This window comes from Trichoderma reesei, assembly GCF_000167675.1.
Source record: "Trichoderma reesei QM6a unplaced genomic scaffold TRIREscaffold_2, whole genome shotgun sequence".
Classification (NCBI taxonomy): domain Eukaryota; kingdom Fungi; phylum Ascomycota; class Sordariomycetes; order Hypocreales; family Hypocreaceae; genus Trichoderma; species Trichoderma reesei.
The window spans coordinates 1,169,787-1,283,907 of record NW_006711149.1 but is presented as its reverse complement, the minus strand read 5'-3'; the positions used below and the strand labels follow the sequence as shown (position 1 = coordinate 1,283,907).

Here is a 114,121-nt window from a genome sequence, read left to right as displayed (position 1 = left end):
CGGATTCCTCACATACTGTAGCAACCCATTTATCGTTGCTACAGCAGAACCTTTGCCCTCAGAAGCTCACGACCCGGACTTTTACGCTGTCGTTCACGTTGCCAATAGTCTCTCGCTGGTCATCTGTCGATAGAGGCAGACCAAGCGCCCAGGTCAATTGCGGACTTCAGATGCTCGCAATTCATGCGACATGCTTGCCTCCAAACGATTCTGCCGATGAGAGAGACGTGTTCTACACCAACTATTCGTGGCTCAATAAGGGACTTGTCTCCCCCATTGGTCACCTTTTATGTGGTGGATGCATAACTTCCTTTACTTACGATTTCCAAACGTCCGAACGACCTGCGGCTATCTGTGGGAGCTCGGGCAAATCATGTTCAATCACCTTTGAGCTGCTTGGCTTCCACGACATTGGACGTCGTGGGACCAAAGACACAACTTGCCTTACACGATATAGTTACACCACGAGGCTCACTTTCAGTCATGACTGTACACTACAACCCTGCCTCAAATGGATCGGAGTGCCATACAATCACTTCATCAAACCATCAAGGAGCCATCTACGGCTTTCGATGGCACAGGACTGATAGGATCCCAAAGAACTGAAGATGTAACGATCAGGTATTCACCGGCGTTACGAAAACACTACAAACCCACGCGATCATGGCTGTTCTCAGACATAGAGAAACACATGGACATCCATATATACGAGAACTCTAAATTTGCTGGCCTGCGTTCGGGCGCTCTCGTTATCCGACCTCGGCTCGAGAGGCCTCGCCTCGTCGACTCTCCAAGACTATTGCGCCTACAAGGAGAAGTTCCAGTCTGGGATCATGCTTGATGAAGCTCGGCACCCGCGCACTACTTACTCACCACAAGGTACGCTTAACAAAGTATCAGAAACAATCACTGACTGGAGAATCGCGCTGGACTCAGATGATGAGCTTTTCGCAGCAACAGTATGGCAGACGATACCTGTTGATGATCTTTTCAACGCGACGTCTTCTCCTATCCACAGATATGCTACCTGGCGATGATTGTTTGACTCGTGCAAGAGAAAGAAGACACCACAAGTCGAAGGAGAAATTCGCCAGCCCTTTATCTTCTCACCATCAGTCGAAGCGACTTCTCCAACTTCCCACTTACACACCCCGACCATGGTGTTTCTGCCAGCTTGATCGGTGACCATCTCAGACTTGGACCAGAGTGTGGCTACTGCTCCAACCAGATTAGGCGATATGACACAGTGGTAACGTCGCCATCTGGTCGTCGTAGCCCTTGTCTTTGAGTCGATATCTACCGCGTCATCAACTGGTTACAAAACATTATCGTGGTCATCAAAGAGTTTAGATCATGTGCTATACAGAGACTACAATCACGAGAGTGAGGCAACTTTCCGAAGTACTCCTAGTACATCGCTCTCTTTCCGCTTACGACGGTCTATCACAACAGAATAATAATATTCATGCTCGCTGCACAACAGGGCCGCTGAAGACGGGAAACAATACCCATCTCAACTGGAAACATCGACTTTGGAGGCTTTCGTGAGCCCCATCATTACGATCGGCTGGCCTGTTGAGAGACAGCTCCTTCTCAAGGGCCGGTTATATGCCATGGATTTGCTCGAATCACACATAATTAATGACAGCGGGTTGCAGCTCTCGTTCATGCCGGATGGCCTTGATGAGAAGCCGCTCTATCAAGCGGATTACATCGACGAAAAACGCAAGATTCCACGACGCTGGGTGGAAGGGGCCGGGACTGGAACTACCCCAGTACCAAGGTAGTACAGATGGAACATCATGACGAGCATGAGGTAGAGGTACGGAATCTTGGAGGTGAATTGATGGCGCCCTCGGGGGGGAGTTCCGGGGCACGGGAGAACCAGATTGACTTTGCCATTGCAAAGACGTTACCGGGCGCTGCTTTCAATTCCCACAGACACGGAGGATGGGCTACCGGTACAAGATCACGGCATCAGCTAGGAAAAGAGCGACTTGGAAATGGACTGACAAGTGTCAGGTATGCTGAGCACAAACGTCCTCTTCTGTCAGTCCATCAGCGCATTTCAAGCACAGTAACATGAACCAGGAGGCTTTACTGTATTATCTTCTTCCAAGAGCAATATTCTGGTGGTTCTAGACAGCCACGAGGATACCACCCACTATAGGCTCCGAGCCTATCTCAGCAAATACAATACATCTACTAGTTGCGATCAAGGATGACGGTTGGGTGCCATTGATGCAGACTATTGGTCTTGGGAATCTACCAAAGACGTACAATAGAGGAGACGCGCCAAATGCAAATGACGGAACAGATCACTGTATTATCGGGGCGTCAGAAGACGTGGGACTTATCGACAATATATCACGGCTGTGCCCATGACTGCATTCGATTTTACGCATCCACGGCCAGCAGAACCCTATCGGGGTTGCTCTCCACAGATCATGAATAGATCAACACGCGTCGACGATATCTAGCAAGTCTCAGCCAAAGAATCAGACCTCCAGTCATACAGACTATGAACCACATACCAGAGAGTGTGTGGTGTGTGTGTCTGTTCCACAGGGCGCTCTGGCCAAGCGGACGTCGAGAACCCTGAGCTGCTCCCACCACTGGCTTTACATCACACGACCATTACCAGACAATCCTTTCAACAAACAACTGATTGAAGCAGAAGAGGATGCGAAATGTCGCCACAGAGCATTCAAATTCTCAGGCGCCTCCTTTGTCTGAACCCGATGGCGCGTTGTGGATATGCGATGCACCGGCGGAGCGTCAGGCATAACAGGCCGCACTTTCAGCTGTCCTTCTTCACTATCGACTGGCACATTCTTCTTTGAGGACGTGCAACGATGGCAAACCATACAGAAAATTGACGCCATCTTGACAAGCAACGCCGCTTTGTAAGTCAGCAGAGGCATCTGTTGTGCTTTGATGGAGACCCAGTGCGCTCCGGTAAAGAGGCCAATGATACGGAGTCTTCGTAAAGATTCTCGAGGAAGTGGTTTTTGGGGGGGTTGCATGGGTTGAGAACAGTATGAGGAGGAATCGAGGTGCATGAGGACGACTGTCAGAGCAGGAGTCTCAAACATTGAGAGAGGGCCAATTCAAAGCCGCGATTTCTTCAACTCATGATAGAGTACATACATGTATCTCTTACCAGAACAATCTAACGACAAGTAGCATTCTTCATATATAAGTTCAACGGACTGTACCAGCATCTACTTCTTCACACAGCAACTCCCATCCTTGACAACCTCATCCGCCAAACCCCTCATCTCACAGCTCGACGTTTCCGGCTCCGGTTCCAGTTCACCAAAGTCCCTGGCTAAGGAATCGCAGATGGAAGCTAGGTTGATGTCTTTTTCTGACAGGCCCTTGGGGACGTGTGTTGTCCAGCGAATGAATGTCGTGTTGTAGACCTGATGTACATGAGCTCAATATATCAGCATTTGGTGCTTTTGAAAGCTTTTGGCCAGTAGTTGTGTGGCTTTTTCCAAAGAGAAAAGGGAGTACGTACGTTGGACCATTCCGGGTGGTGGTTATGGATTTTGCACTGCAGCGAAACGGCCGTCATAAAGTCCTATTCCCAGAACCAAATCAGCCAACAACTCTTCTCTCAAATATTCTCAACTTGCAGCCTAGTGAGTGAGTAATTAGAAAAGTACTAGAAAAGCATACCCAAGTCTTGGTAAAAGTCTTAAACTTGAAACTCCGTTCCAGCGCCTCTCCATCAGCCGTCAGCGTCCACCTCCCGCCATTGGACACGAGGAGGCTGTCCGGCTTGGGTGCTGCTTGCGAGGAAGACATGAATCTCGTTTGTCTGACGGCGGAATTTGCAAATGGTGTGGCTTTGGAGATGAAGAGAGACGGGACTGTTAAGCGTGGCATTTCTTCCTTGTGGGGTTTGAAAAGTGGTGGTGGACGAGGGCTGGTGTGATTGTTTTGTAATGCAAGATGCAGGTTTGATGATGCGTTAAAATGGGTTGCCAACGGTTTGGCTTCTTTTTAGTGTGTGGTTATCTAGCACCCCCATTTGGCTATCCAGCATCCCAGGTTTATACATGTCAACACGCTGGTATAGAGCTCTTCAGCTGCCCTATCTATATAACGTCTATAGATGCTTACAATCACGTAGTCTCAAGTGGCAGAGAGTAGAATTCAGGTATTATCTATCTATATAAGCAGCAACAGCAGCAGCAGTCATCAAGATTTGAATCTGCCGGGATGCTGGATAGCCAACCTGAAGTTGCTGTGGTGCTGGATAGGGATTTGGTTCTTCTCTTTTACCGACCGGACTCCAGGGTAATATGTAATCTTTTCTGCAAGCATTTCCATCTCACAAGACGTCATTTACCAAGAAATAAGAGCAAACAATTGACACTGGACTCTCATTGATCTCATTCCTCCATACTCCATTCATCAACCCATTGCCGAAAACATAGACATGAACGGAGCATGAATAAGACTTCACACGTCATCCTCCACGCGGCACTCGCCAACCCCAACTTAACCACTCCGCACGTCAAAACTCCCCAGTCAATCATCCCGCTTCCCCAAAAAGTCCTTTTGTTAGGATCAGATAATGATATTTAGCCAAGATCCTCTTTCGGACAAGTCGCTCGCATCCGTTGGAGGCTTGGCTCCGGGATGTTGATAGATCAAATACAGGCAACAGCTATAAAAAGGACCAATATTCCGGTATGGTCACTGCTCAGTGTTATCCTTCTCGCTCCCATCTTCTTGGGCAACGTCTCCTGCCTTATCTCACCTCAGATACTCACATTCATATCGCTTGTGATTGATCTCTATCCGTCGTCATGCGTGTCCCTCTCCAGCCCCCTCAACCCCCAACACACATCGCCTCAGAGCCCCCAATCGAAGACGCCAAAACCATCTCCCTCATCTCCGCAACACTCCTGATCCCCGGCCGCGGAGAGCCCATTCACAATGGCGTCCTCGCCATCAAAGGCAGCAAAATCGACTGGATCGGACGCCACGACGACGTGCCCCCCAAATACCACAACATCCCCCCCAGGCATGTCCCCGTCCTGATGCCCGGCCTCTGGGACGTCCACGTCCACTTCGTCGGACTCGACGTCCTCGGCACCTGGGCCGCGCCCAGCGCGTACCTCCCCGGGTTCAATGCCCTGGGCGGCGCCGTCACGGTGGACGATCTCAAGACGACGCTCATGGCGGGCTACACCTCGGTGCGCGAGCTGGGCGGCTATGGCGGCGACGTGTGGCCTGCTGTGCACAACGGCCCGCTCATCGGTCCCAACATCTATTCGTCCATTGCTGCGCTGTCCATCACCGGAGGCCACGGCGACGACCATTCATCGCCCCTCGACACCGTCACGGCGGCCATGAACTGCGGTGGGAGCCCCATTGGCATCTGCGATGGCGTTGACGACTGCATCAAGACGGTTCGCAAGATGGTGCGCCGAGGCGCTCGCTGCATCAAAGTGTGCTCCAGCGGCGGTGTAGGCAGCTTGAACGACGACCCGGAGGATCGCCAGTTCTCAGACGAAGAGCTCAAGGCCATGGTGGACGAAGCAGCGAGGAGCCGACGAGCCGTGGCAGCGCACGCAATCGGCAAGGCGGGCATCATGTCTGCGCTTCGAGCGGGCGTCAAGTCCATCGAGCACGGCATGTACCTCGACGAGGAGGCGGCCGACCTGATGCTGGACAAGGACGCCATCTACGTCCCTACGCAGCACATTGTCCGCATCCTAGCTCGTGACTATGGCGACCAGCTCCCTCCGCCAGTCAAACGCAAGCTGCTTGGCATCATCGACAAGTCCAAGGACGCATATAAGCTAGCCATCAAGAAGCGAGTCAAGATTGCCCTTGGCACAGACATGACGAGCAGCGCCAGGACGTCTGCCCTCTCACACGGCAACAATGCCCACGAGCTCACGTACGCGGTTGAGATGGGCATGACGCCGCTCCAGGCAATCGAGTGCGCAACGGCCAATGGGCCGGAGACGCTGGGAGGAATGGCGCCCTTGAGCGGGCAACTCAGGGTGGGATATGATGCCGACATCATCGCCGTTGCCGAGAACCCGCTGAATGATGTCGGCGTCCTGACGGACCCCAACAACATAACACACGTCTGGAAGGGCGGGAAGCTGTTCAAGAGCCGGCCAAGAATACCGCCCAGCCCTTCTAAAAGCAGCAGGCCGGATGAGCTGACCCACGTCCATGTTTGTATGTAAACCGACGTTGTCCATTGGATACTATATGTATGAACCCCTTGCTGCTGTTGAAGGCCGGCATAATCACCCAATGCCTCATGACTGAATGGTCAGTCTCTCCTCAGCAAGTGTTGGACACGGTAGACAATGAAAACTTCCACCATGTCGCGTGTCACAGTTGAACTCCGCCCTTGATAGACGGGGAGGCTATTCTATATCGAGATTTGGAAGCTTCAGCAGTATTAGGTAAAACGGGACTTGCCGAGGCACAAGACTGGAAATGGCAATCGGCATTCAAGTTGCTAGTGAAGTAAGCTGAGCTGGTCGTCCGTCGTCTGAGCTTGGCCGTAGGTCGTGGCTAGCACAGCAATGAAAGACGGGGTAATATCATGACACGAGCAATAGCGCTGGCACTCGTAGGTACAACTGTGTGTAGGTGGCCCAAAGCCCGGCTGACGCCTGAAAGTGCATTCTTGGAGCTTCTCGCTTCGTTCTCCGCAGGCTGTGTTTTCAAGACCTCGTTGGGACGGCGAATAGTCTGAGAGCTGCTTTTGAACGGTGCCATGCAGGTCCATGTGAAGATAACCCGAAAGCCCCTGCTCCTCAGTCGAGGGCGGACACAGCTCTCTTGCTGCCCGCTCACGCCATTGCTCCCGTCTGTATGTACAGTATGGATGTCTGGGCGAGCATCCGTAATCGCAGCAGTGTATGAGGTTAGCCGCCTCGGGACAAATACATACGAGTATGGAGACGTGCCGTGAGACCATGAGCGTCACCCGCGTATTAGTGATCCATCGAGGTGCTTGGGGTTGACTACGTGGTTGTCAGTTGGCAGCATCACCGAGGAGCCTATGTATGCAATCCGAGAAAGCAAGGCAAGCACATAGGTAAGCCGTAAGCCATCGACTTGCGCCTGTGACACGGCCCGCCCAGAAGCTTGTCTCGTCTCGCCCTGTCCTGCGCCTGTCATCGAGAGAGGGAAGAAAGGCGACGTCCCGGGAGAACATCCGTGCTAGGCTCGGAAATAAGCTCCTCATTCCAGCTTGTGTTGCCCATGCCAGTCGCGGGCCATGTCATCACGTAAAAAGCGGCAGACAGAAAAGACAAAAAAAAAGGAACAAGGGGTCGAATGGGCGAATCAGTGCCACCAGCCGGACACCCTCCCGAGGCGGAATCGCGGCGTCATTGGAGACAGCTACTAGCAGAGAGAAACATGGGAGAAGAAGAAGAGGAAGAGAGGTTGGCTGACTGTGCAAGGAGGGACAACCGATGCACTGTGCTGCGGCATCGTGTGACACACTGGATTGACACTGTAAGCGTTCCTTCCTCGGGTCAGTGGGAGAGCCAGTGCTCGTACCCGCGGGTATCTCATCATTGGAAGTCGGCGCTGGTTTGTCTTCTTGGTACAAGGAGCGGAAGCAAACAGCGTTTACCGCTTCCGGAGGAGAGAAAACGACGGACCTGCCCAGAGCCTGAGGCAGCACACGGAGGAGGCTCCACTTCTTATCAAACATGACATAATCCGGCCATGCCTGAAGCGGTTAAAACTCAGCAATGCTGACAAACTCGGGATTTGACGTGATGCAACTCTGCGGCCCTATTTTTCTGTGCTGTGCTGGACCGGCGTTGAGTCTGTGTCCGAGGCGCCCGCAGGCGTTGACAAAACATATGGGAAGAAGAAAAGAGGAGGAGGAGACGTGCCTTTTGCGACGTGGCTGAATTTGGGATGATTGTGTCCACTATCACCTAGGTTTGTCGTGTTGTTGTTGGTGGTGGTAGCTGGCGATGTTGGAGATGCGTGTGAGTGATACTGTGCATCTGGTGAACGAAGTGGAGGGGCTCTATACGGTTTGCTCTTTTTGCATACGTAGGTAAGTAGCCAGCACAAGTGGTGTCTGGATGATCAAATAGAAAAGGCAAGACAACATGCATATGGAAATAATACCTACTCCATGGCTTAGGTGTGCAGAGTTGCTCGATTCCTCGATGGAGTAGTAATACCTTATTGCACATTGACACGGAGATTCGGTAAGTTGAACCATCACCCCAGCTGCTAAGACAACACGGCCCAAAAACAGCAATACATGCCGGCGACTTGGCGGCACGCGGAGCCGCAACGGCAGGACCAGATGCGGTACGTGGCACGACTCGGCAAGCCTGCAGTATTCGGATGTACCGGCCGGTGCTGGCGCGTGCGAGGCTCCAGGTATCCGCAGGTACCGCGCCGTCACGTCCATGTATTCCAACGCAAAAAAGCCGAAGCTTCACCCACACGCACAGGCAGCAACAACATCTGGCACCTCGGGAGCTGTGCACAGTATCACAGTACTAGGTAGGTATTGCAGCTGGATGTCTGGTCGAGGGTCCGGACAACTTGATGCAGTCATTTACTGTGCTCGAGGGAAATGCAACTTGAACAACAGAACATGATACCTTAGTACTTGACATTCGGCAGCCCTTGTCGTCGTCCCGCTATTTTCATGCTGGGTGTCATTGGAAAAGTCCGTCTGTGATTACCCAACCTTTCCGCGTCCGGGCATCCGATCAGTCATCATCCAGCCCCAGCCATGCGCACTGCATGGCAACGCAGTAATAGTATCCGTACTAATAGCACAGCTACATAAGCAGAGACGGATCCATCGTAGTACCTACGCAGCTAAGGTACGGTAAAAAGGCAAAAAGAAGAAGGAAAAGACACGACATCGAAGAAGAAGGAGAAGGAGAACAGAGGAAAAAGGTCAAGACGGACAGAAAGTACCTAGGTAGTAGTAGTAGTAGTAAGGGAATACGACGCCCAGGCTCGCACTGTACGGAGCGCAGAGTACCTGCACAAGCCCGCCAGCCACGCCATTTTCGCACGAGATCCCGCCACGCCGCCGCGTTACATAATCCCGTCGCATCCACGCTTCCAAACTCGACCAAGCTGTGATTTTCTTCCCATGTTTCACGTCAGCAATCCTCTGCGCCCCCCTCTAGGAACCGGAACTGCGCTGGCTGCTCTGTGTGTAGTCATCAAAAAAAAAAGCACCCGCGACAGCTCATCATCATCTGCCTTAATAACCAACTTTTTTTTATTATTATTACCTACTATTATTCCCTCTTCGCGCCCCAAAAGCTGCGTTCGCTCGTGTTCCCGGATGCTGAGTCAGAGTCCTCGAGCAATGCAGAGCTCTCCTGCCAACACTGGCGCAAACACGCAAGGTTCGTACCTCTTCTGCTTCTGCTTCTGCTTCTGCTGTTCTTCCTTTTTTCGTTTCTGCTTTTGCTTCTGTTTCTGCTTCTGCTGCTCTTCCTGCATCTGCCCTCGTCTTGACCCTCTCCGGCTTTGCCTCTGGCCCTCTCGTCACTCAGCTCGTCTTTTCCCCTGCTCGGCTCGGCGCTGCTTTGAAATCCGATTCCTTTGCCCGTGTCTGTTGCTTGTGCCTCTGCGGCGTTGCTCCCGCTAGCATCGGCATCAGCACCAGCACCAGCACCAGCACCAGCACCAGCTTCGATCGACATCGCCAGCTGCTGCACCCTTTTCCCACTGTCTCTTCTGCTGCTGGAGGTACTTTCTGTCTCGACTTGCTCTCCTCACCACCGCCTGCACAATCAGACCCCCTGTTATCTTCCGACTTGGCTGCTGCTGCACCCACCAGCCCAGCGTCTCCGCCTACACGTCCAGCTACAGCTGATCTATAATCACCTTTGGCGCAACCCTTTGGCCCCGACGGTCCGTACACCTCCTCAGCAAGCAATTGCTCCAAGGTCAGCGGCTCTGGGAACAGCAGCAGCAGCACGGCAACGCGAGTTGCTTCGCCGCGGCACGGCATGCCTTAGTCGGGCATTGCCTTGTGGTCGCTGGCTCGATTGACGCCTCCATTGGACCAGACCAAACCTCAGCCCTCTTGCCTCGCTTCCTCCCCCATGTCCTAAACCATCACTCTTCCTCCCCTGGACGGCGACAATGGACGCTGAGCTAACAGGCGCGGCCGCCACAGAACAGCACTTGCGCGCACAGCTCGAGCTCCTCCAGAACCACGATTCCGCTGCCTCGTCAGCCTCGCCCACCTCGAGCGCGCGCGATCCCCGAGGCCCTCCGTCGCGGCCCCCGAATGGATACGACGCCCTGCCGCCTCAAGACGTCGCCCGCCCCCTCGCCAAGCTAGACGCTGAAGCGCACATCCACCCCGACCTCCGCGCCTCCGTCGGCCACGCGCCCGCCGCCAACATGATGCCCATGGTCCCTCCCGCCGGCCACAGCCCCGGTCCCGCCGTTCCGGGGCCCTCAGCCGTGCCGCTGGCCCCCGCGCCGCCGCAGCAGATGCCCGTAGACGACTCCAACCCAGCCGACGGTCGCAAGGCGAAGCGCGAGCTGTCGCAGTCCAAGCGCGCCGCCCAGAACCGAGCTGCTCAGGTGAGTTTTGCGCCATCTGTCGTCTTGGCTCTCTTCCCTTGTCGCGACGATGTTTGTTGGTCAATGTCGCCATGTCTTGTTTGAGCAGTCCCTCGCCGGGTTCCTCCGGATTCGCTCGCAGGTCTCGCGACAAGCCATTGCGCATCGCCATCGCGCCCCCGTGTCGATACGCTGGGCGACAAATACCCGTGTTGAGCCCAAGAGTGGCCTCATTCAATGTCAATGGCGGTGCAATTGCTGACGGCTCTTGTTTTTTATTTCTGCCATAGCGAGCTTTCCGCCAGCGCAAGGAGGGCTACATCAAGAAGCTCGAGCAGCAGGTTAGAGACCTGGCCGATTTGGAGCTCTCGTACAAGTCGATGCAATCCGAAAACTACGCGCTTCGGGAATACGTGATCCACCTCCAATCTCGACTGCTCGATACGCAGGGCGAATTCCCGCCGCCTCCCCCCAACGTGAACCTCTCGCAGCCGTCGACTGCCGCGCCGCCTCCACCGACCGCTCCCGAGCAGCACCACCAGCAGCACCCTCACCAGCACCAGCAACCTCCGCCGCCGCAGCCGACCAACAGCAGCAACTCGGGTGTCGGCACGCCTCTTGAGGCCGTTGCGCAGGCCGTTGCCGGTCTGGCCGCCCAGGAACAGATGGTTGAGCGCGCGCAGACGTACCCCAGCCCGCCCTTCAAGGCGGAACAGCCAGGCGAACAGGATGCCAACTCCCGCGCCGCGACAGAAGACTTGGAAAGGCCAATCAACTCTGAAGCACGGCCTGGTCAATCCTAGGTGCCGCCACCGGGTCTCACGCTTGATTTCACGCTTTGATTTTGGGGGTTCAGACTAAGCCCCCCCCCCTCTTCACTGTCTTCTCTGATTCCTACCTATCCTTTTTTTTTCCCCGGTCATTTGTTGTTTTTTGGAGGCGTTGCGGGGCTGTCATTGCGTTGTGTGTGTTGCAGATATAATCCCAGACGCAGCTTTCGTGTTTTCTATTTTCTTTGTCTGTCTTTTTTTACTTTTTCTTCAGTAAGGAAAGGAGGAGGGGTTAAATTGACGGGATGGCGTTCCGGGAGACCTCTTGTGTGTCTAATCTGAATCTTAACCTTTCATGTGTTTTCCTTTGTGTGTGTGAGTGCTTGACGTGTTGTGGAGCTTAGAGGGTATTGTGTGTAGTAGCTGGGTGTGAATTGGGTGTTGTTCCAGGATGCCCCCTTGCACTCCCCTTTGATGGGAATGTAGTAGCCGCAATCGAACAACGGAAAACCTTCAAGATATTGAAACGAAATACCGGAGAGAGCGCTTTTAGAAGAATAAAGAAAGGCTCGTTCATGCAGATTACTTGATGTGCATGCTCTGTGCCGAAATCGCAATATCTTGAAAGATTTGGCATCTGGCGTCTGAATTCGATAGATGACCCGGGCACTGAACATTAGGAGACCAAAGGTACATGTAGTGTCACACTATGAGAGATAAGAAAGCCTAGCAGCAGTGAAAAGTAGGTATAGAGATAACTTTCCCCCCAAAAGTCGAAACAGCCCTACGCGTATGAATTGCCCATGTCATGTTCCTGCAGATGGATCAACAGCAGTTAGCACATACACACACACACACACTCTCTCTCTCACTCACTCAAAGGCAAAGTAAGAAAAACGGCGACGGGGCATCGTCAAGCAGAAGAGACTCACCTTGATATACTCCGGCCCCTTCTCCAGATACTCGTCCCTCGAAATCGCCGCCGCCCTCCACGCCGGCGTGCCAACCCACCCAGCAGCCCCCTTCCAGGCATCCAGCAGCGCGTCCTCGGCCCTGCGCACCCGCAGCGGCGCCTCCGCGGGCAGCAGCGCCCTCAGGCCATCCCTCACGCGCTCGTCAAAGTTGCGGAACAGGGTGTTGCCGCCCGTGAGGAAGATGTCCCTGAGGAAGTCGTCCCGGTTGGGCAGGCCGCCCAGGCGCTGCGTCAGCACGTCGCCCGCAATCTCAATGATGCCCGCCTGGTCGACGCCGGCAATGGACGGCCGGAAGACCACCTCGGGCACGCGGATGCGCTCGACGTTGAGGTGGATCTGGTGCAGCTCCGCCTGCGACGACGGGTCAAACGGCCGCGGGCCGCGCGCAAAGGCGTGCAGCAGCGACTTGGACCATACCGTCTGCGCCTCCTGCGTGTTGTCGTAGGTGAAGTTGGGGTCGTACTTGAGCAGGTCCTGCTCCAGCGACTTGAGCGTCGACGCCAGGTCCTCTTCCTCTTGCTCCTCGTCGCTGTTGTCGCCGACGGCAATCTGCCGGTACACGCCCCAGTCGTCGTCGTTGGCGCCAAAGTTGTCGTCGTCGCCGCCGCGCCGCCGCTTCTTGGTCGGGTTGTCCGACGCCAGGTTGGCGATGCTCTTCATGCGGATCTGGGACGCCAGGGACTTGCGGTTGCCCAGGTCCTGCTTCAGCCTGTCGCGCTCCTTGATCTTCTGCAGCGTCTCTTGCAGCGCTTGGTGCTTCTCCTCCAGCCAGCCCTCGAGGTCATTTTCGCGACGCTCCTGGTCAAGGCGCTCGGCCTCGGCAATGCGAGCCTTCTCGGCCTCCTTCTCGGCCTTTGCGCGAGCTCGGGCCTCGTGGTTGGACTTGAGAAGACGCTGTTGCCGCTTCTGCTTCAGCTGGGCCTCGTCAAGCTCCTCGTCCGGAACGTCCAACAGGCTAAAGTCTGGCTGCTCTTGCTCTTCTTCAGGATCGCCGCCGAGATCCTTTGTGCGGGCCTTTCTGATGGACTTTTCGAGCTCCTTGATGATTTTCTCGAGCTGTGCCTCATCCTTGATATCGTGGCTGTCGAGAAGGCGGCGCGTCTCCTTTTTCGTCTCGTCGGTCAAGCGGGCTTGTAGATTCTTGTAGTACTCGAGATCCTGCTCCTTCTTCATGAGCTTCTCCAGCCTCATCTTGGCCGCCTGCTCTTGTAACCTCCTCCCGCTCTCCTTCTTTCGCTCTGCGATGCGGTCCAGCTCCTCCTGGCTCTTCTGGACGACCACTTCTTCTGTGTACGGATACTGGATCACAATGTCTCGATCTTCCAACCCTTCCCAGTTGAGGTAATTGCGGATCTCGTTGTCGTAGTCCGTTGAGACGTAGCAATGGTCTTGCACCATGTGCTCTGCTTGTGACTGATTGAGTTTACCAGTAAAGGCAGGGTACTTTAACCGAATCAGCTTCAGCAGGTATTCAGCATTGTGATAGCCGCCCCAGTTCAGTCTCGTGGCCTGGGAGAGAAGCGCCTTGGAGTTGTAGACGGGAATGACGTGGGTAGAGGTGTGGGAGGAGGAAATGACCAGGCCCGTCTTTCCCTTGTTGTGCCTGTATGAGAAGAGCGAGTCGATGCCGTACGCGAGCGACGGTGCGCCGTAGCATTCGAAGATGATTTCGGTCATGGCTACACGGGTGAATGTCAGCTTTCCGCTACCTCTGAGTCGTCCAGCCGTGAATTGAACATGCATTTTCTTGAATATGGCAGGTTCGCGACCGCTTCTGTCATGACAATGGGCACATCGATGGCGCCGTCGGCCTCGTTCATGCCCAGCTTCAAGAACACGTAGTCCAGGACGTGCTCCGCCACGTCCCAGTTGCTTATGATGCCGGTGCCCGCCTCGAATGCGTTTCGAATATGCCCGCGGGCCGTCGTATCAGCGTAGCAATCCGAGCCGGCGAATGAGAACGTCTTTCCGAGCTTTCGATCGCGGTACTTGGCCATAATCGGCGGGATGTTGAGACGGGGTGCGGACTCAAAGGACCATCCTGCTCGAACGGCGGAGGAGCCTATAGAACTGTCAGCCAGATTGCCTCCCTCCCGGTTGCTCGAGGCTGCGATGGCGGACCATTGTCTATCACGATGGCAGCATTGCCGGGCTGCTCGAGCGCCTTCTTCCGGCCGTCGGTCTGGGGCTCGATGAACTTTTCAAACTTGGTCTCCTTGACGGGGAAAATCTTGGCAGGCGGATACGTCTTTTCTTGGGGCGCCTGGGGCACTCGGTCATCGATCGCGGAGGGCGCCATGATTTCGTTTCGTCTCGAAGGGAGTCGTCGCACGAAAGGTGTATGATGGAAGTCGTACTGGGCCTCAACACATAGAGACCATGTTGGTGGAAGAGGAGATGATTCGGGTGGGCGCTGGCGCGAGTTCTGATGGATGGCGGGAATCGAGGGATGACCAATTGATGGGCTGCAACAAAAGTTGGCGAGCTTGAAAAGGTTCAATGGACAATCGCGAGGCTGCGAGGCTGATGACGGCAAATGCTGGGCGTGGGTCCACCGCTAAAACAAGCGCGTCGACGTTCTTTTTGGGGAGCTTCACGGGTTTGGAGGCAGGGAGCACAAGTAGCAGTACATGGGATGGCACCGTGTCACCGATGGCTTCAGATGGCTTCAGATGGCACAGGATTCCACCAGACGCCATACGACCCCATGATGTTCGAATTAATTGATTTTTAGATTTTCAAGTTTTGTTCTTGCCCACTGTTTCCTGAATCCATATGCGCCATCCCTTGGGGTATTATCAATACAGTCATAGTCTCATCTCCTTGCAGCTCGGCCAAGCAATATCATGCTCCGGTAGGTACATATCACCTTATGAAGGAGGCTTGAGGTTGTCCGTCGCTTCGAAACACAGTCAATATCAGAATCAAGCCCATACTCGTGGCGTTTTCCAGACTAGGCGTAGAAGACTGACCTTCTAGATGAAAGAGGACGTTGGATTGATAGTTCTTGAACATCTGGGCGACGAGCTCGACATTCATGTTCTGGACGTTGATCTCCTGCGCGGTGTGAGTGATTACGGCAATCAACATGGGCTCTTGTCTTTCCTGACCTGAAGGCTCTTGTTCATGACAACGATTGCTTCGTTTAGTTTTTCCTGGATTCGTCAGCCACGGCCTGTCTCGGTGTTGTTGGTGGAGTGGCCATACGACGTTTGTGATGATGCGCGATAGCAGCAAGCTCTGCTGATGCTCGTGGGGGCTCTCCTGCACTTGCATTAGCAAGTTGTCATGTGTATGTCTATAAAAAATGAGAATGAGATACCATTGTCTTTCGTTCAGATGCCTTTACAGACTTGGTGATGGGTGATTGTTGATGAGACGGAACTACCTACAGAGGGGCGTTAGAGTCTAGCACCTTGCTTCAGCGACTGCGGGTTTCGGTGAAGTCAGCGAGAGCATCACACCTGACTAAGCGTGGCTCGACTTCCAGGAACGCCTCAACTCTCAACTTTTAACATTAAACCATCATCAATTGCTTCATCACCATACCTCACCAACAGGTCTAGACGATTCAAACGCGCTCCTCCCCCATCATATACCCTACCAATACAACCTCTGTCAGAGCCCCAGCCTTCCCGCCATGGCAGCCCCAACAGAAGCGCAGATCGCGCACACGCAGCTCCTCGAACAGCTCGACATCCACTCCATCCACAAGAACTTCCGCAACCCCAACTGGAAGCCCAACCAGCGCCGCAACAAGAACCTCAAGGCCATCGTCGGCGACGCCTCCAAGCGCGAGGCCTCGGCCCTCGCGACCCCCCAGGACGTCAGCGGCGATGCCACCCCGTCCGCCGCCGACGACGGCCTCTCCACGAGCGGCACCTCCACGCCCGCGACCGGCAGCAACAGCGGGAACCCGCCGCAGCAGCCGCCGAACCTCGCCCAGGCCTCGCGGAGCCTGTCCAAGCTCGTGCTCGAGAAGACGCTGAGGCCGCCGGGGGGCGCTGCTGGAGCCGGAGGCGTGTCTGCTGCGCCGAGCGCGACGTATACGAACATTGAGTCGGCGCCTTCATTGGCGCATGCCAAGCATTACTGCGACATCACGGGTCTTCCTGCGCCGTATCTGGATCCCAAGACGCGGCTGCGGTATCATAACAAGGAGGTGTTTGGGTTGATCAGGACGCTGCCCCAGAGCTCTGCGGAGCAGTTTCTAGCTGCTCGAGGCGCGCACACGGTTCTGAAGTGAGCGGTTGGACGAGCTACGAGATGGGATTTGGGAATATCAAACTACGTTATGAAATCATTACTAGAGGAAAGAAAGGACACAAGGAAGAGCATCTTGGGAGACATCACAATGGCGCAAATGGGGGGTTTCACGTTCTACGGCGTTTTATCACAAGGGAAATAAAGACATGTATGATCCACAAAGTCAAGCCTCAACTATGCACCTCCCGCCTTTCGGCAAGAGGATGGCAGATGACGCTCCGGCTTAATCGGAATCGCGAAAGAAGTTTTGCTCTCTGCCCTGACGGAGTACCGAAAAAACGCACGGAAGAAAAAAGCCGTCTCAGTTGCCAGAGCTCGTAAGGCTGCGTGGCTGTCAGGGCAGTATGAAAGGCAGTAGGGAGGGGACGAATAAATGGACACTGTGGATGAGTTTTTTCAGATGCTTCCTGGCTTTGGAATCAATCACCGGTTGCGAGAGAGAGAGAGAAGGGGTCGTTTGGCGGGTTGATATCCTTCGAAGCAGGTTCTGCGTAGCGACGTTCTTCTTGATGCGACGGCTGGAGCCTTGAGTCAAAGGCCGATGGTCGAGCCAAGAGAAGTCTCGATAGCAGGTAGGTAGCTTCACGGTTGCCATTGTGTGGTATTTCGTGGCAGCAGGAGAAAGGAATATCGTGGTGCTGTTGGAAGCAAAAGAAAGAGGGTGGATTTGAGGCGCGAAATTTATGGCACGAAAATACCCAGAGCGCTGTGCTGCTTACATAATAGAGTGGATCAACTCACAATTTCGTCAGTATTGCAGTTCTCAGATTCTTTGATGCAGTGAATTCATTGACATCTAGGGCGTCACTTGAAGGGGCATGGAATGATTCCTGACCATGGGCCTGACGTTGAGCTGTATTAGGTATATGTCTAAGGGTTCGCAAAGTACGTGTATAAGGATATATACAAAACATTAATCAAGGTTGATGCTCAAGCCACTCCCTCCCAACGCCGTGTGATGATGCCATTGCCATCTCGGAGGCTGCCGCAGCTAGGCCTTAGCTGACCATTAATCTAATCCTTCTTTTCTTTTTCTTCATAAAAGTGGTTTTGTGTGTCTCCATTCGTGCATCATCTTTATTTTTTTTGTCATTCGGTTTCAAAGATGGTGTCTTCTCCCAGCACCTAGGTGCAGGGTCACTCAGAGGGGACGGCGCAGAGTCGTTTACTGAGCCTTCTTGGCCTTGATCTGAGCCAGCTTCTTCTCGCGGCGCCTCTTGTGGGCCTCGGCACCGGCCTCGGTGTCGAGCATGTAGTCCCACCAGCGGAAGCTGGAAGCGTAGTTGCCAATGAACTTCTCGTGGTGCATGTCGTGGTGGTCGGCGCCGGCCCAGACGGGCAGGAAGTGGCGCAAGCTCCAGGGGAAGTCGTAGCCGCTGTGGGCGTCGATGGCCTGCAGGAGACGGAGGGTGATCCAGGCGTACATAGTGAGCAGGTGGAGCTCGCCGGTTATGGCCAGGAGAAGGATGGGAGAGCCAACGACGCCAATGCCAAGGAGAGCGGTCTCGATGGGCGAGGCATACTCAGCGGCCAGACCAAAGGGAGCGGAGTACAGGTGGTGCATCTTGTGGATGCTCCTGTAGAGAGGGCCGTAATGAAGCGCGCGGTGGAACCAGTAGTGCCAGGTATCCTCCATGACGAAGAGGATGGCAATCTGCCAGGCCATGGTGAAGAGCGAGGGGAACGGAACGCTGTAGTCCATGCCGAAGTAGGTGGCGATGGGGTGGAAGAACCAGATCTGAGGCAGTTCGGCGGTGAAGTGGCTGATGAGGACGATGGAGGCGCAGTCCCACTGCTCCTTGAGGGTCGGCATCTTCTGGCTCTGAATCTTGTACTTGTGGAAGTAGGGGATCTTGTCCATGATGATGAAGGGGATGCAGCGGCCAAAGTAGATGACCTCGTGCATGACGAAGCTCATGATGCCGGTCGCCAGAGTGTCGTTTTGCATGTATAGGTACCAAGCCTGGAAGATGCAATGTCAGTTATTCGTTCGGATTTCGCGTTGATATAACGGAGGGAAAAAAGGGTGAAGACGTACGGCCCAGAGGCGCTCAAAGTAGTTGAGGTGGACATTGTATTTGCCCACCTCCTCGAGGACGGTGAGGTAGCCCTGCGTCTGGTTCAACGCGCCGAATGTCGCGTTCCTGTACAAATTGGCGGTTAGCAAAATTGCCAGGCCAGCAGTGATGCACAGGCAATTGACTTACGCCACGTCCATGATGAAGAGCCAATTGCTGAGATGCTCGTGGAAATCTGCCCTCCAGAGGTGCGGTGCTTGAGAGAAAGTAGAAGGAAGGGAAACCTGTCGAGATCGAGGCGAGGACGACAGGTGAAGTAGATAAGGAGAGGAGCCTGTGAAAGGACAAGTCGGGATTAGGAGAGCCGTTTGTGGGGGGGCGCAAAGGGAGATTTTTATCGGTGGTTTCGCAGATGCTGGGAGGCGTTCATTGGCCGCTTTTTTTTCTTTCGCAGACGGCGGGCTACTACTAGTCAGGAGATGGCAAATGAATGAAAACTGGAGTCGCAGCTGCAATGAGCCCACCTGGAACAAGAGTTTCCGGCTCTCTGGGGATGGCCGGTGGTTTGATCCAGGCATGCCAAATCGGGGGGCGACGGACGGGCCGCGCAGCCTCGCAGAGGGACTGGAGCGTCAAAGAGGCGAAGAGATGGGCGAGCGAGGCGCTGTGATTGGGCGCGTTCCTGCATGCCCGCATTCGTATTCGCATTGCGGCAGATGCTAATAAGCACTTTCTTGACGAGCTGTGGCTTGCTTTGATCACACACACACACTCTTTCTCGCTCTCTCTCGCTCATGCAACGAGAAATGTCTTAACAATGATCCAATTGCAGTCTAGCCGTTATTGCGATCTGATCTGCTGTTTCTGCTGATTCGCCATTTGACACTGCCCTGACCGCTTCCACATACTTGTAGTACTACATAGTAACAATATTGCGGCATCTTTGGGCTGACCTGCGGCATCCTGAGATGCTGCTGCTCGTGCATGAAAGATGATGGGTACTTTTACCATGTATCTTTTCCCTACAGCCAGGGGCTTCCCAAGCACCACTTTGGGCTGCTTTTCACCCAGACCCATGTAACGATTGGCGGATCGGCCTTGTTGCAAAGGGTCCTCCTGCACAACAGCCTGATGCTGGATACTATTACTACCATCAAAGCCCAGTAGTATTGCTTGTAGATAGTAGGTAAGTATGTATTCCTCTACACTGCAGTTGTCTGTGTGGCGAGCTGTCTGTCAACCCGACAAGTTTACAAAATGGCCGATATGCCCAATCCAATGACTTATAGCGGTTCAACAGCTGAAGCAGCCCTACAAGTGCTGTAACGTCGTCCATCAGCCTCTACTAGCACCGCAAATCAGTGACATCACAGCAGCCAATTGTAGCTGTTCTCCCGTCGAAACACAGCAAGATACAATTGAAGCTACATCATCGTGCTCAGCCTATTCCTCTCTTCTTGCCTCCCATCATCTCGACCTCGCCATCAGCGTCAAGGTCCCCTTCTCCCCTATCCCGCTGCATGACGTGAGCTGTTCGTTGTCGCTCCGAGTACGAGCCCATCCAACGATCTTCTCGCCGTTGTTCCATATTCTGGAGCTCTCAGGAAAAATCGGGCACAAACCGCCCCACGCAGACAAGTCGCCTCCTCTTCTCCTCATCCTCCTCCGGCAACCGTCGAATGGATCGATAATCCCGCTTGCTCTCGGCCAGCTACACTCCCGAACGCTGCTTGTGGTGTGATGGTCTGAGTCTCGTCCGAGCACCTCCGGATTCGACTCCACCCGCCACCTGGTCCAGCTCCCGCCCAGATCGATGCAGATTCAACAAGGTCAAGGATAACCTACCTAGCCCTGGTCGAGCCAGCCGGACCGTTCGCCTGTCTGATTGTTTCATCGGCTCATACAATCCTGAACCATGTCGCTGGTCGCCGAGTGAGTTTGAGGCCCCCCCCCCCCCCCCCCCCCCCTCCCCCTCCCCATAGCTTCCAGAAGGGCAGCATGCCTGCCTGTCCTCTGGGTGTGCGTCTGGCTGTGTGCTGACCTGCTGCTGCGCTCTGCAATAGCCAAGTGCGGCGACTGGATGCCTACCTCGACCGGCTCCCAGTCCTGTCCGAAGAGGGCTCGGAAGATGGCGCTTCAGAAGCTGGACACGCCTTTGCCGCCGCCGAGGCGTTTGATGTCCCGCGCCTAGACCATCTGATGAGCATCATTCGCTCGCTGAGCACCACCTCGTCCTCGCAACCCCTCCTCTCGATCGAGCGTGTCAAGCTTCTCCTCGACGAATCAGGCATTCCTGCGATAGCGGACCGGGTCGATGGCGCATCCAGCGGTGCCTATGCGCAGCCCAAGACGCCGTACGAGAACGAAATCGAGTGGCTCTTGGTCTCTAAAGCGACGGTCCAAGTCTATGGAGCCATCCTCAACACGCTGGTCGACAGCATCATTCCCCTGAGCGATGACATGTGGTACTGGGACGGAGTCTTGAGCTCTTACACATACAGCAGCATATACGCGGTGCAGACATCCCCCCTGCGGTTGTGGGCGTGGTCGTACGACATATACCAAGCCAGCCGGTCACGACTACGCCTCATGTCCGCGGCAGATGCTTCCGCCCAGCTTGTCGAGTCCACACGATCCACCATATCGCAGCCATGGAGCAGGTTCTATGGCGTTGTCCGCGAGAGCATCCGAGAGCACTCGTTTGCCAACTTGCAGCGAAAGGTGCTCTCGCCTGTTGCTCTGTGCCGAGCTGAGGCCAGGCATAAACAGGCACAGCTACGAAAGCTGAGAGAAATGACGGCCAGCGGCCTCGGAGTGCTGATGGACGAAGGCCTCCAGCTGGGGCATGATGACGAGCGTGCTGGAGCACAGGATCACGAAGACCTCAAAGGTGTTGTCGAGCGTAGCGTAGCTTTGATGGACATGGTTCTGAAGGAGGCATGCAGCTTGGAAGCCAACATTCACGACTTTGAGGAAAAGGTGTTTGCGGGCGTCGAAGAAGACGCCGAGCTGTCTGTGCACGTCGAGGGGGACATGACCTCGTATCGCCCAAGCACGCTGGCTCGCCGCCTGATTCAAATCATTGACAAGACGCTTCCTCAGCATGTCAACGCTATGCAGTCTCTTGCGAGCCACAACGGCCGGCCGCCGGTTCTGCTTCGATACTGGCTGCCGGCTCTCATCGGCATCACCTCCTCGACCACCATCCTCAAGATCTTGGTCAACCGCAAGGCAGACATTATTGAATGGATCACGGACTTTGGGAGCACGCTGCGAGACTTTTGGCTGAACTGGGTTGTTGAGCCCACGACAAAGGTCATCAAGACGATACGCCACGACGAGTCGAGCGAAATCGCCATCATGAGCAGGGACAGTCTCAAGGCCGACCGGGAGAGCTTGGAACGAATGGTTGTGGACTTTGCCTCGGACAAGCCCCATTTCGCCGTTGGCAATTCATCCATCACCGATGCCCAACTCGCCGAGATCCGCTCCAAGGTGGCTGAAGGCGATGTGACGCCTGTGCTGCGAGCGTATGAACAAGAGCTCAGGAGTCCCTTTGTCGGTGCGATCCGCGGCGATCTTGTCCGGTCTCTGCTGATCCAGGTTCAGAAGACAAAGGTCGACCTCGAGGTGGCCATGACGGGCATTGACTCGCTCCTCAAGAGCCAAGAGCTTGTGTTTGGCTTTGTCGGCCTGACTCCTGGCATCTTTGTGTCGGTCGGCGTGTTCCAGTACCTTCGTAGCATCTTTGGCGGCCGATCTGGACGGCGCCATAGCAAAGTTTCTGGCAAGGCCATCCGCATCCTGCGCAACATTGACCGCATCCTGTCTGAGGCGAGGCCGACAGAGAATAACGTCCTGTCGTACAAGGACCACGGCCTTTTGCTGTGCGAAGTCCACGTGCTTCGTAACCTGGCCAGCAAGCTGATGCCGGACAACATTCAAAAGGAGTTTTTGGAGGACCTGGAGGACCTGGCGAATGTCAAGGGGGTGCATATCCAAGCAAAGGCCTTGGAGAGGATCCGATGGGCGTACGCTAGATGGCTTAGGTAGAGGGTGGATGTTTCTCGCGAAGCCTTGTTTGAGTATGACGGCAACATAGACAGCCAAGCGAGCCTTGTACGATGTTGAGAGCATTTGTGTCTTGAGATACTTGATCACCAACGAAGTCTTGACTTTACGAGTATTTGTCTAGGGTATTGTGAATCTAAAATCTATACAGCTCCTGGCAGTGGTTCATAGCCGAACGATGCGCTGTCGTATGTGTTGAATGCTTATAGAATATGATGACGATGATTGAACAGATGACGATGATGAATTATCGTAGAAAGAAAACGCTTTGTTGAAAACACTCCATGTGAACTCCGATGATGCTTTTGTTCCGCCATTGACTCCTAGGCCCCCTATTTACTGCATTATGTAGTCGGAACAGCGCGATACATGCAGACTCTGCTCAGACTGCCCCGTCTTCGCTGCCGGATGCTTCCTCTTTCTCGCGAAGATCCTTGAGGCACGGGGCGAAGAACATTTCGCCCGTAATGATGAGCTGAACTGTCCTCAGGCTGACGAGGATCCAGAGAAGGACGACCGAGAGACTGATGATCTTTGAGGTGGGGGAAAAGGGGTTAGAAACGTAGCTCTTCCGAAAAAGTTCAGGCAAATCATGGTAAAAAGGCTCACCGTTGTCACATATTTGAAAAACTCGCTGCTCAGATTCTGCCACAGCGCATTCGAACACGTCGCCCACACGCCCAGCGGGAACGTGAACCCCCACCAGCCCATGTTGAAGGGGAACGAGCGCGTGGTTCTCAAGCTGATGAGCGCGAAGCAGACCCAGGCCAGCGCGAACCCCCACATGACGATGCCGAAGAAGACGCCGAGGAAGTAGAGGAACTCTGCTCCACGGGCGGCATCGACGCCGGAGACGCGAAACATGGCCGTCTGGGGCACGACCTTGAGGGCGACCTTGCCGAGCTGCTGGATGCCGAAGCCGCCCTGGCCGAGGGGACCGATGGGGAGGAAGACGGAGACGATGACGTCGCGCGGGGGCAGGGAGTGGATGGTGAGGCGGTGGAAGTAGAGGGCGAGGACGCAGCCGGAGAGGGCCTGGCCGATGCCCCAGAGGGCGTAGGAGACGACGAGGGTGGCGTAGGCGTGGCCGGGCGAGGGCAGGGCGTCGGCGACGATGCCGCCTGTTGCGGCGGCGACGACGGCCGGGACGATGGGGAGGAGGAGGGTGGCGGTGGTCTTGTCGAGGCCTGGGCGGTGGCGGTGCATGACGATGAAGGGCATGGAGATGCAGGTCGCCATGGAGATGATTGCGTCGAGCCACCAGAATGCCCAGGCGAGGTAGATGAGGCCGGGGCCCCAGTGGGAGCAGGCGAAGATCATCATGTTGATGATTGCTGGGGGGGAACGAATTAGCTGTTTGTTGTGATGATGGAGATGGAGGGGAGATGATGTATAAGATGATGTATGATGCGATATAGTAGGGAGGAGAAAAGAGAGGAGATATATCTGGGAGATGATGGGGAAGAGGAATAAGGGGGGAGAAGTGAGGGAGAGATGTAGCTTACTTGCAAAGCCCATGGGGAAGCAACCCAGGAACAGGGATTGGGCCGGATGCGAAATCATGGCGGGCCAGATCTCAGGGTACAGCGTGTATCTCAAGAAGGAGATGATGCAGAAGATGACGAAGAGGAGGACGTTGAGGGCGAAGAAGATGTACGAGATGACGTGCAGCCAGTAGCCGTTCCAGGGGAGGTTGAAGAGCAGGATGGAGACGATGCCCGTGCCCATGTTTATGGCGAACCATCTATATAAGACCGTCAGTACATAGGTACACATATAAGATGGAATGGTATTAGGTAGAAAAAAAAAAAGAGGATGATGAGAGAGGAAGAGGAGTGTGTAGATGAAGAAAGGGAAGAAGGGTGTGTGTATGGGACGGCATACGATGGTGTAAAGTTGCGGACGATTTTCCGCCAGCCGCGATTGTTTTTGCAGGGCTTTCTTGACGGACAAGAATTCGGAGCATTGTTGCTGCTATTGTTGTTGTTGTTGTTGTCGTTGCTGTTTTGTATGGGATCCTGAGCATCCGGATCGCTGCTGCTGCCGTCGTCGTCATCGGAAGGGTTTGGCGGCTTCTCGGTTGACATCTGGCTGTCTGGAGGCAGGGCTGTTGTTGATGCCATGATGCTTCAACAAGTGATACAAGTCCCTATTCCCGTATGTAGGGCTGTATATATATATATATGAAGACTTCTTATTGGCGATGAAATGGAAACAATTGTCGACGATAATGCAAAACCAGTGCTATGATTGTCCGAATTGACTACTTGGTCAGAGTCTGGAGGTTGTCCCTGTATATCGTGAAAAGACTGTGACTAGATCTCTCTCTCTCTCGATTTATATAGACAAGAAGTGGCTTTCTCGGGATTCGGGCACTATGACGTTGATCCCATGTCCGTCCACACCGGCAGGGCAAAATAAATCGTTGGCGTAGTGTCGCTCGGAAAGGCTGAGCCGAAAGGGGGTGAGCAAGCCTGCAAGTTCTTTTCTCCAGCTTACAAGGAGGAAAGGCCTAGAACTATATGCGACGGAACGTACGCCGATTGCCGGTATAATAAGAGAGAGAAAAAGCTGGTGTTAGAAAAGCACCCTTGAGTCATTGCGCCTCGTATCAAGGCCAAACATTAGTATTTTTTTTCTCGTCTCTTTTTTTTTTTTTTTTTTGCAGCCGTTGGCATTCCAGTTCCGCTTCTCGGGTGATGCACTGGCTGCAGGCCGATCTAAGCCTGCTACTACTAGTAGTTCTGCTAGACCAACGGCTTCCTTTCAGCTCTCATGTGGCTTTCGATTTCTGTCCCCAGTTGTTGTTCGGTAGGTAATATGTAGAATGTTCGAAGCTGAAAATGATTGGCTGTCTGTCCTGCACATCTTGATACCTATGTGTATGTATGCAGCAAAACTGCCTCGTCCATTGGCAACTCCCCAACTTTCCTGGCGATAGATTACATGCAGCTTGCTGTCTTCTTTGATGTGATTCATTCCCCCCCCTAATCTGCCTTGCATCAATTCACATGCCTTGTTACGGCCGTCGTACGTACATACATCCTAGCCTTCCAAAGTAAATCTGGGGAAAGCTCGGCATCGGCCGTTTGACAGGAGCGGCTGTCGGGGAACATCTTCTCTAGCAAGTAGCTGACAACTGGAAGAAAAAAGCTGCCTTGTTTCCGTGATGAGCGACGGGCCGAGATGTGGGCTTTTTGCATATCCCTAGCATCGATCCATTCACCGGGTTTTCCTTTAAGATCGGGGCATTACTAGTAGTACTACCTCTGTTTGCAGTGCTGCTCTTGCTGTGATGAGGACGCGGATGCTGCGGGAGGGCGACTGGAGGGGGATCTGGGGGGTGCCGTCTGTTCCAGGTGACTTTAGCTGCGCCTGCAAGAGTGTAAAGTAGAGGGCGACCGTAAAGGAGATCAATTGACGAGATGCCATGTTGCCACTGGCTGAAGATATTGAGGCTGTATCTTGACAACATGAAGTCTGGTCGTGGTGGTTTGCAATTGGTGAGAGACACAACATGACCCTCTCCTGCAATGACTTAACCCCAAATGATATTGTTCTAAAGTAACACAGCTTACATACTTGGTCTGCTCTCGAATCTCTTGGTTTACCTGATGACACTACATTTTCTTGACCACCTGTGTGTCATTTGATCCAGGTTGCACCTCGTACTACGTCCGGCAGTTACACGTCGCCACTTACACAGAATTCTCACCGTTCCCTTATATCGCTGCATCCAAACACCCGGTTGCTTGGATCACCTCTAAATGACCACCACTCTTATGGAATCTGATCTATCAGCTTCTGACTCCAGATACAAGCAGAGCACGCCAGGCAATTCTGTATCTCTTTAGCACATTTTGTCTCTAGAATTACTGACATAGGTTGGTAAGTAGGTAGGTATGTGACTTCAGTCAAAGCCGGCAGGCAGACAAAGACAAGCGCCTGTGCGCAAAATGGTAATAGCCCATTGATGAGTACGGACGGCTTCCTGCAAAACGCTGGAGTAGAAGCAGGATTTTCTGCTCAATAAAGCATCTGTGCCTACGCACTAAAAGCAACGCAATGTCCACCATACAATCTGAATAAAAGAACCTGATGAGAAGAGATTGTCTGCTCAACGGCTGAACAAGCCAGTCGGTGACCAAGGCGGATGTCGGTGACGGATGTCGGAGAAGCCCGGCGAACGTTCCCCAGCCGTGGACCCTGTAATATGTACATCCTCTGTACCTCGCAGATCTTACTCATGCTCATAACCCTTGACCCAGAAGTACCTCAAATAAGCCTGGACGGCCATTTACTTTTGAGCTGATTTTCATACAGTTCAACTCATGTATTTCGATATCCCATCATCATCAACCGCTCAGGGGCAGGTCCAGCGATAACGCGTAATACACAAGGAGAAGCCCGCAGTTCTGGATCTGCCCCAGCCCCTTTCCACCCGCATAACCGCAATGAGCACCTGAAAATCATCCATGGCTCCCTTGAAGCTTTTCCCTCTTAGCACGACGCTACCGCCTGGTACATACAACCAGGTTTCACAAAGCCCCACGCTTGGCGGTAACTTTGTGGCTCTTATCAGCAGAAGCTGTCCATTGCCGTCTGTCTGGTCGTTTGATGGCCCAAATATCCTGTCGCAGACCTTGAGAAATAAGACCAGCGACATTCCAAGTGGCGCAAATCATATTGACACAGTGACAAGGTCGATAACCCGGCAGTCTCTGCTCTTCTTATCCTCCCGTTTTCCCCTTGCGCTGCAATCGAGCAGTTCCGGCGTAGTCAATCCATTTCAAGCCCTCCTTATCGGGGCTGCGCGTCAGCAGACGGTTCGCCGGCCGTATCCCTTCCAACTCTGCTGGCCGTTGTGCGCTCCTAGCGCCTTGTCGTCCAACCAGGTGTTGCGAAACTTGCGCGACGTAAACGTAATCCACCCGATAGTTGCCAGATGTACCCGTTTGCCCCCGTCGCTCATGCAGGCCGATCTTCGCCGTTCCCTTTTTCCGTGGCTTGACGTGACGAGGGTTTTTGCAGGCCGGCACCGGGTTGCACTATCCGTCCAAGCCATCCGTCGGGGGTGTCGCTCAGCTGACCAGACACGAGAGACACCGGCCATCCCCGCTCCAGTCGGTGTGTCGTTCTTTGCTGCTTCGTTGCGTATCTTTGAGGTTCTGATAAATGCAGCCGTTGCATCGTACTGTAAAGCTCCTTGATTAGGTCTCTCACAACACACCATCCATATACTCCCCCATCCTCATAGCAATCAACATCATCATCAACCATCATGGCCGTCAACGTTGCGTCAAGTGGTAGTGCCCTCAACAACATCGGCAACGTAGCGCACGCGCAGGATCGATTCGAAGAGCTCGTACTGGCGCTCAAGGACGTCCTTGGCCCGTCGTCTGGCTTGACGTCCGAGGATGTCGATGTGCGAACCCTAATGGAATTGATGCAAGCCTATGACGCCAGGGACATGCACTGGTCCAGGTATGCATTCGGCGACGCCAGCAGAGGATACACTCGTAACCTCGTCGACGAGGGCAATGGCAAGAGCAACTTGGTAGGTCATGTCCATGCAGCCTCATGCCAGAGGCCAATCAATGCCCAGTGACAGCCGGCACTGACAATTGAGACCAGCTCGTACTCGTCTGGTCCCCAGGAAAGGGCAGCCCCATCCACGACCACGGAAATGCGCACTGCATCATGAAGATCCTGCGCGGAGAGCTCACGGAGACGCGCTACGTCTTTCCAGAGAGGGACGAGCCCGAGGGACCCATGACCGTCCTCGCCGAGAAGAAATACCAAGAGAACCAAGTCACGTACATGTCTGACGAGCTTGGTCTCCATCGAGTGTCCAACCGCGGCAGCGACTTCGCTGTCTCGCTGCACTGTAAGTCTGCAACCGGCCCCGAGACACTTGTGCTGGAGCTGACCAAAGACCCTCTCCAGTGTACACTCCTCCCAACGTCGCAAAGGAGGGCTGCCACATCTTTGACGAGAGGACTGGCAGGAGAAGTCATGTGCCCGGCTGCTCGTACTTCTCGGCGTACGGCCGCCTGTTGAAGGAGTAGGGAGCCTTCACGGTGGCGTATGCACTGGCAGCGGCGATATGGCGTTTGATCGGACGGCTTTTCTCAAGGGTCTTGGGTTCCTAGATTGACTGTTTGTGCTTTAGTTGATTGTTCTGGGAATTCGTTGGGTAGCATTTGTGGTGTTCATCAACACCGGATGAAGACACCGTCGTGAGAGACGGGTTCTGTGACGGAAACGCAGCATTTTCGGTACCGAACGAAGCGCCTCGTCCCGCAGAAGCTCGTCTGCCTCTGCAGAGCAGAAAGACGAGTGAGGTTGGAGAGGAGAGAAAGACGGTCGCATGTCGTTGATATTGCTGCTCTTGTTCTGGAGAGCCATCGATGGCGTGATTTCAGCTAGACCTAATCGGGGACAGTCGATTGCTCTGTGAGCGGCGGATATCGGTGATGGATTATGGGGGGGCTCGAGGTGCTTAGTCATGCTTTCATTGATTTCGTTTGATAATACCTTATTTACAGGGAGAGAGTGCACAATGAGTTGTGATCTGTGTCGATGCCATATGAAGCGCAGAATGAACCTCAAGACTGGATGTATAATATTGATCTATATAACGTAGTACCTAAGTACTACCATAATTTTCATCTACGATAGATATCGTTGGACCGCATTACAACTAGTACTCAACTCTCAGGTTATCTGCTGTTGCTGAGCTCTCGTCAAGTCACATGACCGCGCGTTTAGCTCTCGTACTCGTACTGGCTCTTGCCAAATCGGACGCGAGGTCAACTGGCGGTGCCTGCCAAAGTCGTGGATTCAGCAGTTAGTTGTTGAGAGCCGCAAATCGATAGAGAATGAAAACTCAATCCCTTTCAGCAGCACAAATCGTCAACAGAGATCTTTTTCCACTCAATTTCTCAGCATAGTCTTGAGCATAGTTTCACTCTGTTCACCCCCTTTTCTTTTTCGCCTATCCCCTCTTCTGCAAGTCAAACATCAACTATCCGTCATGCCTCGCGGCAAGCGCGCCGTCGACTTCATCGACCTAACGGGCGCATCTCCTGAGCCCGTTCGGAAACGCCCTGCTCTATCTTCACAAGCTCCCTTGTCCCGACCATCTTTCAGTGCCCCCAGCTCCTCACAGAGGAGTCAGACCTCTTCTTATCCTACTTCTACGCAGGAATCAGACTACCTAGACTTGACCCAAGACGATGACGCCTTGGATAAGGAGCTCTATGGCACCTTTGGTTCGTATAAAACCACCAAATCAACTGTCTCTTTTGGCACTAACTTTGACCGTCATAAGATGCCAAAATTGTGGGCGTTAGATATTACAACGGATATGCTTCGCCTGGCGAGGTCGTCTTGTGCCATAGAGAACCCAGCAACCAGGTACCTATGCATCGGCACTCACCACCACTACCACCAGCAGATGGACTAACACAGAAATAGTATGACAGCAACGCAATCCGAATAGACAATGTGCTTCACCAGCAAATAGGCCATCTGCCTCGCACAGTCGTTTCCAAGCTCGCTCGCCATATCGTGAGTTTGTGCCCCATGACTTCCCTCCACTTGGCGTCATGACTGACTCTTAACAAGGATTCTGGGGACATTACGGTTGAAGGCCAAATTATAGGAGAGAAAGGCGTCTATGACTGTCCCATCAGACTGTCCTTTTACGGGCCAAGCGACCCTGCACAGCGCACCAGAATTGAGAATGCTCTCAAGGCAGACAAGTTTGTCAAGGCCACCCAGCTCAAGCAGACCAGAAAGGACGCCGAAGCACGTAGGGTGGCTCTCGGACTGACCCAAAGGGTCTCTACCGCCGGTGGCTTGGCCTCAAGCCAGGTGCCTCCCGTTCCCGAGATATCTCTCGAAGAAATTCTCGAATCCAGCGATGCAGTCGAGTTCCGCAATGGCGGCGATGCTATCAAGACGCTCGCTTTGAGCGAAGACGACCTGGCTAAGATGCCACAGGCTGCCCAACCCAGCCAGCTCAAGTCTACGCTTCTGCCATATCAGCTACAGGTATGCTTGTGCACATTCTCCTCATCTAGACTCTGTTCTTTGGTGATTTGGGCTCATCATCTGTGCAAAAGGGCCTCGCCTGGATGCAATCCAAGGAGAACCCCCAGCTTCCGCCCGTCGGGTCGGATACGGTAACCCAGCTCTGGAGACGTGACAAGAAGGGTCGATACTGGAATCTCGCCTCGGATTTCATCACTGCCAAAGCGCCATCGCTGTTCTCAGGCGGCATTCTTGCCGACGACATGGGCCTGGGAAAGACGCTCCAAATCATTAGCTTGATCCTTACCGGTGGCCCTGGGTCAACTCTAATCATTGCTCCCGTCAGTGTGATGAGCAATTGGGAGCAGCAGATTCGCAGGCACGTCAAAGAGGAGCATCAGCCAAGCATCCTTGTCTACCATGGCGCCAAGCGGGGGTCATATCACAACCTCTTGGAATACAATGTTGTCATCACCAGCTATGGCACACTCGCCAAAGAGCTAGTCGATGGCAACAAGACTCTCTTGGGTCAAAAGAAACCTTGGCGGCGGGTTGTGCTTGACGAAGGTCACACGATCAGGAACGTCAAAACCAAGGCCGCTCTGGCAGCCTGCGAGCTCGCAGCTGAATCCCGTTGGGTCCTGACCGGAACACCCATGTAAGTCAATCAATTACAGTCATTCACAGTCATAACAGTGCCGGATTCGTTGCCTAACCGCCAACAGCATCAACTCCGTCAAGGACCTGCAGTCTTTGGTCAGATTCCTTCACATCACCGGAGGCATCGAACAACCCGAAATTTTCAGCAATGCAATCTCACGCAAACTCATGTCGGGTGATCGTAGTGCGGAAGCTCTTTTGCAATCTTTGATGCAAGACATCTGTCTACGACGCAAGAAAGATATGAAATTCGTGGACCTTCGGCTTCCCAAGAAGACGGAGTACCTGCACCGGATCACATTTCATCCTGAAGAAAAGACCAAATACGATGCCCTACTGTATGTCCGCCGCGCTATATCTGGCTCGCATGGATTCTCTTTGGACCTCACTGCTAACCTCGCTTGTAGATCCGAGGCCAGAGGCGTGCTGGAGGATTACCAAGCAAAGTCGAAGACCGGACAGAAAGGTCGCTTCCAAAATGTCTTGGAGCGCCTCCTTCGACTCAGGCAATCGTGAGTCTGTCCAATGTACGGTAATGCCTTGGCCGCCACTGACGTGTTATAGGTGTAATCACTGGACATTGTGCAGAGAGCGGATTAACGATCTTATGCAGATGCTCAAAGAATACGACGTCGTCCCCCTGACGGAAAAGAATCGCGCGCTGCTGCAGGAAGCCCTTAGGCTGTTCATCGACAGTCAAGACGACTGCGCCATTTGCTACGACACGCCGACAAACCCAGTGATTACAAACTGTCAGCATGTGTTCTGCCGCCACTGCATCACCAGGGCAATTCAACTGCAGGCCAAATGTCCCATGTGTCGCAACCCGTTGAAGGAGGACGACCTACTTGAGCCAGCTCCCGAGGGTACCTTTGACAAGCACTTTGATACGGAGCAACAAAGCTCCAAGACGGAAGCAATGTTGCAAATCATTCGAGCCACGCTTAAGAATCAGGGCTCAAAGATTGTCATCTTCTCGCAGTGGACGTCGTTTCTCGACATTGTCCAGAAGCAACTCCAGGGCGCAGGACTAAACTACTGCAGAATCGACGGAAGCATGAACGCGGAGAAGCGAGATAAAGCCATTGACGCGCTGGACAACGACTCTGAGACGCGCATCATGCTGGCCAGCCTGGCAGTGTGCAGCGTGGGGCTCAACCTTGTGTCTGCGGATACAGTGATTTTGTCCGACAGCTGTAAGTTTTTCTTTTTTGAGCATGTGTAGAGATATAGGCCTTGTGATGCCGTACTGACATTCTACTTTTGCAGGGTGGGCACCAGCGATTGAAGACCAAGCTGTCGATCGAGTGCACCGTCTTGGCCAAACACGCGAGACCAAGATCTGGCGCCTCATAATGGAGGGGACTATCGAGGAGCGCGTGCTGGATGTTCAGCAGGAGAAGCGGGACCTGGTGACCAAGGCGTTTCAAGAAAAGGGCAAGGCCAAGAAGTCTAAAGATACGCGGATGGCGGACGTGATGAAGCTGCTTTCTTGAGAGCATGCGCATACCCAGTAGTTTTAACGGGTTCTACACAGCTTTCAAGTTTTTCGTTACGCGGCTCCGACACTAAGTTACAAGCGGTCCTACCCGACTTTCGGCAACATCAAAAGACAGCGGCTAGGACATATACCCAGATTATCTGTGGTTCTTTGGGAGATGATTGCGTATCAAGACATAACACATAGCTGACCTTGGCTTCCATAGCATTTGCTGGCGTTGGTAGGCTGTTTCAAGACAGATGATATATCCAGAAGGTAGTTGCTGTTCATCACTGCAATATCATACGCAAGTGGAAGACGTGCCAAAGGTCTAGTATGTCCATGGGTGAGAACACCATTGCTCTGAGTCCACGTGCGTCCATGAATCAACTTCAATGACAACGTGAATCGCCAAACTCGCCAGGTTTTTTTTTCTAAGATTGTCGCCGTGTTACCGGGTGGGTTCTGAATTGACCAGACAGATATGGTCTCGGCTTGTGACAGCAGGGCATGAAGCAAGATGCGTAATACTCATGTTGACGGTTTCGTGAAAAGCGATAAGGACTACGTCCCTGCCTCCTTGCAGGTCGAAAGATGTAGGAAAGTTTTGATACCATTGAGTTGCCATAAACAGGGGTGATGACATGTTTTGTTTGCGTTCTAGACATTTGGACTAATCTTTGTTGCTGGACTTTACGATGCCTGGAAATGTTTTCAGAGCTCGGTCTGAACGTGAGAAGGGTCAGCAGTTGTTTATCTCTGTACCTTGATCCATGTAGGAAACACTGGGGTACCTAGGTAAACTTGACCTTTACATATCGTTTCATCAACTTGATCTTCTGAAATACCGCATCAGCAGCCCGTGCCGCTATGACTGTGCTCTGATGAAACTTGTCGCCGCTTAGGGGAGCCTTCGTTCTGCGCGGGTGGACCGTGGTATGTGTTTGGACAAGATGAGCGCACTTGAGGCGACTGGAAAGGAGATTCTCGATACGTGTATGAAACCGGAGTGTAAGAGAGTAGAGATTATACGAGAAGAATCTTCTTTGGCGTTGTCGGCCGCGGAGGTCGTTGTGCGGCTGATTCGCAAAGCAAGCAGCCTGGATGTGAAAGAGGAGGGAAAGCAGACAAAGGCTATATGTTTGTCAATATCCGTTGAGCGCCAAGTCTGAAGCAGGTAGGTCAGATCATGCCCTTACAGACAAAAGGTACGAGCCTCTCTCTGCCTGGAACAGGCTGAGGTTGATGATTTCTCCTGTCGATGTTTGCGCGGCTTCGACAGATCATCCAGTGTCGCTTGTGTCTTGGATGCAGCACGTACTTTTGTGTTACAAGTCACGTCGAAAAACAGGAGCGTGGCCATGAGGCAGACCAAGGATCAGAGACGAAACGTGGTCTCGGGAGTTGTTCGAGTCCAGAAGCTGCTTAAGATCTGATGAACGGCAGAGAAACGAAGATTGCCCCTGATCCTTGGTCTGCCTGCGCTTGGCTTTGGCTTTGGCTTCGGAGCAGGATTTCGGCGATGACCAGCTGCTAGGAGGTCCGATGAGAGTTTCGTCCGGCATGCCCATATTTGACGATCGATTTGCACGTCAGAGCCGCTGCGAGCCTCCACCAGAGTATCCTATCCTCCGACTTCACCCCATACAGATATGATTCACCTTCTTTCGGGTCCGGCCACGTATGCTCCTATTCAAATCCATCGGAGAACATCAGGATCGGACGATGATGCGCTGAAGCGATTCACCTGCGTTCACCTTCATCGCGCGTAGGGGTTTGACACTCGAGCACCCGCACGCGAGGAACATGCCTTTCGGTGACCATCTCCCCGGCATCCTTGCAGATCTAGGTCCACCGCAGGGTATTATGCAACGGGCGATAACACCCCCCGGGGCTGAAGGAGCGTAGGTAAGGGCGAGACTTCGAGACGGCGTAACCAAGACCCGTGATGAAGCGACCTGGGACAGGCCAGGGGAGACGGCCACAGATGCTCTTGTCGTTCAACCACCAAATGCTCTTGTCGTTCAACCACCGCCGAATGCTCTTGTCGTTCAACCACCACCAAATGCTCTTGTCGTTCAGCCGCGGCAATTCGCCTCACATTTGCCCCTTACAATCGATTCCAGGCACCCAACCATCGCCTCTACTCGTGGTCAGCCATCGATTCATCTGCGGATGAGGCTCTTACCATTGCACCTTATTACACCCAGGCCCGATGAAGCAAAGCTTTCCAAGGCGAGTTGGAAGGATACCTTGGCATCGCCGAAGGGTGCTTGCAGTTGAAGGCTGACGATGCAATGGGTGTTGCACTGGGTGTTTTGCGCTGTGGTGAGCACAGTTTTGAAAAAGGTGGAAGAAAGTTGTGTTTTATTTTGAAATCTTGAAGAGGAGGGGGGATTGCTGGCTTCTTATATCTCTCTGACTGAGACAAGGTTTGCGTATGCAACTTTGGTTGAGCTCCATCTTGAATCAACACTCAACGTTTATTATGTGGCGTTAAAAGTGATCAACAATCTGGTTTTGCTGTTGTGAAACCTTGAGTTTGTGCTTCATTGCCTCTTACTTTAGCCATGTCGCCCTTTGGCCGGAAGGTTTCGGTACAATACTTTGTTGAGCAATCTTCTTTGAACCTTTGAAGTCATCATGACTGTAGCCCATCTCTACAAGTAATGTATGGACAACTCCAGAGACGACTTTGTGGACAGGGTCTCGTTCGTAAACTGCCTGCTTCGCCAGAAGACCTCCTGTGTGGAATCCATCTTCCCTCCCATGCGTTCATCGTCTCTCCCTGTAAGACTTCAAGACGTCCTCTTCATTCAGGTGGAGCTCTACGAGAAACTGCAGCGCCAATTGCATGCACCTAGTCGGCGAGATATCGCTCACAACTGGAAGATATCGGACACTTTTCTAATCTCCCTTGCCAGAACCGACCAAAGCTATACCCATTCAAGAGCTCCTCTTGTGTAGCCATCGACGAGAGAGTTGTCCATAGTGACCGAGCTGAAGGCCGCTGCAGCCACTCCCAAAAAGTGTATCTCGTCTCTCTTCCAACTTCTGACATTCCGCTAGCCATAAAATCTACACAGTCATTCTGCGGGTATCCAGTACTCCATGGCCATCACTCGGGCTCCAGGGTGGCACATTAGGCTATTCAAGACGAGGAAGAGAGAGGCGGGTATCGCGGGATCGGGTATGAAATCTGTCGGCAGGGGATCGGTACTCGGAGCCTATGGCAAATATCAAACATTAGCATTCTGGATGGAACTGTGCTGAATCGAAGTGCGGATGGCTTTAGGCCCATGGACTTTGAAGCTCTTGTAGGGCCAACCTCGTTGAGGTAGCTCTCGAACCACCAGTCTCAACAAAAGGTGGATGGCTCTCTGTATCAACGGTGAGACGAAAGTGGCCATCAGAAAAGGTGAGAAGCTTACCTGGATCTGTGTGTTGATTTAGTTGGCGCCAAAGTAAACAGTCTCGGAGACATAGTATGTTGGTATCAGAACAAGCGAAATCAACCTTTCGTCCATCAGCTATTGTATCGCAATGACGAGATCCAAGACCCAACTGCCTCGAGACAGTTGAATTCAACGGAAGACAATTTTTCCAATATCATTAGCCATCGCGGGAGAGACGAGCATCTCCAGACAAACAAACACAAGACGAGAAAGCGGAAGCGAAGATGACTTCAAGGGGTTCGTCGCCGTCACGATATCGCAGCTCAAAGGCCTGCAAAAGGTTTGCCTGTCTAGTCTTTGATCTCACAAAGTAAAGTTGTTCTCAAACCCCAAGTCACCGGCTGAAGTGAAATCACTGAGACAGCGCGCAATTTGTTTGTTCCGCAAAGCACACACACACACCACTCTCCCTCCTCCCTCCTCCCTCACATAGGTAGGTAAGCCACAGCCTCAGTCACCCGCTTCAGTATGAAGAGGAACAACGCAATACGCCCGCATTTCTTTCTTTTTGGAATAGAAAAAAAAAGGATCGATCGATATCAGGCAGAGTAGTTTGTTCCATGTCAAAAGGGTGAACAAAGAATCAGCAAAAAAAGCAAAAAGACGGGCAGCGAACGGTTATCGAATCGACGCCTTCACTGGCCACCAGCCTCGGGTATCAAGATTGCGATATACCGCTCAACCTACCCAGCTGCTGCCCGCCTTCCGACAGACAGTTCCGGACTTTTGATATATATACCCTTTGGGCTTGGGCTGGGCTGGCTGGCAGGTGGTGGCGGCTGTGAGCGCGGGCCAGGGGGGTGGTGACGACGGGCGAGTGGCACTTGGGCTGGCAGATGGGTGCGGAACGATGGGTTTTTCCGAGCTCAGGGGAGAGAACTTGAACGGAATCGTTTGTGTGTGTCTGCTTGATAGCTTAGGTGCTGTCTTTTGGTTGTATATGAGGCGGTTGTTGTCCGAAAGGCGATTCAGGGGTTGACTACTAGTGAGGTTCATCTTGATTACGGATGCTGGGCCCGATCGAAGACGTGGTATAGGTCATATAATAAACTTTGATAATAAAGTCGCAGCTTAAGCTCACAGATCATGTTCAAGATTAGAAGAGATAAACTGATGCCCGGCAGTTACAGCATTGTTATCTGGTTCGTTTAGAGAATGACGTGATCTTCTTAAGCAAAATTTACACCAACAGCAGCCCACATATACCAGTTGAATGTAGTGAGTGGCTACCATTTGCCTTCAAGACTAGCAAAGCTGATATATGATGACTTGGGGCCGAGATGTGCCATTATTTTAGATAAAGAGTCATTAGTCTTATACTTTAGGAAGTGGTTCTTGGACTGTCTGGCTGCTACATAGGTAGTTTAGTGCTGAGCACGACACATCTATAAAGGCACTTGCTCACTTGACTGGTAGAGACTTGTCCTGATGAACTGTCATGGAGATAGTTAGAAGACAAAGACAGAGCTTTAGAAGACAAAGATTTCTCGAGAGGTCTAGGGTGAGGTGTGGAGGGTAATCTGACCTGTGATTGATATGAAAGAGAGTCACACATGACAATGTCCAAGACTAATACAAGTTGGACGAAAGAGGCTGAAATGACTCCGTAGCCTTCCTTCTCCATGTCTACCTAATAGTGGTTTCACTTGTGCCACTCTTTCATATCTACCTAGGTAGACACCAGTAGATCTATATATATCCGCTAGATCTAGATCTACTATCGTATTTACAAGGAGTAATGCTATTTGAACCGTACCATATTGCTATTTGGACCGTAGTGGTCCATGCCTGTACTAAAATTGTTATGCCCACACCACTTCTACCACAGCTGCACACCCGTTTACAGTGTGGAATAGTGGCAAGGCCGGTAGCCTACACAACAACACCACGACTTAGTCGGTTCAGCCGTTTCTTCAGCCTCATCACGGACCAGGGCTTATAACCCTTCAGTCTATCACAGCATGAGATAGAGGGCGGCGGCGCCTTGCCCTCGTTATTGTCTACGGTTGCGGCAGCAGCAGCAGCAGCGGCAGAGGCAGCAGGGCCTTATCCCAGTTGTTCATGAATTCGCGGCCACAGCTAGAGGTCGTCCCGGCCACCCAGCCGGCGTCAGTAGCCCTTATGCCCTTCTTCTGGTGAACTCTCCTTGACGGTAATGACCGCCAGTGTGCTACACTGTGGTTTGGCGTGTGGGCGTGGACCTTACCACTTGGTGGTGTCCCTCTATCTGTGGCACAGACCACTACGGTCCAAATAGCAATATGGTACGGTTCAAATAGCATTACTCTTTACAAGATCAAATGTGCCTGACCAGAGACTGCACCTTCAGAACCGTAATCAGCAATCTCAACAGCTTATTACACACACTCCCCTTTACCCGCCTCTTACAAGCATACCTACGTGAACTGACGTTGCAACCGGCATCATCAATAGGAGGCAGCTAACTCAGCAGACCAACATCCATCTGTTTCTCGCCCTTCTGTCGTTAATAATCCCTTACTTCCAAAGCAAAGCAAAGCGCCCATCAACCACCAGAAGTACGAAATCACCACACATGAAAAAAAAACAAACAAACTCCACCAGCCTGGAATCTTCTTCCTGTCATTGTTCATCGTTAAACTCCGGCATGTATTTACGCTTTCGTCCGCTGTATGTACCTTGTTTAACGACCCAGCTGGCCGATTACCTAGGTACGTATCGGAGCCATTTGATACACCAAGTCACAAAGGCACCGCTTACATAATGCAAGGTCGGCCCGGAAGAGCGAGATTCGCGCCGATGCTTAAGCTCCGACTTTCCGACCTCCGATCCTGTAGGAGCAGCGAGATGGACACGATTGTGAGTTGATGCTGTTGATGCACTTTGAATGTTTTGCTTGAATTAGCATATATAAGGATGGTGATGCAGATTGATGATGAGAAGACAATATCTGTATCTGAGTGTACATATATGCGGCCTTGTAGTTCACACAGTCCTTGCAAGCGTATATCTTGGCATCGTGTTCATCCTCATAGAATCAAGCGAGACTTACACCTGGTTGTTGCCCATCCATCACAAGCGAAGCAACAAGCAAGAACTCAGAAAATAGGCTATCGACTTAGCCTTTCCAATTGCTACCCCTGAAAGGAAACAGCCGGCCCCTCTCACACAGGGAGCTTAGACTGCTTGACGTCCAAGAAACGAGGAAAAGACAACGACAATCTGCTACGCTCTCCACTAGGCCAGATGGGCGGATCTTGAACAAAGTGCGAGCACCGATCTTTGCCCATCATCCCGGGCGCCTGACCAGCCCAACCACACCCTTCCACTTGCCCTGTTTCCATCTTATGCTTGAACAGATGCCTACTAGATGGAGTGTGACAGGGGAAGAAGAATCATGTCGTCGGTTTCGGTGACGGCTTTTGTCGCGACATTATTGTCCGAGGTGCGGGCTGAGCTGAGCTGAGCTGCGGAGGCAAGCAAAGCAGCAGGCAGGCAGGCGAATACTACCCTCCCTCATCAAGAGAGTGCCGTTTGATAATGGGAGCAGCTAATGTACAATGACGGAAGTTGTTTTCTTTTCTTCTTCCTTGTTCTTTTTCTTCTCTTGATCGATTAGATGGAAGGATTTTTCTTCTCATTTTTCTAGTATACATATACTTGGATTAGCCCGGCATCATCTGTTACTTTTTCTCCCATCTTGAGTCTAAGCAACATTTACACGAAGCTCGTTCCTTGGATTCCCTGCACTGAGAATCTGCTAGTGTTCAATCTCTTTTATCTCACCAGAGCTTCTCGAATAGTCTGTGTCGAGTTATCCTTGAGCGAGTCACCAGTTTTGCCGACTGCTGCTGTTTCCAGCGTGGTTCATCGTCGTGGTGGTGTGATTCGGGTGCCCGACTTACACACATATCGCCCAACGTCTTGTACGCCGAAACGACCTTCAACACCAACAACACTAGACTATTACCAACCCTCATCGAAGGAGAAAAAGAAAGAGAGGAAGTCGTTGAAAACATGGCTTCAAGCGGCCAAAGCGGCCAGATGCCGTCCCATCTCGTACGTCAACACCAACCCCCCTCCCCTATCCTCTCAACACCAACATCACCATCACCATCACCATCACCATCATCACCCTCCCTAACCCACCAACTTAAACAACCAGCTAACATGAGAACTTTCGATAGAGCCCCCCCTACCCCCCCAAATACGCCTCCCTAGGCCTCCAGCCCTCCCCCATCCCCGACATCCCCATCTCCGCCGTCATCCTCACCCTCTTCATCGCCTCCGCCGCCCTCAACATGACAATCTTCCAGCGCAACCGCCGCCGCGGCCACAAGTTCGTCCTCTCCGGCCTCTTCTTCGGCTTCTCCATGGCCCGCATCAGCGCAAACGTCATGCGCATCGTCTGGGCCTGCTACCCGACCGACGGCCAGATCGGCCTCGCCGCCCAGATCCTCGCCTCCGCCGGCGTCCTCCTCATCTTCGTCGTCAACCTCATCCTCGTCCTGCGCATCCTGCGCGCCTACCACCCCCATCTGGGCTGGAGCACCCCCGTCCGCATCGTCTTCCGCTCATTGTACGCCTCCGTCGCCGCCTGTCTCGTCATGCTCATCACCTCCGTCGTCTACGCCGCCTACACCCTCGACCAGGCCGCCATCGACAAGACCCACGACGTCCAGGTCGTCGCCGTCACCTACTTTGCCTTCCTCGCCTTCCTCCCCATCCCCGTCGTCGCCCTCTGCTTCATCATCCCCCGAAGGCAGCGCATCGAAAAGTTTGGCGCCGGAAGCATGCGGTACAAGCTCTTCCTCATGCTCTTCAGCGCGAGCCTGCTCACCCTCGGCGCCGCCTTTCGCGCCGGCGTCGCCTACTACCGTGTCCCCGTCAGCCAGCCACGGTGGTTCCATCACAAGGCGTGCTTCTACTGCTTCAACTATGCCATTGAGCTCATCGTCATCTTCACGTATGCCCTGTCGCGGTTCGATAAGCGCTTCCATATTCCCGACGGGAGCAGCTCGCCTGGACACTACGTCAATGGCGTGAATGGTGGTGAGGGTGACGGGCGCGTGTTTGACGAGGAGCTTCCAGGCAATGTGTCTGAGCGGGCAATGAACAACTCGTCGCGGGACTCGCAGCTGGAACACAAGATTGAGCTGCAGGCGACGGCTCGATAGATTCCACCCAGAAAAAAGAGTGAGAAGACGTGGATGCTGAATCTCACCTGAAGATCTGTATATATGTCAGTGTGCGCGGGGAATATTAGACAAAAGACATCAATCATGAAGCGATGGGTTATAATAGACAGAGCGTCATCATGGGACAGTCGGAAAGCAGGGGGTCTTTTTAATGGTTGGTTTGGAGCCAAGTGGTTCGGCAGATGAAAACTCCTCCCTCAATCTTCAGATAATGTGTCATTGCATCGAACGAATAGATAATAGATTGTTTCAAAACAGTTGTCGTTTCCATGTCCTCTATAGCTCGTTAGCACAGGCTTCAGTCTTGTGATAAAGGTGCCTCATGACACATGTGGCCAGGCGAGAAAAAGGGCATGCAAAACTCGTAGCTGGTATCACATTCCCATCTCAAACGGCTCCTGGGTCCGGCCATCTAAAATCATCCCCTCAACCCCCCCATAGCATCATCCCTGTTCCGTCTTCTGTCCCCATGGCGCGGCGCACTTGGGCAACTCTTCACATTCAGACTCGTCACGGCGTGGGCGCGGACCGGCAGTAGGATTAATCGTACATTATTTTGTAGATGCCCGGCTTCGTGGGCTCTAACAGCTATAGACCCTCTTGCAAACAGCCCTTTACAGCGATAACTTGGGTGGATGGACAACGTTGGTGCTAGATTAGAGGAAGTAATCAGGTGTGCCTGGAAAGATGCAAGTCAGCGACAGAGCTCAAGTGTTGGGGGGGAAACTGCAAAACGTACGTCTAGAAACCATTGGTTCTCCGGCTCTCGGACACGGATCGAATTGCAGGCTATTGCTTTGGTTAGCATCTGTGGGATGTCCGACAATTGACTCTTGGCGTGGGGTAGGGCCAGCAGGGGGGGGGGGGATAGATGATGGTGGCTCACAAGGTATATTTCAGATGCTCGTCAATCTCCATTATGGCGGCTTGGTTACCGCATCGGTAGCAGTAGTTTGGAGCTGTCGAGGCATGGCAATGTCAGCGCAAAGGTCATACACGTACGGTGATGAAAAGGGTAATGAGGCACGAGACAGATGGGGGCCCCCGTGGGCCCTCCATATACAAAGAAAAGAAAAGGAGAAGGCGAGAAAAAAGACGCACCAGAAAAGATGGTCACCACGTTGCGGTCCTGAGACCAGTTGTATCCCTCCATGACGAGCTGATGCGCACGCGCCACCAGCGTCAGGCCGTTGTTGTGGTTGAAGGCCTCCGAGATGTCCTGGCCAAAGGTGTACCCCGCACCGCGGGGAGAGATGCCCCAGCCGCAGCGGTCGTCGGGGTCGGACCACAGCAGGTCGCACATGGGGCCCTCGTGGGGGACCTCCTGGACTCGATCGAGGGCCCTGATGTTATCTAGTGTGTCGATGCTGGGGGACAGGCCGCCGTGGAGGCAGAAGATCTGGTTCTCGATCAGGGCCGTCAGGGGCAGGTAGTCGAAGAAGTCGGTGAATATCTTCCACACGTTTGCGTTGCCGTACTTGCGGAGGCACTCGTCGTAGAAGCCGTACACCTGTGTGATCTGGCGCGACTCGTGGTTGCCGCGCAGGATCGTGATGCGTTGCGGGTAGCGGATCTTGAGGGCGACGAGGAGCGACACCGTCTCGACCGAGTAGTAGCCTCTGTCGACGTAGTCACCTGCGGGAGGGTCACGATTTCGTCGTCAGCCAAAAACGAGCCGCCGGATGGAGTTAAGAACGAAGCAAGCAAAGCAGCAGAGAGATCGCGTCTGTCCGTACCCATGAAGAGATAGTTGGTGTCGGGGCTGGGGCCGCCAATCTTGAACAGCTCCATCAGGTCGTGGAACTGGCCGTGGATATCGCCACAGACTGTGACGGGGCATTTCTGCAGAGACACCTCGCGGTCAGCAATCCCTTCCCATCACCGCAACGCAATCGCCAGCAGCGAGGAAGAGACGGCGAGACGTACCACTGGCTGCACATTTGATTCATCCTGGACGACTTCTCGACCCTAGACGGCAGACACCAGAAAAAGTCAGCATCAACCAAGCTCTGCCCAACCGAAACCACCACACAAAAGAACCGAGGAATCGGGAGGCAACAGAGCCCAAATGGAAAAAAAATCGGGCAACGACGATTCCCTCTCCTCGCGTTCGCCATTCTCCCGCATCGCCGGATGCTCACCATGTCGCACAGCCGCTGGACGTCGGCCTCGGACAGCTGTTTGCAGTTCATCAGATTCTCAATCCACTGTTCCAGCGTCGATCTCGTCGCGGGCTCCGTGTGCACCGGCGCCACGTCGGTCGGCCCTCGCCCGACATCTTCCATATTGGTGTCCATGATAAGGTGCGGCGGCTTCTTTGGAAGATTGTCGAGGGTATTTATTCTTTTTTTTTTTTTGCTGGCTGAGAGGCGCGGGGCGGAAGGGGGGAGGAGGTGAGGCGGCGAGGTTGAGTGATGAAGCGATTGATTAGGAGGGGAGAAGAGAAGAGAGGGTGAGAAGGCTGACGGTCTGAATGACGTTGCGGTCACGCCTCTGGGGGGGGTTTGCTGGTGAGTGTTGGAAGAGAGTCAAGGTCACTGGAAGCCCAGGCACCGGAGCTGCTGTGGCAGCAGGTGAACAGCTGCTGGGGGTGGGGCTGCAGCGCCTAGGGAGGCTGATTTACAGCGATAGGAGGGCGCGGCACAAGGGGCTCGACTATCAAAACAACTCCATTGAACTGGGCTGCAATCGTCTGGTGAGGATGTTGAACGATCAAGACGGATGGTATCTAAATACTGTAGTAAAACATATTCATTCAAATTTCCTTGATGGCGCACATCTCTTCTACTCTATCCAGCTACCTACTATACCTCTTCATCCTCCAAAGATACCTACCTTACCTTACCCATCCATGCTTCCCGTCTTGTGCGCTACAAGGTGCCCAAGGAAGTACCTCGATTCACTTTCTCCCTTCCATCACTCTCTCAAAACACCAAGCTCTAATCCCACTCGAGACTTAGAGTCATCACCAATACATCAAGCCTCCTCAACTCTTTTCTATTTCGTCAAGCTTCCCCAATCAACGCCAGAAACCGTCTCTTGACGCTCTTGTCTGACAAAACGGAGCAAGCTCGAGCTCCATCATCAGGGGCAAAAACGAAATTAGAGCTTCCCCTGTGGCTTTTTTTGAAGCTTTGCCCGCTCGAGCTGCCCCGCCAACGCAGCCTTGTCCAGAAACGGAGCTGAAACGGTAAGGTGGCCGTTGAGCGTGACTTGAGTATCGCATTGAGCGAGAGACATTTGAATCAAGGAGGAGGGGTGCTTCTGGCCCTGGTAAGGACTCCTTGACAATCTACCTTGCTAGGTCACGAGCTTAGAAGCACAGCTACCAGATAAGGTAGGTATAATAACAATATGTATAGGGACACACGCCATGACAGGCTTATAGACATATAGACATATTACGGGTGTTTGATTAAGTAATAGTAGATATATAGTAGCCACCACACTCTTGTCTGTCGACCTTTTCCCCTAGACAACGCCATAAGCCCAAGAACAGCTCCCTTAACTGCTTCCCTCATGATCGTGCATCAACAGTTCAAGCCAGTCCCAGCCCGACAAGATCCTGAGTCTCCGCCGTCAGCTTGCTCGGCGGCCCTTCCACGCCCTTGCCCACCAAGCTCGTAAAGTCGAGCCCGACGTCAGACAGCTTCTTCGCGTGCTCCTTTGCCTGGTCCATGCACTTTGTCCACTCTGGTCCGCCGGGCTCCGTGCTGCTCAGCTGCCTGGCCAGAATCACGTTGAAGGCCTCGACCTGCTCCTTTGCCCACTTGACGCACGTGCTCATCATCGGCGGAGGGAAGCAGCTCTGGAAACACTGCACCGTGTTGTGGATGAGGGTAAAGTACACAAACGATAGCTGCCAAATGTACAGATGCAGGTCACCCTGGAAGAGGCATTGTCTGTTGACAGCTAGGTTAGCTCATTTAGTGAATAAAAGATGGCAGGGGTCACCAACCTGGCTCGTTTGTGAATCGTGTCGCCGCGGGCTGCAAGATACGCCTCCCTCGCCCTGTCCTCATAGCCCAGTCTCGCCAACCAGCTGAGGTTCCGCTTCGTCTTGCTCTGCTGGTGATGCGTCGTCTCCATGCCGTGAATGATGATGGTGGCGAGCTTGGCGCACCGCTCTTCCACCTCAAAGTTGATAAAGTCCTGGGCCACCGTGTTGCCCTTGAGCCCCCTCGCCAACGCCTTGAGCTTCTCCACGCGAGCCACGGCGGGCTCAAACCCTTGGAGCGCAATGTCGATGTCGAGCTCGTCCATTTGGCCCTCCACCCAGCGGAGGTTCTGCTGCTTGCCGTCCACCTCAATCATCATGTCCTTGATGTCAGAAAGCGTCTCCAGCAGCTCCGTCTTTTGAAGCAGGCCCGGGTCTCTGGATGCAAAGTAGTTGATTGTCTCTCTGGCCTTGTTATGGGCCTCCATCTCGGACTGCAATCCTTTGCGCAGCTCTTCCACCGCTTTGCGCACGTTCATCATCAGCGCCTTCTTCTCGCTCGCTTCCGGCTTCTCCGTGCGGTAGATGAACGTCTCCTGGCCGCCGCCCCGAACCATGATGGCGTCGGCCAGCTTGTTGCGGCCGCCCATGGAATCGCCCGTGCCCGGCATCTCAATGACTTCGATATCAAGCAGAGGCCAGCATCGGTCGGCTACGAGCTTGACCATGGGCCCGCGGGTGTCTGCGTTTGGCGCGTCGACCTTGCGCTTCTTTCGGGAAGCAATAAGAAGATGGTCGTTGAGCAGAAAGATTTGCATAGCCCTCCTGCTCTTGTACGTTGCATTGTCCAACTCGATCCAAGGCCCAGCATTGAGGACCACGTGGCGGCCAATCGCGTTTGGGAGAAACTTTTGCGAACCCTCCACCGTCTTGTAGAGCGTTTGCATCTGCGAAGTCCAGAGGGCACTTCGGTCCGCAACAGAGCTTCGCTTGTCACGTTTGCTCATGGTGACGGCCCCGCCAATGGATGAGTCCACCTCGTTTCTTCCAGACGCTTGCCTGAGGGCCGTCGTGTTCGCCTTGAGTTCAGACATGAGATTCCGCAGCGCTCGCATCTCCCCCTTGAGCTTCTCCGCCTCTTTACTAATCTTGATGAACTGGGTCCTGTTCTGTAGGAGATTCTGCTGCAGATCTGCGGCGGCGCGTGCCTTGATGCCCTGGAGCGACTCCATGTACTCCTGGATCTGGTCCTCGCTCGCCTCGCTCAGCACCGAGGCGACATACTGGTCGGGAACGAGATTCGGATCCCGCAGCGCCTTGAGGTCGACGACGGGAGCTGCCCCCGGCCCGGCTCGTGACGGTGGTGGGGGCTGGTAATCGGTGTTGAAGCGTTCGAGAGGGGGCAGGCTAGGAACTGGCGGTGCGGCCGCGTCGAACTCGGGGGGCAAGTTGTTGAATCGTGAGGAAAAGCGTCGCTTGACGAGATCAGACGTCTACGAGTCCAGCGTTAGCAATTCGGCGAGCTTCCTCCCAGTCGACGAGGAGGGATGAAAATCCAACCTTTCCACCAGCTCCTACAGGCCGCGGGCGAGGCGCCTCCGGAATGGGGAGCATAGCACCGGCCGGTGCGCCGCCGGTCGAGCCATCCTGGGGGATTGGCGCAGAGATTTGTCGTGGCGCGCTGATGACGGGACGAGCCTTTCGCCGTTTGCCGCTCCGGAGGGACAGCGTTATCTTGCTGCGCTCCTCAGACATGGTGCCAGCTGGGGAGATCGCGGACTACCTTAGGTAGGAGGGTGGTTGGTTCGGCACAGGAGAGGGCGAGGAGCGCTGCTTATGGCGAGGTCAGAGACATGCACAGAGATCTCCCAGCTGCATAGACTATAAATGCTCGTAAGTACTGCCGTAGATGTCCCCGAGCAGCCGCAACTAAGGTGCTTGATCGTGAGGTGGGATTGAAGTCGTATTCGTTGCGTGGCGGACGGGATGTCGAGACGGAGGTACAAAAGGTAGGTACAGGTACAAGTGCAGGTAGGTAAGGTAGCGGAGTCCTGGAGCTAAGGTAGCAGCACCTTAGGTCATCTCGCATTTACCCGACCATCAGCCGGCCGCCTCTCTCAACGCTCAATCGATGTTCCGACTGGGGAGCTAAAGCAGGTATCGCAGCCGGAACTCCATTTTCCTTGTGATATCTTTTCAACGGCACAAAAAACCACCCCCATAGAATCGCGAACCCGACCGGCGACGGCATCTTACACTCCGAGGCTCAATCATCCACTGCCCGACGACACGATTCTTGTATATCCGAAATAGCAGCCACAGCCGCCGAATTCCGAGCCTTGTGTCTTTTATATTCATCTCATCTGCAGCGCTTGCAGCTCCGAAGCTCCCCTCCATTCGTCTCCCAGAAAAAAAAAAAAAGAAGTAAAGATGGTCAACACAAGCACCGTGGTGACGGCATCAGTCGCAACCATCGCGACAGGCCTCGTCGGTTCGTCGCCGCTCCAATGACCTTTTTTGCGCGCAGTTTATTTTGCCCTTGCATTAAAGAGAGAGAGAGAGAAAAAGCCTTCAGTTCCGCTAATCATTCTTGTTGCGTCCTTCGCTTCGCTTCCCCCCCACCAACAGCATACGCCGCATACTTTGACTACAAGCGACGAAGAGACGCCGAGTTCCGCCGCAACCTGAGAAGGAACGAGCGCAAGCAGGTGCGCGCCGAGAAGGAGGAGGCCGAGGCCTCAACACAGCGGCTGCGAAGCCTCATCAAGGCCAAGGTCGACGAGGCCAAGGAGGAGGGCTTCCCTGCCGGCGTGGAGGAGCGGGAGGCCTTTTTCAACGAGCAGGTCATGACGGGCGAGATGCTGAGCCAGGATCGTATGGATGAGCCCCCCCCCCAACCCCCCCCCCCCTCTCTTTCTTGTATCTTGTCGCTTTTCGTGATTCAGTTTTTGCTGACTTGTTTTTGTCTTTGTTTGCTTGAATCTAGCTTCTAAGATGATTGATTCTGCGCTCGCCTTCTACAAGGGCCTCAAGGTGTATCCTGCTCCCGGCGACCTGATCAAGATCTACGACAGCACCGTTCCCAAGGTGAGAGAGAAAGAGAGAGAGAAACCCGTTTAGGAAGCGTCAAGCTGGGAATTGTTCGCTGACACTGTTCGCAGCCCATATTAGACATTCTGGCCGACATGATTGCGTACGACGGCGACATCATGGTCCGCACCCGTCCCTCATCCTCGGGCCCCATCAACCTGGGCGAGATTCCCAACGTCGGCCTCGACTAAGCCAATACTCACGAGGTCTCAATCGACGAAACGGAACAAAAGACTCTTGACATAAAATCACAGTCTCCGCTCCACTCAACTGGAAAACACACAAAAAGGAGGAAGGAGAAAAGAGGTGAAATCCATCACTTTTCCTAACCTCTTACAATTGACGTTGCGCTGTACACCTCTTTGACCTTGGCACGCCCCGAAAAGAGGAACAACTCAAGAAACAAAAATCAACAAAAAAGCACACAAAAAACGAAGTCGTTCGGCTCGAAGTTCTGGAGTCCCCCTCTCTTGTCACTTGTCCAGCTCCCCGTCTTACTAGGGATCCTTGAAGGGGGCGAGAAAACGCAAGAATCGTTGTTTTTAATGTACTATAAATCTGTGAACCACCTCTCATTCAATGGGCTCGCTCCTCTGGAGGTCTGGGGCATTTGTGTAACTCGTCATGGTGAAATGATACAGCTCGCTGGCTATACGATGTAGGATGGGAGGTCTCGGGGAAAAACAGGGGGGGGGGCAAGTGGCGGGCAGTGTTTCTACAATCCAACATGCAAAATCTGCCTCTACCGCTTTCGTGTACATTGATGATCGTGAGATGACAACTGGGCAGCCCTTTGCTTTCACGATGATCGACATCATGTCGGTTCAATCTTCATCGTTGCTTTGGAAGACTAATGACAACATTTCATTACAATTTTAAATCGTACAAGTCACCGTCGCCTACTCTGGCGCCTCCCGGGAGACAACAGCCTCCATCTTCCTCCCCTTCCTATCAACCCGCTCATCCCTCGGATCAAACCCGCCATTCCCCCACAGCGCCCACTCCGGCGTCGGCGGCCCCATGTAGTCCTCGGGCGTCCAGTCGCCGTCCGGGCCCCTCTCCTCGAGCAGCTCAAAGAACCTCTGGTAGTCAATGTGCGTGTGCCACTTGCCGTCGACGTTGAAGCGGTTGCTCGCCAGCAGCACGCAGCAGCTGTGCGCGTGCTCCGCGGCGATGCCGTACCCGAGGCCCTTTTCCTGCAGCCGCCTGTCCAGCGCCTTGACGAACTCGCAGACCTCCCAGTAGAAGGGCACGTTGGACATGCTCAGCCCCGCGTTGGAGGACGTCGACGTCCCGCAGTACGTCACGCCCTTGACCTCGACGAAGCACGGCAGCCCGCGCTCGATGAGCTGGGCGTAGCCTTCGACCTCGTCTTCCACGTTGAAGCCCTTGACGAGGGTCAGGCGGTAGACGGTGCGGTGGCGGAAGCGCTTCTCGCGCAGAATGTCCAGGCATCGGAGGAAGCGCTCCCAGAAATCGCGGTGCAGGGGCCGGTCAATCTTCTTGAGCGAGTCTTTGTTGGAGGCGTCGATGGACACGTACAGCTGTGTCACGGCCTTGAGGGCGGCGAGCTGGTCGGGGTGCTGCGCGTTGCAGACTAGGAAAGACGAGATTCGCTCGTTGTGCAGCATGGCGAGGAACTCGTTGATGTAAGGGTAGAAGATGGGTTCTCCGACCAAGGACAATGCGCAGTGTCGGATCCTCAGAGCTTCAGCATAGCGTTCCGCGCGAACGCCGGGCACGCCGCGCATCATCTTGATCTTCTTGTAGTGGTTCTCTTTGACGCCGTCAAAGATCATCTCGGGAGGGTCAACTACCCATCGCCACGTTGTGCCGACTGGATTCGTCCCGTGACGCCAGCAAAAGACGCACTTGTTGGAGCATGAGAGCGACGGGGTGGTCTCCATGCACTGGTGGGAGTTGATGCCGTAAAGAGAGTATTTGTAGCAGCTGCCTCGCCCGCGCAGGGCCGACTTTGTCCAGCGACAGATCTTGACGCCGGAGTGGGAGCCCACAATCGAGTACCCCTGCTTGGTGAGAGCGTTGTATGTGGGCGAGTCCTTGGCCACCATCTCCTTGATGACTGGTGCCTGGCCCTTTCTCTTGCTGGCAGAGGGATAGGTGGTGAAGTCAACGGCCAGGGCTGCTTTGCGAGGACCCTCGTTTCCGTCTTTGCTGGGACGAATCATCTTTCCCAGATCCTCAACGTCGTCCAACGGCCTGGAGCCGTCGGATTCTTTGCTGTTGCTCGGCTCCTCGTCATCAAAGACGACTTCGCCATCATCCCCTTCGGCCTCCTCATCGTCGCTTTCCACCGCATCGCCGCTACCGGGAACTCCCTCTCCGAGGAATCCGGTCTGTGAGGCCTGAGCAATGACCTCTTGAACTCCAAAGGTCCATTCCGTGAATCGTTCCGCATGGTCGCTTTTCATGTCGCCCATTCCCACGGGATAGGCTCGCTTCCGGCCAGTCAGCTTGGACATCCATTTGTCCAATTCCTTGGCTTGGAAGCAGAAGCCCTCGTCTTCGTTTGGCCATCCCTCTTTGTCGCCGAAACCGAAGACTGAGTAGCCTACCAAGGAAGACAGAGGGGCGGTATCGATTCGAAAGTCGTGGTGTGTTTCTTGCAGATGCTGAAGAAAGGTATCGTTGATGGTGTCGATGTTGTAGCTCGGGATGAGGAACAGGTAAAAGTATGCGGCGCCTTCGGGGGACTTGGGAGGGCTGACAAAGTAGTCTTCAAAGTCGATCTCGGTCAGATCCAGCAACTCTGGCTTTAGGAATTTGTCGTCCGTCTCGTTGGCCTTCTGGTCCAGAAATGCCTCGAGCGTCTTGATGTAGTCGTGTGCAATCTTTTCCGTCTTGGTGGTCACAGAAGAGAAGAAGACGAGCACCTTTGCGGGTCTGTCGTGTTCGGCCGGCGCAGTCTTGTCCTCTTGCGAAGCCTTGCGCGTCACGCCTCCTTTTATCCGCCGTGGGCCAGATGATTTCTTTTCCGTCTCGGCCACCGGTTGCGCCTTGGAGATCGTCTTTTCGCTTACTTGGGGCTGCTGTGGCTCGTTGTAAATCTTGGGAAGCGCAACGAGCGGCTCTCTGTCCTCGGTCGTGTGAAGAAAGATGCGCAGACCGGCAAGGAGAAGGAGAGCCGACAGGATGATGGGCGTGCGATAGGCATGCCACACGTCAACCAGGTCTTGTCGCATCAATTGATGGTTTTGTCAGCGCGCGATCCAAGAGCAGGCATCGCAAGACTAGACATGAAATATCGACTCACCAGCAGCCAGCGCCTCCAGCTGGAGACGAGATGCCGCGTCCATCTTGACGGCAGAGGCTCTTGCGCGCGCAATTGGGGCGTCTGCGCACAAGAATCTCACCCAGCAGATGCTCTGTGCCGAGATTGCTGGAGATTTGCTGCTCAAGCCAGAAGCAGGGACGTGAGTGAGGCAAAGAAATCTTGTGCCCCGCGATGCAAATTTTGGCGGGGCATCACGATAAGCCAGAATCCAATGCTGAGTCAGTCAATTTCTCCCATGGGCCGAAACTGCACGCATTGAAACACCTGTAAGTATTACCTACTCAGCCTACTGTAGGTCTTTTCAGCACACGACCGCCAGCATACGATGCACTACATCCGCCTCCTCAGGCCCCCGAAGCTGGCGGGCAGCGGCGGCAAGATCCGCCTGGAGCTCGTCATCACCATCAACACGGACCTGAGCGACTCGCTGCTGGCTGTGCAGGATGCCCTCGAGCTGCTCATCACGGCCGAGGTGGCCTCCTCCTCTGGCAGGACGACATGGGCCCTCACTGGCCGTGGCGAGCTGGCATGGAAGCCGGGCATGAGGATCCTCAAGCCCAGCTTCAATCTTCCCCTACAATTCATCAAGGCGTTGGCGGCGTCGTCCAGTGCCGAGATATGTATCAGTGCCAAGCCGGCACTTTCAGCCACGGGAGTGCACAGCATACTCACGGATGCCGAGGCTGGGAACGGGCTGATCATGCCTGTATGGGCGCAGCTGCGCGTCAACGGGAGCGGGCACGACGACGACGACCATCTCTGCACGCGGAGGCTGTACTTTGACGGCAGCAAGCAAGAGGGAGCCCCGGGGTTTCTCGAGATAGAGGAAGAGCTGGGCGAGAGCATGGCCCGCCACGTCTGGGACGGAGGAGTCGTCACGCTCTGCGCCCTCGCCGGCATTCCCGCGTGCGAACAGTACGCCTCGAATCAGGAGCCGACCATGGCCGTCATGCGGGACATCCTGGGCACTGCCGGCGAGCTCAACATCCTGGAGCTCGGCTGCGGCGTCGGCACGCTGGGCATCGGCCTCGGCGCCGTGCTCCCGCAGATGCGGCCGGCTGGCGCCGGAGACTGCACTGTTTTGCTGACGGACCTGGAGGATGCAGAGGCGCGAGCAAGCGCCAACATTGCTCGCCTGCAGCAGAATGCGAGCATGGCTGAACAACATGACAACGCCGCCCAGCTGCTGTACGAGAACCTGGACTGGGAAGAGGGCAGGCAAGGCCGCTTTGGGCCGCAAGTCCAAGCCCGGCGCTGGGATCTCGTCGTGCTGAGCGACTGCACCTACAACGAAGACGGGCTCCTCGCATTGGTTGAGACCCTGTCTGCCCTGCACGCTTTGAATGTGAGCAAGGCCAAGGCTATGGGGGACTCTTCGTTTACGACCAAGGTCTTTGTTGGGACGAAGCCGCGACACTCTTCTGAAAATGCAGTATTCGGCCTTCTCGACCAAGCTGGCTGGCAGATGCAGGCAAAGCAAGTGCTGCCGCTGCCTGTGCTCGGCTCGGAGGCTCAATCGGTCGAGATGTATCTTTTTGCAAAGTCTTGATGGATGCCCGCGGATCAGGGAGCTCTAAGACGACACCATCTGTACCTTATGTCCAGCTGGGCATTCTACAATGCTTGTGGGCACGCTTTCGCCTCCAGACCACGCCTGCCTGAAACTGAAGCCATGGGAACCGGAGGCACTAGATAGGAGGCCATGCTTTCAGTCACTCATCATGGTGTGGAAAATAATCGCGCGAGCAGAGGACGCGAATAGAGAGGCTCGAGCGAAACAGTCGGCTGCTCTTGGACGTGAACTCATGGCGAGCCATCGGCAGGGGGCCAGACCCTCTAAGCTGAGCCGTTTGAGAACCGTCTCTGCTACAAGAGCGGCGCAGTTGCTGGAACGGAAAATATCCTACCTTTGAGGGAACTTGAGTCCTCTGATATGCATGAGATTTCGAGTGTCCTCCTACGCACGATGCATATTAGGAGTACGAGGTATAAGTGGTCAGATGAATAGATATGTACCTATGTAACGAGCTTCGCTTAGAAGCTCAATTCATCACGCATTCTTTCTTCATAGGTATTCATATGCAGGTTAATTAGAGGACCATCAATATATTGCCATTACCGAAAGGCAAAGGCTCGCAGCCAGAAGATCTAGATAGTAGGTAGCCGTCCGCCCACTTACATACAGCGCCGCCCATGACATACACACTACCTACCTTACTTGTATAGTCGCAGACTACCTAGCGACAGTCTTCTTCATGTTTCCATCGTTGGCCTCCATAAAATCCATCCACAAGGTTTCATGCACAGTAAAAAAAAAAAAAAAAAAAATGATGACGAAGGCAGTCAATCAAGTCATACGATGCTCACCCGACTTTTCATCAGCACGTACAAGCACGCCGGCTATTTAAACTTCCAAAATGGCGTGCGACTACCCCGATGGCGTTGTAAGTACCTCTTTGTCGTTCGGTAATACTAGAGCCGCTCCTTGCCGCCTCTCTTTGCAAGAAACTCTCCAAGGTTTGGCAGCTTTGTTTGTCAATTTAATCGCCGCCTAAATAACATTTCCTCTGAGCGAATCAAATCCTCTAGAGCAAAGTTCAGCCTTGTGTTAGATATGATTTATAGAGTTACAAGGCCTGGAACTGCATCTCCGTGTGTCTATGGGCCTGCCAAGCCTGCCCCCGCGATGGCTGCAATTAACAAGGGGGGGTTATTACCCCAGTCTATCATATGCAACTTGATTCAACTGCTGCTTTATACGTAGTACATATCTAGTATGTAGCCAATGCCTCAACACACTATTACATGGATAAACATGATAGATCACCCACTCTGCAACAGGAACCAAAAACATAGCAAGACATTCCCCATAGTCAGTCCATGTAGGCGGCACGCTCTCACGCGAGATCCTCACTGCCGTCTCGGTTATACAACCAAACTACCACTATCCATCTAACCCGGAATCTCGTCGTTCTGAGTGGACCAACTTCTCGTCGTCGACTTAAAATCGTCCAGCTCTCCCGACTCAACCGTCATAGCCGGGAATCCATCCCGTCCGGGGCCAGTCTTCCTTAGTCGACGCCACCATTCGACGACTTCTAATCCTCACGCTGCCTCCAATCAGCCCATGCCTCTCTCATTCCATCCAGCCACGAAAGCTTTCAGCTCGGTGATCTGATTTCCCTGTGAAAAGCATCCGTTCAACAATCGACCCCCTTCGGTAGGTACATGTTTCAGACGGGAAGGGAACCACTGCAGCTCCTGGATAGCAACGGGAAACCCCCCCCCCCCCTTTCCCCTCTCTCTATTACACGAGGCACCAAATGACGACAAAGCTACATACACATCGCTCAGCGTCCCCGACGGAGAATCGTATGATGGCTCACACCTCCCCCATGAGATGTGACAAGTCGACCAACCTACCTCATAAATGCTCAATTATATAAATACCCCGATGATCCAGAACGTGCAAATCCCATAGATATTCCCCCCTCCCCTTACCGACCAAACACCAAATCTTACCTTGTAAAAGTCCTTCTTCCAGCATATCAAACTCCAACACACACCAAAATGGCTTCCACAAACGGCACGGCCGCCCCAACGGACATCTTCGTCCCCGACCAGCTCTTCCACACCCTCCTCACCGTCGTCGACTTCTCCCACGACTCCTCCGGCGCAACCCGCACCCCCTTCGTCCTCAAGTCCCACGGCACCCTCGACGCAGCCAAGGCCTTTGCCCGCCAGTCCCTCGAGACGCTCGGCTTCGCCCCGGAAGACTTTGAGCTCTACCGCGTCCGCGAACCCCAGGACTCATCTTCCTCGTCGTCCTCCACATCATCATCCCGCCCCTGGACCCACGGCGACGGCGTCCTCGTCTTCGCCAGAGCCTTTGACGGCAAGGAATTCATCGTCGGCATCGACACAGCCCCCAACAACGAGTCCCTCGCCGCCTCGTCTTCCGACGGCGAGCTCCGGCTGCCCGAGGGCGCCCGCTTCCTGCACTACGTCCTGCAAATCACAATCGACTACAACGCCGACCGCAGCGGCGCCGCGCAGACCACCGAGATCCAGGGCGCCTACATCCATCGCGCCGACGCCTGGAAGGCCGCCCATCTCTGCCTCGACCCGGCGCAGTACGCCGAGTTTGACCGCAGGGGCGACGCCCAGTTCATCGAGGAGTGGCCCTATGGCGAGGATGTCGCCGTTCATGCCGTTTCCGAGACGGGGCAGAACTCTTTCGTTGCGGTCAAGAGGCCGCCTGAGCAGAGACATGAGCTCAAGCCTCACAATCTGAAGAAGAAGTAGCCGTCATCATTTTCTTTACGGGGTTCTGGGTCCGCGGGTAAGGATTCCAAGTGGCTTGTATGATGCTAGTCGTGTCAGACAGTTAGGTAGCTCTAGTGTTCCGGGAATGTCTTCTTTCTCGTGATAATCGATATTGATATTTGACTACACATTCTCTGTTCCGCTCGATCGTGTCCAGGTTTCCGAGATTGGGGGTTAGATGTACTGGTACACAGCGTTTTCACGTGGCGTTGCACAAATCCGGGCATCAATACTACCCCGTCCCATGGCCATCAGTATACCGCTCCTCCATTACCATTGTCACCCATCCGAACGGGGTACTCATACGAAATCGATCCATTGCAAATCCCAAAGCAGGCATGGCCACCCTTGAAGCTCTCAAGCAGGCGCTCAGGCAAAAGGCCACGTCCCCGACCAAGCCATTGACCGACGAACAGTACAGCGCTGGCTTTGACATTCTCCTTCAGGGGCCCGGATGGACGAGCTACCAAGACTTTGTTGTCCCTCAGCTGACGCGAGTGCTGACCCCTCTTTGCAGCTCGCGGGTCTGCATCTCGGTGCTGGAAGTAGGACCTGGTCCAAAGAGCGTGCTCGGGCACCTGCCTGACGAGTTGAGACATAAGATCACGACCTACGCTGCACTTGAGCCCAACGTTCTGTTTGCTGCAAAGCTGGAACAATGGCTGTGCCCCAGCTCCGAGACGGAATCCCCGCTGCCCTGCCTACAGAGCCCGCCGGATATCCATCGAAAGCCGTTTGATTTGGACAGCCGTGAAGGGATGGACTCGAGCATCACAAAGCGATTCGACGTCGTCCTCTTTTGCCACAGCATGTACGGCATGAGCAGGAAGCGCAAGGTAATCGAGCGAGCGCTGGACATGCTTGTTGTGCAACCCGAGGGCGGGGTCGTGGTGGTTTTTCATCGAGACGGGACTCTGGGCTTCGATGGCTTAGTGTGCCATCAAACGGCTCCGTTCCCTACTGGCAGCGTTGGCGTGGCAGATGACGACAAGGTGCTTGACCGTTTCGCTTCTTTTATTGCGGGTTTTGTCATGCAAGATCAAGTTGCGGACGAGGCTATTCGCGCCGAGTGGCGTAAGGTGTGCCGTGCCATGGGTCGTCGTGAGGAAGCACGCCCAGGTCATCTCTTGTTCAGCGCGCCCGACGTCATGATGGCTTTCACACATCACGCGACAATGCTTCATGAGCTGGAGCAACAGGTGCCTTTGGCCAAAGGGGACAAGAAGATCAAGAATTGGGAGGCTCGTCTCCACCGTCCCGCGGCGGTTGTCAGACCGACGGGGATTCCACACGTCCAGCAGTGCGTTCGGTGGGCTCTGAAGCACCGAGTTGGACTGACTGTCGTTGGAGGGGGCCACAGCGGACACTGTCTCTGGTCTCATGTTGTTGCAGTCGACATGGAAGCTTTTGATCAGGTGCATATTCTCCCTGCTGAGGTAGATGGGGAAAATTGTCACTCCAGTGCCCTTGCCTTCGTCGTCGCCGAAGCAGGCTGCAAGTCGGGTGATGTTATCCGCAAGGCCACGGCTGTGGGCTTGACTGTGCCTCTTGGTTCCCGTCCCAGCGTGGGCGCCGGGCTGTGGCTGCAAGGGGGCCTCGGGCATCTCGCTCGACTGTACGGGCTTTCTTGCGACGCCATTGTCGGTGCCGTGGTGGCGGCAGTTGACTCTGCGCAAATCCTCTGTCTCGGTTTTGTGCCGGATCAACACTGGCCAACCTGTGCTGTGCGCCCTGAGAACGATGCCGAGATGTTGTGGGCCGTCAAGGGGGCCGGGACCAATGTCGGCATCATCATCAGCGTCGTTTTCGAAGCATACGAGGCCCCGACATACTGCGTTCGGAACTGGATTGCTCCACTGAGCGACGGCCTTGCAGCACGGCGCAGGCTTGACGAATTCGACAATCTCGTCGCCAGTAAGCTCCCCCGGACTTCATCTGCAGACGCGTACCTGTATTATGACGCTGGCCGCTTGCATCTCGGCATGACCATGATCGAAACTCGCACCGGGCTGGCCCCAAATGTGTCCATGGCGGCCACGCTCGCCGAGGCAACTCTCGGGCCAGCGTGCAGCTCCAGAGTCGTAGATGCCGTTGGTCTGTTCGACGCTGAGCTGTACGTATCCGTGCTGCATGGCGGCCACGGCGGCGGCAAGACATCGTCGTTCAAAAGGTGTCTCTTCCTGAAGCACATCGGGTCCGCAGACGTGGCCGAGGTGTTGGTGAGAGCGGTGGAGTCGCGTCCCACGGCACTCTGCTATCTCCATCTGCTGCAGGGCGGCGGAGCGATTGCCGACGTGGCCCCCGAGGCCGCGGCTTTCGGCTGTCGCGACTGGGACTTTGCCTGCGTCGTCACCGGCGTCTGGCCCCGCGACCGAGACGGAACCGACGACGCTCGAGCTGCCGTGCGGTGGGTGTACGACGTCGCCCGGGATCTGCTGCCCCTGAGCAGCGGAGCCTACGGCGCGGACCTCGGACCGGACCCCCGAGACGCAGCCCTGGCGACCAGGGCTTTTGGACCGAACCGGCCGCGCTTGGCCCGTCTTAAACGCGGCACAGACCCATGCGGCTTGCTGGCGTATGGCTGTCCGCTGCCGCAGGCGCCGATGGATCCCAAGCTGATCATCCTTGTCACGGGCGACAGCGGCGCCGGCAAGGACTACTGCGCCGACGTCTGGGCTTCCGTACTCAACAACAGCGCCCCTGTGACCGTGAGGGCGCGGGTCGTCAGTATCAGCGCCGCGACCAAGCGAGAATATGCGGCGGCCACGGGCGCTGACTTGAAAGCCCTGCTGCAGGACCGGGCCTACAAGGAGCAACACCGGCCAGCGTTGACGGCCTTCTTCCAGAGTCAAGTGCGGCGACGGCCTCGGCTGCCGGAGGAGCATTTCCTGGGCGTGGTGCACGGCGCCGCGGACACGGACGTGCTGCTGATCACCGGCATGAGAGACGAGGCCCCGGTGGCGGCCCTATCGCACCTGGTGCCGGATAGCAGAGTGGTCGAGATTCGTGTCAATGCCAGCGACGAGATCCTACGGGTCCGTCGGGGGCGCCAAAGCGATGCTGGAGACCGAGGCCGGGACAATGTTTGTGGCACGCCAAACTCGGCAATCCTTGACTGGTGTCCAAGCTTTAGCTTCAACAACGACAGGGACGGGACCGAGGTGGCAGAGCAGTTTGCTCAACGGTGCCTTGTCCCCTTCCTCCACAAAGACCTGCAACGACTGGCCAGCATGGTCCGCTCAGTGCCCGACTTTCCACGTCCGGGCATCGAGTTCCGCCATGTCCTCGGCATCTGCCGGCAGCCAGGAGGGTTGGCTCTGTGCACGAAGCTGTTGCAGAGCCAGTTTGGAGATGGCTGGACCAAAACTGATGCGGTGGTTTGTTGCGAGGCCGGAGGCTTTGTCTTTGCGTCGCCGCTTGCTGAACGGGTCGGTGTGCCCTTGGTGTTGGTTCGAGAGGCCGGCAAGCTCCCGCCGCCCACCGTCTCCGTCGTCAAGCCGACGTCGCATGTTTCGCGGCCTGAGTCCGGCGTATCCAGAGAGAAGAGGATCGAGATGGAGCGGGATGCCGTCCCAAGAGGCGCGTCAGTGGTGGTAGTGGACGATGTTCTGGCCACGGGGGAGACGCTCTGCGCCGTCTTGCAGCTGCTGGGCGAGGCTGGCGTCGGTGTTGAGCAGATAGGCGTCTTGGTTGTAGGAGAGTTTCCTGTCCATCGTGGCCGGCAGCTGCTGCGTCGTCGTGGCTTTGGAAGAGTCAATGTCCGGAGCCTCGTCGTCTTTGGAGGTGTTTGAGAGTCGAAGGAGCTGAACAGGCGACCCTGCCCATCAGGTAGTGCAAGTTGTGTGACATCCATGGAGCTACATACCTGGTAGGTACCACCTAAGCAGCACTGCCTCTGGTGAATGAAGAAGCTCCAGACCAGGCACAAGGAGGATTCATGCCCTCGTGTGCAACCGTTGGATTCTTAAAGAAAGATTCAAGATCGTCGCCATGATGGCTGTTAATACTGTACATCAACACCACCTCAGGTTCAATTCCACCAGACGTTGGATGCCCCCGTGCTGCCCAACAGATTCATCCAACAGGCCTAAGGTACATATAATCTACAGGCGGCAATCAGGCCGCAAAGCGCTGAGAGTCCCCGCGAAGCCGCTAGAGTACGGGCTGTAGCTCGGTACTAGCAGTACCTGGACCCGATCCGTTGACCGTGCTGTAGGTACCTAGGTAGGTACCTAGGCACCTGGGCAGCCCAAGCACCAGCCACTGTGCGCACTGCCTAATCAACAACATCCTGCTCTTCGCAAACGAAAACGAAACACTCATCGCCAACTTTCCATCAGCCTTTGACGCATCAACATGACAGTCAAAAAAAGTCTTTGAAAACGCCCTCATGGCACCCATCCGACGATCAGCCCGGCTGGCGCCGATCCGTAACTGGTAGCCATCTTGATAGCAATTGCGTTTCAGCAACGACAGAAGACCGCTTCCAGGATCCGAAGCAAAGCCAGCTATTGCGTATGACGGTTATCCCTCCCCCCTCCCGCCATGTACTCGGCTTTCTTGTTGGCTAACGCATCATAATCAGCCTCAGGTGTTGATGACGGATCGAGGGGACCGATGCGTTCATCTCTTTGCGGCTCATATATCTTTCACTCGCCGGAATGGCTGGACGCTACCACGCCGGATGGTCGCATGAACATCGTCTGCCAACCAAATCACTGCCCTGGTGTCCAAGGCCGACAGACTTGTCTGGGGCAACGACCCAATCCAGGACGATGTTTGAGAAGCGACTGGAGGAAGGGTCATCTTGTTGAATGATTTGTTTGGACGCTGGATTCTGGAACCAAGCCTCCTTTTTTCATTTATGAAATATGGGTTGTAGGCGGGAGGGTGGTTGATGGACGCATCTGGATAATGGGGTGGCTCTTATGGCAAATCATTCCAGATGGATGAACAGTCGCGATACTCTTCAATACAAGCCACTTCCAGGAACAGGAGTTGCGTGATAACCAGACCTACTTTTCTGTCCATCAGCGTCGACGAGACGATGTAGGTTTCTCCCAATTCAGGATACAGAGCCAAATCCATGTTGCCTCGACAAGATATTCGACTTCAAGGTCGTCTAATGTTGGCTTGATGGGAGACGTTTGTGAATATGGAGCCACGGCTACCAGAGGTCAGCAGGCTGCATGCTGTGAACGCGAAAGGCAACAATAGCTTGTCGTTATTTCGATGCGTGATAGACAACTTGACTTGAGAAGTAATCAAGGTATACATATAGCAAGAGTAGACGCATATAGCGATAGTACCTCATTATTGAAGAACCTACGTTTCTATTTCGGTTGGCACTTGATAACTGTAGTGGAAATAAGGAGGATATACTATCAGGAAGTAGTTTCTACTATAGACTATCCAGGATGGTAAGGTATCTTGGCTATACCCAAGGTAGCCAACCTTTACTTGAGATCCACACTCGGGGGGTTTTGCCGCTACTGTCATTGTGTTATAAGAGTTGTCGCTAGTATCACAACTTGGAAAAAGCGGCATGCAGTTGTCAGTTCCACAAATCGATGACGTTGAGCTGACAAGCCACACACAGTTCAACTCCCATCGTCATCCATATTCACATCTACACAACTCTTATGTCATATTGATGATCACACCTGGTTTTCTTGGTCCCCGTGACGCGGTGAAGATGCAATGCGGCGGCTTGAGCAAAAGACTATATATGGAGCTGAATCAAGCTGCCACTCTCACAAAGTTCAAACATGGTGTAACATTCACTCTCCCCCCCTCAACAACACCAACAAACAAGTACGGTAAAAGACCAACAGCTTCATAGTGCATGTGATTCGCCTCGACTTGCATCAACACCATGGCAACCTCCAAGGCAGCATATCTTGCTGAAAAGGCCATTGGCCACGACGACAACGCCGTCACCCAGCAGGATGTCTCCAGCTACCCGCAGGCCGGCGCGGACACCATGAAGGCGCTGGTGTGGAGGGGGAAGCAAAAGGTCGAGATTGGTATGTGATGTGCAATGTCCCACCAGATCTATATATATATATATATATTCTACATGTTTGCTCCTCAACATTCATGCTCACGCGTTTCTCCCATAGCCGACGTGCCCAAGCCCCAGATCCTCGAAGACACCGACGTGATCCTCAAGGTCACCGGCTCGACCGTCTGCGGCTCCGACCTGCACCTCTACCACGGCGCCGTGGTGCAGCTGGCCGACGGCGACATCCTGGGCCACGAGTTCTGCGGCGTCGTCGAGCTGGTCGGCCGCGCCGTCACCAAGGTGCAGGTCGGCAAGCGCTACGTCGCCTCGTTCCAGATCGCCTGCGGCGACTGCTTCTTCTGCAAGCAGGGCCTGTCGTCGCAGTGCGAGACGACCAACGCCAACACGGCCGCAAAGAGCCTCTACGGTGGCCGCACCGCCGGCATCTTTGGCTACTCGCACCTCACGGGCGGCTTCGCTGGCGGGCAGGCCGAGTATGTCCGCGTGCCGCTGGGCGACGTGAATCTGCTCGAGATTCCGGATGACGTCTCGGACGAGAAGGGTGAGTTTTTTCCTGCTTTGCTCTCTACTGGTCTCCATGATCATCATTATTCTCCTTGATGAGACGCCACCAAACAAACTAACTCGCTTGCCCCCCTTTCCCCTAGCCCTCTACCTCTCCGACGTCCTCTGCACCTCGTACAACGCCGTCAAGGACACCGCCGTCTACCCCAACGACCAGGTGGCCATCTTCGGCGCCGGCCCCATCGGCCAGATGGCCGGCGTCTTCGCCCTCGGCGAGGGAGCGTCAAAGGTCATCTTTGTCGACACGGAGCCGCGCCTCACCATCATCAAGCAGCGGTTCCCCGCCGAGCACGCCTCCAAGCTCGTGCTGGTCGACTACAAGAAGCTGTCGCACGGCATCACCTCCAAGGAGACGGTCGTCAGCAAGCTCAAGGAGATTTGCGACGGCCGCGGCCCAGACGTCGCCATCGAGTGCGCGGCCGGCGAGTACGCCAAGGGCTGGATGCACTGGCTGGAGATGGCGATTGGCGCCGAGACGGACACGAGCGAGATTCTCAACGAGATGATTGAGGGCGTGCGCAACTATGGCCGCTGCGGCGTCACCGGTGTTTATGTCGCATACGTACGTACACACACACACACGCCTTACCGTCCCCTGATCTGCTTCAGTAACTAACATGCGCAACTAGACCAACCATTTCAACATTGGCTCCCTCATGCAGCGCGGCATCCGCCTCATCGGAAACGGTCAGGCGCCGGTGCACAAGTACTGGAAAGAACTGCTCGCCAAGATCCAAAAGGGCGAGCTCGATCCCTTGCAGATGGTCTCTCACAGGGTCCGGCTGGAGGACCTGGACAAGGTGTACAAGAAGTTTGAAGTCAAGGAGGATGGCATGCAAAAGGTCTATGTCGAGACCAAGTTTTCCAAGCCCAAGGATCCGGGGTGTCCCGAGTTGACGAGGTATTAAAATGATGGTGCGGTGTTGGGGTTTTGTTTACGATTTGATGAGAGACGTGGGCATATGAAGGAGTTGGGGGATATGACGAGAGTGTTCGCAGGTTTTGTGTCATACGTGGACGTCTGAAGGAGTTGGGGGATATGTTGAAGCATTTGCAGGGTTGATGAGGGACGTGGACATATGATGAGTTTGGGGTCAATGGACGTGTCAACAAGGAGTTTGCGGGTTTGATGAGGGAATGAGATTGCTGCTTGTACCAATTGAGAAGCCTTGTACTTATATATCCAGAATGATACTACTACCACTTGCTATGACTCCTATGTTGGTCTACTCCATCTCAATACTTGCTGGCCTCTCAAATGCTTCCGCTTATCCCATTCATCGCTTGTCTATTATCTATAACAACTCCTCTTGCGTCTCACTTGCTGCTCTCTCAAGGAAACCCCATGCTTACATCCAACTTCCAACCTTGGGTCATGATTGGTCAACCAATGTTCATGCATATGCACCTTGTCACAAGGGCGCAAAAGAAGCTACAGAAATAGTCGCTATAAAACGGAACAACAGGAAGCGATATCCTCTATATATGCAGCAGTGTTTCCTGACCCTCTCTTCCGTGACTTCATCCTTGGTTTCTCACTCAACCGCAATGAACCAACTGGAAGTTGTCAACTCGGATGAGCTTGAAGCCGCCCTTCAGGAGAGAGAGGGCTGGCAGGGCAAGTGGCCATCTGTTCGTGTGATTGATTTTTGCGACGGGACAATTCGTGAGTCTTCAATTGCCCTTTTAAGAATCTCCACACCTTGTCACTTTTGGTATACCACTGACTTGGTTTCTCATCAGTAGAAGATTATGCCTTTGACGTTGCTGTCGACCTAGAGATGTTCCTTGTATTTGACAACTCCCCCCTATTTCTCGAGAGAGAGACACAAAAGCTGACTCGGGGCGTCAGAGAAAGAACTCTCAAACACAGCTACGACTAATGTACGTTGATTCTCCCACCCTTTAATATCTTAAGTATCATGACTACTAAGGAGGCAAAACAAACAAAAGTCTACTCGAAACCCGCCAGGTCACGCCCAGCAGCAGCAGCAAAGGCTCCTGGCAAGGCGAAGTGCTTTCCGCCGCCGTCAACCCAGCCATGCTGAGATGCCTCCGCGAACACGCCGGGCTGTTTAACACTTTCATTGAGGCAACTTGCGGCATTGGACACTGGTATTCTGCAAAACATGTTTGCTATGATGATTCTCTGTCGAGAAACGAGAAGCTGGAGGGACGTGGGGAATTTGGTATGGATCGTTTTTTTTTTCTTTTTATCACCTGTGACTTTACACCGGAAAAGCTTTTCAGAAAGAGTTTGTGATTCTGATATTGAGTGTAGACGTGTTTTACGAGTACATCCCTCTGGAAAAGAAGCATTCGTGCACGCAAATGTCAACAGACTTTCAAAGCACGACGTATTTTTTTCTTGATCTTCCTGCAGCGGTGCTCACTCGGTTTATGAGAGATGTTGCCGAGGAGTGCAAACTCTCGACAAGCTTCTTTTACTTGGATACTTTGATTGCGGACGAGGCGATGAGGACGTGGCAGAAAGACATTGCCCGCAAGCGGACGGCTCTGAAATCGCTCGTACGAAGATCACCCACCATATACATGTAAATTTCTAACTCAGGATCGCTGATATCGAAGATCTAGGATCATACAGTTGAACACTCAAAAGTCAACATCCAGTCCATTCATGAATTACACGCCCTCGCTAGAGAATGGCATATCCTCGCCCGCAATCTCTCCGATTACGCAGCTCTTCTCGACTTCTTCAAGAGTGCCTCTTCAAGGTACTTTATCGCGTCAAGCGCCCATGGGGGCTCAACGACACAGACCAAGGCGATGCTGAGTGGGAGTCTCGAGTATCTCGCTTCGAGCTGCCGATCGCTCGCTTATTTGGTATCCGACTACAGCGGTCGAACCAAGACACGGATTGACTTGGTGAGCCAGAATAATCGACATCTAGACTGAATCTGATCATGAGTTGACGGACATCAACAGCTATATCATCTTGCGAACCAAACAGAAAGTCAGTCGACGCGTGAACTCGCCGAACTGGCACGGCAGGACAGCGCTGCGATGCTCACCATTGCGGCCGTCACTCTGTTATTCCTGCCGGGGACATTCATTGCAGTGAGGCCTCTAATCTTCCAAGATTTCCTTGAGTGCCACTTGTAGGTGACAGCCAAATTAACGGGTCATCTGCGCGCAGTCTATATTGAGCACCACGATCTTCAACTTTGCCGACGGAGAGATGCAAGTCTATAGGAAATGGTGGGTATTCCCCGTCACCGTAGTGCCATTCACCATCCTTGTATTTATTGTCTGGTTTGCGTGGCTTGGCCAAAAGCGTGGAGGACAGGAGCACAGAAAACTTGGTTCCGCAACATAGATATCGATCGATTGACCTAATGCAAGTCGTCTTTCAAACAAGCGGCCCCCTTAACTCATCTGCGCTTGTTGTTCCCCCCTAACTTACCTTGGTACCTACCTAGGTTTAAGAACTGGCCAAAGAGCATTCGCATCATGGAAGTTCGATGCAACAGGAATGGGGGCTACGTGCTGTTGCCAGCTGACAAGCGCTGATGCCAGGGCTTATAAATATAAATATCATGCTTCTTCTTATCTAGTAGACGAATGACTACAATGTGTAGACAAGTTTCGCCGCGCTTACTTTACCCGCCTTGAGTTCGTCCAAGCCCTTGATGATACCATCGAGTCCTTGGCCGCCGTGGTTAACTAGCTGGCGTACGGGCTTAAGCTTGCCTTCCTCGAGCAGGCCGCGAGCTATCTCGAAAAAGGTCTTTGCAAAATCGTAGTCTTCCGGCCTCGCTTCGTTCACCCTGCCCCATTTTCCGAACTGCTCACCAAATGCCGTGTAGGCAACAGTGAACCCAGACTGTATGTTCGGGTTGACGCTGGTCAACACCTCGGGCTCTACGGGAATGAGGGAGCTGTAGCGGCTCTCCTCCCCCCCATCCGAGGACAGCACCTTTGCGCAGACCGTAGCCGTCTCCGGCGTCGACACGCAATCCCACGCGCGCCGGACGCGGCCCCTGGTGAAGTTGCGCACGTCGGCGACGCACTTGTCTGCATCCTTGTAGTCAAACACCACGTCGGCGCCAGAGGACTTGACGTAGTCAAAGTTCTTGGGCGAGGATGTTGTCACGACCGTAAAGCCCGACAGCTTGGCGAACTGAATTCCCAGGAGACCCGTGGGGGTGCTGCCGCCGTAGATGAAGAGAAAGTCGGCCTCAGTGATGGGCTGCGTCGGAAGTGGCAGTCTGAGTGCCTGATATAGACCTTGGCCCTGTGAGCATCGAGCTGAGGGTCAATACTGGTCGCATACTGTGCTGCAGAGGCTGTTTCTTGTTTCAGACGTACAACTGTAGCGATGCCGAGGCCGAGGACAGCTGCCTCCTGATCGCTAAGATTATTGGGAATCCTGAAAGCAAGGCCGGCCTTGACGACGCTGTACTCGCCAAAAGCGCCATCGTCATGCTGGCTCCCGTTTCTGCTCGTCATTCTCCGTCAGGGGGCAAGTCCGCACAGACACAAGAGGAAGCTAGCCTACGAGCCATGCGCAAAACCAGCGACACGATCACCCTTGCTGAAAGGCTTGGACAGCTTCGACCCGACCTCCTCGACCACGCCGGCATAGTCGCACCCAAGCTTCGCGCCCGGCTCCGTGCCCAGCGTAAGCTGCCTCCAGTCAGTCGGGTTTAGGCCGACCGCCTTGACCCGGACAAGGAGATAATCGTCGCGGAGTTTAGGTAGGGGGTCATTCTGAATCACAGCCTTCCCCTTGGATTCAACGTGTAAGGCCTTGATCCAAGCCGGCGGAGACATTTTTGAGCCTATGTCTTCCTATCGATTGTCTTGCAGTGGAGTTGAATGCCCGGTTTAACGTCGTGAGGTTACTGCGGGATGTGGTCATTGACACATAAACATCGTGAATAGTGACCGCGCCGGACTGCCTTTTATCTACGGAGGACAATCCGGTCGCATCGGCCCCATCTAACTCGTGTGTGGGGTCGGTTTTATCGCCGTCGAACAAGTGACGACTCTGCCGACCTGAGCGTGTCTCCGGACATTGGGAAAATAAACGCCTATCAGCGACTCGGTTCCCCCCCCGTCGTAAAGTCCGGAGAAGAGGTGAGGGCAATGGAGTGAAGAAGGAAGAGGAGAGAAACCCTGACTCGCTCACGACTCGTGGCGCCTATGTCCATGCCGTCCCGAACCTGATCCTCGCGATGCCGACGTGCCCGCCTTGTCAACTTTATCTCGACTCATAAAGCTGGCCTACCTTTGCGCACTGCTGGGGGTAGGCCTCTCTCTCGTCCATGCCATTTGTACGTAGTATCGTCCCCCTGGGCAAAATGGATTCTTTCAAGCTCGATCTCGCGAATGGATGGACTCTACGCGGCATCAGCAACATTCCGCCGAGTTCTAAGTCTCCCGTCGAATACCGTCCTCTAATCATCGGTCTTCATGGCAGCACATATGACTGCCGCTATTTTGACGGCGATGCTAGGCACACGGCATTGATTGCGAGCAATGCCTTTGGCGTCCCGTTCGTAGCAATCGACCGCCCTGGCTCCGGGGAGACCACTTCTCCTTTACCCCTTCTCAGTGACAGCAACTTTCCACAACAGACCGGCAACTGGCTTCACAACCTCATCATCCCGGCTCTCTGGTCTGAGTTCGGCGTGCCAAACGGCTGCAACTGCGTGGTGCTGCTGTGCCATAGCCTGGGGGCCATGGGCGGCATCGTCACGGGGGCAATCCACGCACAGGACGATAACCCGTCCTACTTGCTAGGCGGCATTATCGCGTCCGGCATTGGCGACCAGCTGCTCCCTGAGATGAGGGAGAACCCGATCCGTGAGCCCAACGTTCCGCCACACCATGTCAGGTTCCCGCTCGAGGCCAAGGATGCCCTGATGTTCCGGCCAGGGACCGTCCATGAGGACATTCTCAAGCACACCGAGCGGCTCGATACCCCCGCCCCGTTCGTCGAGCTGGAGAGCCTGCGCGACCTCTGGGTGCCCACGTGGAAGCATGGCTGGGCACGCCACGTTGAAGCCCCTGTCATGTTCGGCATGTCGGAGCAGGACTGCTTCTTCGTCGGGACGGAGGAGCACGTCAAGGTCTGCGTTGAAGCGTTCGGCAGCAGCTCGCGTGTCGATGGCAGTTTGATCAAGGGTGCGCCTCACTGCATGGAGTTGAGCTTCTGGTCGCAAGGGTGGTACGCCCGATGTTTTGGCTTTGCCATGGAATGCTCGGCCAGCCTGGGGCATAGCTTGGGGCATGGCGCCCGTTAGCAGCCCATACAAGGTGCTGACCTTGACAGGCCGCGGGGAGGAGGTAGTTATAATTATAGCTTCTATTATAGAATAAAGATTCAAGCAGTATAAAACTAGAGTCCTCCTATTTGAACCGTAGCATATCTCTATTTGAACCGTAGCAGTCTGTGAACAGTGTAAAATTCCTGCGCACACACCGTCAAGTCCATCACTGCACACCCGCTTACAGTGTGAGCTATGTAATGGCAGGCTTGTCGTCTTCACACAACAACACCACACAAGGTCACGGCTTTAGTGTTTTCAACTATCGCAGCTAACCTCATCGAGGCCGGCCACCTATCCAGCGCGAGATTAACAGCGGCACTTGGAATCGCCATATGACTTGAGGAGATGGCCGCAGCAATAGCAGGGGCAGTAGCAGAGGCAGATAAAATTATTTTCAAAACTACCTAGTAATTTATATAAATTCATGTTTTACTTTCAACTTAAAGCTTATATATATTACCTAGCCTTAGCTATACTTAAGCTTATATCCTTTGCCTCGATCTGTTAAAGCTGCTTCCTCTTTAAGCTCTTGACTCTTATTTTCCGTATACAGGAGAAACAGGCTGGGGAGGAGGAGTGTCTTGAAATGGTAAGTATCCACAAGGTCGCCATCAATTGCCGCCTATCGCTCTGGGTCCGTACAACTTACCATCATCATCCGTATCGTTGAAACTCAGTCTTCTCTCGAGCTTCTGAGGATCAGGTGGCGTATGTGCGGCGACGAGATCGCCTGATTCGTCGCTGGGGTTGCCCTGTTGCTCACCTACTAGTTGCACGAAGATCTTGTCAGTACCTGCCCGGCCGTACTTGTTGAACTGTACAACTTACGGACTGAGCCGAGCCGCCGTGGCCTCTCGTTGCTATCCTCATCAGGATTCGGTAGGCTCACTTGCTGAACAATGCGCGCCATGCAGTCATCCAAGTGCTCATAGAAGACTTGAGCGTTAGTAAAGAACCTACCGCAGATGCTACATGTGCCAGTGGCATCAGGGGCATACGCAAGCGTCTTTGGCGCCATAGGAGCAGAGCCCTTTGCTGGGCGTCCACCAACTGAAGTCTTCTCAACACCGTGAACAGCCAATAAATGCTCCTCGAAAGCATCTAAATGGTCAAACGACATTTCGGTCCCTGAGCCAGACCCAGGACAGAAGCCACAAATCATGAGACCTCGGTGGTGTATGAAGAGATGGCGGTTCTTATCATAACTATGAGCGAATCCCTTGGTGTGATACCTGCATGTTATAAAAGGGCACTTCTCAAGTCGCTCCATCTGGTGAGTGATCATGTGCGCCTTGAGGTCCTTGACAGTCTTTCCACACCCAGGAAGTGTGCACGTGTGCTTCTCAGTCTCGACAATGGCAAAGTCTTCTGTTTCGCCAAACGGGTTGCGGAAGGGATTGCCAGACTTTGCTAAGTTTCCTGGGGGTGTTCCAGCCCCGAGCTTCCCCGTTGCATCGGCGGATGAAGGGTCTAATGGGTAGCCAGATTCTTCGGCGTCTCCTGATGCAGCATCATCCGAGTTCGAAGGCGAATCTCCCCCCTTTCCAGCGAATCCGTCGAATTGCACATGACCAACCCTCTTGAGGCGGGGAGGGGAGTCCTCATCAGCATCGGCAGACTTGGACGGAGTGATTTCTGATTCATGGGAAGGCCGAGTGGAAGTCTCCGGCACCCTTTCGGCCTCTGTCGAATATGCACTCATCTGATGTGTCTCTTCACCGAAGACCAACAAGGAGTGTGGCTCTTCTACTCGTTTGTCCCGGCTTCCTGCGGAGGCACCCCGAGCATTCTTAAATTCTGGATTCTCCTCAATCTTTGGCAATTGCTCATCCTGATGCGTCTTACCACCAGGCCCCGTTTTGGAGACTGGCCTAGGTGATTCCATAGCTGAATGCTCCAACTGCCGGCCCGGTGCCGGCTGCAACACCAGATTCGAAGACAGGGCCGCACTTCTGTCAGTACCGCTATGACGGGGCTCTGGTCGCTTGCCAGTGGCATTTTGCACCGCCTTTGCAACTTGCTTAATTATCGCGGCCTGCCCAGAAGGCCGCTTTCGTCTGTTCATGTCTTTGGCGCGAAAACCGGAACCATTATCCCTACCATTATCTGTGCCTTGCTCTATATCGGAACCAGCCCTTACTGCAGGCCCTGCTGTCTTGGGGTGCTCAGCTTGGCCAGGTTGTCTTGCCTGGGGGGACTTTTTGGACCTCTCAAGCTTGAGCTTCTTATCCTCGTCCCTTGACGCGCCCATGTCAGATTTTGGGGGTGGCGAACCCCATTTCAGATGGGGTTCTTGAAGCCATCCCTCCATGCTAGCCGGAGTCTGAGCTTCTACAAACTCGACATCATACTCATCCGTACTCGTTTGAGTCTGTTGCTTATCGAGAGACGAAGGCGACCCCTCGTGCTGGTGAGAATCTCTTTTGAACTCTGCGGCTTCGTTCGGGGACTCATGTTGTTCAGATTCGAGCTGCTGATCCGTGCCACGGCCAGAGGAATCAGCTTCCTTGATGCTCTCATCCAAGATGTCGAGCAATCTGATATCAAAGGTAAGCTGGCAGTTTGGCGGGACACCTATGACTCGCTTGTGATTGGCCAGATGGGCAGGGATGGTCAGACGGCGCTCGCCATCAATAGCCATGCCGATTACGCCAAGGTCCCAACACTGAAAGATGTCATCGGGTCGTCCAACAAAACGAGGCCGGCCGAGTACCACACGATCAGAGACTTCTTTTTTCCAGACTGCTATTAACTCATATTAGCCCCTGAGAGCGAAGTGGATGAAACCAATCTTACCATCGAACCCCTCTCCATTCTGGAGTCTTGCAACGCGACTGACACGGACAGTGTCGCCTTCTTGGGCAAGGGGGCCGTAACCGAGCATGAGATCAGTAATTGTCACGCCCTCGGCAGTCTGGGCGCCCTCTGTGTTGTTCCTGTCATCGTCCCCGTAGCTATTCTCCATAGTCATTGAACGAGCCCCTTCTCCTGGACTATTTATGTTGGGTTGAAACGATTTGCCCATCTCATCCGGTAGCTGTTCGGTTACCTCAGGGTCGTGAGGCGTGTCATTGATATGATCTCCAGGGTGGCTTGGAAGCGAAGCACCATCACCATCACCATCATCAACGTTGGAAAGGTCAAAGCTGATGCCGTCGATGATGTTTACTGTCGTCAGAGCCACACGGGTTGCAGCCATAATCGCTCGCGAAATAGAGAACTCTTTGGGTACATCTTCCCCATAGAGGAAATCTCCAGACTCAATAAGCCCCTTGAGGAATTCGTCATCCTCAACCGCGAGATTGTCGTGCTGCCTTGGCACAAATTTCAGGTCAATGTCTGTGTCTGGGACAGGCATATCGTCTGGGGTGATATCATCATCTAGGCTCTCGACAAAGTCCATATTACCCTCGGTGTTCCCCTCATCGCTCTCATCCTCCATGGTGACATCTCCGTCGGATACAATGTGTGAGAGTCTTCCTAAATCAGTAGCGCCAGAGGCGCTGTTTCCTTCATCAATATCGACGGAATTACTTTTGGCGTCATCATTCACGTCCCCGTCATTATCTTGCAAAGCTGCTGCAAAGCGTAGTGTCAGAAGCATCAGCCCCTGTAGATGGACAGCAACATGCCGGTTTACTGCCATCGAAGAGCCTTGGCTGCGGTGTTTTCCATGACCAGAGCCCATGTCGTCCGAAGCGGAGGAGGTATCTGACAAGTCGGAGCCTGGGTTGTGGGGACTTGGATGTGCCATCCCGAGGGTGTTCCTGGCACTTTTGCTGGCCTTTTGCGTCATTTGCCCCTTTCGGCGCTTAGGAAACACTGCCTGACCAAACTCTCCCTGTTCTTCCACTGCAAAACAGCACAGAAGGCAATCGTTGGAAGCTCTCGGCTGCTCTGTCTTGCTCAGTCGGGAAATGGCCTGAAGCTGCGGGTGTGTAAAATCCTGGCCATGCGACTCTTCCAAATGTAAGTACAGAGCCTGTGGGCTGGCGTAAGTGCCCGAGCCAAATTCACAGATGTCGCACACCCAGCTGAATGTCAAGTAGGCGCGCTGGTGCCACCGCCGGTCATGGAGTTCCATGTGTTTGTACCACTCATCAAACGTGGCATAGGCCGGGTGATCATCTGGACATGCTTCCGAAAGACAAATATAAGGTTTGAGGTCTCGGTCTATATGACGGCTGAGAATCTGTCAGCATATGTCTCGAGCCTATGTCAGGGCATATGAATTCCCAGTACTCCCTCCCTTCGTAGCACGGCCTCGGGTATATAGTTACCACACAAAGACCATCAGTAGTCATATACCCAAGGCCAACATGTCTCGCACCATTATCAGGGAGGGGGGGATATACCGCCACTCGCTTTCCGAAAGCGTCTTCTTGATGAGTGGCTCCGAACACCACTGGCAGGTGATAACAGTGCTGCCATCTTCGGTAGCTGGTATGCGGGGATAGTTGCCTTGGTTTACCTGGATTGAAGATGTCTTATGGAGCTTGGTTGACGCTTCATCAGGCGGCCTGAGACGACTTCTGATCTGTTGAAGGTTGACGCTGGATAAGTCTGACTGAGAGGGAGCAACAGGTTGTCGAAAGAGTTTCTGTACAGCTCTGTTCCTGATTGCCATCCTTGGCTGTAAGGAAGGGTTGTTGGGTGTCATCTCGTCATTGGGAACTTCATGGATGGGAGGCAGTCCTATAGGAACTTCACGGCGAGCCTGGAGCTTTTGGTGACGAGAGTCGAGAAATAGCATCCTTGAATATCTGTCCATCATTGACCTGCTGAGGTGGTCTTTGAGGGACTGGTGAGCGCCGGGGTATAAGGCCTGTACAGCGGTTGCACATAGATGTTCAAATGAGCTTAGGTCTAGGCCTGCAGCGAATTGCTTCGCTCTGGTATTGAGCTTGCCGCGACCTGACTGGCGAATGGTAACGCCCAAACGATTTAGTCGAGTGAGAGTGTCGTCGATTGTCTTCAGATCAACCGTCTGAATCTGAGAACCCTCGGGCGGCAAATCATGTATATCTAACAGCATTTCATAATTTCCCGCTTGACTAGGTGGTTCAACCATGCATTGCTGCAGACTGTGGCGTAGAATGTCCAAGAGCCTAGCAACGAGGTCTTGAAGGTCGGGGAGGTTCCGAAGTCTCGTATCTAGGCATTGGCTCTTTCGAGCAAAGACCCCGAGGTGTGCTGCCCATATTGCAAACCGTTGTTGGAACTCGCTGCAGAGTCGCACAATCGCATCTGAAGACTTTGTTTTCCGCAAGATGTCTTGCAGCTTGTCAAAGAGGGCTTCGCACTCGTAAGCCAGGTGGTAGAGGAGATCTTCGCCCTCGAACGTGTCCGCCATGGTAAGGCACGATCGTTGCCGAATCGAGGTTTAATCCATGCGTCAAAGGATGAATGAGGTCGAGTTTGAGAGCCAGATCATGTGAGTTGTCTCTTACTTGTATATCGAGCAATGTGGGAAAGCGGGGAATACGGTGAAGCTGCAGATCCCATTCAGGCTTATGCAACGAGAGGAAAGTAGAGATCAAAGACAGATGAATCCATAATCCGAAATCATGAATGAGGCAGATGTGTCCAATATGCTAGGAAGAGAGACTTTGGATGGAATGAGGTGAAGGAGGAGATATTCTGTAGGTAGGTAGCTGGTAGAGGACTGGATGCATATTGGCGTCCTGTATTACTGAAGGAAGGTACGGAATCAATATGATCCCGGTCACGGCATGCATGTATCTAGGTAGGTATTTCGTACCTCTGGCAGCACAGGGATGTCATCGACTTGTGCCTTGTCATCCCCACCATCCAGCTGCTGAGCCTCATCTCCGCATCCAGCGCAACTCAGCCCTTCTGTCGGAGCCTTTGAAATGCCCCCGTCCGGGTCTGTGTAAGTCACAGATCATAGACGGATCATCACCAATATCGACATGCCGTATCTTCTTCAGTCAAACGAATGGCGCCTCATTCAGGGCTTGGCCCGACTGCTGGACAAGAGGAAAGCACCGCATCAGGTGCAGTCTAGGATCTCCGGTAAACGCGTGCATCCGGAAGCCGAGTTTTTCGAAATCGAACTTCGCCGCATTTTTATAGTTCGGGACTTCCCTCATAATCTGGATTCAGAAGCATTCGAGCAATGCGAGGTCAAGCTGAAGAGTCTCTGTTCGCTGCTGGACCAACTCGCGCGGTCTCAGAGCATCCATAGCCATGCGGAAGGGCAAACCCATCACCGTTTACGAGCATTGAGTGCTTTGCTAGAGTCGACGTCTGGGGTCTTCGACCTGGCCAATGGTCCCAATGAAACCCTATTCAGACTCCCCAGCGATTCTGCCGAGCTTAGCAGGTACCTGCGGATTGTCACGGAATGTAACGACACTCTTGATAAAATCACAGCACCTGCTCCTCAAGAGCCGATTCTGCAGCCCCTCCAGCGGCAGCAGAACAAGCGGATGTGGAAGAAGGCTAGAATACGAAATCGGGCCTCGTTCGTCCTCGGAACTCTATTTGAGCATTTTAGGTGTGGGATGTCCCATGAAGTGCTCCTACGACTCATTGAGGACCCCGACGAGGAGTCAATGTTGCCGAGTTTGCAACTCGTGCTCTCGTCCTGTCCAGATCCAGATTCCTGGCAACAAGTACGATGCGATTCTGTTGACTTGTAAGTCTATCAACCCACAATTGGCCGGGTCATAGCCTCCCTTACTGCCAAGCTTACACCAGTTTCAGGGGAGAAAATTCGATCTCTTGCATTTCCGATATCTGCACAGACCTCCGAGAGAACACTGGTCGAGGAAAAGCACTGATGCTGCTGATTGAGAATTACGGGCTATTTGGCGCCTGGGCAGATCCGGCAACCTTCGAGCCGGGCTTTTCGTCCAAGGAGTCTCTTGAGCAACTCATCGGCAAGGGAGCCTTTAAACCTCTTGACCTCCAAGCATTGATGCACGGAGCGTCTCAGAACAAGTTCAGCATCAAAGATAAGCGCTCCCTGGCTGTTAAGCTTGGGTTTTGCCTTATGGACTTCTTCGACGCCGACATCACATCGAGGAGGATTTATTTCTGGAACGCCTCGACATCAGGCCCCAAGAAAGAGTTTCCATACCTCTCATTCGACTCGAAGCTTCCAGCCACGACAAATCCGTACAACTTTCGAATGGGCCACCCTGCACTATTATCCTTCGCCAAACTCTTGTTGGAAATAGATTTCGGACAAGCCATCGAGCTGGCCATCAGCCCTGACAGTAGCCGGAACCAGGCCGCTTGGGCTACGCTCGTGAGCTTAGTGGACCGTCTGGAGGAGGACAGAGGCGACTCTTATCTCCAAGCCATTAGAGGATGTCTTAATGTTCATCGCAAGATAGCGGAGAGGCTGAGGACTCGGGATCTGGACGAGAAAAGGGCGGAGCTGAGAATACGAAAGACGCTCTATAAGGAAGTTGTTCATAAACTTGAGCTTGGTCTCGCCGAGTCCATCCCCCGGCCGGCCCACAAGCGCCAACGATCCGAGTCACCCTCTCCGTCTTATTGCGAGAACGAGCCTCGCAACAGTTCTTCTTGGAGATCGCCCACACAGCCATCGGAGCCTCGGCGACCAATAGCTAGACACAAGAGACGACGCACCCCGGAGCCACAGAACTGGCCTTCCTCTGTTGCCTCGGAGCTTGTCACGAGAGAATGCAAACTCACGTCTAACTGCACCGTCTCGGAGCTCGAGGCCTCTCTTGACAGCTCCCAGCCCAAGTCTCGAAGAGACTTTGAGGTCGCCCTCATTTGCGCATTGCGGGTCGAATTCGATGCCGTGGAAGCTCTCTTTGATGAATACTACGAATCCGAACCCGATCTCTCGTACGGGAAAGCACCGGGTGACCCCAACGCATATACTACTGGAAGGTTATGCGGCCACCACGTTGTGCTAGCTTTCATGCCGGGCATGGGCAAAGTGAACTCAGCAAGCGTGGCGGCAGGATTTCGGGCCAGCTTCCCCGACATTAAGCTTGGGATCGTTGTTGGCATCTGTGGCGGCGTTCCATTCGGGAGAGATGAAGAGAAAGACGTTCTGCTTGGCGATGTGGTCATCAGTACGGCGTTGGTGCAATTCGACTTGGGACGGCAATATACGAACAAATTCGTGAGGAAAGATACCCTACAAGACAACCTTGGCCGGCCAACTTCCGATATTCGCTCATTCCTAGCCAAGCTGTCTGGATCAAAAGGTCGCACGACGCTTCGAGACAAGACCTCCTTATACCTTGAAGAACTTTGTGAAAAGGACGGCTTTCACAAGTCTTCATATCCCGGTGCAGATAACGACAAGCTATTTCGGCCTACTTACCGTCACAAACACCAAGATCCGAAGGCCCCTTGCATCTGTGCCAACTGTCATAGCCCTGACGATGATGTTTGTGACGTCGCACTGGAGGCTTCTTGCGAGGAACTAGGTTGTCACGATGATGAGTTGGTATTTCGTGAACGAATCGACAAAGCGAAGCTTGTTACACATGAACGGTATCCCTTCCACGAGACACGGTTACATGAGCCGCAGAAACCCGTGATTCACTTCGGCGTCGTTGTATCTGGAGATTCAGTCATGAAGTCGGGGCACCACCGCGATGAAATTGCATCCCGCGAGAAGGCCGTTGCGTTTGAGATGGAAGGGGCCGGTGTATGGGACAGCTTTCCTACGGTTGTGATTAAGAGTGTGTGTGACTATGCGGATAGTCACAAGAACAAGGTTTGGCAGCGGTATGCCGCCGCAACTGCAGCTGCTTGTATGAAGGCTTTCTTGGGGGAGTGGAGACAAGCTCGCTGATCTATGGTGATGAGATGAAGGTGATCTGGAAAGGTGACCATCGCAAGATGCTCAAGTCGAGAGCTGAGGAGAGACGTAAGAGTAATGCGACCTCAACAGATATAGTAATACTAGCTGTGTGTAAAGAACCAGCGTCTTGAGACAGATGATACTAGAGGTATGGGCCGTGTCTAGAAAGGTGTCTGTATGTGACCGCAGGGTACCCATCTCGACTGCAGGGTAATGTCTTTAGTGTTTCTCACTCGCGACAGGGAGCGACCTCTTCTTGTACCTTAGGTATCGTCGCGTTGAACCGTAGCAACCACCACACGAACGACGTGGCCAAGCTTCAATTTCTCTCATATATACATCTCGAGTCTACATCGAGCTGCAAGTCAATCTCAAGCCCGATCACTGACCCCCAGACTCATCGACCGTGCTCGTCTGCACAGCAACAACCCACAGATCGCAGGTGGTTCAGCGCACGAGCAGCTTAATCGGGGGAACTTTGATCTGTCCAACACCGATTTGTCAAACGAAGGAGATGGGAGTGGATCTTGAGTGCTCTCTGAAGCTCCGCTGTCCCACGTGGAGGGAGATGAGGCAGCGCTGAGGGCTGTTGGGGCCAGTCGGTTGCGGTTGAGAAATTACGCAGGGTATGCTTGTCGTGACGGTGTGAGATCTGTGAAAATTGTTAGACGGGTTATGATGCTTGATATGCCAGATGGAAGTTGATATGATGATACTAGTTGACATAGGAATTGATGGAGCTTTGACGGCTTATCACCAGGTTGTTATTGAGGCTATTTACATAACTATCTACAGACGGATCGATGCCCCTACCTGGAGCAACAGCTCATGGCAACGTCGACCAGTCTAACCGGGACAACTTTGCTCTAGAGAATTCGCCCTTGCAGATGTCCTCTGTACCTCACCCAGAGTAGGGAACATGATGCGGGCTTCGCAAGCTTGACCCCTGGCGACGCCGTCCACAGCTGATCCCTGTCTTTGCCAAAATTTTCCCTTGTTGTCCGTTCTCTGGATTTTCTTGGTGCTGCGTTCGTGCTGCGGAGTACTTGAACTGGGAGCGAAATTGGCATCGCTGATCGCTGGGGAAGGGAAACGAAGAGCCTTGTTTCAAGTGCAGACGGCGATACAAAGATACTTGGAGGCGAGCGAGGATTGTTCCGTCGAGAAGTGGGAGCTGTCACCTCGAATCGCTTGTACAATCTATTTGTATCTCGGAAGACGCAATACGTACTGTAGACAGGGAGCAGCATAATCGGACATGTATGTTTCATAAGGCGAAGGTCGAAGACGGTACCCGATGGTGGAGTCAGCTCGAAATCACCCTCCAATACGAGAGACATGCGCGGCGACAAGTCCATCTGCCATCAACCACCTGCACCAAATCAGCATTCGTGGCCCGCTAAAGTCCGCTGAAGATTCCTTGACGCACCCGAGATGCAGTGCATTAGCAGCAGTATCTATCGGTGCCTCTAGTCGTGCTACAGCTGCATCCGCGACAGCTCACCTGAGGAGGTGCCACCTGTTGATCGAGCTGTTCGTCTTGCTCAGAGGCGGTCCAAGGTCCGAAAAAGGCAACAAACTCTCGGGAGCACCCCTTTCGCTTCTCCGTCCACTTCAGCCAATGAGAGGGCCGTGCCTGCGCCTAGCCCGCCGCTAGAGAGCTTCAGGACCTGCCTAATGCCGCCAGCTAGCGGCGGTTCAGCGCTATCAGGCGCTATAACAGGACCCGCGGGTCCCTTATTCATGCTCTGGAGGCGCTAAAAGCTCCAAGACGTGAGGGAAAACAACGGGAGGGATGGGAAACGAGAGCCAAAACACCATCACCGCAACTTCATCTTCAGTCTTGTCCAGCCATCTGTTTTCACCACAGCCACCATCGACGCCTTACAGTACTCTTTCGTGCAGCATCCACCCGCTCTTACGCCCTGCTGGTTCCCCCATCTTTCTTCCTGACCCTCCTCTCCCTCGATCTGCAATTTCTCTCTCTCTGATACATGCAATCAATCGCCCTTGATCGTGCAATCGTTCGTCTCGCTCCCTTCCATCGTTGGCGCTAGACCAGCATCTTGTCTCGCATCCTCGCCTGCAGCTCCACCTCTACGCCAACCCCCTCCCTCACTAATCTTGCTAATATCCCACGCCCCAGCTAGTAGTTGCCTGGTCTGCTCGGGCTCCAGGTCGCTTCGGTTCGCGGATCTCGTGTTTCCCCAAGCAGCACCTCGCCGTTTCTCGCCTAGGCCTCGAATTGCCCATTCCTCCTCTCTCACGCACTCTTTTTTTTCTTTCTTCTCCTCTCCTTCGTCCGCAGGCCACTCTTTTGTCCGTGCATCTTCTCACCGAGCTTGCCCACGGGGTCGCTTCTCCTAGCGTCGACTCACGTCTGGCCTTGGAAGCTGCCTGGGCGCGACGAGGAAAATTCATAGAGCGAGTAATAGGTGAAGGGGGACAAAGAGGCAGCGAAGCCGAGATTCGCCAGGCTCGAGGCGGTCGGAGCACGACGGAGCGACCTGGACCAGCAGCTCATCCCGCCATCATACACTCGAAAAAACGCTGCTCGACTCACCGGCCCTTCTGTCACCCCTTCCTGGCCGTCAACCTTCAACCATTGGGCCTTTCCTTCTCTTCAATTCGATTCTTCTCTCCATTGTTTCTTTCGTTCATACCGTGGACTTTGGACAGCGGCTTCCCTTTCGGTTTCTGGGTCTGTTTACCGGCTTTGTTTTCTTCTTCGCTTCTCGCATGCTGGGTGCTGCTCTTCTTCCGCCACGACTTCAATCGACATTGCGTTAATCTAATCTTGCTCGACTTTGCACGACATTCGTTCCATCGCGCCCTGTCAGAGATTTCTTGCTGTCCTGCTTTGAGCACCTTTTGGATACGACAGTCGTTTTCGTTCTCAGCCTACGTTTATAGCATCTGGTCACAGCAGCAGCACCTCTCGACACATCGTCTGTTTCTCCGGTTTCGATACTGCATCGCTGCCGCCGCGACTCCCTCGAACTCATCCTTGCCTTCAGCTCCGCGTGGTGACTTTGCGGCTGTCTACATTTCCTCGAGGGCCTGTTTTCCGCTATTCTGGGTGCTTGGGTTCTGGTCCTTGTTGGGCATTGCTTGGCCACCGCTAGTTCGTCGCTCGCCAAAATGACCCGTGAGACAAGCCCGACAAGGGCTCGTGGCCACAATGGGCATTCGCTACCGAGACACGCAACACAATGGACGCTGAGGAATGCATCAATAGCCATGCTGTCACTTCTTGCCGGTACTTCTGCAGCACAGAACAGCTGCATTTCTCTCAAGGGATCGACAACATGTCCAGCCTTTCAGGCTGCTTCAATATCAACCAACCAGTCACTAATCGATACTTTGTGAGCTCGCCTACAATCCCTGTGCCGAGGGCGACCGAGTTACTAATGGCCTTGTCGCAGCTCATTCTTACAATATGTCTCTGACCGAGAGTCATTCGACAATGAATTGTCAAGTTTCGTCAAGACCAGCTATCTCAAAGACAAGTAGGCCGCTCCTCCAGGTACAGCCCCCCCTGTCCAGCGTTTGCTCACCCAAAGTTCCTTCTAGGTTCCAGTCAACGTTTGGCTGCCACGACGTCAACTTCACAAGCCCCAGCGACATGTACGCCCGCTACACTACAACCGTCATTTGCAACTCGATTGTCCAGATGTCCGCGGAGGGCTGCGGCGTATCTTCACAAAACTCGCAGCCTCTCTGTGCCGAGACCTGCGCCGAGTATGCCCAGAGCGAAGCGTACATCACCGCCGACACGGCCCTATGCGCGAATCCGAGTACCGACCTGAACAAGCTGATCCGAGCCGATTTCACCGTCTGCGCCCTTCCCGAGCAGGCCCTCTCCGGCGACTGCGTCAACGGCGTGGACAATGAGCCAGACAACTGCGGATTTGGTAACAGCACCATTGGCCTCTGCTCATACTGCGGTGCCGGCGGTATCAACTCCACGGATACATGTTGCTACAATGCGGACGCGGAGTCTCGGTGCAAAGGTGTCAAGCTGCCCGACATTACCGCCACCTTGACCTTTACCACGCCTGCTGCCACCTCTACTCCGACGACTTCGGCGGCCGCAGCTACTAGCAGTGGCGGCCACCACCTCAGCGGCGGTGCCATTGCTGGTATCGTGATAGGGTCCCTCGCTGGCGTTGTCATTCTGGCTGCGCTGCTGTTCTTCTGCATTCGGCTGTTGAGGCGCAGGCCCAGCAGCGCACAGGGCAGCATCTTCAACCAGCCTTCTCCGGCCCGCAAAGGGCCGCCCATGAGCCAGGGCAGCGCGGCGCCTCCCCGAGGGTACGAGGTTCTCCCTGGTGGCCGCATAGCGCGCATGTCTGCCTTGGAGGGACACTCGGGCGACTCCCCCTCCCGCCACGGCAGCTCTCCATCGGGCCGCGCGGTTCCTTACGCCCCCAAGGCTTCCGACCGAATGTCATCATCCGAGTTTGGCGACACGCCCGAGCCCGAGACGCCCTACACCACCCTTCGAGGCCCGCCGATGACGTCGAGGAGACAGGGCTCTCTGTCGAGCAACTCCATGCTGGGCAGTGACGTGGGAAGTCCCATTGGATTCTCGTCCCCCAACGGCCTGGCGAGTCAGCAGTCTGAGCAGCTGCCCTTCTTCAAGGACTACTACTCACAGGACGATATCCACCCTGGAGACAAGGTTGCTGTGTTGTGGGCTTATCAGCCAAGAGCACCGGACGAGTTTGCGCTCGAGCGAGGAGATATGCTCAAGGTTGTGGGCATCTGGGACGACGGCTGGGCCACGGGTCTGATGGTGGATCAGCGGGCAGACGAGTGGGAGGCACGGAGACAGGCACAGAGAGATAGCGGCGTATCGAGTTCGTCGGCCCCCAGGGACCACTCCCCACAGGGCTACGGCGACCTCAAGGCGTTTCCTCTGGTGTGCGTCTGCCTCCCGGAGCACTGGAAGAAGACGATTGACGGGGACGGTTCGACGGACACTGGAGCCAGTGGTATCCACGGCACACCTGTTTGATCAATAGCAGCCGTCATTTGACGATATGAATATGCACCCGCAATCCTGATTATATGCGGCAGGATATACAAGGTCCCGTCGACAGATGTTGCATCGTTATACATGTGAGCCTATTGAGCTTATCTTGCAGATGCATACATGACGAAGTACATGAGATGCGATTCCAGCATGCCCCAGCTGGGGGTGGACATTGCGCGTTTTGATACATTGCAGACGATTATTTTACAATACCCATTTGAGGAGCGACGAAGTTGATGCTTTGGCGGAATGAAGAATGAGAGCAACAGTTAGCTTAATCTAGTCTTATATATCTCTTTTGGTCAGACTAACTATTACCTACCTTGAGGAGGCGTTTTGGCACCAGGCTGGGCTATGTTTGTGAGTGCAGGGCGTTGTATGGTAAAGGTCATCCAATTCTTTGCCTACCTGGACATCTGAGGCGGCAGCTGTGAGTGTGGCCTGTGTGTGGCGGTTGTATGCTCTGTAAGGCCTGTCTAGAATGTTTATGGACTTGCTTGTACTAGGTATTGAATGGATCATGCTATAACTAGGTAATGAGGGCAATTGAATGCGTCTTGATTTTGATAGATGGATCTCCAACGTTGAAGCTATTTGGAGCTCTATCTTATCAGTCGCTGCCATTAAAGGCGGAGGAGGGGCCATTCCACATAATCTGCCAACTGCAGCTCGTGCGCAACTCGCACCCAACCTAAAACTTGCCCACTCCATTCATCCCCCACTTCAAACGTGCTTTAATAGGCTTCAACTCACTTTACCCTTCCACTTCTACGACTCTGCCTTTCTCAGTTCCTCTGTCTTCAGGCAGCTTCCCGCATTACGTCGACATCTCTACAGTGTCTTTGCCTCGAAAGACATCTCGAGTCTCGCTGATTGCATAGCTATAGATCAAGCTTCGTCTCCCAGCGCAATGGCAGATCTCAAGGCCAGGGCCGAGGCAGCAGTGCCCAAATTCAAGCTCCTCAAGGTCCTCAACCAAGGTACTTACTCACTTACTTCCACACACACACTCTCTCTTTCTCTCTCCATCCCTCCCCCTCTCATCATCAGAGCAACATCTCTACTCTATAATTGAATTCTACCCTCCTCGAAGCTCTACACACACACCAAGATGCTCACCTGCCTAACCCACACACGCGCGCGCCAGACCAAGCAGGCCGCCGCATCGCCCTCCACGGCACAATCGACGACGTCCCCGCCGTCATGGTCGTCGAGCGCGCCACGATACCCTCGTCGGAAGCCTACCTCGCGGCGCTGCCCTCGTCCCTCGCGCGTATCCGGAATCTCGGCGCAAACGACATTTACGCGTGGAGCATGGCCAGGACGGGATCCGTCGAGGACGAGGTCAAGCCTGCTTCTTCTGCGACAGAGGAGGAGGACAATGGGCACGAAAACGGCGTCGACTTCTTTGCCGACTTGAAAATCAACCTCATCTACCCGTGCACGGAGGCGCACGTCAAAAAGTACAGCAAGCAGGGCGTGCGCTTCGTCACCGAGACGCCGGAGATTTATAGGAATCACATCCGGCCCTTTATGCAGCTCAAGCGCGAGCAGGGCCGGCTCAACTGGGTCTACAACATCATCGAGGGCAGGACCGAGGTGGAAGACGTGATATTCAGGACTAAGCTTGGCGAGGCCGGCGACGAGGGCTTCCTGCTGCTGCCGGACCTCAACTGGGACCGCAAGACGCTCGAGGCGCTGCATCTGCTGGCGCTGGTCGAGCGGCGGGACATTTGGTCGCTGCGCGACCTCAAGAAGAAGCACATTCCCTGGCTGCAGCACATCAAGGCCAAGGTCGTCGGCGCCACCACCGAGACGTACCCGACCATTGAGGAAAACCAGCTCAAGCTCTATGTTCACTATCAACCGACCTACTACCACTTCCACATACACATTGTCCATGTTGCGCTCGAGGCCGGCGCCACGCAGGCCGTGGGCAAGGCCGTCGGCCTCGACAGCATCATTGAGACGTTGAAGGTCATGGGCGGAGATGACGAGGCGGGCATGGATGCGCTGTCGATGAGCTACACGTTGGGCGAGGCGAGCGAGTTGTGGACGGACGTTTACGAGCCGCTGCTTAAGACGAGCCCTGGTACAGCTTCTGAATAGCCAGGACGAGGTCGTTGACGCCGGGGCCGTGCGGGCAGTCCTTCCACTCGCCGTCGTCGCGAATGCAGTAGATTTCGTTGTTTAGGCGGATCGTGCAGCTGATAGTCACGTTGGCCTAGAAGAAACTCGTTAGTCGTGTTGGGTTCTTTATTTAAGCATCAGAGACTTGTCAGAGACATACATCGGCTGACCGCTGAACGCTATTCCGCAGCAGCTCGAGGCCGTGAGCGGTGTCGTCGCGGGCGGCGCACTCGTTGAGCTTGTTGAAGTCGATGGCGTGCTCGAGGGCGCAGTCCTCGATGAGGGTGCGCTCGGGGATGTGGGTGTAGTCCTTGGTCAGGCACATGATGAAGCCGAGGTTGATCTTGGGGTCGGGATACAGCTCGCGGGCGCAGAGCTCAATGATGTTGCCGATGCACTCCGAGGGGCCGTGCTTGCAGTCGACGCCGCCGTTGGCAGTGGGCCTGGCTCGGTGTCAGCATGGGTATGTATACACGGATGGGCGTTTCGATGCAACATCAGGGTGAGGGGGGTTGACATACTTGCCGATGTAGGAGAGCTTAAAGTCGACCTTGTCGTGGATCTGCTGCATGGCGGGCAGGATCAAGGTGCGAAGAGCGTCCTAGACTGGCGGTTAGACTGGAACACTAATAGAGGATGATCTTGTCTTATTGCGTACCCTGGTGTCGGGGCATTTGCTGATGATGTGCGCTTCAAGCGGGACGAGGCCGTTGGAGCTGGCTTCGGCGCGAGTCGGGACGACGAGGTCGGACGCCTCTTGGGGCAGAAAGGGCACGGCGGCGACGTTGTTCCAGATCTGGTAGATGGTCATGAAGAGGGCGACGACGATCAGCAGGTCGCGGGCGCGGATGCGGCAGGGAGAGGCCATGGTGTTGGGGTGAGGCTGCGGGCGGTGCTTTTCGTCCATGGCGAGGCGGTGATGGATGGCTGTCTGGCTGGCTGAAGGGATTCGAGTTTAGTAGGTGTTGATGGAGCTGATTAATAGCAAGAAGCACTGATGTTGCGCGAGATTTGAAAGTGATATGGTCGTCTACTATGGAGTCAAATAAGATGAGTTATCCAAGAAGATAAGAAGAAGAAGATGATGATGATGAGAAGAAGAAGCTCGGATGGGGATTGATGAAGCTGTCGCGAGGGAACCCTTGACGCGAAAGACGAAGACGAGGATAAAGGTTGGACGGACGGGCCGTTATAGCGTCATGGGGAGGAGCGGTTGCGTTGGTGGAGAGGCGGCGCTAGGCTGGATGGGGGACGGGCTGGGGTCGCTTAAGGGAAGGGACTTTAGTCGGGTACCGCTGTAGCGACGTGCCGAGGGCTTGAACGGCTGTCAATGTGATGCTGGACAGTTGGTTCTTTGATATCGGGCTGTATGGAGATGATTGCAAGGTGTTGATGGATCAGGCATGTTATGTACTTCGGTACTTGACTGCGATGTGATGCATGAGATCTGTCTGTAGAGGTACCGTATGTCCCTATCATTGTCATTCATGAACCTACCCTCCAGGGCTCTGTTATACCGCTGCTGAGCCCCCCAATCGCCTGGCATCGAGTCCACTAAAGATTCCCTGAAAGCACTGTAACCGCCTACTGAACCCTCTGGCCAGCTATCACCACTATCAGACTCCAGCATCTGATCTGCTCCATCAAAAAAGCACTCGCTCGCATCCGATCTTTGTCATCCTTGCAACCCTTTCCCCCCCCCCGTCCTACCGATTCAGGGAGGTGAAAACCATCTGCCTCTTCAGTGCATCGACTACCTCTACTTTATCCTCCTACCCTGCTGGTCACATCTGAGAAATTCTCCGCATTCTCAAGCAAAAAGCCTCGTTATTCTCTCACTTCATCGTCTGTACCTATTGTGCACATCGCTTCATAACGGTGTTTTTGTTTTTGCGCTCTCCGTATAAGGTAGGGCGCGATCATGAGATATACAACCTGTCGATAGCCCTTCTCACGTTCCCTTTTCTGCGTCTCGCCTTGACCAGTCGATTTCTCCTCAATGGCTTCGCCAGATAATCTCCGCCGGTTCTTGGAGCCGCTGAGCATCGACGTCGACAGGGCACATGAGCTCTCGCGGGGGTTTCTGGCCAACTTCAGGGATCTGGCGGCGAACTCGAAGGACCAGTTTCTGCCGACGCCGATATCAGAGTCTATTCTGCGGCCGATTGTTGAGCAAGGGGGGCGGTGAGTTTTCTGTTTTCTTCGTAAATTGAAGTCCGGTACTGTACATAGGATGATTGTAAGGCTGAAGACTGGTGAGAGGGCAGCATGCTGATGAGTGGATTCGTACAGACATCTAGCAATAGACATGTAAGGCAGTCTACTTGGACACCCTCACCAAGACAACCCCTGAACTACCTACAGACACTAACATGTTATCTTACCTGGCACCTAGAGGAGGAACAAATCTTCGGGTTGGCTTCATCGAGCTGCACGGCAACGACCCGGATCCCTCATCCCGCGTGCAGCGACCCCTGGAAAAGTCGTGGCCCATCGACAACCACCTCAAGAATGACAACGCAAACAGCCTCTTCTCCTGGATCGGGCGATGCATCGCCGACGTCGTGGCCGAGGGCTGCAAAACCCTCGGCGTGCCCAACGACCGGCCGCTTCCCCTAGGCGTCACCTTTAGCTTCCCCATGGAGCAGCGCTCCGTCTCCCACGCCCTGCTGATGGACATGGGCAAGGGATTCGCGCTGCCGCCGGGCATTGACCTGGGCGCTCACATTGAGCAGGGCTACGCAGAGTTCCGGGGCGCTGACCTGCCGCCCCTCAAGGTCACCGCCATCGCCAACGACGCCGTGTCGACGCTGGTGGCGGGCATCTTCAGCTACGGCGGCACGGAGCATCACCGCGCCGCCATGGCGCTGATTCTGGGGACGGGATCAAATGCTACGGTGCCCCTGAAGCTGGACCTGCTGCATCCCAGCAAGCGGCCGCAGACGGTGAGCTTCGTGCCGGGCGAGGACGTGGCTGATGCGAAGATTGCAGTCAACACCGAGTGGAGCATCAACGGCACGCTGCCGCCCATGCTGGAGGCAAATCTGGTCACGAAGTGGGATGAAGCCTTGTCTTTGCAGAATGAGAGGCCTGGATTCCAGCCCCTAGAGTACATGACGGCGGGGCGGTATCTGGGAGAGCTGGGCCGCATCATACTCGTAGACTACCTAGTCACAGAGTGTCGGCTCCCCGTCGAGACGTTGCCGCGGAAGCTGCTCGAAAAGGAAAGCCTGACGACGACGTTTCTGAGCCACTACAAGCCGCTGGAGCCGCTGTCGGCGCTGCTGGAGAAGCTGAGGCGGCAGCTCCCAGAAGATGCCGGGTCTGGCTTTGCGTGGACGGAGGAGCTCGCAGCGGCGCTGTATCACATTGCAAAGGCCATCGAGGTCCGGGCGGCCGGCATCATTGCCGCTGCCATTGTTGCCCTGCTTACGCTTGCGGACGAGTTACCCGAGAGCATGGACGGGGAAGATGGGGGCACGACGTCTCCCGTCCGCGAGCTCGGCGTGGGCTATACAGGCGGCTGCATCGTTCACTTTCAGGACTATCTGGCCGACTGCCAGCGCTTTCTGGACCAGTTGCTATCGCGCAGATATGGTGAAGAGGGGAAATTGCGTGTGGTCTTGAAGCCATGCCATGACGGTGGTGTTACGGGGGCGGGGATTCTGGTTGTTGCGGAGGCGTTGTCGAGGCAGAGTAAAGCATGAGAGGCGAGCAATGCGAGCGGGTGCTTTTTATCATCGTCGTCCTTCTTCCTCTTCACGCATCATGTTGGGAAGCTACATTGTAGATGTGTTAGCCAAATTTACTAGAGATATATAGATGGCTTGTTATGATGAGGTATAGATGCTGCAGATAGACTGCGTGGAGCGAACCCATGCCCCTGAATAAGCTTCAATCATTGTCATCTGGCAAGCAGTGAATCGCAACAAAAAGGCAACTCTTGTGTAGCCATGTTGCGCCATCCAAGACACAGAGCACATCACCACTGCCTTCTGTCCCCATCAAGCCACCACCTATTCCCACAGCCACCGCATCAACAATACACACTTACGAAAAGTGAACCGCAGCAGAATCTGTGAATGAGTCAGTCAAATACGCTTCACAGACAGAGCATACGCAATTCATCAAGGCAAAAGGAACATAGGGAGGTATTAACGAGGTCAGATTCTCTTGCAAGGGGGTACCGAAGCCGGGACGTCAAGTAAGCAGCCCTTATTCTTCTGCCCCCCTCATGCCGTCTTTTTCCCCGGAATTGTATCGTCCCCCCTCCCCTTGTGGAGGAGGCAAAATCGAGTAAGCTCACGTCTTTTCTACCAAACGACGTAGATGGCTTGCTTTTCAAATCTGATGGCCGATTGCTGCTACCTATGCATAGGTCATCCCGTGTCATGCATTACCTGACATCAGCCGCAAGAATGAGAAATTACATTCTCCCATCTCATTAACTCAGATCTGAAGCTTCGATTTGTACTTATTATTGCCTTAAGCCACGCGGTACAAAACCAAACACTCAATGTCCCTTTAATCATCCCCTTCTCTCTCTCTCTCTCTCTCATTCTCTCGATTTCATGATTGTGTACTCCCGCAAAAAGAGTAAAGCTTCATCTGCAGCGGAAACAGCCGCTTTCCCCCCTCGTCCCGCAGTCTTCGGGTACCAGATCCGCGGTTTCTCTGCAGCTCCCCTTGCAGAACTTGGTGCCTTTTCCATATTACTTTCCAGCTCTCTTCTTCATTGTCTAAACTCTTCCCTCTTTCTTCCTCACGGCTTCCACTCTTTGACATTGTGAGAGTTCTTGTGAAAGCGTTCATTGTTTCCGGGGTTCGAAGAAGTAGAGCCATCTTGAGCAATGCCTCCCCGGATGCCCCAGACGGGACCACTCTGTCAACCGGAGCCGGAGCCGGGGCCGGGGCCGGGGCCGCAAGACTCGAATCGTGGAGACGACCGTCTTCTCGAAGACGGGAATCCATCGACACAGCAGTCACATCCAAGCAACATCAACAGCAGCAACACCATAAAAGACAACGTCACAGGCATCCCCGAGCCCACCGAAACATCCCCCCTCCTCCATCGAACCTCATCCTCATCCTCATCAACCTCATCCTCCGCACCACCCTCAGCAACACATCAGCCCTACCTCCTCCTCTCCTCCACCCACCCAACCCGCTTCCGCCTCATCTTCGGCCAGATCCTCACCGCCCAGTTCCTCGCCTCCTTCGACGGCACACTCCTCGCCTCCTCCCACCCCGTCATCACCTCCCACTTCGCCGCCGCCAACGCAGCCTCCTGGCTCTCCACCGCCTTCCTCCTCACCACCACCGCCTCCCAGCCCCTCCTCGGCCGGCTCTCCGACGCCGTCGGCCGCAAGCCCCTCTTCGTGGCCAGCCTGCTCGTCTTTGCCGCGGCCACAGCGTGGTGCGCTCTTGCGGGGAGTATTGGGAGTTTTGTGGCTGCGAGGGCCGTCTGTGGGCTTGGTGCCGGGGGGGCCATGACGCTGGGAGCCATCTTGACGAGTGATTTGGTGCCGATTGAGTATGTTCTTCTTCCTGGGTCTTTCTTTTTTCTTTTCTTTCTTCCGCTGCTGGCGTCTTGGTTCTCAAGATTCTCCTCCTCCTCCTCCTCCCCTTTTCCATGTCCCCTCCCCTTCATCACCCAGCCCTCTCCACCACACAAACACCAACAACCCAACAATCGAATACTGATATTTCCCAACGCAAGACGCCGCGGCAACTACCAATCCTACGTAAACGTCACCTTTGGCGCCGGCTCCGCCCTCGGCGCGGCCCTCGGCGGCGCCATGGCCGACACCCTAGGCTGGCGCGGCGAGTTTGCCGTGCAAGTCCTCCCGATTCTGCTCTGCGCCGCCGTCGCCTTCCTTGTGATTCCGGACGACATTGGACTCGTAGGGGGGAAGCCGAGGCGGAGGGTGTGGGATGCGCTGGGGGAGTTTGACTTTGGAGGGTCGGCAGCGTTGACGGTGGCGACGACGAGTGCGATTCTTGGGCTGGTGAGTTTTGCTTTCTTTCTTTTTTTTTTTTTTCCTTCTTCTTCTTTCTCCCTTTGTTGGTCTTGACATATGTGAGGAGTGGTGAGAATGAGATGCTGATGATTCTGGTTGTCTGCTTTTGAAGAATTTTGGCGGAAACATCTATCCGTGTAAGTCGTCAGCGCCCCCCCTCTCCCCCCCCCTTTTCCCAACCATCCAACACCAACAACACCAAATCAACCGCTCTTCTTCTCACACGCAAATAGGGTCTCACCCCATCGTCATAGCCGCCCTCTCCATCTCGGCAATCTCCTTCCCGACATTCCTCTACATCGAATCCCGCGTCCCCCTGCCCATCATGCCCCTCCACCTCATCCGCAAGGCCCCCCGCGCAAACCTCCTCCTGTCCAACTTTATCGCCGCCATCCTCTCCAACTCCATCCTCTTCAACATGTAAGCCCCCCTTCCTCCTCTCCCCGTCCTCCAATTCATCATCAGTCTCACACCAAGGGCAAACACAAAAAAGCCCCCTCTACTTCCAAGCAGTCCTCCTCTCAAGCGCCACCTCCTCCGGCCTCCGCCTCGCCCTTCCCTCCGCCATCGCCTCCATCACCGGCGCCTCCACCGGCTTCGCCATAACGTACACGCGCCGCCTGAAGTGGCCCGTCGTCGCCGGCACGACTTTTTACCTCGTCGGCTGCATCCTCCTCGCGCTCCTCCGCCGCGGCATGTCCCCCGCCGCCTACCTCCTCGTCCTCGTCCCGCAGTCCATCGGCCAAGGGTTCCAGTTCCCGGGCACCTTCATGGCCATCCTCGCGTCGTCTACGCAGGCCGAACAAGCCGTCGTCACGAGCACCCTCATTCTATGGCGGTGCGTAGGGTTAGTGTTGGGGGTCGCGATGAGTAGTCTTGTCGTGCAGAATGCGCTGGTGCATTACCTTGGTGTTTTCGTTGTGGACGGCCCGGATAAGGAGGATGTTGTCAGGAGGGTGAGGAAGTCGGTGGAGGCTGTGGCCGAGCTGGAGGAGCCGTATAGGGAGATGGTTGTGAGGAGCTATGAGGCGGCGCTGAGGTTGACGTTTGTGCTTTGTGCGGTGCTGGCGGCGATTGCGGTGGTGGTTGTTTTGCCAATGAGGTTGCCGCGTCTGGGGCAGGCAAGTCGCAAGTTGTGAGCAGCTTGCTTGCAAAGGGGAGGTGATAGATCTGTGACGAGAAGAGTTCGAATGTGTCTAAAAGACATGAATTGCATGAGGGAATCAGGGAGATGGCGAGCCTAGATCTTGATGAGTTGTAGTTAGAAAACACAACGAAAATGCAATTGTCTTGATAATTTGTTTGTACATGTACCGCCCTGATGCCTTATCCATTCATTTACCCCCCCGTTCATTATACAATGCTCATGTTGTCTCCAGGTCAATGGTATCCGTTGACGTCCCCCGCTCGCAGAGCCTCCAGCTCCTCCTTTGCTTTTCGGTATTCCTCCTGTGCCTCTCGCTCTCTCCGACTGATAAAGTTGACTTCGTCTCTGAGCGATTCCAGTCTCCGGTTGATGGCCACATCCTCGGAAATGGCCAAGGTCTTGAATCCGGCGAGAGCAACCTTTGCCTTGTCCAGAGCGTCTGCTGCGTCCGACACCTTGTCTTTGAGCATCTTCTGCCGCTTTTGGTAGCCGCCCAGGTGCAGCGTGAGCTTCTTCTCGAGCTTGGCGTCTTCTTCTGCCTGCGTCATGATGGAGTCCTGAACGGCCTGTTTCACAGTTAGTGACAGATCATTGTCAAACAAGAAAAAAGCTCAGACTTACATCAAAAGCAGCTCGCATGGCAGCATCCTGCTCGGCAGCGTCATCACTATAGCACCCCAGCCCCAAGAGCAATGAATCTCCACCCGCCCGGCTCTCGAAAGCAGCCTGAATGTCCTCAAAGCTCGGCAACGGCTTCGTCTCCGATAGAATGCGAAGACGCGCGTCGGCAAGCAGTCCGTCGTCTATGGGAGCCAGAGGCCGCAGCGTTCCCTTGACCTTGGAGCCACTGAGGGGAAACTTGGCAGCATCATTAGCCATCAGAGCAGCAGCCTCCTCGGCAATGAGCGCCGCAGCGGGGTCGTCAATCCTCTTTGCCCTCTCCAGCAAGTCCGTTAGGTCGACAACCACCGGTCGCGGAAGTCCTCGCTGTATCACCTGGGTCTGTCGCCGCCGTTCCAGCGCCTCCTCGGCCTCTCGTCTCTGGCGCTCTCGCCTGTCCCGCTCGGCGGCGTCCTCCTCCATGGCCTCTTCGCTTGCCGCAGTCGGCACCTGGTCCTCGGGTATCTCAAACTCCCACTCTGTATCCTTGGGCTTGGGCAGCGCAGCCAGTCCAGCCTGCAGCTGGTTCCGCATGGCCATTTGCCGCAGTCTCACGTCCCGGGGAGTGGCTCCTGTCGCCGTCGCCCCATCTTCCTGGTTGAGGGCAAAGGTGTCTCGGGGGGTGCGCATGGGCGTCTGTCCAGGAACAGCACCATTGACGCCGCCGGCTCTTAGGGGAGTGGCCAAAGGGTTCGGAGTGGCCATGACCTGTTTCCGGGGCGCAATGCCTTCGAATCCTGTGGAGCCAGCACCCTGGTGAAGAGGAGTGTTCTCGCCACCCAGCAATGCAGACTGCGTCTCGTTGAGGGCTCTGATATTGCGGATCTCATTGGCAATGTGGTCTTCCTGCGCCGGCGCTCGTGGTGTTCGGATCGGCGCGTTGGTGTTGAGTGTCGAATAAGAGTTGACGAATCCTCGAGTCGCATCGTTGTCGCTCTCTCTGGCCATCAAGTTGGCGGCCTCGCCCATCTTGCCCATCTTGACAATCTCCTCCAGTTCGCCCTCGCTCACTTGCGGGGCCGGCAGGTTCAGGGGACGACGCTTGCTGCTCTGCTCGGCCTCGCGAATCCGCTGCATCTGACCGGCCTTGATGGCAGCCTTTTGCGACTCTGAAATGCCGTCCTTGTCGTTCTTCCTCCTCTTGCGGTCGTTGTCGTCGTCGCCTTCGCCCTTGCGCTTGCTGGCCAGCTGCTGCTTTCGGGGATCAAAGGCTGCCCGCTGCATCTCATTCTTGGCTAGCTCCTCCGAGGTGTCGTAGAAGCCAGGGGCCGCTTTCCTTTCAAAGGGAATGTCGGCGTTGTAGTCCATCTCGCCCTGCTTCCGCGTCGTCACCTTGATGTTGATGCCGGCCGTCTTGAGCTCTCGCCGCTTCTGCAGCGTCGCCAGGCGGCGAGACTCCTCCTGCTGGCGCTCTCGGGCCTTTCTCTTTGCCTTTTTGCCCTGCGTGTTGGCCAGACGGGCACGGGCTTCGCTGAGCATCTCCTTTTCATCCTCGTCGAGATCGATGGTGTCGGGTCGGGCGGGTTTCGTCTCGGGGTCTGGATCGAGCTCGCCGGGACGCAGCCTCCTCACGTCGTCCGCGCTCGGGGCCTGGGTCTCGCCGCCCTCGGGCCCGGTGAGGCCCAGGCCAGACGACTCGCGGGCCTCAGCCTCGTCCAGCAGCTTCTGGTAGCGCTCGAGACACTGGTTGGCGGTGCGGCCGACGATGGGGGCGATGGTGCGCCACTGGGTGGGCATGATCTTGGCGAGGTGCAGCAGCTTCTCGTCCTCCTCCTTGCTCCATTCAATCTTCTTGATGCTGGGGTCGAGCCACTCGTTCCATCTGGCCTTGCACTGCTTGGGCGTCTTGCGCGCCAGCAGCGACGACACGCGTGCCCATTGGTTGAGGCCATACTTGGACACGGACGCCTTGAGGATCTCGTCCTCGATGTTTGTCCAGACGCCTCCCTTGACGACGGGCATGTTGGCGGCGGACGATGGGAGGCTGGGGAGGAGGTTTGGTGATGCGATTGGAATCGCTGGTTGTGTTTGACTGCTGGAAAATGTTGGAATCTCGCAGCTGTACTACTGCTAGTAGTATCGCGTTGCACTTTGCTTGGTTGCTGAGTCATCGGTGTGTGGTGATTCTATTGGTGGCTCACCGGCTCAGCTGTGGCCGTCACCGAGTGCTTCACCGTGACACCGATGCAGCAACTTTTGAACTTTTCGTCACTGGTGATGCTAGTACTACTAGTATTAGAGTACCTCATCTATCTAGACTGAATGCGGCTGCATGTCTCTCTTTTTGGACGTTGCTGATGTAACCAAGCCTTCTACCTATCTAGAAAGGAATCCATCAGGTATGAACTATATATACCTACGTATGAGGCATCAACGGGTGTTTGTGTGTTGCCCAATTGGAATGCCTTGCAGCTCGAAATCAATAGTTCCTCGATTTGGCCTGTTTCTCTTCATCTGTTTTCCCCCTGCAACAACGACGTGCATGAGATGCCACGTAGAACCTCTTGTTCCCTATCAGCGGAAATAACGGAGCATCTTGAAGCCCAACCAAACGCTTATCCACCAACCACAACCGCCTTCTGCTGTACTGTACATACATACATGGCTTCCAAAAGAGCCATTCTCACTTCACTCTCTTTTCACACGCTTCACATCCTTGGATAAGAAAATCAGACTTTTGCCCGCAATTGTCTGATATATGCAGCCATAAAGTGAAACACGTATCATGGCAGCTCGCAACTGGATCCTCATGACAGATCTCAACCAAACAAACTCCATCAGAAAACACAACACGCACACACACTCGGCTTTTAGTACTATGTATTAGCCTGCGGAGGCGGACTTCGGACTCCACGCCCACCAAAAGTCCGAAGCAATTACCAAGCAAAAAGAGCCCACGTCTTTTCAATGTCTCAGATCAAGGCACAGAACCAGTAATAAAGACGGAAAAGATAATGCTAGCAACAGCCCACTCAAGCCACTGCTGCATCCTCCGAACCAATAACCAGCTCGGCCCTCCGTCTCTCTCCTCTCTCTCCACAAACAAACATGGCCATAGGAAACCCAATTCAAGCAAAGTGTGCCGCCAAAGTTCTCCGCCCTCTTTTGCAGGTACTTATTGCATGGGGGCTGGCTGTTGTTCTACTTGATAGTACCCGGATAGGCTGGAAAGCTTGAGCCTTGCTTTTGATTTTTGGTGTGTGTGTCGTCGTTATCGAAACCCGCAAATTCAGGCACGATCCTAGTTCCGTGATCGCGCGGGCAAAAAGAACCTGCAGGAGGAAAAAAGGCAGCGTCATCGATTCGTCAACTGGTTGGCCGATTGCTGCATGCGATTTGCTGCGCTTGGATCTGCTCGCCTCGACGACGTGGATATGGGATTTGACCATCACCCTCCCTCGAGGGCCGATTGATTGTTTGCTGTGTCTGCATCTGCGTTGAGACGAGGAGAAAAGAGGAGGAGGTTTCCCAAGAAAGAGACAACATCAGAGCTGACCATAAGGGGAGATAACGGCGTCACCACACCATCTGTCCGGGGTCTGTGATACTACTGTAGATAGTCGCTCCCTGGTCTTGTCCGCCCAAGCTCCTCCTCCTCGTCCTCGTCCTCCTCTCCCTCTTCTTCTTCTTCTTCTTCTTCTTCTTCTTCTTCTTCTTCTTCTTCTTCTTCTTCTTCTTCTTCTTCTTCATCATCATCATCTTCCTGCTCTTCCTCCTCTTCTCCCCCGGCCTTCGCTTCTAAATCCACTGGCGTCAAACCACGTTTGCTTGCATCTGGCCCTGGCATTTCGGCCTTGCTGCGTTGGTTCCTCGGCTCCACCCCCCTTGTTCCCATTCCCATTCCCATCTCATCCCCATTCCTCCCCATTCCTCCCCCCCCATGCCCGGGCCCCCGTTTGCTGGGGTCCTCTGCATGTAAGCTCTTACTGCACCTCCTCTTGGACCTTTAGAATCCAGCACCACTTGCTCATCAATCTCGCTCCCTTCATATTGCCAGAGGCTTCCTCACTACCTCTTCGCATCATCTCACTCATTCTATAATACCTCAAGGGCTATAAATCACACACACACTCTCTTCCCCCGGCTGCCATAGAGCCATAGCTGGAGGTGCGTCCCGGCGAGAAATGGGACATAGTCAAGGCTTGTGTCACCGTCGCAACTCCGGAGGCGTCTCTACAGCCTTGCCGACCTGATTCAGATTCAGCGCGTCTGCCAACTTTATCCTCGTTGTTTCTCTCGCATTGACGCCAAAGACAGTCGCAAATATCTGGAGCGCATCAGATTCACCCGCGAAAAAAAAAAATGGCTGGACCAAAGCGGATAAGCGACAACGACGACGACGACGACCGAAGCCCGAGTCCGACGGTTCGCGAAGTCGACCGCGACTCGGATGCCACCGAGACGTCGCAACTGCTCGGCCGCAGTGACTCTGGAGCGTCAAAGAACGGATGGGACAACGACCTTGATTTCCAGCATCTGCCCTGGTGGCGCAGGCCGTCTGTATGTATTTGGCCCTCTCTTTCATCGGCTCCAAGTGTGAACAAGGGAGACAGATAGATGTCTTACCTTGGATATCATGTCCATATGGCAACACAGCTCCATGTCCGTACAACAACAGCTTCAAGTCCACTGACAAGATGCGCCTGACAAGGTCTTCTGGCTCCTCGGCCCATATGCCATCTTCACCCTCGCCTTCGGCGGCATCATCGTCCCCAAGCTCAACCTGTAAGTATTCTTTTCCCCCCTCCCCCAAAAGCCCATCTCCATCCCGCTCCATCGCTTCTCACTCACACGGGCATCCGTCCCAGCATCCTCGACCTCGTCTGCAAGCAGTACTTTGCCGACCAGCAGCTCCTCAACCCTCACTTCACCTACACGCCCATTGTCCTCGGCTCCGACAACCCGCAGTGCAACATCCCCGAGGTCCAGCGCAACGTCGCCACCTTCATGCTGGGCATGAACCTCATCATCGGCGGCCTCAGCGCCATCGTCGCCCCGAAGCTGGGCCACCTGTCCGACCGCTACGGCCGCCGCAAGCTCATGGCCCTGGCGTCCTGCGGAGGGCTCGTCAGCGAGGTCGTCACCATCCTGTGCGCAAAGTACCCCCAGGTCTTCAACTACCGCTTCATGCTGGTCGGCGCCATGTTTGACGGCATCACGGGGTCCTTTACCGCCGGCAGCATCCTCAGCCAGTCGTACACCAGCGACTGCACGCCCCCCTCGAGGAGAGCCGTGTCCATCGGCTACGTCCATGCGTGCCTCTTCACCGGCCTCGCCCTGGGTCCCCTCCTGGCCGGCTACTTTGTCAAGTGGACAGGCTCCATCATCTCCATCTTCTACGTCGCCCTGGGCTGCCACCTGTTCTTCATCGTCTTCGTCCGCTTCATCCTGCCGGAATCCCTCTCGAAGCGAAGACAGCGCCTCGCCCGCTCCAAACACGAAGCCGCCCAGATCCTGCTGCCCTCTCGCTTCTTCGCCCACAACCCCTTTGCCGTCTTCAAGATCCTCTGGCCCACCGGGCCGGGCACCTCGTCGCGGCTGCGCATCAACCTCGTCGCGCTCGCCATCGCCGACACCATCATCATGGGCTCCATGATGGCCGTCGGCAACGTCCTCATGCTCTACAGCGAGTTCATGTTCGGCTGGGGCAACTTTGAGACGTCGCGCTTCATCTCCGCCCTGTCCATGGTCCGCGTCGCCGTCCTCATGGTCGTCTTCCCCATCATCAACTACGTCTTCCGCATCCGCCCTGCCGCCCGGCGCCAGCGCGAGTCCGGGACGCCTCACGTGGAGAGGAACGCCGGCGCCGACACCCTCGACGTCTGGATCCTCCGCTTCGCCCTCGCCTCGGACGTGCTCGGCTGCGTCGGCTACACGCTCTCGCGGAACCAGCACCTCTTCTTCGCCAGCGGCATGGTCACCGCCCTCGGGGGCCTCGGCAGCGCCACCGTCCAGGCGGCCGTCACCAAGCACGTCCCCGCCGCGCGCGTCGGGCAGGTCCTCGGCGCCGTGGGCTTCTTGCAGGCGCAGTCGCGGGTGGTTGGGCCGGTGCTGTTCAACGGGCTGTATGCGATGACGGTGGGAACGTTTCCGCAGGCCATTTTCGTGCTGTTGTGTGGACTTTTCGGGATTGGGTTGCTATGTGCTTTCATCCTCAAGCCCCATGGTATGTTGCCCCCCCCCTCATATTCTTGATGTTTCCCCCCCCCCCCCCTTTCCATACTCCTGTTCAGGCTCGATTTCTCTTTTTATATATTTTCAACTGCTAACGGCAGGGGAAATACAGTCCACTGGGACGAAGACGGCGAACAAGACGAAGCAGAAGCAGAAGCAGACCCAACCTCGGCCCGCTTCGCCGCCAACGCAGGCCAACTGCTCTCTGCCGGCGACGATTCGAATTTCATCTAGACAAAAGTCGATGACTCTGACGGTTTGCTTTTCGCGAGCGGCTGCTCTTTTCTTTTGTCGTTTCGAGTAGAAGCCTTCTTTCGCTGGGTGGCGAGAAAGAGGAGGAGGAGGATGTAGAACCATTTAGGCATGTTGTTGTGACGATGAGCTGTATCTTGTTTGTAATGTCTGTATGTACTTTTGTCTTTTGTCGATGATGGGCAGACGTAGATTTTGTCCTTGTTTCCTTTGTCTGTTATATCAAGTTTGCTAGAATTTATAGAAGATACCATTACAGCAAAGTATTAAATCAACTCCAACCACAGATGCAGCGTCCTCTGCCTCTTATATACCATAAACCAACCTAATTATTCCCATTGAACCACTTTAACGAACTACACATTATAGCATATTGCTAGGCAGATGAAGCTGTCATGCACACACACACTCAAGGGTGATGCCAATCAGTGCTTGAGTCCTGCCAACTTCTCCACACTCAGCCAACGTGCAAAGCCCCGCTCCAACAGCTTTAAATCTCACGAATCTCACTTCTCACCTTCTTACTTCCATCTCACCGTCATCCCACGAGGGAGAAAGCTCTCTTGTCATATAGATTACTCACTGTCTGGCGAATTTGCACTCTTTTTCACCTCATGAGCCCCCCCTTATACTCATTAGCCCGCCATTCACACCTAGGTGAGTGATTTACACACGAAACAGACATCTCCCCTTCTGGATGAAGAAAGAAGGCAATTGAAGGCCAGACGGAACTACAAGAATGTGTCGAGACTGATTGCATCGCAGGCTCATCAGCTTCAAGAGCGCAGTTTCTCCCAGGAACTCGATTTGTCGCCCGGCCTTGTTGGTCAACTTCTCCCTCTGTTGGGGCATTTCATAATCGCAAGGGCGCTGGAAAGACTTCGCCGTTTGTGAGGGGCGTCATGACTTCGACTAACACGGAGGGAATGACGATCAAGTTTGGGCCCTTTGAGGTCACGAAGCAGGTATGCATGCCTCAGACAAGCTGAATTTCACTCATTGCACACTCTCTCTCGATGAATCCTTTGGTTGGGATGTTCTTCGGAGCACATTCAGCTGATGACTGCAGGTCTTCCTGACAACACCTCACTCTTACGGCCTCGTCAACCTCAAGCCCCTCCTCCCAGGCCACATCCTCATCTGCCCGCTCAAGCCTCACGCCCGCCTCCTGGACCTCTCGCCCGCCGAAACAGCCGACCTCTTCGCCACCGTCCAGCTCGCCCAGAAGCTCCTCGCGCGGCTCTACTTCCCGGACCCCTCGGACCCCACGTCCGGCAGCTTCACCGTCGCCCTGCAGGACGGCGCCGAGGCGGGACAGACGATCCCCCATGTGCACGTCCACGTGATCCCGCGCGTCAAGGGCGACATGGGCGAGGAGCCCATGGACGAGATCTACGTGCACCTCTCGAGCGAAAAGGCCAACGTGGGCGGCGCGCTGTGGGATCGCGAGCAGGCGCAGAGGCCTCGGCCGGGGGGGAAGATGCCGAGGATCGAGGACGCGGAGCGGAATGCCAAGACGATGGAGGAGATGGTTGAGGAGGCGGAGCGGTATAAGGCGGCGCTGGGGGAGATGGGTGTTGGGAACTCTGCGAGAGGAGGGGAGCGGCTGTGAGGCGTCGGGAGCTTTGCCAGAGGAGGTGAGTGCCTTTTAGATGTCGATTGCTAGATGGGACGGCGATACAAGTTGAGGCTATTCCTGGATGTATCACAAGGCTTGATGTAAACATAGATGAAGATATCTCAACATGAGTTAGCGGTATGCCAGCGTTAGTCCGGACGCTTAACACGTCTTTGTTGTCCTCCAGAATGGGTGCCAATTGGGCCCGTAAGCTTGGAGTTGTCATATCGTCACATTGTCCAAGATTGAAACACTCAATCAATGGCATTCAAGGACAATGAATGGGGAACGGTCATGGGCTTGAGGCCATGTTCAGTGAAAGCAAGCGTCGCTCAAAGACTGCGTCCATCCCGTATCGCTGGGACAATGCATGCTGTGGCCAAGTAACAAAAGGGGAGCGAGCGTACTTGCGACGAAGGTTGTGCGTTGTTGCAGCAAAACTTTTCCTTTTGGTGTTGCGGTCAATCCATGTCATATGCAACACAGAAACTCTTGCACCTTCACACCCACAACTCGAAGCACACGGAACAGCCGACGGCGATCGCGCCCCGAGACCGGCGAGGCGGCACTCGGCCAAGCAGCACCACCGTTACCAAGAAGGCGGAAGAGGCGTAAAGGCTATTCGAGCACAGCACAGGGTACTTTGTCCTCGATCCTTTGTTGTCACGTCAACAGGAGGTGCTATCAGGAACACATCAGCGCCGCATCAGCCAAGCACGCCTACGTGTAGTAGTGGGAACCCCAATGGGACAAAGAGGGCGTCCAAGTTTCAAGAGATTTGCATCACCGCCTCAACCAACAACTTACACGTAATGAATGTGTCAATTCCTACTCTCAGCCCATCTGATGTCGAAGCGGATTGCTCCACCCAGTGTGCCCCAGCCTGGCCCCAGCCCTCGGGAGCTAGTGCAAATTCTCTGTCTAGTCGTGCTCGATAGGTGCATAGACAAGGGCTGGTGCTCATGGACCCTTGCTCGATTCTCTTATTCCCAGTGGCCCCAACCACGAGAGGTCGAGGAGGAGGAGGGGTGCGTCAGGAGTCAGGACCCCCCAGGGTTCGGCACTGCAGCCTGTGGGTGTCTTCACACGCCAAGATCCGCGTCGGCGGAGGCGGCTTCCCGGGTCGGGCGTTCAACGGCCTGTTTGCCTCGTACTTGTGCGTCGTGCTCGTCTGGGCCCTTCTCGTGTGCTCTGGATCGAGACACCCGCCTGGGCGTGGCTCCCGGCGGGTGCCCTGCGAGAAAACGGTCATGAGGCAGTTGGACAGGCATAAGGAGTACCCCATTCATTGGACCTGCGCGGGGAGTCGCTGACCAGACCGCCAGTCTGCGTCCACTGGCTGCGATTCGAGACACATTCCAGACCCCCCAAGGTGAGTGGCGGGGAAGGGAGAAGACGCAAGAGAGAGAGGGACGAGGGATGAGGGTCGGCGTGAGAGGGGCCCGTGGCGGGGAACCAAGCATCCGGGTGATTTGGGGGGCTCATGCCGCGCAGATCCGCATGCTCACGCAGCCATTCGCAGCCGGAGCTTTCGTGGGCGGTTCGCCTTAGTTCCCAGAGCTTCTCCAGGCTTCGACGCTCTGCAAGGTGAGCGCGGCGCTCGCCGGGGCCTTTGATGGTGCTGGAAGCTGCCCAGAGCTACCATAACTGCTCACCCTCCTCACCTTCTCTGCCTCCTTTGGCCACCCGACCAGCTGCAGATCCGAGTCTTTAGCGCTGGGGGGGGAAGCTGCATGAAGCCATGGAGTTGGCGCTCAAGGGAGCAGAAGTGTGTAGCGTGACCGAGCAAATTTGGCGCCATGGACCTGGCCGTTGCAATATTTAGTAATGGCAACTCGAGTCGTTTGGCGACGATATCCTGGCCGGCTTCGGCTGCGTTTATCTATACCTAGTATGCACGTAGGTACTGTAGGTAGGTACGAGTGCAGACACGAGCATGCAACTGCATCCCATCTCCGGTTCGGCAGTGTCAATCTTGGGTTTCACGGCAAGGGAGGATCGAATTTCACCACCAACTCGCGCAGCCCGAGTGGCTCAGGGGACCAAATGCGACCAAGGTGGTGGGATAGTAATATGCTAGCAGAAGCAAGACAAGTCTCGTACTGTGTGTATGTGCCGGGCGGGTTGTCGCAGTTCTCAACTTTTTGAAGACTTCTGTCACCGTCACGACCGTCTCTGCGCCATCATGCGATCTTCCGACTCTGCCGTCGAGGTCATCATGGTAGGCGATAAAATTCCGGCTCTGCCCAAGTGTCAGACAAGGACCTGTCATGTCGAGACCTCAGCACCAGAGCATCACCATCGATTGACAGCGTCACTCCAGACAAAAGCAAATTCCTGTGCAAAACAGCTGATGCTCTGCCAGATCGTCGATGAGCTTCGGCTCGTCGGGGCCCTGCGTCAAGGTCGCGCTGCTAAAATGCAAAAGTTGTCGAAAACTTGCCGTCTTGGGTGGGGCGGCGTGGAACCAGGAAGAACCCCCACTGGCCAGTGCGCTCGCTCAATTGCATGGCGCCTCTGCGTTAGATGCATATACTGTGTAGTCGCTGCGTCTTTGTCCAAGCTCCTACGATCGGAGGGCTTGGGGAAAAGATTGCAAGCCTCCGACGAGCCAATGGCAGAACAGAACATGTGATGGATGGGCGTATCTGGAGCCAGCAACACGAGACCAGCAAACAGCATGAAGATGCATCCCACAAGGTGCGAGATTGGACGTTGGACGGACAAACACACAGTCACATTCTAGACGTCTGTTCGCTTCCATGTTGGCTGATCGCTGCTTGTTAGGGGGAAGAAAAGCGAAGAGTTTTTACTACCACCATCTTCTAGTCCTCGGTGCTGCAGGTAGGTACCTACTAGATAATAGCATAAATGTCGCAAGCAGTGGCGATGGCTCTAGTCTAGGATTCGAATTTGAGAAAATGAGATACGGAGGATTCAACAAATTGAAGGCAAAGGCGACGACAATCGGCCTTCCCCAGACTTGGCGACCAGCCGGACGGAAACAATGCATCGCAGGAACCATAGATGTGGCGTAAGATATTGAAGTGGTTATCGTCGTTAATCAATTGATGCAGCTCCGCCCTCCCACACAATCTGCCGATAAACGCAGCAGTCGTGAAACATCATCATATGCAAGACATAGAGCAAAGAAGAGACACAAAGGCGAGCGTGTGATTAACGAGGAAATGCCCCAAACGCCTTCACCGTCTTATCGAGACCCCCGGGGTGCGACCCTTGCGGCTGCTGCCAGAGGCTAAACCGTCTAGCGCGTGGCTCGTGCAACCCCGCTTGCTGCATACTGCCGCAGCAGCTGCATGCGACCCATTCGTCACCCCCACATGCCACATGCAGCCACAGCGGCAGTATTGTTTTAGATGCATGTCTCTCTTATCGATGCTTCCAGAGGCCCACCGCGCTTAGCTCTTGCGCACTGTGAATCTACTGTGCACGCCCCAAACCTTGATAGAAGTGGTAGAAATAAAACTCCTGCTCCCACCATTTCTTCCGCCTTCCACCCTCCCTCCCCATCACTTTGCTCTCATCATAAGGCTTCCAACTCTTCTTGATTGCAATCCGTTGCTGTGTTCTTGCCTCTCCATGTGCAGAACTTAGCAACACACAACCATCAAAAGGCATCAAAGAAGCACATCTTGCCTGCCTGGCGATTGAGATCCACCTCGAGTCTCCCATCTCCTGATCAACCTCCCCGGGTCTCAACTCTCGCAACCCCGGCGCAGAGACTCGGCAGCCTATCGATACGCACATCAACACACGCACTCTTTATCCGCCTGTGCCTGTGTCTGCTGTCGTAAGCGCGCACCAAGACCAGAAGACATGGACCGAACAAAGCAGGCTTGTCTTCGCAACCCTGACGACTTCCCGACCCTCCAACTCTTCCTCCTCGGTAAGTCTTGTCTTTCCTCTTGTGCCATATCTTCACCAAGACTTGAACTCCAAAACTGACACTCGCCAGCCATTGTTCGCCTTGCCGAACCAATCGCTCTCACCTCCATCTTTCCATATGCCTGGCCTCTCGTCAAGAGATTCAAGATCGGAAGCGAGGAAGATGCCTCCTTCTACTCAGGTCTCCTCATCTCCTCCTTCTCCCTGGCCGAAGCCCTGATGGGCATGTACTGGGGTGGCTTGTCTGACCGCGTCGGCCGCAAGCCTGTCCTGATCCTCGGCTGCGTGGGCACCATGCTTAGTATGATCATGGTCGGATTCGCTTCCAACATCTGGATCGCTCTCGCCGGCCGCGCAATTGGAGGTTTCCTCAACGGCAACATTGGCGTCATCCAGACCATGGTTGGTGAGCTTGTCACCAAGCCCGAGCATGAACGTAAGCAAGTCCCTTCCCCGCGAGCTCTTTTGAATGAAATTGGCTGACTCTCAATAGCGAAAGCCTTTTCCGTCATGCCCTTTGTCTGGAGCATCGGAACCATCATCGGCCCTTGCATTGGTGGAACCTTTGCCGACCCCCACGACTCCTGGCCCGATGCCTTTCCCGTGGGTTCTCTATTCGAGCGATACCCCTATCTGCTGCCCAACCTGGTCTGCGCCGCTCTTCTGTTCATCAGCATCGTCATGGGCATCTTCCTGTTGGAGGAGACTCACCCCGACATGAAGCCCCGAGTTCTCCTGCCCGCAGACACCTACCTCTCCGAGGAGACGCCGCTGCTGGAGACGTCCGACGCCATGAAGCGCCCGGCAGTGGATCTGCGCGATGAGACCTATGGAACGATTCGAGGCAACAGCGGCGAGGAGTGCCCCGACCGCCAGTCAAACGAGGCGGCTGCGGAAAAGAAGGCGCCCAGCTCGATCTGGAACCAGCAAATCGTCGGCTTCATTGTCTCGCTCTGCATCTTCACCTACCACTCGATGACCTACGACCACCTCATGCCCATCTTCTTCGAAGATGACCGAGTCTCGGTAAATACTCTCTCCAAAGTCTTTGGTGCTTTTTCACCCTTTTACTCTCCCGGAGGCCTGGGCCTGTCTCTGCGAGAGGTTGGAATGATCATGGCTGTCAACGGAGCCATCGCTCTGTTTGTGCAGGCCGTCATCTTCCCCCTGGCAGCCGAGAAGATTGGCGTCTACCGCCTGTTTCTCCTCGTCACCGTGCTGCACCCCATCGTCTACGCCATCGTCCCCTTTCTCCTATACGTTCCCGAATCCATCCTCTTCCCCGCCATCTACTTCTGCCTTGCAGTACGCAACCTCCTCTCCATCACCCTCTATCCCCTCCTCCTCATCCTGATCAAAGGGGCCACCCCTTCTGCGAGTGCCCTGGGCAAGGTCAACGGCTTGGCCGCCAGCGCTGGCGCCGCCTGCCGCATGATTGCGCCACCCATTGCGGGCTATCTCTACACACTCGGCAGTCAGGTCGACTGCACCGCCTTGCCGTGGTACTGCAGCGCGCTTGTTGCCGTTGTCGGAGCCGTGCAGTGCTTCTCCGTGCCCCGAGATCGTAGCTGCCAGCGATCCGAGGACGACCCCGAAGACCAAATCTCCACCGCTAGGCCCACTGAAGTCTCAGTCGAGGTTGTCGAGATTTGAAGAAGCTCAGAGAGAGAGAGACAGTCATAAATTGATGCTCTCAAAAAGGGCGAAAAGAAAGAAGTTTTATATCCAAAGAGCATGATTTAATGGCATCCTCTTAGTAGGAGCCGTCACAAGAGACACCACTTGCAAGTTGCAGTGGTGGAAAAAGTTAATTATGAATAACAGGTCTACGCATGATACACCGGCATTTTGGTTACGGAACGAGGTTCAGATGGCTATATACCCCAATGTTTCCTATTGCAATGGTCGGTATCAATTTAGGGCTACAATTTTGGAAGGGGTTCAGGGATGTCAAATCGGCGCATAGACAATGGTGAATTTCGGCGTTTGGGGGAACGGAAAAGTGTATGCTTATACTCTTTGGCAGTATTTTTCGATATCTCTCTCTTGTCCTCAAAAAATGAAGAGGACTAGATAGCATTAGAGATTAGAGGATATAGTTATGGAATGAGTATGAATATTATTATGAACATGATCTCCAAATTGTTGCGACATGATGCCTAATTCCTAGGCAGATGCGGCCACACTGCGAACCCCAGAATTCAGGCGACAGACACAATCATCGGCTGTAATTGAGATGAATGATTTTTGCACTTCAAAAACTGATTTTCACTTCATTTCTTTAGAAGGGAGCCTTTGTTGAATGTGCTGTTTCTGGCCGTCGAAGCTGTTGGCAAATGGTAGAATATTGGGCTACTAAGTAAACCACCAGCACCGCCCTCTCACGCAAATTTTTGACTCGAGAAAATTCAACCTCATGCGCCACCTCTGTAAAACCTCACTCTCACAGCAACACACAACATCAACAAATACCACATATCCAGGACACATCTTCTCACATCCCCCCTCACACCTCCTCTACATCAACTTCATCTAGACAAAGTCAAGTAAAAAAAAATAGCATCACCTTCAAAATGAGCATCGACCAGCTCGCAGACCAAGTCGAGCAGGCCATGCGCCTCGCCAACCAAGCTCCCTCCTCCTCCTCAGACGGCACCACATCAACCGGCCCAGCCCTTCCTCCCCAGCTCGCCATGAACCGCAACAAGACGGTCGACGAAGTCCTCGCCGACCTCAACAAGTCGCCGCTCTTCATGACAGAAATGGAAGAAGACAACGACGACATCGCCGCCCTGCAGGCCCTCGCCTACGAAGGCTCGGCCCTCGAAAACGCCGCCGACTTCAAGGAGCGCGGCAACGAGTGCTTCAAGGTCCGCGGCTACAAGGACGCCTCCGAGTTCTACGGCAAGGGCATCTCCGTGCTGTTCCTCGAGGAGCGCAAGCGCGCGCGGGGGGAAGTCACCAAGCATCCCGAGACGGGGGAGCCCGATTCCGAAGAGGAGATTCGAAAGCAGAGGGAGATGCTCGAGGCAATGTACGTCAACCGCGCGGCGTGCCATCTCGAGATGCAAAACTACCGCAGCTGCTGGACGGACTGCGCGGCCGCGATTCGCCTGAACCCGCGCAACGTCAAGGCGTATTATCGCAGCGCCAGGGCGCTCCTCGCGGTCGATCGCATCGAAGAGGCGGATGACGTGTGTGCGCGCGGCCTGGCCATTGATCCGGAGAATAAGGCCCTGAGGAGCGTGGCGGAGAGCATCGTCAAGCGCGCGCAGACGCTCGCCGAGCTAAAGCGCAAGGCAGATGCTCGTGAAGCGCAGAAGCAGCGCCGCGCGCTGCTCCTCAAGACGGCGCTTGCGGCGAGGGGCATCGCGACGAGGTCGACGGAGCAGCCGCCGGAGATGGAGGACGCGAAGGTGAGGCTCGTGCCGGACGAGGACGATGCGGCGTCGGAGCTGGCGTTTCCGACGGTGCTGCTGTATCCGCTGCATCTGGAGAGCGACTTCATCAAGGCGTTTCAGGAGACGCACTGCTTGGAGGATCATTTGAGTTACATCTTCCCCTTGCCGTGGGATAAGGAGGGGGAGTATACGCTTGGCGGGGTGACGTGTTATGTTGAGACGAAGGACGGCGGCCTGATCAAGATGGGCAAGAAGGTTCCTTTGCTCAAGGTGCTGAGTGGAGGCAAGGTTGAGGTTGTCGATGAGGTGGTCAAGATCTTTGTGGTCCCGACAGGGAAGGCGGAGGGATGGGTCAAGGAGTTTAAGGAAAAGAGGGCCGCGGAGAGGGGGCAGAGGTGATGATGATGCTCGGGCAGGGTGGTGAGGAGATCGATGAGTCTTGGAAAGATATGGAAGGGGAGCACAAGCAAGAGTCCCCATGATCGGAGTGGTAAGGCTGAAGAATAGGAAGAGAAGGAAAGAAAACAATATGCATTTGATACTACTAGTAACCTCTGTGTCAACATTGACGCAACTAGATGACTGAAAATAAACAACGAACAAACAAACCTCAACCACCTTTCCAGAAGATGGCACGGAAACAATCTCATGGCAAGCGCCTACCCCTGCGGGTACCCCTAATCCCACGACAACAAAGATGGACAGTCGAATAGTACCTTTATTATCCCAACGACACAAATCTCTTCCTGCCACGTTCGCCGCCCTTTCGGAATCAAGCAGCCCTCAAAAGGAATGCGACTTGGGTCGTTTCCTTTGGTGGCGCCGCTCGGGCAAGTCGTCCTCTGATGACTCCACGACTACCGAGGAGGCCGGTTCTGCATCTCGAGGCTCTCGATGCAGACTCACCAGTGCTGCGGCTGCCCTGAAACGCTCCAGATCCTGCTGTGGTCGCCTCTCCTCATACGCCTCCATGAGCGGAATAGGCGAACATGTCGTTCCAGCGTCATCGTTGAGTCGTCTACGCCGCTTCGGTCGCCACTTCTCTGTTCTATTCTTCTCTGGTCCACTTGTCTCCGTTCGCAGTGATACATCAAAGAATGAGCTTTGCAACTGGATAGGATTGCGGTCGACAACGGTTCGGACGGCAAAGGAACCGCGGCCCGCTCGATACAGTGGCTTGGAATCTCGCGCTTTGCATGTTGTACTCGGAGCCGGTACTGCCATTGGACGCTGACGAAACGCGGTGTCGTGACCCGGGGCGAACACAGGCTGAGGCCGCGCTGGCTGGGGGCGGGATGGTAGTCTGAAGGCGGATGATGCCTGAGTATCTCGTCTGCTGCGCAAAGGGTACTCCCCAAGCACGACAGGGCCGCCCATTCCCCCGACAGCTTTCGACATTCGACTCCTTTGTCCATAGCGACATCGCTCGACGTCTTCGATCGCCTGCCTGATGATCTGCGGATCAATCACCATCTCATTAAAGTAAGGCGAGTCCGTAGGCGTGCATTGTGACGGAAACGTCGGACCAAACAGTGGTATCAGAGCACCCGCGATGCCAGCGCAGAACGTTGCGCACACGGCTCTGGCACAGTTGTATGGCATCCAGTATCCTGAAAAGGAAATCATGAGCATTCCGTAGCCAAAGGGGGAAATAGGGGTTTTTTTTTTGTGGTGCCCTCACCTTGGGCTGACACAGCGCCTCCCGTGATGCTGGGCGATATGTCTCTGAGGCCTGGGTTTTTATCCAGCATCTGCGAAGGTTTGGTCTGTTTGACATTAGCCTGACACCTAAGAGAGGTTGTGTATAGCAAGAGGCACACGGAAAGGCTGATTTCCTACCTTTGCATACCCCAAACACTTGAAGAAGGGAGTCATGCGAACGAGACCGACATTGTAGTCCCACATGACAGTATAAGTCAACTCTTTGTAGCGGAACTCATACTTGAAAACTGCGACAAGGTCAAATTAGACTGCCTATCCAGCGAGGAAGATGTGCTCAAGGGGGCCCTCACCCTCAATGCTTTCTCGTCCCGTCTTTTCGAAAAAGTCCTTCTTTGAGCTGTTGTAAGGAATGTGCTCGCAATTCTGCCGTATCTGTCCAAGCGGCGTAACAAGAAACTGCCGGAGCTCTCGATACGCTGCCTGATCGACAGTCTCGTAGGGAGCAAAGTTGACCGGCCCTTGCGGCTTCAGCTTTGGCAGGCCGACAGCATTTACTGGTGCTCTGCCCTTTGGTGCTGCCGATGGTGCACTTCTCGTGGTTCGCAGCGTCTCTGTAGGTGATGATATTGATGAGGCTGGCACCAAGGGCTCGTAATGTCGGAAACTCGCAACAGGTCGTGCAGACGAGACAGGATTCAATATGGACTGGAGAGGTAGCATCTCGCGACCGGTGTTTGCAGGCATCGTGTGATCCGGCCGACAAGCTAGGCCGAGGTGACCAAACCGCTTGAGAGACTCAACGATGATATTGCATAAAGGACCAAGCACAGCCTTGCCCTTGAAATGCAGAGGAAATAACGTAAAATTTTAAAGAGCTTCGTAGCTGTCGTAAGCTGCAAGAAGAACAAATGATTCAAGTGTAGTAGTCCCCAGTGATCCGGCCCTCTGAGTTAGCAAACAACAACGAAGGGGTCAACAGCTTGTGATGTATCGTCCGCCTGGGTAAGGGGTTTGGGCTTGATTGTCCGTCAATAGGGGGTCACAGATCCGGGCCACAGGAGAGTTGCGGGGATCCAGGCGTTAAACACTCAACTGTGCGCTCGCAGATCAGGTGCGTCTTTAGGATGAGCTTTGCGCTCGAGACGCCCGGAATGAGGTGGTGGGATTCAAGCACTCGGCTTTGGTGTCCACGATCGAGCTTCTTCTCTCTTGCGTTTGTGAATGTCCGCTACGGCCAGAACATCCGAAGTCTCCGCAACGTATCCCGGTATTTCTAACGGACGTTGGCGGGCCAGGAAATGGGACTTCCAAGAATATCTCGCCTTGAGATCCAAAAGTAGTGCCGGCCGGGAGCGCTTCAGACGTATGTTCAAGAGCAGACCACACCAGATTCGATGGCTTCGGACAGCTCTCGCAAAATCGGTGAGCTGAGGATCTCCCGTTGATGCCTATCAGACCCTCCGGAGGCTGTGCGATGGAGGATCCAGGGTGGCCAAGTCCTCCCCAGTCTCGCCCGACTCGCAGCTTATGAGCTTTGGTTCATATGCGGAGCAGGCACTTCAGCGGGTATGCGTTCCAGCGCCTCTCGGCTATGAAGCACGACAAGACTCATCGTCCCCGTAGCCCAGAGGCCAGCCAGCGGTGCCACTTGCACACAACAACGCTGCTCCAGACGCATGATCGAGGACATGCCAATCTGACCATCTCAGCTCCATGGCGCCGCTACCACTGCAGACAACCGCCGTTCTTGGTGGCAGACGACGTTACTCTAGATGAAGCATGCCGGAAAATCGCTTACTAGAGCAAATGGGTTCGACGAACGCAAATACCGGCTGCCGCACGCATAGCAGGATAGTCACCTGTTTGAACGTCGTCTTTTGTCCGTTGACAGAAGCGGCTATCGGATCGGGTGTTTGCATTGGCGGCATCACCACTCACTTCTCCCCCAGTCCATTGCATTCTTTACGAAGCACGGGAGAGAGCAAGACGCTTGGGGCTGTGTTCCATCTATCCGTTGACATCTTTCCAAGTATGACGGAGTACCTTCGAATCAGCCACGTGTTGGGGCGGCATCATATGGCTCGAGTTTCTGTCTGTCTCGGATAGTCATGGGCATCAGGAAAATCTTATCTGCAACCTTATTCCTGTCCAGTGACGACGTCGGTTTGCGGATTAAGCAGTGAATTTGCCATTGCGAGTGAGCTTCGAGCAAACCCTCCGGTATAGGCGTCAGTCCACACAGAGCCCTTGGGCTAGTGTTGCCACAGTCGCCATGTATGTTCCTTAGCCAGCGGTAGATTCGATCGGCAAACAGAGTAGGATCCAGGTTACCCTTCCATATCATTCATCTCGGGACAAAGGCCGTGGAGGATGTGTGTACGGGCTAGGGGAAATTCTCCGATGAAGCACAACTTTAATCACCTCGTGAATCCCGTTCGGTAGCGGAGGATGAGAGCGGCCGTATCATGAAGAGGCACCTCCCTTTCCTTGCGTCAATTTGGCGGCCGATTCGATCCAAGTCCAAAGGGGTTGGATCCAAAATGAGCAGCAATCTCAGTCATCTCAGCATAATTCTTCCATGTGCGGCTCGCGTCAGATCGACCAGCTACAGGCCAAGTATGTTGCACAAAGCCACGGCATCGACCAGACGTATCAGAGGGCCCATGCAGCTTTCCAGCACGATTCTGCATCGGTAGTGGTGTCCTCAACGGGCTCGAGTCAAGCTTGGCGGCATACGCACCACATCTGTCAACGTCTCTTATCATGGACGAGCAGGCCGATTGTCACGGCCCGACAATTCGGCATGCAATCACCAGTTCATCGAACCGGTTATTTGCTTCTATGCCATCACAAATTGGAACGTGGAAAACGGAAAGCCCGCAGTGGGTGCCATGCCTCGACAAAGTCAAGTGGTCAGTGTCTCTTCTTCTCTCTTTGAGCAAGGTGACATGGCAAACGCAGAAGAGTGCGGCATTGATGCTCCAGGCTTCCAGAATACCCATGCTTTAATTAGCCGCTGCTCCGTCTGGAAGAAGGAATTGGACATTTTCTAAAGATAACATCAGTAAATCACCCACAGTTTAGCGTTCGAACGATCGGGGCAAGTTTAAATGAAGGAGATTCCTCAAAGGAAACGTACCTGGCATGGCACAAGGCCCTTCTTTATCCGCAGCAGGGGTTTCAGATGATGGCACAGTACTCAAGTGATACACGGGATATCGAAGGCAACGACAGGTACTGAGCATGTGGTCTTCTGCTGTCACCCCGGGCCAAAGTCTGAAGCTGGGGCGGGTGTTTGCATCTCTGAGCATGTAAACGCCCTGTGCTCTGCACGGAACCGCCTCGATACTTGCACCGTGAGTTCCAGATTGCATCTTGCATGGTGTTTGAGAGCAGATACCGCATTCGGAGAGCAGACCTGAGTTGTAGCCGCTGCCTGATTGGTTCTGGTCTTTTGAGGCAATGCGGGTGGCCGAGAGATGACTCCATCCAAAGGAACATCTCGGAAATGAACAAGGGCGGTCAGTTGAGCAACCTTATGCAAGTAGATTGAGCCCTCCTTTCAGGCTGGTCATGACAAGATGGAACCTCTTTGATCCCAAATCTATCCCACCACAAGCAGAGGAGTGGCTGCCGTGCTGCCTCCCACAGAGTCACATCGTCATACAAAAGTAGGCGCTCATGTTTGCTGAACCGGTCAGCGAAGGTCTAGGGTAAGAATGACACGACGGGACCGAACGAGTGCAGCATGAATTTGCCGTGAAGAGTCGAAATTCGTACGCTGTCGAGACTGCCAGCTGATGCTGCAATCGTATTCCATCGGCGGTTCATGGCGCTGTCATATCAAGTTGAAGGCCCAACGAGCGAAGTCTTTTGTTTAGATGCAAAGCTGGGGAAATCAGGCAAACATATTGCTGGAGCGCAGGGCATCAGGATAAGAGAGAATGGCGGAAAGGCGAGTGACAGGTCGAGATTGCTTCGATAGACGCCTTGAGAAGAACCTGAATACTTTTAATTGCTATGGAAAGTCTGGAAATATCCGTCCACTTGGTTGGACTTGAAGCCAAGAGATTTTACAAGTAGGTACCTACTAAGGTAGGTATCGTGATCATGCCTTCCGCTTCACGGGCGCATACCTAGAGCAGGTAAGGTACATCACGATGCAGTTCGCTCAGTTACAGGGCAAGTACCGACCCGCTGTGTGCCGCAGAGGTGTACTTCTGCCGCATCTCACGCCAGACTCACTGCCAGGTACCTCCATAAACCGGGCTCACTT

The 114,121-nt window shown here is 54.3% G+C and overlaps 37 protein-coding genes across 37 annotated transcripts; 24 read left to right on the top strand and 13 right to left on the bottom strand.

Moving 5' to 3' along the window:
• Positions 1 to 3,224: 3,224 nt before the first annotated feature.
• Positions 3,225 to 3,813, bottom strand: TRIREDRAFT_55681 (uncharacterized protein; the record flags this gene model as incomplete). Its single annotated transcript, XM_006962108.1, has 3 exons — positions 3,225 to 3,425; positions 3,524 to 3,586; positions 3,685 to 3,813. 3 exons carry the CDS (start codon positions 3,811 to 3,813, stop codon positions 3,225 to 3,227), a joined length of 393 nt encoding a protein of 130 aa, XP_006962170.1.
• A 1,010-nt stretch (positions 3,814 to 4,823) lies between these two features.
• On the top strand, positions 4,824 to 7,087 carry TRIREDRAFT_103799 (uncharacterized protein; the record flags this gene model as incomplete). The annotated part of the gene is made up of 5 exons (XM_006962330.1): positions 4,824 to 6,213; positions 6,447 to 6,510; positions 6,606 to 6,616; positions 6,770 to 6,859; positions 7,029 to 7,087. The coding sequence occupies 5 exons, from the start codon at positions 4,824 to 4,826 to the stop codon at positions 7,085 to 7,087; spliced, it is 1,614 nt and encodes a 537-aa protein (XP_006962392.1).
• Positions 7,088 to 9,547: 2,460 nt separating this feature from the next.
• TRIREDRAFT_103798 (uncharacterized protein) lies at positions 9,548 to 10,012 on the bottom strand (the record flags this gene model as incomplete). The annotated part of the gene is made up of 1 exon (XM_006962107.1): positions 9,548 to 10,012. The coding sequence occupies one exon, from the start codon at positions 10,010 to 10,012 to the stop codon at positions 9,548 to 9,550; it is 465 nt and encodes a 154-aa protein (XP_006962169.1).
• A 149-nt stretch (positions 10,013 to 10,161) lies between these two features.
• Positions 10,162 to 11,270, top strand: TRIREDRAFT_41573 (DNA binding domain-containing/Basic-Leucine zipper transcription factor domain-containing protein; the record flags this gene model as incomplete). The annotated part of the gene is made up of 2 exons (XM_006961955.1): positions 10,162 to 10,596; positions 10,866 to 11,270. Coding segments are annotated over 2 exons (840 nt in total), but the record flags the coding sequence as incomplete, so codon positions are not given.
• Positions 11,271 to 12,129: 859 nt separating this feature from the next.
• Positions 12,130 to 14,618, bottom strand: TRIREDRAFT_2374 (actin-like protein; the record flags this gene model as incomplete). The annotated part of the gene is made up of 4 exons (XM_006961892.1): positions 12,130 to 12,159; positions 12,278 to 14,017; positions 14,089 to 14,381; positions 14,441 to 14,618. 4 exons carry the CDS (start codon positions 14,616 to 14,618, stop codon positions 12,130 to 12,132), a joined length of 2,241 nt encoding a protein of 746 aa, XP_006961954.1.
• A 571-nt stretch (positions 14,619 to 15,189) lies between these two features.
• TRIREDRAFT_55365 (uncharacterized protein) lies at positions 15,190 to 15,595 on the bottom strand (the record flags this gene model as incomplete). Its single annotated transcript, XM_006962106.1, has 4 exons — positions 15,190 to 15,218; positions 15,292 to 15,376; positions 15,430 to 15,474; positions 15,527 to 15,595. 4 exons carry the CDS (start codon positions 15,593 to 15,595, stop codon positions 15,190 to 15,192), a joined length of 228 nt encoding a protein of 75 aa, XP_006962168.1.
• A 364-nt stretch (positions 15,596 to 15,959) lies between these two features.
• On the top strand, positions 15,960 to 16,906 carry TRIREDRAFT_2373 (uncharacterized protein; the record flags this gene model as incomplete). Its single annotated transcript, XM_006961891.1, has 2 exons — positions 15,960 to 16,553; positions 16,754 to 16,906. 2 exons carry the CDS (start codon positions 15,960 to 15,962, stop codon positions 16,904 to 16,906), a joined length of 747 nt encoding a protein of 248 aa, XP_006961953.1.
• Positions 16,907 to 17,484: 578 nt separating this feature from the next.
• Positions 17,485 to 18,831, bottom strand: TRIREDRAFT_44987 (sterol desaturase-like protein). Its single transcript, XM_006961978.1, has 3 exons — positions 18,793 to 18,831; positions 18,624 to 18,729; positions 17,485 to 18,548 (listed from the first exon to the last, which is right to left on the bottom strand). Exons 1-3 carry the CDS (start codon positions 18,801 to 18,803, stop codon positions 17,751 to 17,753), a joined length of 915 nt encoding a protein of 304 aa, XP_006962040.1. The 5' UTR covers positions 18,804 to 18,831; the 3' UTR covers positions 17,485 to 17,750.
• A 1,280-nt stretch (positions 18,832 to 20,111) lies between these two features.
• Positions 20,112 to 22,782, top strand: TRIREDRAFT_74892 (uncharacterized protein). Its single transcript, XM_006962329.1, has 2 exons — positions 20,112 to 20,535; positions 20,667 to 22,782. The coding sequence occupies exons 1-2, from the start codon at positions 20,519 to 20,521 to the stop codon at positions 22,654 to 22,656; spliced, it is 2,007 nt and encodes a 668-aa protein (XP_006962391.1). The 5' UTR covers positions 20,112 to 20,518; the 3' UTR covers positions 22,657 to 22,782.
• Positions 22,783 to 23,071: 289 nt separating this feature from the next.
• Positions 23,072 to 24,641, bottom strand: TRIREDRAFT_39637 (uncharacterized protein; the record flags this gene model as incomplete). Its single annotated transcript, XM_006961953.1, has 4 exons — positions 23,072 to 23,206; positions 23,284 to 24,008; positions 24,180 to 24,418; positions 24,559 to 24,641. Coding segments are annotated over 4 exons (1,182 nt in total), but the record flags the coding sequence as incomplete, so codon positions are not given.
• Positions 24,642 to 27,716: 3,075 nt separating this feature from the next.
• On the top strand, positions 27,717 to 28,742 carry tr43896 (uncharacterized protein; the record flags this gene model as incomplete). Its single annotated transcript, XM_006962328.1, has 3 exons — positions 27,717 to 28,231; positions 28,309 to 28,561; positions 28,621 to 28,742. Exons 1-3 carry the CDS (start codon positions 27,956 to 27,958, stop codon positions 28,740 to 28,742), a joined length of 651 nt encoding a protein of 216 aa, XP_006962390.1. The 5' UTR covers positions 27,717 to 27,955.
• Positions 28,743 to 29,710: 968 nt separating this feature from the next.
• Positions 29,711 to 32,867, top strand: TRIREDRAFT_2369 (uncharacterized protein; the record flags this gene model as incomplete). Its single annotated transcript, XM_006961890.1, has 9 exons — positions 29,711 to 29,948; positions 30,008 to 30,093; positions 30,154 to 30,246; positions 30,304 to 30,732; positions 30,804 to 31,369; positions 31,437 to 31,709; positions 31,779 to 31,883; positions 31,936 to 32,567; positions 32,641 to 32,867. The coding sequence occupies 9 exons, from the start codon at positions 29,711 to 29,713 to the stop codon at positions 32,865 to 32,867; spliced, it is 2,649 nt and encodes an 882-aa protein (XP_006961952.1).
• Positions 32,868 to 40,475: 7,608 nt separating this feature from the next.
• Positions 40,476 to 41,462, top strand: TRIREDRAFT_55374 (uncharacterized protein; the record flags this gene model as incomplete). Its single annotated transcript, XM_006962327.1, has 1 exon — positions 40,476 to 41,462. A coding segment is annotated over one exon (987 nt), but the record flags the coding sequence as incomplete, so codon positions are not given.
• Positions 41,463 to 41,854: 392 nt separating this feature from the next.
• On the bottom strand, positions 41,855 to 43,883 carry TRIREDRAFT_74884 (uncharacterized protein). The gene is made up of 7 exons (XM_006962105.1): positions 43,625 to 43,883; positions 43,410 to 43,451; positions 43,220 to 43,325; positions 42,585 to 43,118; positions 42,370 to 42,442; positions 42,223 to 42,272; positions 41,855 to 42,162 (listed from the first exon to the last, which is right to left on the bottom strand). The coding sequence occupies exons 1-7, from the start codon at positions 43,778 to 43,780 to the stop codon at positions 42,140 to 42,142; spliced, it is 984 nt and encodes a 327-aa protein (XP_006962167.1). The 5' UTR covers positions 43,781 to 43,883; the 3' UTR covers positions 41,855 to 42,139.
• A 1,138-nt stretch (positions 43,884 to 45,021) lies between these two features.
• On the bottom strand, positions 45,022 to 47,175 carry TRIREDRAFT_55857 (exocyst complex subunit; the record flags this gene model as incomplete). The annotated part of the gene is made up of 3 exons (XM_006962104.1): positions 45,022 to 45,385; positions 45,442 to 46,913; positions 46,981 to 47,175. The coding sequence occupies 3 exons, from the start codon at positions 47,173 to 47,175 to the stop codon at positions 45,022 to 45,024; spliced, it is 2,031 nt and encodes a 676-aa protein (XP_006962166.1).
• A 675-nt stretch (positions 47,176 to 47,850) lies between these two features.
• Positions 47,851 to 48,836, top strand: TRIREDRAFT_120173 (uncharacterized protein; the record flags this gene model as incomplete). Its single annotated transcript, XM_006962326.1, has 4 exons — positions 47,851 to 47,911; positions 48,049 to 48,294; positions 48,407 to 48,507; positions 48,582 to 48,836. 4 exons carry the CDS (start codon positions 47,851 to 47,853, stop codon positions 48,699 to 48,701), a joined length of 528 nt encoding a protein of 175 aa, XP_006962388.1. The 3' UTR covers positions 48,702 to 48,836.
• A 573-nt stretch (positions 48,837 to 49,409) lies between these two features.
• TRIREDRAFT_120172 (uncharacterized protein) lies at positions 49,410 to 51,713 on the bottom strand (the record flags this gene model as incomplete). The annotated part of the gene is made up of 1 exon (XM_006962103.1): positions 49,410 to 51,713. The coding sequence occupies one exon, from the start codon at positions 51,711 to 51,713 to the stop codon at positions 49,410 to 49,412; it is 2,304 nt and encodes a 767-aa protein (XP_006962165.1).
• A 417-nt stretch (positions 51,714 to 52,130) lies between these two features.
• Positions 52,131 to 53,354, top strand: TRIREDRAFT_2365 (uncharacterized protein; the record flags this gene model as incomplete). Its single annotated transcript, XM_006961889.1, has 1 exon — positions 52,131 to 53,354. One exon carries the CDS (start codon positions 52,131 to 52,133, stop codon positions 53,352 to 53,354), a length of 1,224 nt encoding a protein of 407 aa, XP_006961951.1.
• An 868-nt stretch (positions 53,355 to 54,222) lies between these two features.
• Positions 54,223 to 54,810, top strand: TRIREDRAFT_103778 (uncharacterized protein; the record flags this gene model as incomplete). Its single annotated transcript, XM_006962325.1, has 4 exons — positions 54,223 to 54,249; positions 54,431 to 54,457; positions 54,570 to 54,579; positions 54,692 to 54,810. The coding sequence occupies 4 exons, from the start codon at positions 54,223 to 54,225 to the stop codon at positions 54,808 to 54,810; spliced, it is 183 nt and encodes a 60-aa protein (XP_006962387.1).
• A 511-nt stretch (positions 54,811 to 55,321) lies between these two features.
• Positions 55,322 to 56,214, top strand: TRIREDRAFT_44967 (uncharacterized protein). Its single transcript, XM_006961977.1, has one exon. It carries the CDS (start codon positions 55,376 to 55,378, stop codon positions 56,108 to 56,110), a length of 735 nt encoding a protein of 244 aa, XP_006962039.1. The 5' UTR covers positions 55,322 to 55,375; the 3' UTR covers positions 56,111 to 56,214.
• Positions 56,215 to 56,469: 255 nt separating this feature from the next.
• TRIREDRAFT_55837 (uncharacterized protein) lies at positions 56,470 to 59,922 on the top strand (the record flags this gene model as incomplete). Its single annotated transcript, XM_006962324.1, has 1 exon — positions 56,470 to 59,922. One exon carries the CDS (start codon positions 56,470 to 56,472, stop codon positions 59,920 to 59,922), a length of 3,453 nt encoding a protein of 1,150 aa, XP_006962386.1.
• Positions 59,923 to 61,939: 2,017 nt separating this feature from the next.
• Positions 61,940 to 63,933, top strand: TRIREDRAFT_44965 (uncharacterized protein). Its single transcript, XM_006961976.1, has 4 exons — positions 61,940 to 62,157; positions 62,254 to 62,697; positions 62,804 to 63,282; positions 63,350 to 63,933. Exons 1-4 carry the CDS (start codon positions 62,007 to 62,009, stop codon positions 63,626 to 63,628), a joined length of 1,353 nt encoding a protein of 450 aa, XP_006962038.1. The 5' UTR covers positions 61,940 to 62,006; the 3' UTR covers positions 63,629 to 63,933.
• Positions 63,934 to 64,268: 335 nt separating this feature from the next.
• On the top strand, positions 64,269 to 65,843 carry TRIREDRAFT_103774 (uncharacterized protein; the record flags this gene model as incomplete). Its single annotated transcript, XM_006962323.1, has 7 exons — positions 64,269 to 64,386; positions 64,464 to 64,510; positions 64,594 to 64,604; positions 64,674 to 64,909; positions 64,963 to 65,249; positions 65,316 to 65,606; positions 65,667 to 65,843. The coding sequence occupies 7 exons, from the start codon at positions 64,269 to 64,271 to the stop codon at positions 65,841 to 65,843; spliced, it is 1,167 nt and encodes a 388-aa protein (XP_006962385.1).
• A 463-nt stretch (positions 65,844 to 66,306) lies between these two features.
• Positions 66,307 to 67,514, bottom strand: TRIREDRAFT_2362 (uncharacterized protein; the record flags this gene model as incomplete). Its single annotated transcript, XM_006961888.1, has 3 exons — positions 66,307 to 66,975; positions 67,050 to 67,179; positions 67,240 to 67,514. 3 exons carry the CDS (start codon positions 67,512 to 67,514, stop codon positions 66,307 to 66,309), a joined length of 1,074 nt encoding a protein of 357 aa, XP_006961950.1.
• Positions 67,515 to 68,044: 530 nt separating this feature from the next.
• TRIREDRAFT_103772 (uncharacterized protein) lies at positions 68,045 to 68,989 on the top strand (the record flags this gene model as incomplete). Its single annotated transcript, XM_006962322.1, has 1 exon — positions 68,045 to 68,989. The coding sequence occupies one exon, from the start codon at positions 68,045 to 68,047 to the stop codon at positions 68,987 to 68,989; it is 945 nt and encodes a 314-aa protein (XP_006962384.1).
• A 333-nt stretch (positions 68,990 to 69,322) lies between these two features.
• TRIREDRAFT_103771 (uncharacterized protein) lies at positions 69,323 to 71,657 on the bottom strand (the record flags this gene model as incomplete). Its single annotated transcript, XM_006962102.1, has 4 exons — positions 69,323 to 69,420; positions 69,666 to 69,809; positions 69,845 to 69,952; positions 69,989 to 71,657. 4 exons carry the CDS (start codon positions 71,655 to 71,657, stop codon positions 69,323 to 69,325), a joined length of 2,019 nt encoding a protein of 672 aa, XP_006962164.1.
• A 5,094-nt stretch (positions 71,658 to 76,751) lies between these two features.
• TRIREDRAFT_55559 (uncharacterized protein) lies at positions 76,752 to 77,828 on the top strand (the record flags this gene model as incomplete). The annotated part of the gene is made up of 2 exons (XM_006962321.1): positions 76,752 to 77,510; positions 77,556 to 77,828. Coding segments are annotated over 2 exons (1,032 nt in total), but the record flags the coding sequence as incomplete, so codon positions are not given.
• Positions 77,829 to 81,065: 3,237 nt separating this feature from the next.
• TRIREDRAFT_37271 (uncharacterized protein) lies at positions 81,066 to 82,833 on the top strand (the record flags this gene model as incomplete). Its single annotated transcript, XM_006961948.1, has 3 exons — positions 81,066 to 81,202; positions 81,263 to 81,346; positions 81,411 to 82,833. Coding segments are annotated over 3 exons (1,644 nt in total), but the record flags the coding sequence as incomplete, so codon positions are not given.
• Positions 82,834 to 83,785: 952 nt separating this feature from the next.
• TRIREDRAFT_55669 (uncharacterized protein) lies at positions 83,786 to 84,984 on the top strand (the record flags this gene model as incomplete). The annotated part of the gene is made up of 3 exons (XM_006962320.1): positions 83,786 to 83,855; positions 84,023 to 84,207; positions 84,253 to 84,984. The coding sequence occupies 3 exons, from the start codon at positions 83,786 to 83,788 to the stop codon at positions 84,982 to 84,984; spliced, it is 987 nt and encodes a 328-aa protein (XP_006962382.1).
• A 25-nt stretch (positions 84,985 to 85,009) lies between these two features.
• TRIREDRAFT_31521 (uncharacterized protein) lies at positions 85,010 to 85,708 on the bottom strand (the record flags this gene model as incomplete). Its single annotated transcript, XM_006961938.1, has 4 exons — positions 85,010 to 85,099; positions 85,166 to 85,448; positions 85,527 to 85,606; positions 85,664 to 85,708. Coding segments are annotated over 4 exons (498 nt in total), but the record flags the coding sequence as incomplete, so codon positions are not given.
• Positions 85,709 to 87,004: 1,296 nt separating this feature from the next.
• Positions 87,005 to 88,712, top strand: TRIREDRAFT_56129 (uncharacterized protein; the record flags this gene model as incomplete). Its single annotated transcript, XM_006962319.1, has 3 exons — positions 87,005 to 87,189; positions 87,298 to 87,315; positions 87,401 to 88,712. 3 exons carry the CDS (start codon positions 87,005 to 87,007, stop codon positions 88,710 to 88,712), a joined length of 1,515 nt encoding a protein of 504 aa, XP_006962381.1.
• Positions 88,713 to 90,164: 1,452 nt separating this feature from the next.
• Positions 90,165 to 92,164, top strand: TRIREDRAFT_56095 (uncharacterized protein; the record flags this gene model as incomplete). The annotated part of the gene is made up of 5 exons (XM_006962318.1): positions 90,165 to 90,538; positions 90,725 to 91,013; positions 91,138 to 91,162; positions 91,259 to 91,445; positions 91,519 to 92,164. Coding segments are annotated over 5 exons (1,521 nt in total), but the record flags the coding sequence as incomplete, so codon positions are not given.
• Positions 92,165 to 92,351: 187 nt separating this feature from the next.
• TRIREDRAFT_44960 (uncharacterized protein) lies at positions 92,352 to 94,817 on the bottom strand. Its single transcript, XM_006961975.1, has 2 exons — positions 92,794 to 94,817; positions 92,352 to 92,738 (listed from the first exon to the last, which is right to left on the bottom strand). Exons 1-2 carry the CDS (start codon positions 94,792 to 94,794, stop codon positions 92,406 to 92,408), a joined length of 2,334 nt encoding a protein of 777 aa, XP_006962037.1. The 5' UTR covers positions 94,795 to 94,817; the 3' UTR covers positions 92,352 to 92,405.
• Positions 94,818 to 97,134: 2,317 nt separating this feature from the next.
• Positions 97,135 to 99,027, top strand: TRIREDRAFT_55407 (uncharacterized protein; the record flags this gene model as incomplete). Its single annotated transcript, XM_006962317.1, has 3 exons — positions 97,135 to 97,332; positions 97,484 to 97,557; positions 97,641 to 99,027. The coding sequence occupies 3 exons, from the start codon at positions 97,135 to 97,137 to the stop codon at positions 99,025 to 99,027; spliced, it is 1,659 nt and encodes a 552-aa protein (XP_006962379.1).
• A 1,133-nt stretch (positions 99,028 to 100,160) lies between these two features.
• Positions 100,161 to 100,870, top strand: TRIREDRAFT_2358 (uncharacterized protein; the record flags this gene model as incomplete). Its single annotated transcript, XM_006961887.1, has 2 exons — positions 100,161 to 100,223; positions 100,328 to 100,870. The coding sequence occupies 2 exons, from the start codon at positions 100,161 to 100,163 to the stop codon at positions 100,868 to 100,870; spliced, it is 606 nt and encodes a 201-aa protein (XP_006961949.1).
• Positions 100,871 to 104,460: 3,590 nt separating this feature from the next.
• TRIREDRAFT_44956 (uncharacterized protein) lies at positions 104,461 to 106,909 on the top strand. The gene is made up of 3 exons (XM_006961974.1): positions 104,461 to 104,783; positions 104,853 to 105,218; positions 105,276 to 106,909. The coding sequence occupies exons 1-3, from the start codon at positions 104,714 to 104,716 to the stop codon at positions 106,433 to 106,435; spliced, it is 1,596 nt and encodes a 531-aa protein (XP_006962036.1). The 5' UTR covers positions 104,461 to 104,713; the 3' UTR covers positions 106,436 to 106,909.
• A 566-nt stretch (positions 106,910 to 107,475) lies between these two features.
• On the top strand, positions 107,476 to 108,582 carry TRIREDRAFT_103761 (uncharacterized protein; the record flags this gene model as incomplete). The annotated part of the gene is made up of 1 exon (XM_006962316.1): positions 107,476 to 108,582. The coding sequence occupies one exon, from the start codon at positions 107,476 to 107,478 to the stop codon at positions 108,580 to 108,582; it is 1,107 nt and encodes a 368-aa protein (XP_006962378.1).
• Positions 108,583 to 114,121: the final 5,539 nt, after the last annotated feature.

What these genes read in the sequence shown, in the direction of transcription:
- TRIREDRAFT_44987 (XM_006961978.1), bottom strand. An exon ending in ACTTTGAGCGCCTCTGGGCC is followed by an intron (nt 18,549 to 18,623) that starts GTACGTCTTCAC and finishes TGCATCTTCCAG; the next exon opens with GCTTGGTACCTATACATGCA.
- TRIREDRAFT_44956 (XM_006961974.1), top strand. Translation starts at nt 104,714, where the DNA reads ATGGACCGAACAAAGCAGGCTTGTCTTCGCAACCCTGACGACTTCCCG. An exon ending in CCTCCAACTCTTCCTCCTCG is followed by an intron (nt 104,784 to 104,852) that starts GTAAGTCTTGTC and finishes GACACTCGCCAG; the next exon opens with CCATTGTTCGCCTTGCCGAA. An exon ending in CACCAAGCCCGAGCATGAAC is followed by an intron (nt 105,219 to 105,275) that starts GTAAGCAAGTCC and finishes GACTCTCAATAG; the next exon opens with CGAAAGCCTTTTCCGTCATG.
- TRIREDRAFT_74884 (XM_006962105.1), bottom strand. Translation starts at nt 43,780, where the DNA reads ATGGACACCAATATGGAAGATGTCGGGCGAGGGCCGACCGACGTGGCG. An exon ending in TCCAGCGGCTGTGCGACATG is followed by an intron (nt 43,452 to 43,624) that starts GTGAGCATCCGG and finishes TCTGCCGTCTAG; the next exon opens with GGTCGAGAAGTCGTCCAGGA. An exon ending in GAGCATCTGAAATATACCTT is followed by an intron (nt 42,273 to 42,369) that starts GTGAGCCACCAT and finishes CCAAAGCAATAG; the next exon opens with CCTGCAATTCGATCCGTGTC.
- TRIREDRAFT_44965 (XM_006961976.1), top strand. Translation starts at nt 62,007, where the DNA reads ATGGCAACCTCCAAGGCAGCATATCTTGCTGAAAAGGCCATTGGCCAC. An exon ending in TGACGTCTCGGACGAGAAGG is followed by an intron (nt 62,698 to 62,803) that starts GTGAGTTTTTTC and finishes CCTTTCCCCTAG; the next exon opens with CCCTCTACCTCTCCGACGTC. An exon ending in CCGGTGTTTATGTCGCATAC is followed by an intron (nt 63,283 to 63,349) that starts GTACGTACACAC and finishes ATGCGCAACTAG; the next exon opens with ACCAACCATTTCAACATTGG.
- TRIREDRAFT_44967 (XM_006961977.1), top strand. Translation starts at nt 55,376, where the DNA reads ATGGCTTCCACAAACGGCACGGCCGCCCCAACGGACATCTTCGTCCCC.
- TRIREDRAFT_44960 (XM_006961975.1), bottom strand. Translation starts at nt 94,794, where the DNA reads ATGCCCGTCGTCAAGGGAGGCGTCTGGACAAACATCGAGGACGAGATC. An exon ending in CCATGCGAGCTGCTTTTGAT is followed by an intron (nt 92,739 to 92,793) that starts GTAAGTCTGAGC and finishes ACTGTGAAACAG; the next exon opens with GCCGTTCAGGACTCCATCAT.